Source organism: Trachypithecus francoisi, unplaced genomic scaffold (genome assembly GCF_009764315.1).
Source record: "Trachypithecus francoisi isolate TF-2019V2 unplaced genomic scaffold, Tfra_2.0 Lachesis_group5, whole genome shotgun sequence".
Taxonomy (NCBI): Eukaryota; Metazoa; Chordata; class Mammalia; order Primates; family Cercopithecidae; genus Trachypithecus; species Trachypithecus francoisi.
The window spans coordinates 127,021,174-127,142,136 of NW_022681470.1; the positions used below are offsets into that span (position 1 = coordinate 127,021,174).

At 37.8% G+C, this 120,963-nt stretch overlaps 1 protein-coding gene and 1 long non-coding RNA gene across 3 annotated transcripts; both read right to left on the reverse strand.

Annotated features, from left to right (window-relative positions):
* Nucleotides 1-2,185: 2,185 nt before the first annotated feature.
* ABCD3 (ATP binding cassette subfamily D member 3) lies at nucleotides 2,186-103,951 on the reverse strand. Of its 2 annotated transcripts, none has more exons than XM_033200562.1 (23): nucleotides 103,464-103,951; nucleotides 56,344-56,380; nucleotides 49,778-49,876; nucleotides 46,653-46,741; nucleotides 40,832-40,901; nucleotides 39,416-39,513; nucleotides 38,920-39,043; nucleotides 36,367-36,423; nucleotides 33,811-33,953; nucleotides 31,176-31,245; nucleotides 28,114-28,183; nucleotides 27,934-28,031; nucleotides 27,742-27,833; nucleotides 25,920-26,011; nucleotides 25,761-25,833; nucleotides 24,489-24,552; nucleotides 16,859-16,936; nucleotides 16,688-16,753; nucleotides 16,503-16,592; nucleotides 15,922-16,041; nucleotides 8,750-8,854; nucleotides 5,713-5,769; nucleotides 2,186-3,814 (listed from the first exon to the last, which is right to left on the reverse strand). In XM_033200562.1, exons 1-23 carry the CDS (start codon nucleotides 103,571-103,573, stop codon nucleotides 3,737-3,739), a joined length of 1,980 nt encoding a protein of 659 aa, XP_033056453.1. In that variant the 5' UTR covers nucleotides 103,574-103,951; the 3' UTR covers nucleotides 2,186-3,736. The 2 variants fall into 2 exon arrangements, with proteins under 2 accessions (XP_033056453.1, XP_033056454.1); XM_033200563.1 differs by lacking the exon at nucleotides 103,464-103,951 and adding an exon at nucleotides 102,772-103,136 and having other exon boundaries at nucleotides 2,266-3,814.
* A 595-nt stretch (nucleotides 103,952-104,546) lies between these two features.
* On the reverse strand, nucleotides 104,547-120,020 carry LOC117076736. Its single transcript, XR_004434459.1, has 3 exons — nucleotides 120,010-120,020; nucleotides 109,805-109,871; nucleotides 104,547-104,624 (listed from the first exon to the last, which is right to left on the reverse strand). It is a non-coding gene; the product is annotated as an uncharacterized LOC117076736 (long non-coding RNA).
* Nucleotides 120,021-120,963: the final 943 nt, after the last annotated feature.

Genomic DNA, 120,963 nt, shown 5'->3' on the forward strand with positions numbered 1-120,963 from the left:
TTATACTGTTTGACTGATCTTTATCATTATGAAGTATCCCTCTTTATTTCCAGAAATACTCACTGTCTTAAAGTCTAATTTGTCTGATATTAGAATATTTATCTAATAAAAGATTCATATCCAGAATATAGAATATCTGGAATAATAGAACATTATTTGAAAGAGGGCCCAGAGACTAAATAGGCACCTTAAAAAAAAAGAGGACATCTAGGATAGCCAATAAACATTAAATGAGTTCAACCTCATTAGTCATCAGGGAAATGCAAAATGAAACCACAATGATGGCTGAGCATACATTAAGTAAAAATAAAAATTAAAAAAAAAAGACTTGGGAATATCAAGTCTTTGCAAGGACTAGGAAGACCAGAATTCTTCCACACTTATGGTGGCAATGTAAAAACTGAACAACTTTGGCAGTGCCAAAGCTGAACACATTCCATTCCAGAAATGCACACACATGTGCACCCAAAGACATACATACGAATATTTCTAGGAAGTGTTCCTAACAGCTCCAAACAGAAAACAACACAATCCCCATCAATGGGAAGAGGAATAAATAGCCTATTCACATACAGATGCTGCTGGTCTTACAACTGAGCTGCATCCCAATAAACTCACTGTAAGTCAAAAATACGTTAAGTCAAAAAATGCACTTGACATCCAGGTAAACCCATCATAAAGCTGAAAACTTCTAAGTTGAACCCTCTGTTAAGTCAGGGATGGTCTGTAATTAACCATTACACAGCAATAAAAGTGAAGGAACTATTGTGACACTTACCATGGATCAATCAGCCTCACAACACTGAGGGAAAGAAGTCATACACAAAAGGGTATCTAATATATATAAAGTCCAAAAACAGGCAAAACCAATTTATGTGACAGAAGTCAGGAGCTAATAATTGGAAGAGAACAAGAAGGAGCCTTTAGTGCTGTAACAATGTTCTATTTCATTTGGTGTTTGGGTGTGGTTACGAGTGTGTATGCTTTCTTAAAAATTCAGAGCCTCAATTTATCGTTTTTGTACATATACTACAATAATATGCTTACACATTTAAAAAATGATTTAACTATATAAGGGGATGTGGCAGAAAAAAAGGTGGTAGGGAATGTCTAAAATTGATAAACCAAGAAATAGCTATGAAGGCATATTGTTTAAAAAAATGAGATGCAATTACACCAACTAGAAGAGTTTAAAATCATTGTTCCTAAGGTTTGAAGGGGATTGCTTTTCAGTTGTTTTGGCACTTTCTTAAAGTGACATGCATATGCTATGTATATGGAAATGGTCAGAACATTCCAATTCTTCACAAAGGAAAAATCACTAACGTAGGTTTAAAAAAAAGAGACAGCTTCCTGCAGCTAACAATGTCAAAGTCCATCTGTTAGAAGAAAATTCATTCTGCTTCTCAAAACAAATTATGATTTTAAACACCAAGTTTAAAAGTTAAAACTTTACATAAGGTAATGACAGATGCTCTCGTATCACCGGTTTTAAGCCAAATGTTAATCATTCAGAAAGGGGGGAAAGAGACAAATGCTAGATATATTGTATTCTATTAATGCAAAACAAACTACCATCACTGTTTCATATTTCTCATTACATAAAAACTTGTTATGAGAACACAGTGGTATGTCTTGGTATGCAGCGTGGTGCTCCTGGATGAAAGTTCTTATTCTTTGCTTTATTCTTCGGATTAAACTACATTTTCCCAGTGTGGTTTCTGGAAGGTGTTCATAGGAATTACATAGAAAAAGATGTTCCGTGGTCAATCATGTTTTGGAACCAATGGATTTCTTTATTGTGGGTCTTCTAAGAACCACCATTACGTCAATGTGATTCTCCAGAAGGATCTTCCTCTGTGCCTCAAATGGTGAGGCACTATAATATTTGTTACATAAAAAAGAAAAGAATTAAGAAAAAAAGCCCAAATTGTTGTTCTGATGGCAAGAATCATAACAAAAGCAAGTATAAGGCAGCTAGGCGAATACTTCTACGAGTAGGTCTAAGGTAATCCAGAAATCTGAAAATCTGAAACTTCCCCATGCCTTAAAATATTTTCCAAGATGAATAGTATCTTTTAAAGTCTCCTGGATGTTTGGTAGCATTTGTCAGGTACACGGATTTTACTGAACTTTTCTAACAGAGAAATTCATTCAATTAAAAACCACACTTGACAAAACTTTAAAAAAGAGACACTGTGCTAAAAGCATTTTCTGAATTTATTTTTGTGTTTTTCAAGTCAAGACTAAACTATGTATGTTTTCAAGTCAAGGCTGAATTATAAATGAATTTCTCAGTATTTAGATACCAGAATAAAAAGAACAAGCAAAGGTTGTATGGGATATCTGAGTTTTGTTTTCTTTTTTTTTTTTTTTAATCCAAACAGAAAATAAGTATACAAGTTTGCTAAACAGAAGTGGTAAAAATTGAATGTTATGTATTATGGAATTCAGTACATCAGTTTACTTCGGTAGCCAGTGATTGTTATAGTTAATTCTGCAAAAAAACAAAACCAGTTACCCAGAAACAAGAGTATAAAATGCCCCTTTCAGAAGCTCAGTTTGAGAAACTGATTTCATATCTAGCTTATTGATTATACTCAGTTTCAGTTCTCCCTGGGCAAATAATACATAAAGTCATTAATGATGGTTTGATGAAATGAAATCATCTTCTCTTAGGATCGTTCAACATAGTAACCCAAATATTAAAAAGTTATTCAAGATTCACAGAGATAAAACAGTGCCTCGGAAACATAATTCACCCATGTATATATAATAATTTTAGAACATACTTTTTAAACATAAAATCACAGTCAAAGACAGTGATAGCATTGCACACTCAGTGCATTACTTCATGTAGTGCCTTCCTATGGCTCATCTGGAGTTTAATACCAAATAACCACCACACTTCTAATAAATGGGCTTCTAACACACAAATTTGTCTAATTCTTTAAAAAATCTAAAACTCCCATAAGACCTTGAGCCTGGCATGTTAAGGACTTTGTGTTTTAATATCCCAAACATTGGGAAGATTAGTGTGATACATGGTAACCCCTCCTTGTAAGCAAGACTGCACATATACTTTAAACAATTCAATACTGCAGACTGAGAGGGGTACATTTATCATTTAGTTAAGGAAAATCAAAATGGCTTTCCTGGAGTCAAACGCACTCCAAGACACACACAAGGAATGAGTATTACTGTAGCAGCTAAAGAAATCTGCCACTGTATAATAAATGCTGTTATGCAATGATGTTATACATTTAAATAATACATTATGATTTGTTTCCAACTACCATGGGGCACAGGAAAATGAAACTGAAGACTACCTGGCTAGAACAGGACAAATGATAACCTGGTTTTAAGTAGGGTTCTTCATTGAAGGAAAAGATAGAGCCATAAAAGTCCAATTAGCTGACTTCAAATGGTTTACATCCCAGGATGAATCAGGTTACAGTGATTGAAGCCCAATTTAATTTAGGCAGGTTTTTAACCACAAGAATAAGGACATTCTTAGTACATATTAATAATTAAACCAACATATACACAATTAGCAATATCCTATATAATATTAAATGTTTTAACAACTTGTTCTCCATTATTCTATATCTAATTTGTTGCTTTGTTTTTTTTTTAAAAAAAAAACCAAGCTCAACTTTATTTTACAATGTACTTTGCATTTCTAAGTGTATTCTGTAATTATTTCATTGAAGCAGGTATAGTTCTCCAGATTTCTCTAAGAGCCAAACTCAACTGTATCTTCTGTTATCTGTTTGAACTCATAGTTGCCTCTGCCATCCATATGCAGGTAGTACTATGGCAAAGAAGGGGGAAAAAAGTCAGTAACTAAGAGTGAATACAGTACTGTCCTTTATGAAAAGTAAAATACAGACTTCCTCATTATTTTAAGGGAGCTAAATCTGTAAGCATCCCACAAATTAGAATGCTTCCTTAACTCCATGACCAAGAATCTCAACTACCAGTAGGTTAAACTGTGCTAAATGCAGGACTGTTCCATAGGTCAGTCAGTATTGCTTCCTGTAGCCTGATTTCCTAATCAGCTCGAAATCTCTAGCTTCAGGCTTTTTATTTGTTTTTAATTTAGTAGAGGGGAAAAAGAGCTATAAAAAGTGCCTATATATCCTAACCTCTGAAGACACAACAGCAGTTACAAAGCCTTCTGTTTTTATTTAGTGGCTTATTTTCAGAAAGCTTTCTGAGTTTCCATTTTCTGTATTACTATTTCTTAGCTATCCTGGCCCCTCTCATTCTAGCTGTGTTCCCCTCCTTCACATGATCACTGGCCTGATGATTATTTTGCTACTTGTCTATACCTCCAAAAGAAGAGGAAGCTGAAACTCAGATGCTCTCAATTCCTCTCAATGTCCTATGGCTATAATACTTATGAACTTCTGAGAAAACACAAAGGCTTGGCTATATTTTAAAGGGCTTTGATTTCTAGTTATTCAATTTCCTGTTCAGCTCATGAAAAACTGACAAATTATAATATGCAATAAAATAATAAAAGCTATCTTTAAAAGTCATACAGTTATATACAATTTCATTGAATTTTATTAAGTACCTTCATATAGTCTACCTGTCTAATTTTCATGGTAAGCTAAGACAGGCAGGTAAGGATCAATAACTTCATTATACAAAGGAAGCAACTGAGGCTAGAAACACTGGTGCCTGAACCCAGGCTCTCCAACTTCAAATCCTATGCTCTTCATTTTATCACTTGTAGACTATCATCTACATCCTAAAGCTCTTGAAGGTAAAGACTGTAATTAATTTGCATCCCTTATGACACTTAGCTCAGTATCTGGCAAAAAAAAAAGGGTCCTTAATCAGGTTATGTGTTTTGTGTAGCAAGATACCCTTACCATTATTCCAATTTTTCTCAAACCCTTGCTTTTACCTAAAATTTCTTTATCATTTAGGAAGAAAAAAAGGAAAAAGGAAGGAAAGAAGAGAAGAAAGGAAAGAGGGAAGGAGGAAAGACAGAAAGGAAAGAAGAAAAGAAAGAAAGGAAGGAAGGAAGGAAGGAAGGAAGGAAGGGAGGGAGGGAGGGAGGGAGGGAGGGAGGGAGGGGGAAAGAAAAGAAAGAGAATTAAACTGGGTTTACTTCCAGGTTTTGAGCATTTTACATTAAGAGTTGAAGAGAACTGCCATAGTGAGAATGGCACTACTGAAGCAACAGAACAAGTAATACACGTGCACCAATGTAAGCTTCACTTGAATATCTTCGTAAATTATAGTCACTACCTAATGAATCCTATTTACTACAGTGCATTGATAAACATAGCTGACATTACTCAATCTTCCCCCTTGTAGTCCTGACTTCTATTAAAAATGCCCCTAAATTTTTTGCCATCTAATTCTTCTTAAGACTTTTTCTCCTCTGTCACTTCTGGATAAGAAAAGTTTACTTCACCATATTTGTGATAAGACTATGCAAAGTTTAGTCAGTTACTATTAACAGATACCAGTCACTTATAAAACTGGAGAAAAAATGTTACACCATTGCTTTCAAAACCGACAACTACAATATTTAAGAAAATCCTATTTTATAAAACAAATAAAACCACCTTTTCTCCTTAAGACATATGTTTAAGGGGATACAAACCATAAAATTTAAAACCATATTCACCAGAATTCTTATTTTAAAGAAAATAAAATTTCGCTGTACCATTCAGTGAAAGAAATACAAACCTCATGATGTTTCCAAAGAGATTTCCTATGAGACACAGTGAAGAGAGTGATGCCGACCTAATACAAAGAAAATGATTTAGGTTTAATCAATAACAGAGTCACACATTAAACTAGTCCATGTACTTTAAGCTGTTAAGAGGACTGTCTTCAGTGATTAAAGTTAAAAAGCAATGTCAATGAGAAAAAAATTACAACTGATGCCAAATGTTTATAGCAATGGAAAACACTGGCCATCAACCATATAATAAAAACTACCAGGTACTGGCATTAAGTGTATTATTTTGTTTTGGACAAAAAACATATCTCCTAGCATGTCTCCTATTTTATTGTGAAAAATTTATGAGAGGAATATGAGAAGGATAAACATAGCCACAGGTCAAAATCAGGAAAAATTAAATCAGTATAGCATTGTTGACAGTCAACTTGCTTCTCAAATACAGGGTCATAATCCCCTACCACAAACTATTGTTTTGGAATGTGTCTTGGAATTCAGATTTTGAAAATGTATTATTTAACACCCCCAGAGAGTTCTGAGGCAGAATTTTGTAATTAAACACATAAATGTTTCAGCAGCAACACATATGGACACTGATATTAAGTGAGACAAATAGAGTTTAAATATCTTTTGTTAGCTTAGGCAAAGTTTTACCCAGTGAACTTGCTACAAAATTATGAAAAATGTTTTGAATTTAAGCACTTTCTGGATTTCAGATTGTGAATACATATTTATAGATCTGTACTTCAGATTTTCAAAAACAAAACAAAACAGAACAAAAACATTAATAGATAACAGCTGTAGTTGCTCTAGATTAGTGGTTCTCAACCAAGGCGGGGAGGTTGGTGATATCTGTCCCTTGGGGGGACATTTGGCAATGACTGGAGGCATTTTTATTGTCACCACTGAAAGCACTACTGGCATCTAATGAGTAGAGGCCAAGGATGCTTTCTAAACATCCTCCAGTGCACAGCAACCCCCAGCCCTGCCCAACCAGGAATTACCAGTCAAAAAGTCAATAGTGCCAAGACCAAGAAACCCCACTCTGGGTCACTGTTCCTCCAAGTGGATCACTCAAGGCTGGCAAATGCATGCTTAGGGCATCTGGGAAATTTTTACCATGGTTTCTTAATTTCATTTTCATTTTGATGATAATTTTTAAAAGATCATTATAAGTATATTCTGGGTCATTTTTACCATGAGATTGAAGTTCCTAAGTTTGTATTTACACCTCTGATTGCCAAAGTGATATAACATAAAACTTCTAATGTGTTTGGCTGCACTTTAAAAAGGAACTTAAATTGGTTAGGAATTGCATAATAAAATAAACATATTATCAGTATTAATCAAACATATATTTTAACCATACCACGCTTTTCTGATTTTTCAAAGCTCATTTCAGATATTATTTCTCTATTCATGATTCTACAATAGTTGGATCAGATATCTACTTAATGCACACATTCTTTATATGAGGATATAAAAAATATATGAAGTATGTAAGTCAAAATAAAAAGCAAAATGCAAAATAATAAAATTTGAACCTCAGATTCTATCTTTCCTTAATTAAATCCCAAACCACTGGTTTAGTTTCATCTAAATGGTATCATAGGTCTCTTTAATGTTGCAAATTTGAAACTGTATTTGTTTTGTCTGTATTTAATGTGCAACTTTATATTAATTTTGTAGCTGTAAAAGAGCTCTAGGCTTAAGGAGTTCACACCTCATTTCATGTTTATACATGTTTAAGTGCTATCACAGTAATTTAAATTATCAATGAGGCCCCATATGAATTTTCTTCTAAATGAAACTGATGTTTTACAGCATTGATACAGTCTTCTGTGGGGACTGCAAGCCTATAGTTAGGGCATAAAAGGAAATCACGTGGTCAAAATTACCAGCAAAGAGCCGCTATGTTATTGAATTAAGTGCAGACTACATGGTTTTATGTATATGAGAATACCATAAACATCTCTAATACCTATGGAATTTGAAAACCAACATGAACAAATGTATAATTATATATTACCAAGGCAAATTCAGAATAGAAAATAAATCATTAACAAGATAAAATCAGTAGTTAAACTCTTTCTACAAAGAATACCAAATTTATTCTTTTATCATCACACCAGTGCTTCTTAAACTTTAATGTGCATTTGAATCATCTTAGAATTTTGTTAAAATGCAGATTCTGGTTTAGCAGGGCTTAATGGTAGGAATCCATACTATATATACTCAATATGACCTTTATTATTTATTGAGAACTCCCAAAGAATGAATACAAAATGTTAAAAATCCTCATCTACCTCATTTACTTATATAGAAACCATAAAATGGCTAGGATATACTACAATTGTTCCAAAATTTAACCACAGTATAGATGTTGGTAACAATTTCTCAAAGAAAAAAAAAAAGAAAGAAAATTGATACTATTGAATAATTACTTAAAGAATGGAACCAATAAAGACAGCCTCAGACTTGGCTACTAAAAGCAGCTTTGGTAAAATAGTGCTCAGGCTAGAAAATAAAACGAATAAATTAAAAATTGCCAAATAATTATTGTTGAGTCTTACTCATTTAAAAAAACCCTAATTTTAGATAAAGTTAATGGAATAATTAAGAAAAGGGCAATTTATTAACTCTGAGTATAAGTAATGAGGTAAAGGGGAATAGATTTAAATATGTTGTTTTATATCTCATTAATATATTAGCATTACATTAATGCTATATATATTATATGCTATATATAATATATATAAATGCTAATATATTAATGAGATATACAACAACATATTTAATATTAATGAGATATAAAGCAACATATTTAAATCTATTTCTATATATAAAGAGAATTATATACAGAATTGTATTTATAATTATTTTTCTTTTACTCATATGTTTTAAATCTTTATTAAAACAAGAAATCTTTTGGTAGAAACTGTGTTACTTTTTGACTTGGAATCTTCTCTTTGGACAGATTTGGACACAGTTTACACTAGGAAGGATGCCATGGCTCCTCAAACTGAGCACCTGCACACTTACCTTTCGACAATGACTGTAAATGTAGCCTTCCACGTCGACACTAACTGCACTTGTGCATTCGTCCAAAATGGCAAACTGGGGTTTATGATAAAATAATCTTGCCATCTGAAGCATAAAAAAAAAAAATTTTGTGTAAAACACAGGCAGAGACCTAAAATTAATAAGCCGAAACAAACTTAAGTTAAATATGCATTTGCAGCCTTGTAAATCAAAAGTATAAAAATCATTCTAATTCGAAATATCTACGTCCCTGAAATAGAAACAATATAAACATAACTGTTTTCACTGTCATCCTGAACGAAGGGAAAAATGTACTTCATGGGAAATATTAATTGCTCAGAGTAAAACACAAAGCTTAAGACTGATCAGAGAGGGAGTTTCAAACTAGTATTAAAGAAAGCTCACTAAACAAGTAAGATTACAGAGTACATATTTTATATCCCCATTGTCAGTTCTGGTTGTGCTCATTTTTTTTAAGCCTTTGCTAATTTTATAAATGAAAATTAACATCAAAATTATAGCATACATTTCTTTGACTATCAGGAATGATGAACATTTTCCCACATTTTTGTTCCCATGTATTTTCTGGGGACTATTTATTCTGATCTTTTGTGTAACAGATATTCCAATTTTTGCCATCTGCCCCCTGAAAAGATCTCCATGTTTAAGACCAGTGGGGCACTCTTCTATCCTTAATTTATCTTCTCTGCAACATTCTCCTTAGAAGACCACTCCATCCTTCTTGAGAAAGTGACAGTGAAACCATGCACCTAAGTTTCCTCCCACTTCTGAGGATCCTTTCTCAGTTTCTTTTCTAGCACTTTCTCCTCCACTTGACCATTAAATACAGGAGCTCCTTAGGGCTAATTTCTAGGTCTCCTTCTCTTTTTCCTGTATTCTATCTCTCAGTGATCTCATCCAATCTTCTGATTTCAAATAGTATTTATATTCTATAAACTTGCAATATGCATCTCTCACTCATACTTCTCTAATTTCCAGATATATAAAAATTTCGGCCAGGCACAGTGGCTCACGCCTATAATCCCAGCACTTTGTGAGGCTGTGGCAGGAGCATTGCTAGAGACCAGGAGTTTGAAACCAGCCCAGGCAACATAGGGAAACCACATCTCCACTTAAAAAAACAAAAAACAAAAAAAGAATTAGCCAAGCATGATGGTGTTCACCTGTGGTTCCAACCACTCAGAAGGCTAAGACGGGAGGGCTTGAGCCCAGTAGGTCAAGGCTGTAGTGAGCTATGATCAGGCCACTGCACTCCAGCATGGCTGAAACAGCAAGATGCTATCTCAAAAAACAAAAATTTAAAATTTAACACATTTAAAAAATTAAAAATAAAAATTCCTATTTGAGTTTTTACTTGGGTATCTCACAAGACTCTCAAACGTTAAAAGTCTAAAACTCAAATGTAATTTCTAGATTTTCCCTCTAAAATCCATTCCCTTCCCAAATCTTGAACACTTCAGCAAATAAACTATCAAACAGTTGTTCCAGCTAGAAAGCCAGGAGTCCTCCCTGGTCTGGTCCTTCCCTTTTCCTCTTGCCTTTCACGTTCCTACCACTATTTTTAGAATGAACTAAAAAGTCCATTCAAGTAAGAAATGTGAAGTTTCAAGTTCACTTACTTTTCCTCATCTCCACAAACATGCCCTTAGCCCAGAGCATACTCATCTCCTGTCCGGATAGACTACAAGTAACCTCCCACCACTTCTGCTGCTCCTCTCCAGTCCACTCTCCATGTAACCAGAGAACATCTTTCACACATGTCAATCAGGGAACTTCACTCTCTGGCTTAAAACATTTCAACAACTTCCCATTTCACTTAAAATTCAAACTCCTTACCATGATCTACAAGACCTGCACAATCTTATTCCTACTTACTCTAACCTCAACATTCTAGCCAACACCACCTCCTCTCAACTGCTAGGAACAAGGTGCCTTATGCCTTAGAGGCTTAAGCACACGTCATTCTTTTCGTATGTCTTAAATGCCTTACTCTGCTCCTTAGAGCTTTCAAATTTCTGCTTATAATGTCATATTCTCAGGCAATCCTACCCTCATCCCTAACCACAATCCAAGTGGCTCCTTTCTGTAACACCTCTGAAGCACTTCATATATTGTGAATTGTATATCTGTCTTTGTCTACCTGCCTAAGCTATAAGATTCACAAAAGCTGGGGCAGAAAATGGTGGTTCATGCCTATAATCCCAGCACTTTGCGGGGCTGAGGAGGGCAGATCACTTGAGGCTAGGAGTTCGAGACTAGCCTGGCCAACAAGGTGAAACCTTGTATCTACTAAAAATACAAAAATTAGCCAGTCATGGTGGCGCATGCCTATAGTTCCAGCTACCTGGAAGGCTGAGGAACAAGACTCGCTTGTACCTGAGAGGTGGAGGTTGCAGTGAGCCAAGATTGTGCAACTGCACTCCAGCCTGGGTGAGACTCTGTCTCAAAAAAAAAAAAAAAAAAAATTCAGAAAAGCAGAGACTGTTTTAATCACTACTACGTACTCAATACTTATATATGGGTAGCATTCAAATATCTAATAAATGAATGACTAAAACAGCTTTCCACCTACTTGCATGAGGTGAGGAATGGGAGGCAGCAAGTATAGACTATGAAGAAGTTCAACTGTGCAGAAAATGAAAGTTACAGACCACAGGGAAGCTTTGGCTAAGGCTGAGTTTGCTTTTTAGATCAAAGAGACCTGAAAAATGTCTTTCCGCAAGAGAAGGACAAGAAGAGGTTAAATGTAGGTGAGGGCTGAGGGAGGGGACATAACTGAAGGAAAAGGATGTGATCAAGTCAGAAGACAGAGGGTCCATAAACATAGATGGAGATACTAGCCTTTCTCAAGAAGGATGACGTATCTTCCACAGACAGTGGAAGCACGAAGGTCAGGACAGAGCAGCACACACTTAATTAAGAGGAATGGTTATCTGAGGGCATTCCACCAATGTCTCTCCTCTCTGCTCCCAAAGGACTCTGTGCATACCCTCCCTCACCGCACTGAGCACATGGCATGGACATTTTCTCATCACGTGTCTCTCTCTCGCACTATGTTGTCAACTACTTAATGCCACAATACAAGAAAGTTGTAAAGCAGGAGTGTCCAAGTTTTTGGTTTCCCTGGGCCACATTAGAAAAATTGTCTTGGGTCACCCATAAAATACACTAACACTAATGATATCTGATGAGATTAAAAAAAAAATCACGGCTGGGTGCAGAGGCTCATGAGGTCAGGAGATCGAGACCATCCTGGCTAACACAGTGAAACCCGTCTCTACTAAAAATACAAAAAATGCAAAAAAATTAGCCGGGCGTGGTGATGGGCGCCTGTAGTCCCAGCTACTCGGGAGGCTGAGGTAGGAGAATGGCGTGAACCCGTGAGGTGGAGCTTGCAGTGAGCCGAGATCGTGCCACTGCATTCCAGCCTGGGCGACAGAGACAGACTCAGTCTCAAAAAAAAAAAAAAAAAAAAAAAAAAAAATTCACGCCCACAAAAAAATCTCGTTATATTTTAAGAAAGTTTATGAATTTGTGTTAGCTTGCATTCAAAGCTGTCCTAGGCTGCATGCGTCCGTGAGCTGCAGGTTGGACAAGCTTGTTGTAAAGTAAATAAGCATATGCACACTGGAGCCATACTGCTTGCCTAAGCCTGACAAAGCCCCCACCATCAGCTTTAACATTTACTAGCTATCTTTGCTTGGCCAGCTACTGAACTGCACAGAAGTTCAATTTCCTCTGTAAAATGGGGCATTTCGGCCAGGCGCAGTGGCTCACACGTGAAATCCCAGCACGTTGGGAGGTCGAGGCAGGTGGATCATTTGAGGTTAGGAGCTTGAGACTAGCCTGGCCAACACGGTGAAACCCTGTCTCTACTAAAAAAAGTACAAAAAACTAGCCGGGCGAGGTGGCGGGCGCCTGTAGTCCCAGCTACTCGGGAGGCTGAGGCAGGAGAATGGCGTGAACCCGGAAGACGGAGCTTGCAGTGAGCTGAGATCCGGCCGCTGCACTCCAGCCTGGGCGACAGAGCAAGACTCCGTCTAAAAAAAAAAAAAAATTAGCCAGATGTGGTGGTGGGTGCCTGTAATCCCAGCTACTTGGGAGGCTGAGGCAGGAGAATCTCTTGAACCTGGGAGGCGGAGGTTATGGTGAGCTGAGATCGTGCCACTGCACTCCAGCCTGGGTGACAGAATGAGACTCTGTCTTAAAGAAAAAAAACAAAAACAAAAACAGGAGGGGTGGCATTCCCAGTTCTTACCTCACAGGACTGCTGTGAGGATGAAATGAGATCACCTGAGTAAGGTGCCTGACATACTGTCTGTCATCTATTCAGCACTCAATAAAAATTAGCTGTTATTGAACTGAAATAATAGCCTATCTTCTTTGAGAAGTAGAAGGCAAGTTATTCTGCCAAGTGCGGTGGGTTAAGTAATGGGGTAGAAAACCCAAAATTGGTAGTTTTAAAATGATTGTCATGAAAAATGAGAGAAGGATAAAAATAAGTAAAATGATTGCTAAGCATGCTGTGAGCCCATCTGATGTTTTTAGCTGTGCTCAGAAGAGTGGTTAGAGAACTGCCAAGGCAAATCATTGGGTTGGGATTTAGGTAATAGGATGGCACAAAAAGTGGGAAAGGAAGTTAAGGGGAAGGGATGAACTGTTCATCCCTTAAGAAATATAACTTATCTCCTATAGGCCATGCCCTGGATTATGAAGTCTGTACTGGACAGTAAAGGAGGCAGAGACAGAAAAGCACTGATCAGTTGTAAGAAAAGGGAAGGATCAATAATCTAGAGATCTCAGGGAATTTGAGAAAGGGGCAGAGTTGCTTATTTAAGGTTAAAAAAAAAATTTACAAAAATGGATTTAAAAAAACAGTAAAAATTTTATAACAGTGGTATCTCTGGTAAAGGGGTTTGGCCCAATTTATACTTAAATAAATATTCCACTTTTCCATCATATATACTTTTTCATAATTCAAAATAAGAAAACTCATTACTAAATAGAAGAGCAAGAAAAAATGGAGTGGAAAAGATAACTTTTGGTCAGAAACACAAGATATCCCAAATTGTGATATTAGCTGGAACAACCCTGGCTGACTCACTGTTCTAAGTGGCTAGGCCTATTAGGTCTGTTCTTCCTAAAAATTATAATACCTATTTCCCGCCCCCCCGCCCCCCGCAACTTTCTACTTTGGTAATTTTCAATCCTACCAAAAAACTGAAAGGACAGTAAAATGAACACACATATACAGTCTTGACCTAATTTCACCAATGTTAATATGTGTAGCGTGAGCCTTCTCCTTTCCCCACTCTGAAACAAAACAACAGGCTCCCTTTCACACATCACATTCAATTCTCCAGACATTGGCTTACACAGAACACACCCTGCCAATGGCTTGGCCATGCTCCAATTATACATGCAGCGGTGTCACAGGTGAGCTTTCCCCATTTCCCAAACACCTGTGTTGGATCATCTGTTTTTTGTTTTTTTCCTTTTGAGACGGAGTCTTGCTGTGTTGCCCAGGCTAGAGTGCAGTGGCATGATCCTGGCTCACTGCAACCTATGTCTCCTGGGTTGAAGCGATTCTCCTGCCTCAGCCCCCCACTGCTCTGGGCACGCCTTTGAATTCCTAACCTTCAAATAAAAATTATCCCCTCTGTATTTTTATACCACACACACAGAGTTCCTTGGTTTAAGTACATTCATTACTCATTCTCCGTTTCCATCGTGTTCATTTCTGAACCATATGCTTCCATTTTCTCTAAAGACATAGCACAGAAATTTAAAGTTGTTTTGCAGTTCTTGATTTGCAGTTATTTCTACAGTCATCTTCTAAATTGACTCTAGAAATGCCTAATCATTTCAAATTTTCACTCCTTCAGCCTAATTTCCATTTTGAATATAGCTATTATCTCTCCCATTTATGATTCATTCTTCACACTAGATTCATCTCACGTTACATACAGCACTAGCCAGGCAAGTCACACTATTAAGTTAATATTAACCTCATGTAGAGTGAGTATGATTTTGGGAAAAATAACCTGCAAAATCAGGGACTTGGAGGTAACAAAAAGGTGGAATATAACCTGAATATAATGGGTCAGAAATTCTGCCATAAGTCAATTTCTTTAGCTTTCTTTCCTTAGCTATAGTTTTCTCTAATCTCCATGAGGCTAATACTCTGCAGGGGGAGAGGAGAATCTCTTGCTTGGATCTATTCAAACTATGGAACAGATAGTTGAAAAAATGACTCTTCATGAAGTTGCCCCTCTTGACAAGGTACCCAAACTACCGTTCTTTTTAAATTTTTATTTATTTATTTATTTTTAGAGAGAGGATCTCCCTCTATTGCCCAGCCTGGAGTGCCATGGTGTGTGATCACAGCCCACTGCAGCCTCAAACTCCTGGGCTCAAGCAATCTTTCCACATCCCAGTAGCTAGGACTATAGGCATGTGCCACTACACCCAGATAATTTTAAAATTTTTTTGTAGAGAAAGGGTCTTGCTATGTCGCCCAGGCTGGTCTCATTCTTCTGTGTAGTGTTTAGTGCATATTTTTGGTTTGGGACAAGTTTAGTCATCATAACAATTAAAGTAGTTTCTTTCAAATGCTTGTTTATATTAGGAAAACTTAAAAATTCTAAGTAACTTTAAGTAGTGGATACCGAACCTTGAAACAAAAACATACATATAGTAGAGGAAAAGGGCAAGAACAGAATAAAGATAAAATCTGAATGGATCATTTCTAATACCTTCAGCTATTTCAGAAAGAAAAGTCTGAGTGAGACAAAAAAGATGTCTACAGGGAAGAGACATGAGAAGAAATTTCATAACCCAGCCAGGATTACCTTACATTCCAGGACTAATGAGTTACAGAGTTTCTCTGAACTTTTAGAAAAATGGATTACTGGTATATAGTTGGATGTGCAGCTTTTCCTTTCATAGGTACTGGCAGGATATTTATGAATTTTTCAGAATTCCAAATTTACATGCAAGTTAAAGATTTTCAAGCACTTTTATGATAATTGAAACTAATCCATACTGAAACAGCTGCTGAATAAAAAAAATAAGATGAAACTTTGTATCCTGATTAATCAAAATGCTGGAACCAGTTGCATTCTTGTGCAATTTCTTCAGAGTATACTTACTGCCATTCTTTGCTTTTCTCCACCACTGAGTACATCCATCCAATCCTGAACACTGTCCCAGCCTCCTTCACGTTCAAGGATATGACCCAACTGGACGTTGTCTAAGTATTCCTTCAGTACCTTTCAGCAAAATGATTAAAGGGAAATCAAACTCAATATAAGCCAACATTCTTAATCTTGGTTTATTTTTTAAACTGGAATCACTATAATTCTATTGTCTGTACCACTTAAAAGATACATTTCAAAAAAGAATGTGGCACAAGGTAGCGCTGAACCGTTCAGCTCCTATCTACACTAAACTTGACAAAATACGTCTAGTAGCTTAAAGAGAATAACACTATTGTACATAATAAAAGGATGATGGCAATGAGAAAATAAACAATAGTGCAAAGGTTAAGATTAACCTCTTTTTAAGCCAAGGGATTATCATCTTACCTCAGCTTAGAAAATCATAATTAATGGCTTTGGAAGGCATTACAGATTAAGATAAACTACCTGGCATTTAAAATATTTAACTGATTAAAATAAACAATCTGAAATGGAGTATTTTCAGTGGATCTAGGAAATAAACATTCCCTTACTAAGTCAGATATTCCCTTCCTTTTCTGATCTTCTCGTCCATCTGGATATATCACTTGGTCTCGAAGTGTTCCAAGGGTCATGTAAGGTCTCTGACAGTAGTAGAGCAAAAGTCATTAGAAGCAACATTAAAAAATAAATTAACAAAAGGATCTTTAAATCAAAGATAACTCAAGCTAGGTCTTACTTGAGGAACATAAAATAACTTTCCTCTCTCGGGTTTAGTTAGACGTCCTCCAAAAAGAGGCCATAACTATTAAAAAAGGAGAGAAGGGAGAAGAACAATTATAAAATTTACAAAGTGGTAGACAGTATGGCAAAATAAGACTGCAAAATTTTGAGCCCAACTTGTACTTACTTCACCAAGAACACGGAAAAGAGAACTTTTTCCGCAGCCATTAGGACCACAAATTAGAACATTAGCCCCAGATTGAACCTGGAAAAAAACAAAAAATCAGTCGGTGAAGTAATTAAATCAAATTAACATATACTCAATGAGCATTTCCTTAGACTCAAGTATTAATAGCTCCTGGCTAATTATAAGCCTTCTATTTGTCTGTAAATGTAGCATTAGGTAGAGCAGTAAAGAGGTATTGTAAAGGGACCTTTTACTTTGTTTACTTCCAATTCTTACCATTACTTTTTTTTTTCACTTAAAAAATTATTATTGCTGAGCACGGTGGCTCATAGGAGGATCACTTGAAACCGGGAGTTTGAGACTAACCTGGGAAATAAAGTGAGACCCTCATCTCCACAAAAAATAAAAATAAAAAATTAGGCAGGTGTGGTGGTGCACACCTGTAATCCCAGCTACTCGGGAGGCTAAGGTGGGAGGATTGCTTGAGTCCAGCAGTTCAAGGATGCAGTGAGCTATGATGTCACCTAGGCTGACAGAACAAGACCACATCTATATACATGTATGTATAAATAAATACATAAATTGACTGATTGATATCATCAACTTAAGATAGAAGAACTAAAGTTTAAAAAACTGAGAATTCTTGAAAACAATAAATACATGTGTATACACAGTTTCTTTTAAAAAAATGAAAACGTACTCTATGGACTGTTCTACAACTTGCTTTTATTATTTAACAATATATCACAGACATTCTTCCAGCTCAGTATATTCAGATTCCCCTATTCCTTTCCTTTAATGCCTCAAGCATCTTCCTATGGGGGAACCCGCCCCTGATAATTCAACGTTATTTCACGTAGGTTCTTTCCTATTTTCCTAAGTGTTGGCTGGTCTGAGAAATAAAGGGAAAGAGTACAAAAGAGAGAAATTTTAAAGCTGGGTATCCGGGGCAGACATCCCAAGTCGGCAGGTTCCATGATGCCCCCCAAGCCACAAAACCAGCAAGTTTTTATTAGTGATTTTCAAAAGGGGAGGGAGTGTATGAACAGGGTGTGGCTCACAGAGATCACAGACTTCACAAGGTAATAAAGCATCACAAGGCAAATGGGGGCAGGGCGAGATCACAGGAGCTGGGCAAAATTAAAATTGCTAATGAAGTTTCAGCAAGAATTGTCGTTGATAACATCTTATCAGGAGACAGGGTTTGAGAGCAGACAACCGGTCTGACCAAAATTTATTAGGCGGGAACTTCCTCATCCTAATAAGCCTGGGAGCGTTAAGGGAGACCAGGGCTTATTTCATCCCTTATCTACAACTGTAAAAGACAGACATTCCCAGAGCGGCCATTTCAGAGACCTCCCCCTAGGAACGCACTCTCTTTCTCAGGGCTGTTTCTTGCTGAGAAAAAGAATTCAGCAATATTTCTCCTACTCGCTTTTGAAAGAAGAGAAATATGGCTTTGTTCCACCCGGCTCTCAGGCAGCCTGACCTAATGGTTATCTCCCTTGTTCCCTGAACATCGCTGTTATCCTGTTCTTTTTTCAAGGTGCCCAGATTTCATATTGTTTAAACAATTTGTGCAGTTAATGCAATCATCACAGGGTCCTACGGCGACATACATTCTCAGTTTACAAAGATGATGGGGTTAAGAGACTAAAGACAGGTATAGGAAATCACAAGAGTATTGATTGGGGAAGTGATAAATGTCCATGAAATCTTCACAATTTATGTTCAGAGACTGCAGTAAAGACAGGCATTAAGAAATTATAAAAGCATTCATTTGGGGAACTAATAAATGTCCATGAAATCTTCACAATTTATGTTCTTCTGCCATGGCTTCAGCCGATCCCTCCGTTCGAGGTCCCTGACTTCCCACAACGTCTTCCATAGTAAGGATATACTATAACTTATTTAAACACTCCCCTTTGGTTAAATATTTAGGTCATCTGCATTTTGTTTTGCTCCTCTAGATAATATTGCAATGAGTGTACAAGTCAGCAAGTAAACTTATGCAATAGTAAGTAATGTTTCTGTAGATTCCATTCTTAGAAATTATAACTGTTTTATCAAAATATATGTACACTATAAATATTTACAAGTGGCACTAAATTATTCTGCAACAACATAAATGAGAAAATGTAAAGAGTAGTTAAGTTCTAGGCTTATGATCTTATAAGTATCTGTTCAACTCTGTAAAGAATCAGAAAATCTTAGTTATAATTCTAGCTTACAACATTAAACACCAATGCAAACACAATAGGAAAGAAAATATCAGAGAGATATATGAATTACCCTAGCTGGTAACCTGCCTTTAACAAATCTGTTAAATTGGTGAGCCTTCTGTTCCTATTATTTAATTCAATGAATATTTATTGAATGCTCTCTGTCAGGCTCTGTTCTAGGCAAGTAGGCCACATTGGTGACCAAAAGAGACAAAAAACAAAAAACCAAAAACCTCTACCTTTACTGGTTTACATTCTAGTGGCAAGAGACATACAATAAAGAATACACATAACATACAAGTTAAATAGTGTATGAAAAAATAAGTAGTTTGGAGGAAAAAACAGATAAAGGGAACTTGGAAGCGGGTGAGAGAAGTTGCATTTTTAAGGTGGTCAGAGTAGACTTTATTGAAAATGACAACTGAGTAAAACTTTGAAAGAAGGGGTAAATTAGGATTTATCTAAAAGAAGACTGTTCTAGCCCCCACCTTTACCCATAAAAAGCTGGCACAGCCTGGCCAACATGGTAAAACCCTGCCTCTACCAAAAGTACAAAAATTAGTCGGATGCAGTGGCATGTGCCTGTAATCCCAGCTACTAAGGAGGCTGAGGCACGAGAACTGCTTGAACTTGGGAGGCAGAGGTTGCAGCGAGCCAAGATCGTGCCACTGTGCTCCAGCCTGGGTGACAGAGCAAGGCCCCATCTCAAAACAAAACAAAACAAACAAAATGCTGGTACAAAGGCACTGAAGCAGGAATGTAGCTGTCCTATTCAAAAAAAAGAAAAAAGAAAAAACAAAGCAGAAACAAGACTGATTTTACTGAGGAACGAACAGGAAAGAATAATAGTAGGAAATGAGATCAGAGAGGTATCAGGTAGGGGTAGGGTAGTGGCAAGCATTGAAAGGACATTGGCTTTCACTGTGACAAAACACAGAGCCATCAGCATTGTTCACAACAGCCAAAAGGTGGAAGCAAGGAAGCAACCCAAGAGGATGGATGGATAAACAAAATGTGCCCCCCACCCACCGCCACACACACACACACAATGAAATGGCATTCAACCTTTAAAATGAATGAAACTCTGACACATGCTACAATATAGATGAACCTTGAGAACATTATGCTAAATGAAATAAACCAGCCACAAAAGGACAAATGCTGTATGACTTCACTTATATGTGATCCCTAGAGCAGTCAAATTCATAGAGACAGAAAGAATGAGAGGTTACCAGGAGTTAGGGAGAGGAAGGAAGGAGAGCTATTGTTTAATGAGTACAGAGTTTCTATTTGGGATGATGGAAAAGTTCTGGAAATGGGTAGTGGTGGTGGCTGCATAACACTGCAAATGCACTTATTGCCACTGCATCACACACTTAGAAATGGCTAAAAAGCCAAATTTTATGTTTATTTTTACATTTTAAAAACTTCTTAAAGAAAAAAGAATGAAGCAGCCTGACACATAGTTGATCTAAAAGAAAATAACAATTTACACACATCATTGTTAAAGAGTTGTTCTAAGTGACTTTTCCAAATGAATAAACATTTTTTCTGATAATTAAAGAATCATTTTGATAGACTTTTTAAATAACATAATTTCCTTATATAAAATTGAATATACTGAATGTTCCTCATAAATTAAGGTTATCATATAAAATAATCATACTCTACTGTAACAGCGATGCCCTTAGAAGGTGCTAAAGTTCAGTGAGCTGGTAATTAAATGGTTCCCTGCTACTATGCTTTATTTCAGTAATGTTGGCCATATATACATTCTCCCCTCCCAACTGCTCTTTGTGGCTTACAGTGGTATCAATATTCCTGCCTCCAATAATACCCTTCCACATTAGTTGTTGCAATATGCCAGGAAACCCCCAAAACAGATTTGTAATGATGTATACAAATAACAACCAGACTTACTGAAATCCTGAGTTATTCTTTTATGTTCAAAATCAAGCCTGGCTAGCCTACTCAGCATTCACTTTTCTTTATTCCATGGCTTTTGGCGGTGTTAAACAAAACTTCCAATTACGATGTCAGCCATGATAAGCCAGGGATAATTTGTCTGTATTACAAGTTTATTAAGTACATATTTTTTGTGGGGTTAAATTAAGACTAAAAGCCAACAGTAACATTTACTGAAAATTATGTTCTTGACAGCATTGTATTATTGAGACTCTCAGAATGCTTTACTGGATCAACCAACGCTTTGAACCACCATATTTTTACCAATAAAAATATACCCCCAAATAACAGTCCTTGATAAATCCTACCTTCTATAAATTTATCATAACACATCAAAAATTCTACACATAAATTTAAGTAAAAGAAAAATTATATAAAAATATGGTGTTTATGAAGACTGATTAGTTTCTTTAAACACTGTAAGTATGCCTTACTGAAAAGGTAAAAATCTTAGTAAGTTACAAAGTACTTGTTTTTTGGAGACAGGGTCTCAGTCTGTAGCTCCGACTGGAGTACAGTGGTGCGATCTCTGCTCACTGTGCAACCTCTGCCTCCCTGGCACAAGCAATCCTCCCACCTCAGTCGCCTGCGTAACCAGGACCAAAGGTGTGCACCACCACACCTGGCTATTTTTTTTTTTTTGTATTTTTCACAGAGACGGGGTTTTGCCAGGTTGCCCAGGCTGGTCTCAAACTCCTGAGTTCAAGCAATCCGCCCATCTCAGACAAAGTACTATTTTAATCCCCACAGGGTAACCTGCAAGCTGTTACCTCTTAGGTTCTCTCCAGTCTACATACCTCCCAGAATAATATCTAGACAGATAAATATGGCTGTACTGGGGAATTTCTAATGGAAAATGGTATAAAATCTCTTATTCCAAAGAAGTGTTTATTATTTGGTTACAAATGTAACCCAAAAGGCAAATGAATCATAAAGTAGAAAACATTTATTTGAGAGGTCAAGTCTCAGTTTTATTATGCCTCTTTCCAAGAGAAAGTAATCTTTATTTTCAAGTAAGTCAGATGAGTAGAAAATAATTAGAGGTTGCAAAGAACTGAAGAATATTTGTTGACTATAGAAAGACTATGCTAAGAAAAACAATAAAAAGACATATGAATGTGAGAAACCCAAGTCTACTTTAGAATACTTTAAGTCAGAAAGAGGTAAGAATTCATAACAGTGAACCAAAAAGACAGGAGTCAGAGAAACAGTTCCCAGGGGAGGAGAAAACAAGAATCACAGGATAGACACCAGGAAGTATGGAGCATGGTTATGAAGTAAAACACTCCAACAAGTAAGGACATAAGTGAGGACTTGAGACTTTCCAAATGAAATCCAAAAAAGCGAAAAAATTAAGGACATTTTTAAGACTATAAAAATGAAATTAAAGAAATGACAGAAGTCTATTAAAGCCAAACATAAGGGTTTTAAAAGAAAAGACTTTGAACTAAAAAAGAAAGTGACAGCTTTAGTGTAACATCATGAGAAAAGATTATTATGGACCATAATCATGATCCATCTATTCTGTGTATCCCAACGCCCTTTCTCATTGTGCTTCAGTCATGTGTGTCCCTATATTGTTGGTATATTTTATCTCTGCATAAAGACAGAAGTGAGGGTAAGTAGGAGAAAGGGCCAAGAGGCATCCTTCAACAAAGTCTCACGTCCTTTTTATCCTTGGACAGTGGCAATAAAGGGGCTACTGGAAATCAAGCCTGGCTACCTACTCTGCCAAAGGAACATTCAAGTGACTGAAGTACCCAGAGCTACGTGAGAAAACACTTCTGCGATATGTGGAGCCAGTCGATATTTACCAAATACATTTACATTTTCTGTACTTCATCTTGTATTTCCTGGCTTTGGAATAAATATGATAATAATAGACTACTTGTTGTTGAATAAGTTCAAAGTACTTTGCATAACTAACAATTTTCATTTTTATAATTCATTGAAAAGTAGACATGTGCTTAATACAAATTACTAAGAGCAGAAAACTGAACACTTAGACTGTAACAAATTAAAAACAAGTCCAATAATCATACTCTTTATTTTATAAACTATCAGACAATATTCCTTCAAGGACAGCAGTAGGAAAAAAATCCCCACATAAAACACAAACTACAGGCCGGGCGCGGTGGCTCAAGCCTGTAATCCCAGCACTTTGGGTGGCCGAGACGGGCGGATCACGAGGTCAGGAGATCGAGACCATCCTGGCGAACACGGTGAAACCCCGTCTCTACTAAAAATACAAAAAAACTAGCCGAGCAAGGCGGCGGGCGCCTGTAGTCCCAGCTACTCGGGAGGCTGAGGCAGGAGAATGGCGTAAACCCGGGAGGCGGAGCTTGCAGTGAGCTGAGATCCGGCCACTGCACTCCAGTCCGGGAGACAGAGCGAGACTCCGCCTCAAAAAAAAAAAAAAAAAAAAAAAAAAAAAAAACAAAAAAAAAAAACACAAACTACAGACGGCCATGCACATAAGCATGTGGAGAGGAATTCCAGAGCTGTGCCGTCCAATACCACAGCCACTACTCACATGTGGCTATTTAATTTTAAATCATATTAATTAAATTAAAATTTAAATTCAGTTTTGCAGCTGTACTAGTCACATTTTACATGCTCAATATCTACACATGGCTATTTTACTGGACAGTGAAAGTATAGAGGATTTCCATCATCGCAGAAAGTTCTACGGGAAAGTGTTATTCTAGAGAAATGGTGTCTAGAATGGGGAAGATAGCCTATGTGATAGGAATTTGTTACTAATTATGAAGATTTCTGGATCTGAACCATTCATAAAGCCACAACATAGAGAAAACCTAAATAGTAACCCTTACATCTGCGAGTCTTACAAAATCATACAAAAACATTCAACTTTTGTCTTTTCTTTTTAATTTGGTCTGCCATATCCCATTTCATTAGCACAGTAGATTGAATCAACATCAGTATTTACTTGGCATGGGATTTTACTTGTTTTAGGTGAGTGTCTATTTGTAGCGCTACTGTGCGGCTCTTCCCCTGTTTTCATCAGTAATAAAACAGTCTGTATTTTGTTTTTATAGGTACAAATCATCCTGTACAGTCACAAAAATACTAACCACACCATAAGTTTCTTTTTAATGTAAAGAGACTAAAATTATATTTGTGTTTAAATATTCATTTTACACTGGAGACTCCAATTTACTGTATTTTCTATGGCTTTCTTGACATAAACTTCATTTGCAAAAAGTTTTTTGGTAGTAGTATTTGAAATTTTGAAGTCCTGTCAATTAAGAAAAATAGATTTCTAAGTGTTTCAAAAACTTACTTTTTAAAGCAATTCTGTGGATTCAGAGACTAAGTCGAGCCTTAAATTTAATTTAAATATTCAGGTAACCTTTTTTCAGTTCACATTTTAAAGACGATTTAAGCTTCTCCGTCTCAAAAAAAAAAAAAAAAAAACTTACTTCAAAATTAAGGTCACGGATCAAAACATCTCCATTTGGCGTTGCTAAAGGAACATGATCAAACCTATAGAGGAAATTCAAAAAAAGAGAACTACTTTAAAGTATATAAGGAACTAATACAACTCAATACCAAAAATACAAATAACCTGATTTAAAAATGGGCAAAGGGCTTAAACACTTCTTAAAAGAAAAAATTCAGATGGCCAACAGGCATACGAAAAGGTGCTCAACATCTCTAGTCATCAGGAAAATGCAAATCAAAACCACAATGAGATGTCACCCCTCACCTGTTAGGATGACTATTATCAAAGAGACAAATGGTAAGTGTTGGCAAAGATATGCAGAAAGAAAACCTTGTATGTTGTTGGTGGGACTACAAATAGTATAGTTATTATGGAAAACAGTATGGATGTTCCTCAAAAAATTAAAAGTAGGACTACTGTATGACCTAGCGTTCCCACTTCTGGGTACATTTCCAAAGGAAGTAAAATCAGTATCTCAAAGAGAATCTTCCTCCCATGTCCACTCCAGCATTACTCACAACAGTCCGTACATGGAAACTACTAAATGTCCTTCAACTGATGAGAGGATAAAGAAAATATAGTGTATATAGTGTGTATATATTCACAAACACACAAAATACACACAATAGAATATTACTCCACCTTTAAAAAAGAAGGAAACTGGGCCATTTTCAACATAGACGGATCTGGAGGACATTACGTTAGGCAAAATAAGCAAGACACAAAAAGAGAAACACTGTATGATCTTACTTGTATGTGGAATCTAAAAGAGTCAAACTCAAAGAAGTAGAGAGTAGGATGGTGGTTGCCAGGGGGGTAGGGAGAGAGGAAATGGGGGTAATATTGGTCAAACGGTAAAACATTTCAGTGATGCCAGATGAATAAATTCTGTAGATACACTGTACAGGGACAATAGTAGAAAATACTACATTGTATACCTGAAATTTGCTAAGACACATCTAGATTAAATTCTCACCAAGCACACACAAAAATGGTAACTATGTAGAGGTGATAGGTAAATTAATTAGCCTAAACGTAATCATTTCACAACGTACACGAATATCAAAGCATCAAGTTGTATACTTTAAATATTAATATACGCAATTTTTATGTCAATGATACCTCAAAGCTGTTTTTCAAAAAAAGCAGAAATAATTTTAAACACTAAGCAATTGTAAGCTGAAAAAGAAAGACTACTATGAAGTTGAACAAACATTTATGGTGCTAAAGAACCTTTTTCTGTACGTACTTTATAATGTTATCTGCAATAATGATTTCTCCAGCACCAGGTATCAAGGGAATGACTTGTACTCCTTCAATACCTTAAATGGAAAATAGGTATTAAAGCATCATATTATGTCAGCAAACACTTAAAATTGTGACCTTAAACCGTGATACTCATATTTACCCCTTTCCTGTTGTGAGACCATTGTGCGCTCATATTTGCCATGATTTAAATCCTTCAGTACTTGCATTAATTCCGTAATCCGAGCAGTAAAACTAAAATTTTAGAAAAGGAAACCATAATCAAAACTCCAGACTACTGTCACATCTTTTATTTTACACAAACTTAAGTTCCTAAAATTATAATTTAGTATAAATGAAGTAACCTAACAGTCTCATCAACATGAAGTATAAATGATAGCATGCATGCTTTATTATGTTTCAGTAGGAGAGCAGGAATATAGGGATGAAGAAAGAGGTTTCCATAGGATCCCCAACTCAACAGATATTTCATTAATAGCCAAGTCAAGACAGTTATTTGCTGAGAATTTTCAGGAGGTGTCTCTTGTATACTACAAAAGGACCACTACACTAGTATATTCCTTAGACCCAGTAAGTACGGACTCTGAGCTCTTGCTGAAGTGACCTATAAAGCCATGTATAAAGTTGGTCTTTCTATCCAAGGAAGGCATTCATTAAATGTATGCTGAATGCATGCTGCCTTCCTGCAAATGGAAGAATCTGAAAGATTCCCTCTTTCTTACTCTCAAGAGGGGAAAGATGAAGAGTTCTTATTATTAGATAGAAATCACTGTGGCAGTAGAGAAAATCAAAACTAACAACGAGAGGTTGGAGATAACAAAAATGACCATGATCGCCAAAGAGAAAGTATTCTGCATCGAAGAAGAAAACAGGATTTTTCTCCGAATAACAAGCAGAAACCTTCTAAAGCAAACTTTGGGAGGTGATGAATGCTTATGGTCTTGATAGTTTCACAGGTGTATAACTTATCCCCATGTTCATCAAACTGTATACATTAAATATGAACAGTTTCTTATATGTCAATCATACCTCAACAGAGTGGAGAAAAGAGAAAGAAAGGAAGGCAGGGAGAGGGAGGGAAGGATGAGAAAGACACACACACCTCCAGAGAAAGAGAAAGAGAAAGAAAGAGAAAGAGAGAGAGAGAGAGAGAGAAAGGAAACACCCTTAAGGAACAGAAAAGAACCTTATATACCATGAACTATCAAGCCATAAGAAAAGTTAACAAGTAGGAAGAATGTTAGTATTCTCATGAAAGAGACTCTACTCATAGTAGTTAACAACTTCTATATTGCCATGAAGACCTTAACTGCCACAGGAGCTAAGAAGGAGGAAAAAGAGAAATACGAAGACGGATCACAGGCCTAGGAAAGCTATTAAGTCATCAAACTTCTTCAGGTGACCTAAAATTTATGGTGTTTTTTATACCATACCATGCCCTTTATATTGGAGATTGAAATACTGAAATATTAACATTTAATTACATTCCATGGTCTAAAGATAATTTTACTACTAGATAATATGACTACATTCACAAGCACACCTACAGATACAAGTTAACGTCTCATTTTTTTTCCCATTAAAGTCAATTTCATTTCTATTCATTGGTTTTTGCTAGGTTGCCGGTATCAAAGATCTACGAAAAAACAGTATGGTAGAGGACAAGAAAATTTAAATGAGAAAATTCTATTCATTAACGTAGTTTTCTGTGAATTAAGACTGCCATGATTCAGTATTTCCCAACTTAGCAAATACCAGTGTCCATGAAGCAAACTTGACAGCCTCTAATCTAAAGAAACATGAAAAGTTCACCATCAGAAAAATTTTCCTTAATTTTCTACCAAAACCACCTTCCTGGGGTAGGAAATGTTGCTCCCTTATCTTAACCTCAGCTGGTACAATCATTCAGAATACCATATTTTTAAAAATTATTTTTTGCAACTGCTCATTATTACTAATCTTACCCAGCCAATCTAGTCATCTCACGCCCAGCCAAAACGATTCGACCCAGAGCTTGAGACATTCGCAAAAGCATTCTTCCACTTTGGTAGTAATCCTTAAATAGAAATAAATATTAGTTTTTACTTATAGTTCTAGGACTAAAAATTTGGCTTTATTTTTACAGTTACAGTTTCACTGTGTTATCATCACTTTACCTCTAGAAGTTCCGAATGTGTACTCTTGAGATGTCGAGGATGAGACAAATCTAAGAAAGGGCGACTGACAACTAGGTAACCAACCACAGTGGCAAGGTCTGAAACCAAACAGGTAAGATTTAAAACAGTAACAGTATTTCACCTTTTCCACAAATCTCATCTCTTTCAAAATATACTTACATTTGGCAATAATGTTATCAATGAAGCCCATTGAAAAACGAAACAAAATGAAATTATGTAGGTGCTCCACCTGGCAGAAAACAAAAACAAAAAAACATATTTTTTTCTATGTATAAAAAATTGAATCTACTATGAGGATAAAACAAACTGAATGCCCGTGATTTCTGTTCATATTGTACATCACACCACCGAGCACAATGCTTATCACAGAGTGGGTGCCAAACAAACACTTTATGAAATCATTTTTATGCAAACAGCATGGAAATTACATAAACAATTTTAACAACGCTGTTTCTCTTGCATGAAAAAGAATAATGCTATTGTAGTCACCATGCTTTTGGATACATATATCCCAAAAGAGAACAACAACGAAAGCAAAAAGAACAGAGAGGTATTAACTAGTTTCGGTGAAACACCAGCTGTCCAGATTGGCACTCAATGCTTTGCTTTCAGTGGAGACACATGGTCTGTGCTTTATCTAAGAATTGTATTACACCCAGTCTGAACTGAGTGTTAATGTAAATCAGTGCCACACAGCCTGTTTTAGCTTTAACATAAGCATGCATTGCCTCAAAACTACAAGTCTAAAACTGCTTTTTATTCTGGAGTTGTAACATTCTCAAACTGTCCATCTACCAGATTATTCAAGATCCTGCATGATCTGGCACTGAGCTCTATTTTTAAGGTCATATGCTTCTACTTTGCTCCTCCTCACCAAGCTCTAGAAATAATGGTTTCTCAAACACGTACCTTTTTAAGGCTTTCTTCTTGCTCTTCCCACTGCCAGGAATACATTCTTCTAAGATATTTACATTTTGTGACTCCTTCACTTTCATGTGGATTTCTGACTAAATGTCACCTCTTCAAGAAAGACCTTGGCCATTCCAGCTAAAGTAGCTGGGCAATAGCCCCCTTCATATCTATACCTTTATCCTGCTTCACTTTTGGCCACAGATTTCATTACTACCTTAAATTATACAGAACATCTAGTTGTTTATTTACTGTCTCCTCCACTAAAATGTGGCTTCCTGAGTACAGGGTAGCTTGTTAACAACTTGGTATCTTCTGCAACTAGACAATGTCTGGAACATTTATTCAATGGCTACCACGTATCAGACACTGTGCTCAAGCTGGAGATACAATGAATAGAACACAGAATGTCCCTGAATTCATGGAGTTTACATTCTAATGAAAGAGGATAGCTAGTAAACAAGATAATTAGAGACTGTAATACAGTCATCCCTTGGTATCCAAAGGGGATTGGTTCCAGGACCTTTCCGGATACCAAAATCCATGGATGCTCAAGTCCCTAAGGAAAAACGGCATAGTATTTGCATATACCTGAGCGTGACATCCCATACATTTTACTTATTTATTTTTTGAGACAGTCTCACTCTGTCACCAAGGCTGGAGTGCAGTGGTGCCATCTTGGCTCACTGCACCCTTCGCCTCCTGGGTTCAAGTGATTCTCCTGCCTCAGCCTCCCGAGTAGCGGGGATTACAGGTGCCCACCACAACACCTGGCTAATTTTTGTATTTTTAGCAGAGATGGGGTTTTGTCATGTTGGTCAGGCTGGTCTCGAACACCTGACCTCAAGTGATCTGTCTGCCTCAGCCTCCCAAAGTGCTAGGACTACAGGAGTGAGCCACCATGCCTGGCTCATCCCAAACACTTTAAGTCATCTATAAATTACTTACAATACTTAATACAATGTAAACAGCTGTTATACTAATGCCTGTATTGTTCAGAGAATAATGACAAGAAAAAATATGTGTATGTAAGTACAGACACAATTTCTTTTTCTGAATATTTTCAATCTGCACATGGTTGAATCCATGGATTTGGAACCCACAGATGCAGAGGGTTATATATGTATATATATATATATATGTGTGTGTGTGTGTGTGTGTGTGTATATATATATACTTTTAAGGAAAGATGATGATTAAAACAGGAAGAAACTGTTGGAGCTATTTCAAAAAGGCTGATCAGAGAGGACAAAGCTTCAATAACGTGTTAACATTTGGGCTGAAAATCTAAAGGATGAGAATATGCAAGCCACGTGGAGAGCAAGCTGGTGAACTGCAGGCCCCTGAAAAATTACCTGAAATGTATTCTACCAGTGAGCACTCTAAAAGTTCTGCCATGTTAAATACTGACGAGGCAAAAATCCAATTTCTGAAATAATTTAAAATGATAATTTATTGAACCTCTTTAACTCATCTAAAATATACACTTAATTTCACAAACTTCAGACTTCCACTAAAATGTAAGCTCCTTAAAGGCAAGATTTTATCCATCATGTCCACCACCATCATCCTTAGCACCTGGAATAAACACAGGCAACTAGATGGCATTCAATATCTTTTGAATAAATAATGGAATAAAAGTACTTGAATTCAAATTTTCCAAGTGGCAATCAAAAAATGAAGTACAGTTTCACAAGAAACAATGCTTTAATTTTTTAAAACAAAAAGCCAGCAAACTCCAACCCATAGTCCCAATCTAGCCTGCTACTTGTTTCTGTAAGTAAAGTTTTATTAGAACATAGCCACACTCATTTATGTATTATATATAGCTACTCTTGAGTAGCGGAGCTGAATAGTTGCAACAGACTGTGTGGTATGAAAAGCCTAAAATATACACATACTATCTTGCCCTTTATGGAAAAAGTTTGCTGACCCCTGCTTTACATAATAATCTTCATTTATTTTCATGAATGCTACAGGAACAAATTCTTTCTGTGGGAATCACTAAATTTATCACTAAATAAGGCTCCTAAGCAACCTCTGTAAAAATACACTTAATATTATTTTAATAAATCTATGCAATTTTATAAATGGGCACTTGAATATATTGATATAGTTTTTAATCTTGCATTTTTTATTAAAAATGCAGTATAAAATCCTTTATAGCTATTTTTCAAAGTATCTTTAAGATACGTATACATACGTGTGTGTGTATGTGTGTGTGTGGGTGTGGGTGTATCGGTCAGAGGCAAAAAAACACACACAAAAAAACCATTTCCATAAACACATGAACTTCAAGTGTGTTTCCTTACCAGTTTTCGGAAGACTGAGTGGACTGTCTGTTTTTCTCTTTTATTCCCATTGTAAAAGGCAATTTCTTCACTATTAAAGAAAATAATTCAGCAATTAATTTTAATGTTATCTATACTTGAAAAATAATTGAAATACAGTATATGATGGCTGAATGTTTGTATTTAAATGGACATTTTGTGACTAAGAGCTTATCTGGTGCATCTCAAACCACAGTCTATACTTGAGATTCTGTTCCTAGCTCAGCTGATCGGAGCACAGGCATACACCCCTGACTGAATCATACGCTGGACTGCAACCTATGCCATAGGTATCCTGGCTGCAAAAGACACACTGCACTAATTCTCAGAAATTCTAAATTAGAGAAAGAAGTTGCTGTGATGTACAGAAAGGCAGGGCTGGGACCGACACTGCAGACTTCAAGTTAAAGTATAGGCCCAAACAAAAAGGAGATGAAAAAGCAACAGCTAGAAAAAGATGGATAGTGATGCCTTGACATACAGCCTTTTAAAGACAGAAAAGCAGGCTAAGTCCCGCCAGCTTCAAAGTGCCAGCTCCCAGGAGGAAACCCTGGAGCCCCATCATATCCTCAAAACAATTCCACTTTTCCTGAGCAACTGTGCATGGGTCCACAAAGGCCACAGGGATCATGACTAGAAAAAAAGGGTATTTTATAGATGAAGAAAAGTTCAGTGTAGTTAAGTAAATTTGTAAAGGTCGCAGAGCCAGCAGCTCAGGGAGTTGAAATCATAACTCCTATCTGACCCTAACATTTATAGTCTTTCTATTACACAGGCAAGATGTAAGCTTTCCCAGCAAAGTACCTCTTATGGCAGAGGTAAATATTCATAGAGAAGTCTAGAAGGCAAGGTTGAAATATTTCTTTAAAGTCTCTTTTTTCTCCTAAAAAATTTATGTTTTATATTTCTATTTTGAAATGGACCTGCGTTTTTCATAAAAACAAGGTACCACCTACCTCAACATCTTCAAGTAAAATTAATTTCCCATGAAATATGACACATTTGTCACGTGTTTCATGGCTTCCCTGACAAAATGACACAGAGCCTCAGAGTATAAGCAGCCTACAGTTCTATACCTCTAATTACTTTTTAAAAAATCTTCCTTCTACCTCCTCTCTACACCTAAGCCTATGGAAGAAGATGAGGTGAGGATTCTCCTCCTGAACTGAGTCATTTTAGCCTTAACAAAAAATCTGAAAGGATAAAACATCCTGGAATATTCATGGCTGCCCATCCAACATCTATTCTCTTCACTGTCCTTCTTCCTAAAATAAACCCAACTTTCTTAAAGTTATCTATTATTTTCCGTGTACCCTAATGCTTTAGGAATGCCTCAACCCCATTTATAGGGTCCCAATTGGTCTAAGCCAATCACTTTGCTGTGATTGCTTTAGGCATGGTCAAGCGATAATTCCAGCCAATAAGATAAGAGGGAAAGTCAGCTGTGGGGCTCTTGGGAAAGGTTTCTTTGCTCTCATAAAGATACACCAGGCGAGATGGCCCCTTTTTGTTTCTGGAGCTTTCTGGAGGGGAGAGGAGCTAGTGAAATCTGTAACTGCTATCGCCATCTTGTGGTCACAAGAAGAATTAGCCCGAGGAATGGGGCAGCATACAAAGCAGGGCACAGACAAGAGACACCAGAGAGCCAGAGCCCTGATAATGCCATGCCTGGAACTGCCCTGTCTTAAGCGTTCTCATGTGAAGCAGTGAGTGTTCTTATTACTGGAGCCATGAGTCATGCTTTCTGTTTCTTTCAGTAAAAGGCATCTTTCATTTACTTGGCAAATCACCTCTTAACTCTATTCCACTGCCTCCCTAGAGCAAAAAACCCTATTTAAAACTTGCACTATTTTAGCAATCCAAGGAAATAAAGGAAGAGGGAACTGTCATTTGTAAATGCCTACAGAGTAGAATATTAAATATATATTAAAACCCTCAAAATGACTTAACATTGACAGATCAATATATGAGAACATTTATTAAGCATTTGCTTCATATAGAAAATTGAGCTGGAAGCTTTATATATATTATCAAATTTAATCCTCATTGCAACCCTATATTATCTACCTATTATAAACAAAAGTGAAACTATGAATAATTTACTAAAATCAAATACATGCAATTGATAAGTGGAAGAAGTAGATTTTGAAACTAGTATGGCTAGCTCCAAAGTCCACACTTTCTCTTCTTATCTTACATTTTAAAAACTCTAGAATATAGGTAGAGGCACAAGCAGTGCCAGTGAATCATTGAGCATTATGAAAAGTCAAAATAAAAATATTTGTGGAAAAACTGAGACAGAATTTTCTTGGAACAGGTATTGTAAGTTGAAATTTTAATTGTAAACTGATTATGTCTAAAGTAAAATTAACAGAAAATTCATCAACAGAAGGTATGAACATGTGAATCAAGAATGCTACATAGTTAATAAGAAAAAGAGTTCAAAATATTCATGATCACTACTTTATAAAACTAGTCTCTTTCATAATGTATATTTTCAATACAATATGCACATTATTACAGTAACAGTGTTACTAGACATTTTGGAGTCAATTTAAATGACATCAATATCCATGGAAATGAATTTTTAGCAAGGCTTTAATGCATTTGTCTTTACCTGTTTGTGATGAGCCGAGAATTAACATATCTATATTCTCCTTCATATTTTTGCTCAGTTACTGTCATCCTACCAATGGGTCTTCTAAGTCGAGTTAGGAATAGCCCAGAAACAACCAAGTAGGCCATCATGCTTGCTGGGCCCTATTATTATCGGGAGAGAAAGATACAGAAAGTTCTGGGATATAATAATAAATTCACTTAGATACAAACGTACAATTTTTATAATTAACCTCAATGACTGAAAGAAACTGCTCTACTGGGTAATTGTTTCCCCTTGTTTTTTTCCTGAAAAAGTACACAGTAGCCTCTAGAATTTTACCACTCATGAGCTTTTCCTCTCACCACTGTAGCTTATCCCTCAGCTCTCCTACATTTTGCTCACCTAAAAACTCCTAATTGCAGTTCTCACTTTTCCTGTTATCTAACACTCTTCTGTTTGAATTCTTCTTGATAATCTCTTAAGATTCCACAATAATTCTTAGACCTCTTTTTCTTGCCTTCTCTTTTAATATTAATATTCCCTCAAATTCCTTCCTCAGTTCTCTTCTCATCTCAAATCTATACCCCTGGTCCTATAACTCTTATGAATCCAAGAAATAAGTACTATACATCCTTACCTTAATACTGTGCAGATGCCTCAAGTTCAGCTCCCCCTGAACGAGCTCTGTCTTTCCCTGCTTATACATCTTGCGTCCAGCTGCTGTACTATGTATTAATAATTTTGTAGGTGACCTCATCACCCACTGACCATCCCAAGAGAAAAGCTTCAAGTATACATTTCCAAGTTCATCATAGGCACTTCTCTCATTCCCCTATATACACTATACTCTGCCATACTAAAATAAATGTTTCCTGAACTGTTTCCATTCAGTGAGATTGTTCTTATGTTTAGCAAGCATGATATAATCTAATGGATGTCTACTTACCTCCCCAAAGCAGCTCAGATATCACCTCCAGTTCTTCCTGGCACTAAATACTTTATTGAAACTTCTATTACTAAACTTCATCATGCTGCATTATAACTGTTTGACTATCTACCTGTTTTACCACATTGTAATTCCTCTTCAGCAGGAACTGTCTTATTTTTTTATTCCTACTATCTAGCGTAATATATGTGCTAGTATGTATTCAAGATTTTAAAAAAAATTAAATCTGATCAATTCAAGGCATTTCAACAACTACTACAAATGTGGACCAAAAAGATAACTAAAACAGTTTCTGCCTTTAAGAAATGCAGAATCAGGCCGGGCGCGGTGGCTCAAGCCTGTAATCCCAGCACTTTGGGAGGCCGAGACGGGCGGATCACGAGGTCAGGAGATCGAGACCATCCTGGCTAATACGGTGAAACCCCGTCTCTACTAAAAATACAAAAACTAGCCGGGCGAGGTGGTGGGCGCCTGTAGTCCCAGCTGCTTGGGAGGCTGAGGCAGGAGAATGGCGGAAACCCAGGAGGCGGAGCTTGCAGTGAGCTGAGATCTGGCCACTGTACTCCATTCCGGGTGACAGAGCGAGACTCCGCCTCAAAAAAAAAAAAAAAAAAAAGAAATGCAGAATCAGATAACAGGTAGACATGGAGACATATTTAAGTATCACAAAAATGTAGCTAAGTACCATGAAAATATGACTGCAAGGAGACAAGAAGGATTTGGCCTATTCACTTGCTTACAGTAAAACAAAACATAAGAATGATAAAACCTGGATCACACGATAGCAAAGAATTAGGAAGATAAACAGAAAAATTCAAAAAACAAAACAAAGCAAAACCAAAACCCTGCTTTCCCAGTGTTTTGGAAAGCAACAAAAACCAACACGGAAATAATGTATTAATCAACTGAAATGCATTTATACACACACACATATATATAACAACCATATTATTATATGGTTGTGTTATAAATATATAACAATGACATTACATATTAAATGACTAAAGTTACATTTCAATAAGATAACTCAAAGAAAACTTAAAAGTGATTCTTGCCATCACAAACATCAGACTTGGATAATAAGGCTCATGGGATAGCCAACCATTTACATTATAAAATATTCTTGGAACTGTTATACCCACTCTAAATGTATCGTTACTTTAACATTAGAATTTCATATTAATATGGACGTCTCCATATCTCTTTTTAGACATTACTTTGAAACAGTAAGTATAAGTATATTCATGGTTTAAATACTTGTTTTATTATTATTTTTTTTAAAGAAGCAGGTCTCGCTTTTTGTCCAGGCTTGTCTCGAACTCCTGGATTCAAGCGATCCTCCCATCTCAGCCTCCCAAAGTGCTGGGATTACAGGCGTGAGCCACTACCCCTGGCCAATATATTTGTCTGGTTTTTAATGCCACAAAATTGAAAATTAAAAAGAAAAATTAGTACTTCTAAAATCTCAAGTAAAGTATTATTTTATAACTGGACTTTGTTAGGTAAATCATGTGAAAATACATTCTTTGAGATATACAAAAATTCTTACAGGCCATCAAGCTATTCACAGTATGTGTTTCAAATATTGTATTATATCAATTTAAAAGGTGAAATAAAAGAAGACTCACCTGAGCTCCAATTGCACTCGTTAACTTAAAGATATACAAAACTATGTCTAAAAATGGCTGTAAAATAAATATTAGAATACACAAATTAAAACAAAGCACTAGAATGATAGCTAATACAACATGCTAACTACAAAATGTTATTAAACATTTAATACACAATTATCCACATGCAGAGTTCCCACTATGTATAATGTACTGTGATAGTAAGTAGATCAAAGAATATGTGAAAGATAACAGTTTTCCTCTCAAGAAACTTAAAATGGGAACAGCTTACACAATGTCTACAGACCATCAAGTAGGAAAAACATGTATCACTTTCCATCAAAGATACCTCTACTGTGATAATTAACCCCCAGTAACTCAGTAATGTGTCAATATAATGTAAAGATACTAAATAAAATGACCTGAGATGTAACCCCAAATCTGCTATCAGCTTGTTTCTACATATCTTCACCTGTAAAGTGAGAAGCTTTTCCTGCTCCAATACTGTTTGACTCTATTACATTATCACTTCTATGGCAAAATAATCAAGTAAGTAATTGAATCTAATTTTGAAATATAAAACTCAAGTCTTTAGAACCAAAATAATACATTAATGCACTGCTCTTCACACACAGAGACAACTCAACTAATGCACCATCAGTTGCATTAGTTAGAAATGTTTTTCAAGAAACCCAAATTGTGTTCATTCACTTTAAGTCAACAGCCACTGCTCGTGCCTCCACTTTTTTTTTTAAGACAGGGTCTGGCTCTGTCACCTAGCCTGAAGATCTTGGCTCACTGCAGCCTCTGGAGTAGCTGGGAGTAAAGGCGCACATTACCATGTCTGGCTAATTTTTGTATTTTTTGTAGATGGGGTTTCACCATGTTGCCCAGGATAGTCTTGAACTCCTGAGCTCAAGCAATCTGCCCACCCCGGCCTCCCAAAGTATTGTGATTACAGGGATGAGCCACTGTGCCGGGCCAACAGCCAGCACTTTCTAATCCACATTATTAGGACAGATGGCTTGGTTTGTTAACTGGCTTGTTTCAACATTCAACATCTACCTTTCCCTTTCCTTTTTTTGTTTTTTTTTTTTTTTGCCTTATAAATTATCAAGAAGCTAGAGATACTTATAAAATTCAAAAATTGTTAAAACTTATAACAAAAATAATGACTCATAATTTAAGTTGGAGGTCAATTAGATGTTTAAAACATCTAATTTACACACTGGTGCACAGCCCCACTACAATTAATTAATTTAACATTCTTCTCTATTCCAGATGTGACAAAACCTGAGAGTTGCTCAAGTACCAAGATTTAAAGAATACATAATAATGTCTATAAAATTATATGGAAAGTTGTATATATACACCCCCCATTCCTGCCATGCATGCATACACACACACACAGAGAGAGAGAGAGAGAGAGAGAGAACAAACTTTCAAATGTTGTAATGGGAACAGAAGAGAAAGCTGAATTACTGAACTATTTGTAGTTGTCAGAGTTCCTGAGTTTGGGATCAGTTAGCAAAGGCTTCCGGAGAGCTAAATAAATAACAAAGTTGGGCTGGAAGTGAAAAGCACTGGGCCTGGGCATGAGGAGAGCAGCTCTTGTGGATATATCTCTCTAAGAATTGCCTTCCCTCCATCAACCTGGTTGAGGCTAGGACATTCCTATTCTTACAATGTGACCCAGTCCTTTTTATAGTTTTGGTTTTCTTTTGTCTCAAAATTGTGTATCTAGGTCAACTGTGACCAGAGGCAAAGATACTATCATTGGTCCAGTATGAGACAAGCTCCTACCCAACACCAAGGGAAGTCACGTTGAGTTAGAGTGGGAACTGAAGCATCTCAGATGAAGAAGGGAGGGGATGCTGGGCAGACTATTTTATAGGTGCCTACTACATACCACAGTCAATGCAAGAGGTAATGGCAAAGGAGAGGGTTTAATAAGAAGACTACAGCGAAAGCTGTAAGAGTGGTGAGATAACATGACTAAGACAAGAACTGGAGAAATCAGTGACAAGAAGGAAAACTGGTTAAGGCCTATCAGAGTCAGGAGCTTTGGCAATATTCTGAGGAGAATGGGAAAAACAGCAATTAGAAAACTGAAATATACTTGCATCTTGTGAAATGTTTTGACTACTACTTACTAATGATCTATTAGAATTAAAGATACTGAAGCAGAGAAATGGGCAGAAAGGAAGTCCTAGTCTAGTGTTCTAAGTGTGGAATTAGAAACGTAAATCGACAGTCAATCTCTAACAATGGCCGACACATGCAGGTCAAAAGATAAGAATTCAAATTTCTGCTGTTTTAATGGAATCAATCTGCAAAATTCTTAGAAAATCCTTATAAGACACTAAATTATCAGTTCTTTCCCAAAGTACCTCACAAAAATAATAGACAAAATTAAAATAATTAAAACTATTACAACTCTAATTTTCTTACAAAAGCATTAAATATTTACATGCTGCTGTTCTGTCCATAAAATCAATTCTATATAAATTTGCTTAGATTCAAAATTCAACGAATTAAACAAATAATCTTTTAAAAAGTAGAGAAACTTACCTTACTAAGATTTGAATACAGATCGACTACACTGTTACAAAATTTTTCTACATCTTGTGTAAGCAGCTGGTCTGGATTAGCTATTCTGTTGTCCAGATTTCCCATTTTATAATATGTGAAAGATCTAAAATAGCATGAAGAAAAGTAATTTTAAAACAAGTGACTTTAAAGATAAAATGACAACCAAAAAAATCACATTACACCGCCTAGCTCAAATACATAGAAACAAAAAAGCTTGGAGTCAGAAGAGATCCTATCAATTGCCCTGATTTTAGAGAGGAGGACACAAGTCCAGAAAATGATGACTTGTCAATTCATGGAAAAGCCAGGACTAGATTTCAAATAACTGAGAGGTTGTTCCCAATATGCTTCTGTACCTAAGAGTGGTTTTCTTAGAAAACATACAATAAATAAGAAAAACCGCTATATTGATCAGCTTCACAAATAGTACTCTTCTATTTAAATATTTTTCATATAAAAATAGGTTATCACTTACTGAAGATACTCCTCATAGAGGTATTTAGTGAGCCTTACTCGGAAGCACAGTTTAAGCTCATTTAACCCATACTTCAAGAAATTATTAACCAGAGAGATCTAAAACAAACAAACAAATATTATTGGTTTTGCTTTTCATTTCTGCTTACTAAACTATAAATTATTTCTCCATTATTTCCTGTGTCCCAAATCCTATCATTTTTATAGCTGAATCCAAATTATATAATTCAGTTCTGTTTTACTTTACTGCATTTAGCTAAATCAAATGTACCTGGTTTGAATTATTCTATGTTAAACTTTAGATGAAATATGTTAATATCATTAATTATGAGACGTATCTTGCCATTTTTTTTTTTTGGTAAGTGGGCAAAAAGTCAAATCTATCCCCTTTCTAGCCACTGTAAAGACTTGCTTTTAGGAGTTCAGACATTTATGTTTATATTTTCTGTTTCCTACTATCAGCACCACAACCCTAGACAACGGAATTCTATATACACTGTATTTGCATTTGTTAAAAAAAAAAAAAAAAAAAACTACAGGTTTTACACCAAGTAATGCTATTTTCCAGATTATATCTAGAGCCATCTTTACTAACATTTTCCATCATTACATTAAAAATGTTCTCAAGTGGTCTTTGCTGAATCTTCATCTTTCATATCTGTGTTGCTTGCTTATTCCAATTGCTTATTTTAAAAAGTCTAAAAGCTATGTAGCCCCATCTTCCAGCTTTATTAAACAAGAATTTCTGGCAATTTCAACGTAACTGGATTTTACAACCAAGCTTCTCATTTTTACCCACAAATTTAGAACATTAAATTCTTACAGTGCCAAGAAATGAGAACCAAACTAAGAAAATCACTTATATTTTAGACTAAACAATTTATCTGTAAAAAATTCAGACCATAAATTCCAATTTAACTTAAAGTAGATTAGTAGTACAAGTTACGATACTAGTTTATGGCCTAAAGTAACCAGGATGATTTGCACTCCCCCCTCTAAATCCCCCCCAACTCCCCAAGTTGCCCCCCGCCCACATACATTTTGCAATGACTGGAAACATTTCTGGTTGTTACAACTAAGAGAAGGGTGCTGCTGCTATCTAATGGGATGCTGCTAAACACTGAAGAAAACCTGGACTGAAGGTTAAAAAAAAAAATGCCAAAAAACCCCCTCACCCACATACATATGTATATGAATATATATATACACATTACAAATGAAGTTAAACCAAACATAATCCCCTTTTTATCTAGTATGAAGGTTTACATTGAAAATTACACTATAAATTACAAACTTAAACTGAAAATAAGAATATAGTATCATAAATCTTTAAAGAATTTAATAAGTAAAACCCTTAAAGATTTTTAAAAGATGCAAATTTCCCGTGTTAAAAAGATTTTTAATAAATTAAACTTACAAGAGGCATGACAGCGATGAAGTTGAATAAGTATCTCTTGAAATCTTTCCTGCTACGACCAATGATACCACTGCAAACCACCACATGCAATGTATTAGTTGCAAAAGAAGCAAAATCTAACACTAGGAAAACTTCTGTAAAGCTCTAAAATTACTCTAGGAAACTTCTATTAAATCAAAACAATCAATAAAAAAGATGCTGAAAAACACTTTTTTGCAAAAACATGTTTGCAACTTTAAAACGTCATCATTTTGAACTTGCTGGAACCTCATCCTGCAAAAGGCGAAATTCAACAGAATGATAACTAATTATTTCTTAGTAAAAATGGCTGCTTTAAAAAAAGGCTTAAGTGGCTACAAAACAAATTTAGCGAGCAAAACAATTAACAACTTTATAGTTCCAGGAATGGATTATTATGAATAAACAAAGTACCATTTGTTTGTTTTAAAATATTTTAACAATCTGATTCTCATTTGTGTGAACTAATGGCAGGGAGACAGACTAATGGGGATCAGCAAAGGGTCAAGAGTAAATATTTTAGGCTTTGTGCACCCTCAGGGCTCTGCTGCAACTACTCAATTCTGCCACAGTAAAAAAAAAAAAAAAAAGCAGCCAAGAAGAAGTGTGGCTCTATTCTAATAAAACTTGACCAAAGCAGATGGTAGGTAGTGAGATTTGACCTGTGGGTCCTAGTTTGCCAAGACTGGCGAACGCTTGAATCAGAGCCCAGAACGGGTCTATAGAGGCTTCGTGTTCCTCAACACACCTCAATTAGACTAGCTCCTCTTTCGCCTATTGTTAATCTGTTTTACGTATTTTTCTGCTTTTAAAATATACATTAAAAATTTTTTTAAAGGGTTCTAAAACTTAACTAAAAATTTGAACAGAGCATTATTATATAAGTAAAGGATCTTTGAGTAAGATATGTGTATGACCTAATACAAAGATAGAATCTATTTGATCACAGAACTCTTATTTCAAATAATACTTAGTAATATTCCCAAATTTCGTAAGATATATTTGTATAAAACATGTGAGAAACACTGGACTAATTGGTTTAAACCTAGCTGCCCATGCACACACAAAAATAACTAGTATATGACTAGAGAAATATTTTCCTTTCTATGAGGGAGTAGATAAATAAATTTGGGAAATCCTAGGTTAAACAAAGCTAACAAATGTCTTTACCAAAGACCTTCTCAAAGCTTTTAATGTATAATATGTGCATTTTAACTGTGAGGGGTCTGTAGTATGAAGCATTTCCTCTATCATAGCCAAGATTCCACAGAACATACTTTGGGAAATGTTCCTTTAGACTGGTTGAAAGAAATTAATACTCCAATTTTTATGTAGCCCCTAAAAAGCAAAACAATTAAAACAAAAAGGCTGACTACAAGAAAATTAAATAGAACCACACAAAAATGTTGTTTATAGCAATAAGAATATTAGAGACATTAAGCAATCAAGACAGTACAAAAGGTTCAGAGAATTTACGTTAAAATTGTTTGAACCAAATCTTACATAAAACCAAAGTGCTTTAGTGCTGCCCAAGCTGTGAAACACACAAGAACATGCCATCATTCAGCAATGGTTTACCATTGGAGTAGCAGCTATAAATTTAAAAAGTGGTCTCTTGAATAAAGTCTTATTTCTGCTTATTATTCCACTGCCAAAAAAAAAAATTAACAAAAACAATTTTACAATAGCCCTAATCACTACAACTTCCAAATATTTAAGAAACTTTATAAAAGAGAGTTTGGTAATTTTTAAATTCTGCTTGTAGCCAAATGGGTGAAAATAAAACGTATTTTTATGATTAGATAAAGCAGCAACAAGGTACGAAGAATTTTCCTCCATGTCACAGAATTAGTATAGTTTCTACCTTAAAAAGGGTGTCTTTCCTATTAAGATTTGTCCATACTCCAAAGTCATTAGTCACCATCAACAAATAAGTTTAAAATATGAAAAGAATATGAAAATGAAGTGCATTAAGGACCATAAGAAGTCTCCTTGAGGCTCTCTTTAGCAGAAATATATGAATCGGGACTTACTTTAGAAAAGGCAAAAAGGGAAAATAAATAAATAAATTTGCACTGTAGCTTAAATACTGAGATGGAGATATATGTTAACTTTTCAAATAAAATTATCCAGTATAAATGTACAATATTTTAAAACTTCTTTTTTTGAGATAAGGTCCAAATGTTAAAGAATTTCATACACAGCAGAGGCTCAAAACTATTTAGGAGAAAGTTAACAACTTTAAAATGAGTGTTTTACAATTGGTGAGTATGGGTTAAGAATATAAGGAAGTTCTTTATGTTAATCTTTTTTTTTTTTTTTTTTTGAGACAGGATATTCCTAAGCTGAGGCGATCCTTCTGCTAAGCCTCCTGTGTAGTTGGGACTATAGGCATATGCCACCACAGTCAGCTAACTTTTTTATTTTTTGTAAAGACGAAGTCTCACTGTGTGGCCCAGGCTGGTCTTGAACTCTTGGTCTCAAGTGATCCTCCTGACTCAGCTTCCCAAAGTGTTGGGATTACAGGCATGAGCCACTATACCCAGCCCCTTATTCTATTTTTACAACTTTTCTGTAAGTGTAAAGTGTACCAAAATAATGGTTTTTTAAAAATTGTTCAGAAACTCATATGAAAAATGAAAAGCAATTTTTAAAAATCTCATAATTAAATTTTGAAACTGAGTACTACACACACGTGCACATGATTAGGCTCCCCGCTACAAACACCCTTCAAGGGAGACCAGTTAACAAGCTCTCAACTCCAGCTTCTAGTAAGTGTTTAAGGCACTTAATTTTAAATGTGAATTCACAGCCAAGAGTCATAGAATGCTTGAGGAAAGCCTCTAATGTGAATGACAACAGAATAACAAACAAAGGACCATGAAGGAAACAAAAAATGCAGGGAGCTAAAAACACATTAAAAAATTACATAGCTTCAGAGGTGAAAAAATATTGCATCCTTAAAAGAATGATTGCTATAAAAACGAACATCCATATAAAAGATAACTCTTGGAAATAAAATTATAACAAATAAAAATTCACTGGATAATAAAGTTGAAGAAATTTCCTTGAAAATAAAACAAAATGGCAGAGATAAAAATAGAAGAGAAATTATAAGATAATCAGATCATCAGTCCAGAGGCTCCAACACTCAGCTAATAAGAATTCCAGAAAAATTGGAGAGGAATAATTTCTTTTTAAACACAAGAAAATTTCTCAAATGAAGAATGAGTTTCTAGATGGAAAAAGAGTTCACCTAGTGCCCAGCACAAAAAATTCATACTAATGTTCAGTGAAATTTTCCAACATCCAGTAACACAACATCAACAACTTTTTTAAAAAGACGGAGGGGGAGATTGAGGGAGAAACAAAACAAATCTCCAGCTACAGCTGAGCAATCAGAATGGCAAGAGGCCTCAATACCCACCCTGGAGCTGTACAACAGAATCTACCAGATGCTTCAAAAAGGTTTGATTAATTGAATCAGAATATCTAGTGGTGGGGCCCAGACATTCATAGTTCTTAAAATTCTCCAGATGATTCCAATCATTCTGCAGCCAAGGTTGAGACCCAGAACATAGTGATGCTCTCAAAATTCTGAAGAAAAGTGAATTCCAACTTGGAATGCACCAACACAGCTAAATTATCAATCAAGTATGAGACTAGAAGAAAGAAATTTTCAGATCTACAAGGTCTCAAAAATTTATCTCCCTTCACCTTTACTCAGAAAAAGAGTGCATCTGCCAAGCCGAGAAAGTAAACTGAGGAAGATAAAAAAAAAAAAAAAAAAAATCCAGAAACAGGTTATTTAATTCAGGATACAAAGATGAAAGAAATTCCCAGAATAATGATAAAAGCAAGTTCAAACATGATTGCTATTTGGTGTGCCTAATATGCAACCAATCCTGATTAAAGCAAGAAGACCCGGCACTTTGGGAGGCTGAGGCGGGCGGATCACAAGGTCAGGAGATTGAGACCATCCCGGCTAACACTGTGAAACCCTGTCTCTACTAAAAATACAAAAAATTAGCCAGGCGTGGTGGTGGGCACCTGTAGTCCCAGCTACTCAGAAGGCTGAGGCAGAAGAATGGCGTGAACCCAGGAGGCGGAGGTTGCAGCGAGCTGAGATTGTGCCACTGCACTCCAGCCTGGGAAACAGACCAGACTCCGTCTCAAAAAAAAAAAAAAAAGCAAGAACACAGGAAACTACAAAACGTATAGGGCAGGGGGGGAAATAGAAAGATGAAGTTGATAGATGAGTTGGTGTCTGACCATATTACAATACTGAGAAGATTTCACAGTATTGTCAAAAAGCTCAAGCTGAATTAGGGGGAAGTAGGTTTAAAAAAAATAATAATGTGCACAAATAACTGCCAATTTGTAAACACCAGGAAAAACAAAAAGTTGTATGGAAAAGCAACTACCAAAGTATGCCATGTGGTTCAGCTGTAAGCAACAGTCAAAATTATGTAAACAACAAATTGTGATTTAACAAAAAATTATATAATTTTTATTATACATATAAAACATTGAGAAGATGAGCATGGAGGGAGTGTAAAAGGGCTAATTCTCACCTTCCAAAGTAGGAGATGAACACTTACACTTTTGAAACTGAGAAATCTATAAACAGTAATACAAGTATGCAATATAGAAATGCAGACACAAAATAAATGAAACAGTAAAAAGAATAGAAAATGACTGACTCCAGGTAATGGCAGGAGTGAGAGGAGCCAAGGAACTGATGTGTTTTGTCATTAAGTCCTGCAGGACATTTGACATTAAGCTATGTTCATATATTACTTTGATTAAAATTAAAAGGCACAGGACTGACCACAGGTTTCAGGGAGACTTGGGTGGAATGTGAGGGCCTACATAATTTACCCCTATTCAGAGGTATGTACTTTAAGGGCTTTAATCCTGTACATACAAGATTCTTTACTGTCCTAGAGAAATGAGTCAGAGAGCATGGTGATAAAGCATTCTTCCGCTTCCTACAAATCTTTAGGAAGCAGATCAATAATCTAAGAGAAAAAAACCTTTATTCCAAAATGTTGGGGCATTTAACAATTTTAAGTACTGTCATTCAAAAAGTTATTTTAGATTAAATACTCCAAGGAATTTTCTGACAAAATATTGCATATCAGGAAATAAAATTCCTAGCAAAATTTTTTACTCTGACATTCTAATTGGTATTATGAAAAATAAATTATTTATTAACGGATAAATGGTAAATTGTTATAACCCAAGATATCCCAACTGACATTTTTTATGTTTTTACATTCAAAATTAGCAATTTGCAGTGATTAATAATATGTAGAAACACTATAATGAAAAAATATAAAAAGCACTAACACCAGATGTGGAAAGAAATGTCTAAGAACTGTTTTCCCTTCTAATAAACACGCTCAATGTGATTCTTTGAAATGCTTTGAAATTTTCCTCCAAATTATCTAATTAATTTCAGAAATCCAACTTGGTGGATTTTTAGAATTCCCATTACAGCACTTATTATACTGCATTTTAATTTTCTGTCTACCTGTCTCTAACTCTTGATAAACTGTCAGCTCAGCAAGGCTTGGTACAGTTTCTCCTAGTCGCTGGCATATAGACCCTTATCACAGTACAGCACATTGCCTGGCACATGGGAAACACTAAGTATTTTTTAAGTAAATGAACAAACACATAATTTGACTTGAGTATCTTTTACCTAATTTAGAATCTATTTCTTGCTTATAAAGATAATGCTTAAATATGAGACAATTAGCCTTGCATACATATAGGAGGAAGGTGAATGAAAAAGTACCTTTCAATTAGTGTTCCATTTTGAATCATCCAAACATCACAATACGTTCGAGACACCAGTGTAACAGCAATAAGTACCAAGTAACCTGTCTAAAATAAACCAGGTATAGTAAATTAACTAAATGCATTTTAGAAAGTTCAAAGAAATATTACCTTGGTAACAATTTTTGGTTTCCAAATCTAAAGCTTTATGTAAGCTTTAATACAGTTGCCTGACATTTTTTCTATGAGCAATTTTAAATATAGTTAAAAGGGAACTCAAGAATATTACATAAATGAAAAAGGCCTCATAGATTCATTTAATCTTTCTCATTCAGAATTCAAAAGTGAATTCAAGACAGGTCAAAGGACTTGCCTTCATATACCTAGTCAAGGACAGAAGCTAGGAATATAACTTAGATTACCCAGATTATAGTGTACTGTTATTTTCTTATATTTTTAACATACAACTTTAACAAAGAAAAAAGACAGTAACTGTAAATATACAGCTAACTAACCAAAACTGAAGCTTACAATTTTGCCTAGGTAGAATAAATTTGGTTTAATTTGTTAGAAAAACTAACAATAGTGTCCACGCCCTCATAGGGCTTTCAATTTAGTTATGAAGGGAAGAATTATACTTTAAAAGTAGCAGACAAATTTAGGCAAACATATTTGTATCACTTCATGTCCTAAGCTGTGGGATGGGAAGGTTTGGGGTGCCAAAAGACAGTTATGGTATTAGAAATATGATAAATAGTAAAACAAAAAAGAGAATGAGGATTAAGGGTAAAAAAGATGAAGGATTTAATGGGAGAAAAAAGGGATTAAAATCACATGAACTATGGTACTGTACTGAGTTTATACACATAAAATTATTGCAAGCTTTCAGTAGAACAAAAAGTGATGTTAAAAAGTGATGTTTAAAGAATATTACTTAAGCAGTGCTGTGCAAGACAGATTACAAAGCAGGGAAAGTCAAGACACTGGGTAGGAATCAGTTATCTCTCTGTGAGATGAGAATCCTGCCACCCCAACCCCAAGTACATACATTTAAAGCTGATCTTAAATTTTCTAAATTGGAAGAAGAAGACAGTGACATAGAAGCCAAAGTAAGGAAAGAAGGCCTGCAGAGGGTGGGAGGCTGGCCAAATTAGCCCCTTCTACCTCCCTTACTAATTCCCAAGGACTCATCCAATATCTCCAATTTGTTTCACATTCATTGAACCCCTGCAATAGTTGAAATGAACATTAAGCTGTTAACTGATTGGAAGGTAATATACGAATCTTTCCAGAAAAGCTTGTATTTTAAATAAGGATTCTTCAAAGGCAGGAGGGTTGTAGAAATGAGAGAAAACAATTTGTTATGCCTGAAGAGTCACTGGAAATAGTCACAAAAAAGATAAGAAGCATTAATCAATTTTTAAAAACATATTTGTTTCTGTTGTGGGGACGGACAGGATGTCACAGACATGATGTTGTAAACAAATGAAAGATTGAGGACATAGGGCCAGATCATAAAACAATAATCTCCTAAGCAGATGATATTAAAAGGAAGGCCAAAGTCAGGTTGTGATTTACCCTATAAAAAAAGTCACATGTTTTAATCAGGATTTTAAGAAAGAATACAAATTGGAGAAGGAAAAGAAGCAAAAAGACAATTAAGATATAATAATCCAGGTAAGATATAGTGAGAACGATAGGAATGTAAAGGGAGAGAATAATTTATGAGAAACTTTAGGATACTTAGAAAGAACATTTATAATATAAGGGAAGGAGCAGATCTTAAAAGTGTGTGATCTCATTTTTAAATTAAAATATATGCTTACACACAAGATGACTATATATCAAAATGAGTAAGAGGCTGATAGGTGCCAAAAAAAAAAATCTAGCTGCATTTTCTAATTTTCTTCAAGGAACATGTATTACCTCTGTCTAATTAGGAAAAAACAAGTGCTATTACTTTATTTAAAAAGAATTTCTCAAGGGCAGAATCATCAGGACATGATGCCAAGGTGAGGGGAAGAGCAAATCCAGCATGATGAAGAAATGGACGTTGTCTTTGGGAACTACAATGCTTTAGCAGTTAAGTACAGGAAAAATTAGCAGATCCCAGTGGTCAAAAAGGGTGACATGGGGAAGAGGAAGAGTTGAAGGTAATGATATTTCTAGTTACAGAATGAGAGAATGCTGAGGAAGATGGAGAACACAGCATTATTTTAATAATCATTAAAAATGTTTATCAAATAATGAAGATAATCTTGATAAAAGAGCAAAGGAACGAATTATAAAACTATTCATACAATCAGCTCACTTCCTGAAATACCTGATGAATCCAGGTATCATTTTGAGTATCTTAAAAATATTTAATCAAATACATTCCACACTAACGTGACTTGTTAACATCTCAATGTAATAAAAAGGTTTGTCTTTTGACATTTAATCCAGTTTTTATTGACAGTATTTAATTATAACAAAGCAATACCATTTGGGGTAGCTGCACGGCAGTACCCTAGTATTTCACATAAAATGAAATAATATTTCATAAACAAGAGAAAACTACTTAAAAACTGGCACTGAACAAGGGTTTTTGTATGACAGGTGATGATTTAAAGACAAAAATTTAGTAGTCTTCTTTACCTACAGAGAAAACGTTTGACCTATAGTATAACCAGAGTTATGATTTTATTGTTCTAATCTTATGTAACCTTGAAAGTTGAACACCTAATAATATAATTTGGGTATCTGTCTCCACCCAAATCTCATGTTGAAATGTAATCCCTAGTGTTGGAGGTGGGGCCTGGTGGGAGGTGTTTGGGTCACGGAGGCAGATCCCTCATGGCATGGCGCTGTCCTTCAGATAGTGAGTGAGTTCTCATGTATCTGGTTGTTTAAAAGTACATGGCACCTCCTTGGCCCTTTGCTCCCTCTCTCGCCATGTGAAACACTGGCTTCCCCATTCACCTTCAGCTGTGAATGCCAGCTTCCCGAGGCCTCCCCGGAAGTGGAGGAGATGCTGCGCCATGCTTGTACAGCCAGCAGAAGCACAAGCCAATTAAATCTCTTTTCTTTACAAATTACCCAGACTCAGGTATTTTATTCAAGAATGGTCCAATATACTTAAGATTACAATTTCATAAGACTTACCTCTTTACAAAATGTTCTAGGGACCATGATTTTCAGAATCTGTGCGAGCCTTGAGAAAAACACCTTGTCCACCACAGCTCGCTCCTTTTTTCCCTCTTTCTGCATTAAAAAAAAGAAGCCCTTTTAAGATCGCTATAACAAATGTATCATAAAATTAAAGAACCATGTTTCATCTAAGTCAATATAAACAGTTATCAAGATACTGAATTTACAAAACCCAGACTTGCATACTTACACTGCTCCTCATATTCAAACATGTTTTTGAGAAAATAATGTTATCTAAAAACTGAATAAGGAAGTGCATTCTGGAACCACATAATTATCTGGATGAAGAAAACTGCAAGTAGAAGAAATAGCAACTGCAAAATACCAAGGTGAACGCCTGCAACGTGCTTGAGGAAGAACAAAATGGCCAACCTGGCTGGAGCTGTGAGGAAGGTACCATCACAGAGGATGAGGTCAGAGAGACAGCTGAAAAAAAGGCCGAGGGCTTACTGAGTTTTGTATTAGCCACTTCCTGATTAACACCATATTAAAAAAAAAAAAAAAAAAACCCTGAACAGAATTTTCCCTGATACCAAATATAGGAAATTTTTGGATTCCTAGATTTACCATTTAACATTTCCAATATACAGTCTGTCAATTCACTCTCTCTTCCTCATAAAATTCAAGGATAGACAAGGTTCTTTCACTCATGCAGCTCACATTCTAGCGGGAGAAACGCAGACAAAAAAAATAAACCAATAAACAAATTATTACGGATAGACTAGGCAGGGTCATGAGGAAAAAAAAGAACAGTTCACACAGGATGGTCTGAAAAGCCTCTTGACATTTAAGCTTAGACATAAAGAAAGAAAAGCCATGTGATTATTTAAAGTGGGTACCAGGGTGGAGGGAGTGAAGCACAAGGAACACCAAGCACAAAAACACGTGTTGGAAATAAAATAGGTGTGTACATTTCACAGCAAGATGGCAGTATTGTTACAGCAAAGGGAACAAGAATGAGAGAAGTTTAAAAGGTAGGCAGGGCTTATAAAGGACAGAGGCTTGAAGCCACAGTAAGGACTGAGAGCTTACTGCTATTATAGAGGGATTTAAAAGAAGATAATCTTACCTCTCTCAAGAGTTTTTTCATTTTCACTAGCTCCATGAAAATGGAAGTACTAAACCATTTGCAAAGATAAGGAAACAAGTGACGAGACTTATTACTCTTGAACTGTTTGGGAGAATAGACAGGGGAAACTTCTTGGAAAAGGCAAGATACTCCAGAAAAACCCCAATTCCCTGACTGTTTCCTCACCTCCATAATCACAGCTCACTTATCTGGCTAACTACTGTGCTCCTGAAAACAAATACCTGTTTGTATTTGTAGAGTAACTCTATTAGCTAGATATAATGTAAAAGTGCTTTGATTAAATAAATATCTAACTTGAGCCTTAAGTGAACTGTTTGGGTACCGAATTAGAATAATAACTACCAACTATATGTCAGACACTGTGCTAAGGCTTTATAGACATTATCCTAATAAACAGGCACTGAGTGCAGTGCAGAATTATAGGCCACGAAAGGAAGTCTGAAGGCACTGTGTTTATAGGATTAGACTAGAAAGACTACAATAGGAGGAACTGGAGAAGAATCAGCCTAATCTGCAACTGCTGGAACAGAGACTCAGCATTTCAAGTCTTTCAGATAAAGTTGAAAACCTCATCCTACTGACTTACAGGCTCAGTTTGCTTAATTCATACATGCATGCATTCATTCACTCAACAAACAACTACTTGATCCAAACCCTATTCCAAATGATATGGACACAAGAGCAAACAAAACAGAGAGAAAAGCCCTATTCACAGTCCATTTAGTTGAACTAGAGTATTCTCCTCAAGCTAAACCTTACACATTCAACCTAATCTCTGTTTGTGTTTTCCCCAAACCCGGAAAACATAGGAAGAAACAAGTAAAGAGAAGGCCATACATATTAACTACCTTTAAAAAAAAAGACGTTAAACTATTTGTTCTTCCTCCTGTCACCATCACCACGCCCTCACTTCAGCTTGCCTTACCTGGAGCCAACGCCCTTCTCCATTCCTAGCGGGAACTTTTAAGTGGCACAATCCTGAGGTGAAACGGACATCTGAGTTAAACAGAAGACCACCTGTTTCTAGCTACTCTAAAGAAATGATCTAGGACAAACAATGAGGAAGGTTAGGAAAAAAGAGTTACAAGAGAGTAAAGCTGAAACACTTTAAAATATTAGTTGCTAACTGGTATAAAATTCCTCCTCATTTTCTTCCGTTCCTGTTGTCACTTTCCCTATCCTTAAACTGACTGAAAGCTGACGGATTTTCATTACATTTCAATCCATGAAGGGAAGTAACTATATTCTCCCAAATTATCGTTTTCTGCAAAGGACCACCTGGACGGGGAGGTTGGCTCAGAAGGGCTGAATTCAAAGAGATGTCAGGAATAGGAGAGTATCCTGATCACAGCAAAACTCTACCTGAAACCAATCTAAATAAGAGTAACTATAGAGGCAGTATATTTTGTAACATTACTAGCCTTTCCTAAGATTCCATTTTAAATTCAAAATGAACTTTCCCCACATCTAAACTTCCCAGTAATTTTTTTAAATACAAAAAAAGACCACTTTTCCCACTTCTAAACTTCCCAATAATTTTTTTAAATACAAAAAAAAGACCACTGTGGTGATATAAGTTCAACATGAATATTATAGAAAAAGCAAACAAATCATTAAAAGCTATTTGAGAAGTCAAAGTAATAACGTAACAAAGGAAAAAAGAAAACCTAAAATTCAAAAGGTAACAAGGTCAAAGTACAATGAGAAGTTCCTATTGATATGTCAATCACCTTAGGTGAGATTGACTGAAAAAGATGTTTGAAATAGCAGTAAAATAAGAGGCCATGTAGTGCTGACATAGTATAAGTATTCCTGTATATTGTAGGGAAACATGAAAACTGGTACAACTATTATATATCATTTATCAAAATGTAAAATGTACACTGACTGTAAAATGTAAAATAACCTAGTAAATTTACTTTCAGGAACTTACCCTACAAACATACCTGTACATATGCTTAGCCACACAAATGAAAACATCGTACTCTGTTTATAATACCATAAAATGAAAAACAACCTAAATGTATACCAATATTACATAAATCATAGCAAAATTATTCAATGAAAACTCTATAACAACTATAAAAAAGAAAGCAGCTCACATACATAGAAATAGAATATGCAAGAGCAGGTCTACAGCTTTAAACATGGAGTGATCTAAAAAACAGTATGCTGGAAAAAATTGGAATGATGCATGCAATTCATTTTACACATGAATTTATGAAACTCTTAAATATGTAAAGTAATTCTACCTATATTGTTTATGGATATACACACATGCCAAAATACAAAAATATGCATGGGAATGCTAAATACTGAACCCAGCACAGTACTTATCTTTATACATTTTGAATTTCATTATACTGTTCTCTTTCTAATTAAATCCTTTTTTCTCCTTAAAATTTATGTCTTATGAAAATTGCCTCTCCCCACCCTATCCCCATCACAAAGGATATAAAAAATTTCTATGAAGAAAATAGGTTAAATTGCTTTCCTCAAAAGTAACATATTCACTGTAGAAAAATTAGAAAATTCTGATAAGCAAAAATAAGAAAACTAAACCTGTCTTTGTTACATATCCTACTAGATTTCATTTTAGCACACATGTGCACTTCCTATAAATTTAACAAATGTGGTATCAGTGTGCATCTTGTATCCTTTTTATTGCCAATCACTTAATATAACCTAAATTTATCTTGCTCACACTATGCAACCAGCAAATAAGTATATGCTAAACAGTATTGTACAGAAAAATAAGAAAAAAAATGAGTAAAATGAATCAAGCTGTCCTAGAACTTGCAGATCTCCGATATGCAAATAACAGATATGACTAAGTTCAGATAACTAAGATTTGATTGCTCAGATATAACTTAGATATGAGAGATCGTGGAGCTGGAGATATCAGAGAAGTGAACATAAACACATCTTATCACATTTTTCAAAGACTGGGAAGGAAATATTATGGAAACTAAAGAATGACAATCTTGATGTGAATCACCAGGATATTCAGAGAACAGACACTGACATGGAGAGTTGGGGAAGACTTAAGAGACACTGATCACTAGAAGCCAGCATGAGTTTACTAAAAGTACGTCATGCTAAACTGTTCCAATTTTCTTATTTGTTAAGGATACCATACTAGCATACTAGCTGATATGTAGAATGTAAGCTCCATGAGGATGGAAACTTATTTTTATAACTGTCATATACCCAGAGCCAAGAACAATGCCAGGCATATATGAGGAGCTCAATAAATATTTACTGAACGATTGACTTACTAAGTGAATTAATAAATTAATAAAGGAATTAGAGGTTTCTTATAAAATTATTGTAGCCGTAATGGACAAATAAGAACCAGATTTTGCTATAACTGGATGTAGTCACAGCTGAATAACCAGAAACAACGATTAAGAGATATCACAGAGCAATCTCCTTGGTCCTTACATAGTCAATACTATCAGCAATTCTGTGAAAGAAAGGAAAGGCAAATTAAATTTGTAGATAATTCTTCTACTTAACACATCAGATGTAAGAATTGCACTAAAAATTAGACTAATGGTATAGATAGTAGGTTAAACCCAATCAGCTGACATTTACAGCAATAAATTAATGTTTATCTAAAACAAATCAACTGAGTTAACATATGACCCAGCAATTCTACTCCTAGATATACACCCAAGAGAAATAAAAATATATCTCTACATAAAAACTTGTGCACTAATTTTCATAGCAGCATTATTATTATTCATAATAGCCAAAAAATAGAAACAATCTAAATGTCCACCAACTGATGAACTGATAAACATAATGTGGTATATGCACACAAAGAACACTATTCAGCAATAAAAAGGAATGCAATACTGATACAGCAACAACATGATGAACCTTGAAAACACTGTGCTAAGTGAAAGAAGGTAGGTATAAAAAGCCACATATTATATGATTTCATTTATTTGAAATGTCCAGAATAGGTAAGTCAACAGAGACAGAGACAGAGACAGATTTGTGGTTGCCAGGGATTGGGGGAAGAGGGTAATAAGGAATGACTGCTAATGGGTATAGGATTTTTTTTTGGAGAGATGAAAATTTCCTAAAATTAGGTAATGGTGATAGCCACACAACTCTGTGACTATACTAACTACTCATTTATACACTTAAATGGATAAATTTTATGGTATATAATTATAACTCAATAAAGCTATCATGATTTAACATGTAGAGATGTAGAGCTGTTTGTCAGAAATACACCTGAAGTTTATAATTTACCATAAAAAATTCACTTAATGTAAAAAATAGTAATAGTTAAATAAATAAAAGCAATTTTAGGATGAAATTTAGCAATATCGTATTCATATCAAGAAATGTATGGCCGGGCGCGGTGGCTCAAGCCTGTAATCCCAGCACTTTGGGAGGCCGAGATGGGCGGATCACGAGGTCAGGAGATCGAGACCATCCTGGCTAACACGGTGAAACCCCATCTCTACTAAAAATACAAAAACGAGCCGGGCGAGGTGGCGGGCGCCTGTAGTCCCAGCTACTCGGGAGGCTGAGGCAGGAGAATGGCGTAAACCCGGGAGGCGGAGCTTGCAGTGAGCTGAGATCTGGCCACTGCACTCCAGTCCGGGCGACAGAGCGAGACTCTGCCTCAAAAAAAAAAAAAAAAAAAAGAAATGTAATCATGCTGATATATTCCATGCTAGTCAGGCCACAACTGGACAACTACATTCCATTCTAAGCACAATGCCTAAGGAAACTCTTATAGGTCCAAAGGAATGTATACAGAACTGAAAAAGGATCAGAACCCATGTCACATTAGACATATTGGAAGGAATCAATATTGCTAAGCACAGGGAAAGAAAACCTCATAAGATACAACTATCTTCAAATATATGTGGGTCTACTAGAGAAAACAGAGCCAGACAAGGTGGCTCACACCTATAGTCCCAGCTACTTCAGAGGCTGAAGTAGGAGGATCCTTAGAGCTCAGGAGGTCAAGGTTACAGTGAACTATAATCATGCCACTGCACTCCAGCCTGGATAACAGAATGAGACCTGGTTGGTAAAAAGAAAATTTTAAAGAAAAGAGAAGAAAAAGAAAAAAGAGGGAAGAAAAGGGGAGGGGGGAGGCAAAGAGTGGGGGGACAAGATATATCTCGATACAAAAGATATAACAGAGTCACTGCTAAGAAGCTAGAAGTGGGGAAATTAATATCATCATGGGCTAGAACTAATGCAGTTATGGCTGCCTCCTAAGGTAACACTTTCCTGTCAGGAGTCTTATTTCAGACAGCATTCCTGTAATGTGTAGAAGACTGGAGGTATTTTTAAGTTCCCTACTAATTATAAAATTTTATCCTAAATCAGAACCATATAACAAAATAAATGAAATAAATACATGAAATCCCAAAAAGAAGATGATTTAAAATGTTACCTCATTGTTCTGTAATGGTGGTTTTCCACTTTTCTTACTGCAGAGGAAAAAAGAGAGAGAGCTTTACTTTATGTGAAAAGTGTTACCATTAAAATAATTTTAAGATGTCAAATATACCAAATTATTTAAAAGCGTTTCTTCTTTTTCATATCATAGTGAGATAGAACATATTAAATAGTAATAGTCCGGCTGACTCTTACTAAGCATTATTTACAAAAAGTGCTTAATACATGTTAACTATCACTATTATATAACATTCTGTTTGGTAATTTTTAGGCGTGTGTGTGTGTAAATACAAACATAAATGCAAGTCTACTTCTTCATCCTTGAATCACAGTTTGGCCATGTAAACCGCTTTGGCCAATGGACATCAACAAACTGACAGAAACAGAGGCTTGGAAAATGTGCATTGCTCCCTCTTACTGCTGGGAATCTTTCCCCAACCACGTGAGCAATCCCAGGCTAGTCTTCTAAAGGATGACAGAATATGTGTCATTCCCATATTACAAATGAGGAAAGTGGCCTGGAGAGAGTAAGCAGTATGCCCAAGGTTCATATTCTGACTACTAGTCTAGGGTACCTCCCAAAACAATATAATTAGCTGGGCATTGGTCCTTTCCATAATGCACTACTATGGCACCCTATGCTTCTACATAACATTGATAACATTTTAAATTTCATGTTTGATGTATATTCCCTTCCACTAGGCTAGCTCCATGCTATCAGGAGCTACTGCAGGCTGGTTTCTCTGAAGCTGAGGTAATATGGTGTCTGGGGTACAAATGTTCATTAGGGATAAACACCTGTGAATGGAAGGCAGAGAAACCAGATTTGGACAGAACTCAAACTGATGCAAGCCCAACATAACTTCAGCCAACCATATAGGAAGTTCTAAAGCAAGCACTGTCCATCAGAGTGCTCTGTGACCAGCTGAAATGGTCAGGCCTTTTTTACCTCTTGCTCAGCCTTGCTCAGTCTGCAAATGCATGCTGCCCCAGTAAGTCTGTGACATGAGGAGAGGGGAATGTCTCTAGAGCTGAGCCAGACTCTAAGGTGGGGGACAAGGGTGGGGAAAGAGGGGGCTGTCAGGATCTTAACATTTCTCACAGCTGGGCAGTAAAAGTAAACTCTTCTTTAAAGGGGAATCTGAGTTTACTACAGGGGTCATACATTATTCAACCCTCTATGTTCAACATCCTATTTGAACTCTGATGATCTGCAGAATGCACATCTTCAGTAATAAGATACCAGGTCACCAAACAAGACTAGAAAGCCAAACTTAAGTACAGTAGATGTTTTATTTTAAAAAGCACGTAAGTTATTATTATTTCTAACTTCAGTTGTATTATAGGGTTACTTACCTGTTTAAAATCTTTTATGAATTGTAAAACTGTTATACAAAATGCATTTCAGCATGACAAAAGAAACAATGCAGTTAAGAGATACACTACGGGAGAAAATATTTGCAACCATACACCTTAATATCCAAAACATATAAGGAACTCAAAGAACTCAATAGCAAGACAACAATCCAATTTTAAAAAACGAGGAAAGGACCTGAATAGACATTTCTCAAAAGACATATAAATGGCCGGCTAGTATGTGAAAAAATGCTCAACATCACTAATCATCAGAAAAATGTGAATCAAAACCACAATGAGCTAACACTCATACTTCTTAGGATGACTACTATCAAAAAGATAAAAGATAACTGTTGGCAAGGACATGGAGAAAAGAGAACACTTGTACATTGTTGGTTGAGAAGAATATAAATTAGTACAACCATTACGGAAAACAGTATGGAGGTTCCTCAAAAAAATTAAACATAACTGCCATATGTTTAATATGATCTAGCAATCCCACTTCTGGGTATAGATCCTAAGGAAATGAAATCAGTATCTCAAAGAGGTATCTGCACTCTCATGTTCCCTGCAGCATCATTCATAACAGTAAAAGACATGGAATCAACCTAAGAGAGGAATGGATAAAGAATTTGTGGTATATAAATACAATGGAATAAATTCAGCCTTAAAAAAAAGGAGCCGAGGGCAGCAGCTCAGGCCTTAATCCTAGCACTTTGGGAGCCCGAGGCAGGAAGACTGCCTGAGCTCAGGAGTTCAAGATCAGCCTGGGCAACATGGTGAAACCCTGTCTCTACTAAAATGCAAAAAAATAGCTGGGTGTGGAGGCATGCACCTGTAGTCCCAGCTACTTGGGAGGCTGAGGCAGGAGAACTGGCTTGAACCAGAAGGCGAAGGTTGCAGTGAGCTGAGATTGTGCCATTGCACTCCAGCCTGGGTGACAGAGCAAGACTCTGTCTCTAAAAAAAAAAGAGGAAATTCTGTTATTTGCTACAACATGGATGAACCTCGGGGACATTATACTAAATGAAATAAGCCAGGCCCAAAAAGACAAATTCTGCATGATCTCACTTATGTGTGGAATCTAAAAAAATCAAACTCATAAAAGCAGAGGGTAGAATGGTGGTTGCCAGGGGCTCAGGGGTTGGGGGAAATGGGGAAAAGTTGGTCAAAAGGCACAAAGTTCAGTCACGCAAGATGAGAAAGTTCTGGAGATCTAATGTACAGGATGGTGAATATAGCTTGATAATAGTAATCATTTCACATTGTATATGTATGTATATCAACATAAAAGTCAAAAAATATTCAATAAAAATGCCACACTGCTCACCACTAATAAATGTTATAAGTTGATATTTGGAGATAAGTGGAGATTCCTGCAGTGCGATGCTCACAAAAATACATATATACATGTACACACACACACCTACCAGTGAGTCACATGGTCAGTCAGCTCTCCCATCATTTCATCACTTTTGTCTCTCCAAGTTTCCATGAAACACTTTGTTCAGAGGGAACCATGACATCTTATAAAGCTTCAATTGGCCTGAACACATAATCTACATATAAGTCCTATTTTCTTTAATCAGTCTGTGACAATTAAAATTTCTTGGCCAGGTGCAGTGGCTCACACCTGTAATCCCAGCACTTTGGGAGGCTGAGGCGGGAGGATCACTTGAGGTCGGGAGTTTGAAACTAGCCTGACCAACAGGGTGAAACCTTGTCTCTACTAAAAATGCAAAATTAGCCGGGCGTGGTGGTGCATGCCCGTAATCCCAGCTACTCGGGAGGCTGAGGCAGAAGAATCGCTTGAACGAGGCAGAGGTTGCGGTGAGCCAAGATCGTGCCATTGCACTCCAGCCTGGGCAACAAGAGCAAAACTCGGTATCAGGAAAAAAACAAAAAATTCCTTTGTAAGTTTCTTAAAAGTTTCTTTATGAGATTTGTTTCTCTGGAAGTTCTATGAAAATACCTTTCACCTGTAATTATCACTATAAAAGAAATTTTTAATGACAAAATAATTCAGCATGAGTACAGAAGTTGAAGTTGATTTTCTTGATTTTACATTAATACACTTAGCCTGATCTACGTTCCAATACAACAGGTTTATCAGACATGCGGGCTCTAGATGATCACTTAGCAAGCATTTAAACACAATACTGGCACCAAAATCTGTGTAGCATGATAGTCATTCAGACAACCCAGAATATGCCTATATTAATTTATTTTTAATTTATCATCAAAACAAAAACAAAATTGGTTCTATAAAGAAAGTTCTAGGCCGGGTGTGGTGGCTCACACCTGTAATCCCAGCACTTTTGGGAGGCCGAGGCTAGCGGATCACTTGAGGTCAGGAGTTCGAGACCAGCCTGGCCAATACGGCAAAACCCTGTCTCTACTAAAAATACAAAAATTAGCCAGGCATGGTGGTGTACATCTGCAATCCCAGTTACTCGGGAGGCTGAGGAAGAAGAATGGCTTGAACCCTGGAGGCGGAGGCTGCAGTGGGCCAAGATCACGCCACTGCACTCCAGCTAGGGTGACAGTCCAAGACTTCATCTTAAAAAAAAAACGAAGAAAGTTCTACAAGAATTTAGACCCTGAGTAACACATTTTTAGACCTATTATCTCTAGGTCATAGAGATACTATCCTATAACACCTCAGTCAAACCACAAAATCAACTATCTACCCTTTCTCTGACCCCCTCCCTCAAAATCTCTAGCTTCCTCCTCTTTCTTCAGCTCCTGACTTGAATATCTGATTTTTAATAAGGTATCTGTACCTGGATTTAATGCAAACATGTCTATATCTGAACTCACCTTTCCACCCCAAATCTATTCTTCCATTATTCCATACTGAACATAAGCCCTAAATCAGTGAACACACCTTTATCTACCAGCTACCCAAACCACAAAGCTGTGAGTTATTCTCAGATATTTATTTTCCCTTTCTCATACACTTCATTTCCAATCTCTATGCTCTTCTTTCCATTTCTACTGCTATGATTTCAATTCGGGCCATCAAAATTTCTCATGTGAACTATTACAATATTCTCACTTGTTTTCTGAGTTCCTTATCATTCGTTTCTGTCCTCTTTCAATTTATTTCCATAACCACATCAAATATGTGCATATGTATATACATACTGAATATATATACACAAGTACATATACATATGCACAGCCATATATATATATGTATAGACCACATACATCTATATAAAATATATATCCTGTGGCATTCACCTAGAGCAATGCTCAGAACCTTATTTATTTCAATAAAAAATGAAAAAAAAAGTTAATAACATAAGCATCCAACTGAAAGTTTACAAAGAACAAAAAAAAGCAGAAGAAATTTAAAACCACCCAAGCAGAATCTAATGAGTTAGAAAACAAAATACTAATACATTAAAATTCAAGAGTTAATTATTTAGAAAATAAATCATGAGACTAATTTTAAAAAGAGTACAAAAACACAAAAAATAAAAAAAAGAGCATGAACATAGATAAAATTTGAAAAAAAAAAAAAAAAGGTAAAAGACCTCTTATCTCAACCCTATGTAAAGAATTTTGAAAGCCTGAATGAAATGGGTAATTTTCTAGAAAAATATAATTTTCCAAACCTAGCAGAAAGAAGAGAAAACTAAGCAGACTGAAAAACTGAAATTATAAAGTTGTCTGAGAGCTGCCTACCTCCTACCCTTCCATTCCCCCAAAAAAGAACCAAACCCAAACAATTTACTGGGGAATGCTAACAAACCCCCAGTGGACAGAAAATTCCAGGGCTTTAATTGTTTTAGGACACAGATAAAAGAAGTTTCCACATTATTTTTGCTGCAAGTAAAACACTGACAACCAAACTCGGGCAGGCTCACACCTGCACTTTGGAAGGTCGAGCACTTTGGAAATCCAGGTGGGTGGATCCCAGCGCTTTGGAAGGCCGAGGCAGGTGGATCACTTGAGGCCAGGAGTTCAAGAACAGCCTGGCCAACATGGTGAAACCCTGTCTCTATTAAAAATACAAAACTTAGCTGGGCGTGCTGGCGCATGCCTGTAGTCCCAGCTACTTGGGAGGCTGAGGCATGAGAATCACTTGAACCTGGGAAGTGGAGGTTGCGGTGAGCTGAGATTCTGCCACTGCACTCCAGCTAGGGCAACACAGCAAGGCTCTGTCTCCAAAAACAAACAAACAAACAAACAAAAAACCATTGACACCAAAATCTAACAAAAATTAAATGAAGAAAACCACAAACTATTCCCACTTAAACCAACAGATTTTTTTTTTAAATTTCAGACCATGAGAATGTATTGCCTATTCAAAAACTAAATAAATACCTTATAATTAAAATTTAAAAATAAACATGCACATAATGACTTTCAGAATAAAATCCAAATTCCATAAAATGGTACTCAAAGAACTTCACAATCTGGCTCCTGCCTTCTTTTCAGGTTCATCTCCTGCCACTAGGCACAAACACTCTGTGCTCAAGTTACCTTCATCTATCAGCTTAAACTACGAGAACCTGCAATTATTTGACCATTTCTCACTTATAAAATGGCAACTGCACATGCTTCAACCTAATACTGTGCTCACTCTCAACCCACTATTTCCTCACATACTATTTCTTCTGCTTTAAAGGACTCTTCATCAATCAACCTATTTGATTACTACTTCTCTTTAAAATTCAGCACCTATTTTCTTGGAATGGAGTGGCCACGTGTATTAAGTTTGCCCAGAATGGTCCTTGTTTACACCTGTTGTCCTGATATAATAATTAATTATACTCTTTCAGTCTCAAAACTGTATCAGTTAGGATAATAAATTACATGGTGACCTTGTCTAAGAAACCTTCCTGTCCATTCTCTACTCTCACACAGTGTGTATTAGGTACACCCTCTCTGTTCCCTAGGCAATCTGTACATCATACCTCTCCCCTCATCAGCTTCTTGAGCGCAGGGGCCATGTCTTATTCATCTCTACTCAGGCCTAAGACTATGTCTGATACACAGTAGGTACTTCTATCTTGTTTTGCCTTCTAAACTTTGTTTCACTTAGTATGTCAGTAAATTTCCTTTCACAAATATTTTTTAAAGGAAGATTTTTAGTTGAGTCAGGCCAAGACTTCTGGATTTTATCAACAAAGCAAAAAGATCTAAGTGACCAGGTATGAAACTGGGAAACCTGCCAGGGCCAAGGCAGTAAACCAACCGGACCAAGTTAACCACAGAGCAGCTGCCTATGACAAGCAATCTTAGGAGTAGAAGGATACACATCCTCACAACACCCACTGGGTAAGACAATTGTTTTAAGGTACCATTTCAAAATAAATGCTCAGATATTCAGCTACATTTGAATCTACTTCTTTTAAAAAAGAACAACAAAAAAGGTAATTGCCATATCTCTATTATTTCTAGTACATAAAATATTTCTAAATAACTTGATTATCTAATTTTGAATATAATCACAACTTCACACTAAAAGACCCCTACTTGGACACATATGACTTTCACTGACAGCTTAAGTGTTTAAAAAGACACCACATATTGATTCAGTACTGATAATGCTCAAAAGTAGTTAAAGCCATGTCATAGGCTGATTATGTTAAACGTTGATGTTTTTGATCTACTAGAATTACAGACTAAGAAGCACTATCATGGTGAAAAGAAGCGAAACAGAAGATAGGAAGCCAACAAATATGCAGAATATAGAGTGAAGATAAGAAAGGTTAGAAATGAGCAGAAGTAGGCAGGAATGAATTATACAGGGTCTTTACTCTAACTTAAGATTTAGCCGAATATAAAGAAAATTGCCTTTTACTTTAAGAAACACTAATTTAGAATAATTAAGGAAACAGAATTGCAAAATGAAAATATGAAAGTGGAAACTCTACAAACTTATCAATACCCTACTACAAACCACACGCTCTCCAGGTACATCATAAGTGACTTAAAGATTAACAGGTAAAGTACTTGCCCTCAAGGATTTCATAATCCAGCTAGAGAAAAATACAGATAAACAACTATCATATCAGACAAAATTAAGTATTATGGTCTAAACAAGGTGCTATGAAAGGCAAGAGCAACTAATGTTAACCCAAGGGGGAGAAAAAGTGAAAACTTTACTCCAGAAATGATGTGGAATCTAAACTTAGACTTAAAAAATAGGATATAGGGTGAGATGATTAAAAGAATGATATTATGTTCTACAATAAGGGAACACCATAAGCAAAAGAACTGATTTCTTAAGACAGCAGGGTATATTAGAAGAAAGGAAAACAGTCTTTTCTAGTAGGATATACAAAGAACGTACACATTTCAGAAAGAGACGAAATCTGTTCAAATCATGGTAATAGTCCAAAGTATGCCTCCTAGAGAGAGTTCCTGGACTAGAATCCCAATTTGACTGTGTGCTAGCTGTGTGACTTTTGGCAAATTATGTAATCTCTCTGTACCTTAGTTCTCTCATTTGAAAAACGGAGGTAACAACAGCATTAGCAAAAACATGTAAAGTCCTTGTAATACAGCGTGGCATAAAGTAAAGATTCAAAAAATGTTAGTGATTAATATTACACCATTTACTGGCTGTGTGACTGAAGAAAGATGTATCCTCATCTGTAAGAGTGGGGATAATAATATTTACCTGTTAACTTTTGCCCTCAGTGATTAGAATGTATTAGGCACCCAAGGATTATCCCAAGATCAGAGATGATGAATGCCTGAACAAAGGCAGTGGGTATGAGAGTGGAAGAAAGAAGCATGAAAATTACTAGAAATGACAAGAAAGGGAATAAATAAGAGTTGGGAACTAACTGCATATGGAAATGAGAGGGAGAGAAGACCACAAACTTAAAGTCAGAGGAAGTGTTAGCAGCCATCAACTCCAAATTGGTATCTCAAAAGGCAAAGTATTTTTCTCCAAGTATCAAAGGCAGTTTCCACCCTGGATGACTGGAGGACAGTGATTTCACTGACTACAATAAAGAATAACAGTAAAATAAGCATTCAGAGAAACAGTAATTGGATTCATTGTAAACATGTTGATTTCACATTCCAGTAAGCTAAGTATATGGAAATATTAAGACAATTTTTAAAAATGCTTAGATTTGAAGTTCATGAGCAGAGACGTTGATTTGGAAGACATTAACATGACAATGATTTGGAAATACAGTGTTATAAATCCTTTGGGAAACCAATATAAAATCTGAAACGTTGAGTGTTGTTTTTGTTTATTAAGATGCTATACTAAAAAATTTAGACTGCGTTCTCAAGAAACTTGGTTTAAATCATTCCCTGACTGACAATGCTCCTAGGTAAAGAAGCAGACTTTGCTCTTAAAAGGAAAGTATGTTTATTATAAGCCTCAAAATTATTCTGAGAAGTAATTTTAAATAAAATGTCCAGACCATAATAAAAAATAATCCAAGCACTAAGGAAATTAGACTCCATAACCAAGGACTAGCAGAAATTGTAGAAAACAAAAACAAACCCAAAATTTCAGTTGGCATTTCCAGAGTCATCCTATAAAACAATGTAGACTGTATTTTTGTAAATACACACAGAAAAAATTTTAACATAACTACCAATAAGTAGGTACCAAGAAGTAGATACCTACCAAGAAGATACCTACCAAAAAGTAACACTGATCTGAGAAAACCAAATGAAATTTCAAAAAATAAAATATACAATTGAAATTAAATATATAATCAATAGGTTTAAGAGATTTCACACGGCTAAGAAAAAGTTACACTACAACAAATGCACATAAATTAGGAGAAAAGTCAATGAAGGCAGTGTTCTAAAGTATTTTTACTATCTGGGAGGATGATAAAGTATTACTGATTAATGTTTAGACTTGAAAAAAAGTGAAACCCATGTTAAAAATTCTAGGGTAACTTGTAAAAAAGAAAAAAGAGAGAGAACAACTAATAGAAAACTACTAGAAGGGGTAAAAATTGCCGAGATTAGCTCGGTCGTGGAGACCCTAACCCAGTGGCACTAGAGGAATTAAAGGCACACACACAGAAATATAGCGTGTGGAATGGGAAATCAGGGGTCTCACAGTCTGCAGAGCTGACAGCCCCAAAAGAGATTTACCCACATATTTCTTGACAGCAAGCCAGTGATAAGCATTGTTTCCACAGATTATAAATTAACTAAAAGCATTTCTTACAGGAAATAAAGGGATGGGCCAAAACAAAGAGATGGGCTCCAGCTAGTTATCTGCAGCAGGAGCATGTCCTTAAGGCACAGATGGCTCACACTATTGTTTGTGGTTTAAGAATGCCTTAAGCGGTTTTCCGCCCTGGGTGGGCCAGGTGTTCCTTGCCCTCATTCTGGTAAACCCACAACCTTCAGCATGGGCATCATGGCCATCATGAACATATTACAGTGCTGCAGAGATTTTGTTTATGGCCAGTTTTGGGGCCAGTTTATGGCCAGATATGGGGGGGGGCCTGTTCCCAACATGTCCCCCTTATTTGTTTTGCAAAGTGATAAAAGCAAAGGCAGCTTTGTCATGGTGAGCTACTTCTTGCAGGAGTCGGGATCAGCATCTGCAGACTATACAAAGACAAACAACACAGATTAAAAGCACAATCATGGTTGAAATCACAGAGCTTCCAAGTGTTTTTATCCATTTTAATGGGTTACTAGCTGCTAATCTGCCTGCAGCTCCTTTAAACACTCCAGTTCCTAGCATTAAGTTCAGGTGTGCCTGGGATGCTTTAAATATTTGTTCTTTTAATTTTGCAATATCCAAAGACAAGTTTGTAGAGTGTCCTTCTAGATGCTTTTTTATTCCTTCCCAAATTTTCATCTTATTCAGAGCCATTAATAGTTTCCACAAATCCTTATGTTTAGCTCCTACAGTGGGCCATATCATTTGAGGTTGAGGTGCCACTATACTGCTATGTTTCCAGATAATAGGAACTCTTGCCATACTTCTTACCATTTCTACCATCTGACCGTTTTGTTCAGACCAGTTGAACATAGTGTGGCTGTGGCACACAGACTGAGAGGTGCAATTCAAGCTAAACATCCCCTTAAGGGACCAATCAATAATGATTCCATAGGAATCACTGTGCAGCACCTCTGCCTGTTCGTTCATTTTTTCTGGCCAGGTTCAATTTTGTTTACAAATAGGTTTTTGAGGGTGGTATGCCTCAATTATAGGAGCAGATTCATTATGGTAAATACTGAGATCAGAAAGTATGTGTAACTGTGTCACAGAGTGATTACATCCTGGCATTACTGCCAGCCAAGACTGATAAATATGCCCAATAAGTATAATTGTTCTCTGTGTCAGCCCTTGTTGAAGGAATACTCACAGCAATGGTGATCACCACTATCATGGCTACCATTAAATAATTCATTGTGACTGGCTGTCCTGCTTTCCTTAGGTTTTCTTCTGCCATTTGTGACAGCTTCTTGATCTGTCCCCAAGTAGATGGCTGCTCATGACAGTTGGGGTCCTCCTCAGCATCAGTCTCAACATGGCTGCAACTGGGGGGTCCTTAGGATCCTCCCAGAATCTCTTCCTCAGCATCTTGCTCATGATAAGGATTCAAGTGGCTTGATGGTATCTGAATCGGCTGTTCATTCGGTCCTGGAGAAACACAAGCATAACCTCTACCCCAAGTTATTATTTTACCTATTTCCCAACTTTTTGTTATCAGATCTCTCCACCAAACCAGTTTTCTGCTTCTGTCTTTGCAGCTGATTTCTGTAGATGCTGTTCCACTGCTCATAGCACCTAGCCTTTAGGCAGAGTAAAAAAATTTAAAGTTAATAATGCTAGATTCAATTTTTTTTTTTTTTATTATACTTTAAGTTCTAGGGTACATGTGCATGACGTTTATATCATGTATAACTCCCCAATGCAATCCCTCCCTCCTCCCCCCTCCCCATGATAGGCCCCAGTGTGTGATGTTCCCCTTCCCGAGTCCAAGTGATCTCATTGTTCAGTTCCCACCTATGAGTGAGAACATGCGGTGTTTGGTTTTCTCTTCTTGTGATAGTTTGCTAAGAATGATGGTTTCCAGCTGCATCCATGTCCCTACAAAGGACGCAAACTCATCCTTTTTGATGGCTGCATAGTATTCCATGGTGTATATGTGCCACATTTTCTTAATCCAGTCTGTCACAGATGGACATTTGGGTTGATTCCAAGTCTTTGCTATTGTGAATAGTGCCGCAATAAACAAACGTGTGCATGTGTCTTTGTAGTAGAGTAATTTATAATCCTTTGGGTATATACCCAGTAGTGGGATGGCTGGGTCATATGGTACATCTAGTTCTAGATCCTTGAGGAATCGCCATACTGTTTTCCATAATGGTTGAACTAGTTTACAATCCCACCAACAGTGTAAAAGTGTTCCTATTTCTCCACATCCTCTCCAACACCTGTTGTTTCCTGACTTCTTAATGATTGCCATTCTAACTGGTGTGAGATGGTATCTCATTGTGGTTTTGATTTGCATTTCTCTGATGGCCAGTGATGATGAGCATTTTTTCATGTGTCTGTTGGCTGTATGGATGTCTTCTTTTGAGAAATGTCTGTTCATATCCTTTCCCCACTTTTTGATGGGGTTGTTTGCTTTTTTCTTGTATATTTGTTTGAGTTCTTGGTAGATTCTGGATATTAGCCCTTTGTCAGATGAGTAGGTTGCAAAAATTTTTTCCCATTCTGTAGGTTGCCTGTTCACTCTGATGGTAGTTTCTTTGGCTGTGCAAAAGCTCTTTAGTTTAATTAGATCCCATGTGTCAATTTTTGCTTTTGCTGCCGTTGCTTTTGGTGTTTTAGACATGAAGTCCTTGCCCATGCCTATGTCCTGAATGGTACTACCTAGATTTTCTTCTAGGGTTTTTATGGTATTAGGTCTAACATTTAAGTCTCTAATCCATCTTGAATTAATTTTCGTATAAGGGGTAAGGAAAGGATCCAGTTTCAGCTTTCTACTTATGGCTAGCCAATTTTCCCAGCACCATTTATTAATAGGGAATCCTTTCCCCATTTCTTGTTTCTCTCAGGTTTGTCAAAGATCAGATGGCTGTAGATGTGTGGTATTATTCCTGAGGACTCTGTTCTGTTCCATTGGTCTATATCTCTGTTGTGGTACCAGTACCATGCTGTTTTGGTTACTGTAGCCTTGTAGTATAGTTTGAAGTCAGGTAGCGTGACGCCTCCAGCTTTGTCCTTTTGACTTAGGATTGTCTTGGCAATGCGGGCTCTTTTTTGGTTCCATATGAACTTTAAAGCCGTTTTTTCCAATTCTGTGAAGAAACTCATTGGTAGCTTGATGGGGATGGCATTGAATCTATAAATCACCTTGGGCAGTATGGCCATTTTCACGATATTGATTCTTCCTATCCATGAGCACGGTATGTTCTTCCATTTGTTTGTGTCCTCTTTGATTTCACTGAGCAGTGGTTTGTAGTTCTCCTTGAAGAGGTCCTTTACATCCCTTGTAAGCTGGATTCCTAGGTATTTGATTCTCTTTGAAGCAATTGTGAATGGAAGTTGATTCCTGATTTGGCTCTCTGCTTGTCTGTTACTGGTGTATAAGAATGCTTGTGATTTCTGCACATTAATTTTGTATCCTGAGACTTTGCTGAAGTTGCTTATCAGCTTAAGCAGATTTTGGGCTGAGACAATGGGGTTTTCTAAATATACAATCATGTCATCTGCAAACAGGGACAATTTGACTTCTTCTTTTCCTAACTGGATACCTTGATTTCTTTCTCTTGCCTGATTGCCCTAGCCAGAACTTCCAACACTATGTTGAATAGGAGTGGTGAGAGAGGGCATCCCTGTCTTGTGCCAGTTTTCAAAGGGAATTTTTCCAGTTTTTGCCCATTCAGTATGATATTAGCTGTGGGTTTGTCATAAATAGCTCTTATTATTTTGAGGTACGTTCCATCAATACCAAATTTATTGAGCGTTTTTAGCATAAAGGGCTGTTGAATTTTGTCAAAAGCCTTTTCTGCATCTATTGAGATAATCATGTGGTTCTTGTCTTTGGTTCTGTTTATATGCTGGATTACGTTTATTGATTTGCGAATGTTGAACCAGCCTTGCATCCCAGGGATGAAGCCCACTTGATCATGGTGGATAAGCTTTTTGATGTGCTGCTGAATCCGGTTTGCCAGTATTTTATTGAGGATTTTGCATCGATGTTCATCAGGGATATTGGTCTAAAATTCTCTCTTTTTGTTGTGTCTCTGCCAGGCTTTGGTATCAGGATGATGTTGGCCTCATAAAAAGAGTTAGGGAGGATTCCCTCTTTTTCTATTGATTGAAATAGTTTCAGAAGGAATGGTACCAGCTCCACCTTGTACCTCTGGTAGAATTCAGCTGTGAATCCATCTGGTCCTGGACTTTTTTTGGTGGGTAGGCTATTAATTGTTGCCTCAATTTCAGAGCCTGCTATTGGTCTGTTCAGGGATTCAACTTCTTCCTGGTTTAGTCTTGGGAGAGTGTAAGTGTCCAGGAAATTATCCATTTCTTCTAGATTTTCTAGTTGATTTGCGTAGAGGCGTTATAGTATTCTCTGATGGTAGTTTGTATTTCTGTGGGGTCGGTGGTGATATCCCCTTTATCATTTTTTATTGCGTCTATTTGATTCCTCTCTCTTTTCTTCTTCATTAGTCTAGCTAGCGGTCTGTCAATTTTGTTGATCTTTTCAAAAAACCAACTCCTGGATTCATTGATTTTTTGGAGGGTTTTTGTGTCTCTATCTCCTTCAGTTCTGCTCTGATCTTAGTTATTTCTTGCCTTCTGCTAGCTTTTGAATGTGTTTGCTCTTGCCTCTCTAGTTCTTTTAATTGTGATGTTAGAGTGTCAATTTTAGATCTCTCCTGCTTTCTCTTGTGGGCATTTAGTGCTATAAATTTCCCTCTACACACTGCTTTAAATGTGTCCCAGAGATTCTGGTATGTTGTATCTTTGTTCTCATTGGTTTCAAAGAACATCTTTATTTCTGCTTCATTTCGTTATGTACCCAGTAGTCATTCAGGAGCAGGTTGTTCAGTTTCCATGTAGTTGAGCGGTTTGGATTGAGTTTCTTAGTCCTGAGTTCTAGTTTGATTGCACTGTGGTCTGAGAGACAGTTTGTTATAATTTCTGTTCTTGTACATTTGCTGAGGAGTGCTTTCCTTCCAATTATGTGGTCAATTTTGGAATAAGTGCGATGTGGTGCTGAGAAGAATGTATATTCTGTTGATTTGGGGTGGAGAGTTCTATAGATGTCTATTAGGTCCGCTTGGTGCAGAGATGAGTTCAATTCCTGGATATCCTTGTTAACTTTCTGTCTCGTTGATCTGTCTAATGTTGACAGTGGAGTGTTGAAGTCTCCCATTATTATTGTATGGGAGTCTAAGTCTCTTTGTAGGTCTCTAAGGACTTGCTTTATGAATCTGGGTGCTCCTGTATTGGGTGCATAGATATTTAGGAGAGTTAGCTCTTCCTGTTGAATTGATCCCTTTACCATGATGTAATGGCCTTCTTTGTCTCTTTTGATCTTTGATGGTTTAAAGTCTGTTTTCTCAGAGACTAGGATTGCAACCCCTGCTTTTTTTTGTTCTCCATTTGCTTGGTAGATCTTCCTCCATCCCTTTATTTTGAGCCTATGTATGTCTCTGCATGTGAGATGGGTCTCCTGAATACAGCAGACTGATGGGTCTTGACTCTTGATCCAGTTTGCCAGTCTGTGTCTTTTAATTGGAGCATTTAGTCCATTGACATTTAAGGTTAATATTGTTATGTGTGAACTTGATCCTGTCATTATGATGTTAACTGGTTATTTTGCTCGTTAGTTGATGCAGTTTCTTCCTAGCCTCGATGGTCTTTACATTTTGGCATGTTTTTGCAATGGCTGGTACCGCTTGTTCCTTTCCATGTTTAGGGCTTCCTTCAGGGTCTCTTGTAAGGCAGGCCTGGTGGTGACAAAATCTCTAAGCATTTGCTTATCTGTAAAGGATTTTATTTCTCCTTCACTGATGAAGCTTAGTTTGGCTGGATATGAAATTCTGGGTTGAAAATTCTTTTCTTTAAGAACGTTGAATATTGGCCCCCACTCTCTTCTGGCTTGTAGAGTTTCTGCCGAGAGGTCTGCTGTTATTCTGATGGGCTTCCTTTGTGGGTAACCCGACCTTTCTCTCTGGCTGCCCTTAAGATTTTTTCCTTCATTTCAACTTTGGTGAATCTGGCAATTATGTGTCTTGGAGTTGCTCTTCTGGAGGAGTATCTTTGTGGCGTTCTCTGTATTTCCTGAATTTGAATGTTGGCCTGCCCTACTAGGTTGGGGAAGTTCTCCTGGATGATATCCTGAAGAGTGTTTTCCAACTTGGTTCCATTTTCCCCCTCACTTTCAGGCACCCCAATGAGACGTAGATTTGGTCTTTTTACATAATCCCATACTTCTTGCAGGCTTTGTTCATTTCTTTTTCTTCTTTTTTCTTTTGGTTTCTCTTCTCGCTTCATTTCATTCATTTGATCCTCAATCGCTGATACTCTTTCTTCCAGTTGATCGAGTCGGTTACTGAAGCTTGTGCATTTGTCACGTATTTCTCGTGTCATGGTTTTCATCTCTGTCATTTCGTTTATGATCTTCTCTGCATTAATTAATCTAGCTGTCAATTCTTCCACTTTTTTTTCAAGATTTTTAGTTTCTTTGCGCTGGGTACGTAATTCCTCCTTTAGCTCTGAGAGGTTTGATGGACTGAAGCCTTCTTCTCTCATCTCGTCAAAGTCATTCTCTGACCAGCTTTGATCCGTTGCTGGCGATGGGCTGCGCTCCTTTGCAGGGGGAGATGCGCTCTTATTTTTTGAATTTCCAGCTTTTCTGCCCTGCTTCTTCCCCATCTTTGTGGTTTTATCTGTCTCTGGACTTTGATGATGGTGACGTACGGATGGGGTTTTGGTATAGGTGTCCTTCCTGTTTGATAGTTTTCCGTCTGACAGTCAGAAGGACTGTCTGTTGGTCTGTTGGAGATTGCTTGAGGTCCACTCCAGACCCTGTTTGCCTGGGTATCAGCAGCAGAGGTTGCCGAAGATAGAATATTGCTGAACAGCGAGTGTACCTGTCTGATTCTTTCTTTGGAAGTTTCCTCTCAGGGGTGACGCCACCCTGTGAGGTGTGGGGTGTCAGACTGCCCCTAGTGGGGGATGTCTCCCAGCTAGGCTACTCAGGGGTCAGGGACCCACCTGAGCAGGCAGTCTGTCCGTTCTCGGATCTCAACCTCCGCGTTAGGAGATCCACGGCTCTCCCCAAAGCTGTCAGACAGAGTCGTTCGCGTCTGCACCGCCCCCGCTCTTTCCCCTAATGGGCTGCAGCTGTGCGCTGTCCGCAGAGGTAGAGTCTACAGAGACAGGCAGGCTTCCTTGAGCTGCTGTGAGCTCCACCCAGTTCGAGCTTCCCAGTGGCTTTGTTTACCTACTTAAGCCTCAGCAATGGCGGGCGCCCCTCCCCCAGCCTCGCTGCTGCCTTGCGGATAGATCGCAGCAGACTGCTGTGTTAGCAGTGAGGGAGGCTCCGTGGGCGTGGGACCCTCCCGGCCAGGTGTGGGATATATTCTCCTGGTGTGCCTGTTTCCTTAAAGCGCAGTATTGGGGTGGGAGTTACCCGATTTTCCAGGTGTTGTGTGTCTCAGTTCCCCTGGCTAGGAAAAAGGGATTCCTTTCCCCCTTGCGCTTCCAGGTGAGGCGATGCCTCGCCTGCTTCAGCTCACGCTGGTCAGGCTGCAGCAGCTGACCAGCACCGATTGTCCGGCACTCCCTAGCGAGATGACCCCAGTACCTCAGTTGAAAACGCAGAAATCACCGGTCTTCTGTGTCGCTCGCGCTGGGAGTTGGAGACTGGAGCTGCTCCTATTCGGCCATCTTGCTCCGCCCCCCGCTAGATTCAATTTTATATGGATTGTCCCACAGTCCCTGTTTACCGCCCCCTCTGCTTTTGCAACTGCTGTTTCTGGGAGAGATTCATTCTTTTCACTATGGCTTGTCCTTGAGAATTATACGGGATACCAGTGATGTGTTTAATATTCCATATAGAGAAAAATGTAGCTAGAGCTTGGCTAGTATAGCCTGGTGCATTATCTGTTTTAATAGAAGCTGGAATGTCCATCACCGCAAAACACTGCAAAAGGTGACGTTTAACATGGGCAGAAAAAATCATAACTGAGCATTTTCAATTAATTGTGTGGAATGAACCACATATGCAGAATCAAAAATCCCATTAATAGGCATATTAAAAGCAGTCAATATCTCAATTACAGCTATAAGCTCCGCTTTTTGAGCTGAAGTATAAGGCATCTGGAAAACTTTACCTTTTGATCCAGAATAAGAAGCTTTACCATTACTAGACCCATCTGTAAAAACATTCTTAGCACCTTCAATTGGTTTAAATTTAGTTATTCTAGGGAGGATCCAATTAGTTCATTTCAAAAATTGAAACAGTTTTGTTTTAGGAAAATGATCATCAAGAATACACACAAAGTCAGCTAAATGGGTTTGCCAAGTAAGACTATTTATAAAAGCTTGCTGTATTTGTGCCTTCGTGAGAGGGATGATAATTTTTCCAGGATCATATCCATGTAATTTAACAACCCAAGTTCTCCCATTTCCTATCATAGTAGTGATTTGATCCAAATAAGGAGTTAGAGTCCGTGAATTAGCATGTGGAAGAAAAAGCCACTCTACTAAGTCCTGCTCTTGGACAGTAACACCAGTAGGTGAATGCTGAGTTGGAAAAATTAGCAAATCTAGAGTCTTCTCTGGATCTATTCTATTTATTTGAGTTTTATGGACTTGCTTTTCGATTAGCTGCAGCTCTGCCTCAGCTTCTTTTGTTAATTGCCGAGGGCTAGTGAGACTAGGATCTCCTCAAAGGATAGAAAATAGATTACTCATGGCATAGGTAGGAATGCCTAGAGCAGGTCGTATCCAATTAACGTCCCCTAGTAATTTTTGCAAGTCATTTAATGTTTTCAATTGATCCCTACATATGGCTACTTTCTGTGGCACAATGGTAATGTCATTTACTAAGGTCCCCAAGGAGTAGTAGTCTGAATTTTGCCAGAAGCATAATGAAACCAGTGCCAGAAACTGAATTTTGCAAGTGATCATAACATTGGAGTAGTACTTCTCGAGTAGGGGCAGCACAAAGTATATTGTCCATATAATGAATAATGTCACACTGTGAAAATTTTTTACCAGTAGGTTCAATTGCTTGCCCTACATAAGTCTGGCAAATTGTTGGACTGTTTAACATGTCTTGTGGCAACACTTTCCAATGAAAACACTTAGCAGGCTGCAGGTTGTTTACTGCAGGAATTGTAAATGCAAACTATTCACAGTCCTGCTCAGCTAAGGGGAGAGTAAAGAAACAGTCTTTTAAATCTATGACTATTAAAGGCCAATTTTTTGGAATCATAGCAGGAGAAGGCAATCCTGGCTGCAATGCTCCCATAGGTGGTATAACCGAATTAATGGCTCTTAAATCAGTTAACATTCTCCATTTACCTGATTTTTTTCCTTAATTATGAAAACTGGAGAACTCCAAGGGGAAAATGTTGGAGTTATGTGTCCTTTTTCTAACTGTTCATTAACGAAGTCCTCTAAAGCTTCCAGTTTCTTTTGACTTAGTGGCCATTGTTCTATCCAAATTGGCTTATCTGTTAACCATATTAAAGGTATACATTCTGAAAACTTAACAATGGCTGCCATCAAAAATGATATCCTAAACCTTCATGGGAACTTTGTCTTTCCACTTAAAGAGGTTCCTTCAAATCTTGCAAATTTTTCCTAGTCCCATACCAGGGACATACCTGATTTCATCCATCATATGTTGACTTTGAGGGCTGTATAACTGCTCTGGAATTAGAACTTGTGCTCCCCATTGTTGTAATAAATCTCTTCCCCATAGATTTACAGGTACAGAAGTTATAATTGGTTGAATAGTCTCAGGTTGTCCATCGGGCCCTTCACAATGCAAAATATAACTACTTTGATATACTCCAAGGGCTTTACCAACTCCAACTATGTTAAATTGAGCGGGTTGAACTGGCCACACAGACGGCCAGTGCTGTAGAGAAATGATTGAAATGTCTGCTCCTGTGGCTACCAAACCTTTAAATTTCTTTCCCTGAACAGTTATTTCACAGGTAGGACATTTATCAGTAATTGTTTCACTCAATAAGCTGCTTTGCCTTGTTTATTTGTGCTTCCAAATCCTCCTGCTCGTTTAACTTCACTTGTCCCCATTTCCACATACGGCACAATCAGGAGCTGCGCTACACGCTCTCCTGGCTCTGCTTTCCAGGGAACAGAAGTAGATATAACAATTTGAATTTCCCCATTGTAATCTGAATCAATGACTCCTGTATGTATCTGCACTCCTTTTAAATTTAAACTAGACCTTCCTAGAAGCAATCCTATCCGTCCAAGCTGGCAAGGGTCCACAGACTCCTGTTGGGACCTTTTGCGGGGGTTCCCCAGGCAGAAGGCTCACAGCTTTTGTGCAGCATAAATCTACTGTGGCACTACCAGCTGTGGCAGGGGACAGACATTGTACAAGGGTGAGGGAATGGCTTGAGCCAGAAATGCCCCCATTTGGAATGGGGCCCACGACGGGTCCTCATGGCGTTTCCCAAAATCGGGTTCCCATCTTTATCAAACTTAGTGTGACACTGACTAGCCCAATGTTTTCCTTTTTTACATTTTGTACATATTTCAGGCTCAGCAATTTTCTTTTCTCCCCTACCTGGTGACCTGACTCTTTTTCTACATTCTTTTTTAGTATGACCATGCTTCCCACAGTTAAAACAAGCTCCAGGAAACAGAGTATTTCCTTTGACCCACTCTCAGTCCTGCCATTTCCCGGGCTAGCAGAGTAGCCTTATGCAGATTACCTCCAATACCGTCACAGGCCTTGATATAATCAACTAAATGTGCTTTCCCTCTAATAGGTCGCAGAGCAGCCTGGCACTCGGAATTAGCATTGCCGAAAGCTAACAATCACAACACTATATCCTGAGCAGCTGAATCTGCAATCACCTTTTTAAGAGACTCCTATAACCAAGCTATAAAATCCATGTACGGTTCTTTTGGTCTCTGTTTTACAGCACTAAAGGGTATTGTTCTCCACCTGAAGTGATTTTTTCCCAAGCTCTAATGCACACTCCTCTAAGCTGCTCTATGGCATCATCCTGCATGACCACTTATGCATCTAAACCAGATCAGCCGCCGACCCCCAAAAGTTGGTCTGCAGTTATATTAATTTGAGGTTGGGCCTGGGTGTTGTGAGCAGCCTGAATGGAAGCTTAATTTGCCTACCAAGTTTTAAATTGTAAGAGATGAGAAGGAGTTAGACAAGCTTGAGTAAGAGCGTCCCAGTCAGTAGGAATCATCCAACTGGAAACAGCAACATTCTTTAACAGTCCCATTACAAAAGGAGAACCTGGTCCATACTGATTACTAGCTTGTTTAAATTCTTTGAGTAATTTAAAAGGAAAAAGCTCAAATGTAGCTAGAATATTTCCCTGTTGATCTGGGGTGTGTATTCTAACAGGCAACTGCCAAGCCTCTAAATCACCCTCTCTTCTAGCTTGCTGAATTCCTGCCTGAATGGAACCGAGAGCAGTCGCTCGAGGCGCTGCTCGAACAGTCACTGGGCAACTACTTTTCACCCAGTGTCCTCTGGAAAAGAAAGATCTGGAGGGTAAGGCCACTCTTTTTCTTCAAAATAAGGAGGGGGTGCAGAAGGGTAGGAATGAACCTCTTCCTCCTTTGCCGCTTTAGCTGGCAAACAGACCTGCTCTGTTACTTCGTTATACTCTCCTTCCTCCTCCTCATCAGTGTGAAAAGGTTCCAAGGTGGAACAAACCAGAGCCCACACTTGTCCCAATGTTACCCTGATGCTTCCGAGCTCCCATTCTTACCACGGGATTGCTTAAGAGTACTCGGATATCCTCCAGCTTAGTTGCATGTTCTCCAACTGTTGCTCAGTGACCCTTAAACCTGGGTTCGAGCCCCAAGTATGGGCGCCACTTGCCGAGACCAGCTTGGTTGTGGAGACCCAAACCCAGCAGCACTAGAGGAATTAAAGACACACACACACAAATATAGGGTGTGGAGTGGGAAATCAGGGGTCTCACAGCCTTCAGAGCTGAGCCCCAAACAGAGATTTACCCACACATTTATTGACAGCAAGCCAGTGATAAGTATTGTTTCTATAGATTACAGATTAACTAAAAGCATTTCTTACAGGAAATAAAGGGATGGGCCAAAAAAAGGGATGGGTCTGGCTAGTTACCTGCAGCAGGAACATGTCCTTAAGGCACAGATGGCTCACGCTATTGTTTGGGGTTTAAGAATGCCTTAAGCAGTTTTCTGCCCTGGGTGGGCCAGGTGTTCCTTGCCCTCATTCCAGTAAACCCACAACCTTCAACGTGGGCGTCATGGCCATCACGAACATGTCATAGTGCTGCAGAGATTTTGTTTATGGCCAGTTTTGGGACCAGTTTATGGCCAGATTTGGGGGCCTGTTCCCAATAAAAAAAAAGAAATAATGGAAAAAAGAAATCAACAGTCTTACAAGTGAACCTAGACAAAACCAGCAGAGGAACTGCCCAGCCACCCACAGAATTGAAGGTAAAAGAGACTCGTTGAAAACACTGAACTTTGGGGTGGTAAAAAGTCCTGGGTCAAAGAAATCAGAAAATATTTAGAAATGAATAATATATGTAACAACAGACTTACCAAATTTAAAGGTTTATATAACGAAAAACCTGCAGACTCCAACTAAAGCAGTGTTCACAAAGAACTTTACAACCTTAAATGCATATATTAAAAAAGAAGGTTCAGCATGTTGCCCAGTGTCTAAAATAATTTAAAATAAATGAAAATGGTCAGGTGCAGTGGCTCACACCTGTAATCACAGCACTTTAGAAGGCCAAGGCAGGAGAACTGCTTGAGTGCAGTAGTTTGAGACCAGTCTGGGCAACATAGTGGGACTCCTTTTTTTTTTTTTTTTTTTTGAGATGGAGTCTCACTCTGCCACCCAGGCTGGAGCACAGTGGCATGATCTTGGCTCACTGCAACCTCCGCCTCCCAGGTTCAAGCAATTCTCCTGCCTCGGCCTCCCAAGTAGCTCAGACTACAGATGCGCACCACCATGCCCAGCTAATTTTTGTATTTTTAGTAGAGACAAGGTTTCACCATGTTGGCCAGGATAGTTTTGATTTCTTGAGCTCATGGTCTGCCCGCCTCGGCCTCCCAAAGTGCTGGGATTACAGGTGTGAGCCACCGCGCCCAGCCGAAAAACATAAAAATACAGATAGAAGCAAAAAATAATGAAATAAAAAGAAAGAAAGAAGTGTAGTGTAGAGAGAAAACTACACTAAAAGTTTAATTTTTGGAAAAATTAACACATTTTATAAGCTCATGGCAAGACTGATCCAAAAAAAAGAGGGCAATATAACCAATATTAGAAAGTGATCTGTATATCAGAAGCAATCTCCACCAAAATCCCAACATGCTAATTCTAAAATTTCTATACAAACAGAATACAGAACCCAGAAATAAAGCCTCATACCTACAACCAACTGATCTTCTACAAAGTTGACAAAAATATGCACTGGGGAAAGGACACCCCATTCAATAAACAGTGCTGGGAAAATTCGATGTGTACACATAGACATACAGAGTGGAATAACAGACACTGCAGATTGCAAAAGGTGGGAGGATGGCGGGGTGAGGGTTGAAAAATTACCTATTGGGTAGAACGTTCACTATTCTGGTGATGGGTACACTAAAAGGCCAGACTTCACTACTATGTAATATATGCATGTAAGAAATCTGCACTTATACCTCTTAAATACATTTAAACCATTTTTTAAATGTAAAGACTATTTTAAAAATTATATACATTACCAGTGCAAGAGTTGATAACTAAAGCATATTTCATAACTTGTTTATAAGATTCACTACACTCATAAAACTGGGTTCCTCCACAGCAACTATAAAATAGTGTTCCACAAGAATATGGAAGCTCTTTAGAAAAAAGGCAGAAGAGCCACATAAGTCATCTTACAGAGGGAATTCTGGGAAAATGGCTTATAGCAATTGCACAGTATTTTTAAAATAAACTTTTAATTCTGATATGATCGCAAGCATACCAAAAATCTGCTAGAATAATACACAGAATTCTCTAAGCCTTCCATCTAGATTTCCCAACTAATGTTCTACCAAATCTGCTTTATTCTTCTTTTCTCTATATATACACACACATGCACTTTTTCCTGAGCCATCTGAGATTAAGTTACGTCTAAATACTTCAGTGTTTATATTCTAAAAAGACTTTCTCTTACATAACTACAGTACAATTATCAAAATCATGAAATTAACATGGATAGAATACTAAAACCAATCAGACCTTATTCCAATTTCTCTGATTATCCCAAAAAATATCCTCTTACCCTGTTCAACCACCCCTTCCTTTTGACCTTGTTCTTTTTCATACCCTCTAAGTAACCAGTTTCATAATTTCCTTATTTATCCATCTTGTTTCTTTTTGTACAAAATGAGCAAATCACATCTTTATTTGATTTTCCCTTCTTTCTTACATAAAAGATAGCATACATAGTCTTTTGTACTTTTCACTTAATGTTTCCTAGAAATCACTTTCTATCAGTTCGTAGAAAGCATTTTTATTTTTCTTCACAGCTCTATAACACTCCATTGTGTGTAAGTAACATAGTTTATTCAACCACCTCTTATGTATGGGCATTTAGGTTGTCTCCAATAGTTTGTAACAACAAGCAATGCTCCAATAAATAATCTTACACATCTGTATTTGCACACTTTCAGAGCTGTATCCTCAGTGGGACTGCTGAGTCAATACACAAATGCGTATGCAGTTTTGTTAGCTATAGTCAAATTCCCCTCCACAAAGGCTGTACCTCTGCATTACCACCAGGCTTGTAAGAGAGTTCCAGTTTCTTTACAGCCCCACCAATAAAGTACATTGTTACATTTTTAAGTTTTTGCCAATGTAATATGTGAAACAGTATCTTAGTATAGATTAAATTTGCATTTCTCTTATTTTAAGTGAGGTAATCACATGTTTAAGAATCATTTATATATTTATTAGCCCTTTATCTGTGATATATATTACAGACATGTTCTATAAGTTTGTCATTTGTCTTTTGTTATGGTGGGTTTTTACCACACAGAAGCTTTTTAATTTTATATAGTCAAATGTATCAAAATTTTCTTTAGTTGCATCTGGATTTTTGAGTCACACAAAAACTTTCCCTACACCCAGGTTATAGAGGAATCCACCCATGTTTTTCTTCGGCACTTGTATACTTCAATGGATTTAACCTTACGTATGGTATGAGACGTAGATCTCATTTTATCGCGTTTCCAATGGCTAACCAATTATCCTACTAGCATTTATTTAAAATTCTATCCTCATTCTAGTGATTTGAGATGAACGGGATTATTTTGAAGCTCCCTGAACTCATCCTCCAACTCCCAAGAAAAAAACCTGACTGAGCAACTAGGATAGCAAAACCCAAAATCCATGGACAATACATACAGAAAACTAGAAAACTAGACAACAAAGTATTTCTACAAATCCCAAAATATGAATAGGAGGTAACAACCTACCAACAGCTACAAGACCTGAAAGGTAGCAGAGTGAAGTAATAGGGTATCTTATGCACCTGGGGAAGATCCCTACATCACTACAAGAACTCACTGGAAAGCTTAAAGCACCAATTTGAGAGCAGCAGCTGAAACTGGGAGGTGTTCCACACAGTCCAACAAACAGCACTGTGAGCAAGCACAAGGAGTTCAACGTAAGGTCTACTGGGGGTGGAGCAGCCTGGACCCTTGAAGACTCAACATTAACCAGTTAAAGCTCCCTTTCAGAACAGAGCCTCCTGTGAAGAGAAACTGCAAGGAATAGAACATAATGTGAGATCACAGGAACAAAGTGAAAGAAAGAAACAGCCTAGACTGGATCTCAGATAGTAAACGGTATTTTCAAACACTTCATGAAAACAAAGGAAGAGGGTGCTGTAGAGCATAAATTAGAAAAGTTATCCTAACTCAAACTTCCTCTTCTAAAAGTTGAAAAAACTAATTTCAGACAACAAAAGAAAAGCAAACAATGGCATAGTGTCAAAGTTAAATCTTTTACAACATTGTAAGAAAAAATACAAAAATAAAAATAACATCCCTACAGACAATGAAAGCATGTGAGAAACACATTCCTACAAGATATAAAAACTGTAAACTATGGTATCAAAATAATCCAGAAGAAATTAAGAAGCAATGCTAGCCAGGCACAGTGGTGTGTGCCTGTAATCCCAGCTACTTGGGAGGCTTGAGGCTAGAGAATCACTTGAGGCCAGGAGTTCAAGGCTGCAGGGAGCTATGATTGCCCCTGTGAACAGCCACTGCATTCCAACCGGGGGAACACAGTGAGAGCTTGTCTCTAAAAGAAGTACAAGAAGCCAATGCTAGACACACACTCACAGCATAAAACAATATTTTTTAAATTTACAAATGTAGTGACAAAATAACTAGAAATTTAGAAAGAAAAATAATTTCAAAATTGGATATGAAACCATAAAAAGTACAAGAGCAAATAAACACAACAGATAAAACATGAAAGTAAATATACAAATTATATACAAATATAAAATTTCATACATTCAAACAAAACAGAATTTTTTTTTTTTTGAGATGGAGTCTCGCTCTGTTGCCCAGGCTGGAGTGCAGTGGCGCAATCAGTTCACTGCAACCTCTGCCTCCCACGTTCTCCTCCTGAGCATCAGTTCTCCTCCTGAGTATCAGCCTCCTGAGCAGCTGAGATCACGTGCACATGCCACCACACTTGGCTAATTTTTGTATTTTTAGTAGAGACAGGGTTTCACCATGTTGGCCAGGCTGGTCTCAAACCCCTGACCTCAACTGATCTGCCCACCTCAGCCTCCCAAAGTGATGGGATTACAGGTATGAGCCACTGCGCCCAACCTAGAATTTTTTTTAAATGTGGGAAAAAAAAAAAAAAATCCTTTGGATACCCAAAAGACCAAGTCATTTAAAAGGGAAAGCAAATGAATGAGATTAGCTACAAACTTTGTTAACAACCCTCAATGTCAGAAAATGATAGATTAACACATTTAAGATATTCAAGAAGAGAAAATGTGAACCTAGGATTTTACATCCAGACAAAACTTCAAGTACAAAGGTCACAGACAAACTGTTTGCAACATGAAAGAATTCAGGGAGTATTGTTCCATGAGCTCTTCCTGAGGAATTTACTATAGAACAAGCTCCGGACAAGGAGAATGACTATAAAGCCAGTGACCTAAAAAGAGGTAGTGAGCATTCAGTATGTATTTACTTGCAGAAGTAGGACTAAATGAGAGTTAAAAGGGAAAGAATACATAGTACTGTACCCTCAGAGACACTCTGCATTCAGTTCCAGACCATTGCAATAAAGCTACTATGGCAATAAAGTGGGTCACGTGAACATTTTGGTTTCCCAGTGCATATAAAAGTTATGTTTACACCATACTGTAGTCTATCAAGTATCCAATGGCATTACGTCTAAAAAACAATCAATGGACATACCTTGGTTTTTAAAATACTTTATTGCTAAAAAATGTTCATCCTTTTGCTGGTTGAGGGTCTTGCCTCCACGTTAATGGCTGCTGAATGAACAGGGCAGTGGTTGCTGAAGGCTGGGGTGGCTGTGGCAACATATTAAAATAAGACAGCATTGAAGTTTGCCAGAGTGATTGATTCCTCCTTTCACAAAGAGTTCTCTGTGCCATACTATGCTGTTTGATGGCATTTTACACAACAGAACTTTCGAAATTGGAGTCAATCAATCCTTTCAAATCTTGTCACATCAACCAAGTTTATGTAATATTGTAAATCCTTTGTTGTCATTTAACAATGTTCGCATCATCTTCACCAAGAGTAGATTCTATCTGAAGAAATCACTGTCTTTGCTCATGCATAAGAGGCAGCTCTTCATCCTTTCAAGTTTTTTTTTTTTTTTTTGAGACAGAGTCTTGCTCTGTTGCCATGCTACAGTGCAATGGTGTGATCTCGGCTCACTGCAACCTCCACCTCCCAGGTTCAAAGGATTCCCGTCTCAGCCTCCTGAGTAGCTGGGACTACAGGCGCACGCCATCACGCCCAGCTAATTTTTTTGTATTTTAGTAGAGATGGGGCTTCACCATGTTGGCCAGGATCATCTCGATTTCCTGACCTCATGATCTGCCCACCTCGGCCTCCCAAAGGGCTGGGATTATAGGCGTGAGCCACCGCACCTGGCCGTCCTTTCAAGTTTTATTATGAGATTGAAGCAATTCTGTTGTATCTTCAGATTCCACTTCTAGTTCTCTTGCTATTTCTATCACATCAGTTACTTCCTCCACTGAAATCCTGAACCCCAATCCCATTAATGTGGATATTTTGACCTTCTTCTATGAATCACAAATGTTCTTAATGGCACCTAGAATACTGAATCCTTTCCAGAAGGTTTTCTATTTATTTAACCCAGATCCATCACAGGGATAACTATCTATGGAAACTACAGCCTTCCAAAATGTATTTCTTAAATAATAGGCTTTGAAAGTCAAAATTACTCCTTAATCCATGGGCTACAGAAAGGATGCTGTATTAGCAGTCATGAAAACAACACTAATTTCCTTGTACATCTCCACTAGAGCTCTTGGGTGACCAGGTGCATTGACAATGAGCAGTAATATTTTGAAAGGAATCTTTTTTCAGAGCAGTAGGTCCCAACAGTGGTATTAAAATATTCAATAAACGATGCTGCAAACAGATGTGCTGCTATCCAGGTTTTGTTGTTCCATTTACATGTGGGCAGAGTAAATTTAGAATTCCTAAGGGCCCTAGGATCTTCACTATGGTAAATGAGTATTGGCTTCAACTTAAAACTGCTTGCTGCTTTATCCCCTAACAAAAGAGTCAGACTGTTCTTTAAAGCAAGGCATTTACTTCTCTTCTCTAGCTATGAAAGTCCTAGGTGGCATCTTCTTCCGATAGATAGCTGTTTTGTCTACACTGAAAATCTGTTGTTTAGTGTAGCCCACCTTTATCAATTATCTTAGCTAGAACTTCTGGATAACTTGTTGCAGCTTCTACATTAGTACTTGCTGTTTCACCTTGCAATTGTATATTACGGAGATGGCTGCTTTCCTTAAACCTCATGAACCAACCTCTGCTAATCTCAAACTTTTCTTCTACAGCTTCCTCACCTCTCTCAGTCTTCATAGAAGTGAAAAGAGTTAGGGTCTTGCTCTGGATTAGGTTTTAGCTTAAGGGAATGTTGCAGCTAGTTTGATCTTCTATCCAGACCACTCAAACTTTCTCCCTATTAGCAATAAGGCTGTTTCTTAGCATTCTTGTGTTTACTGAAGGAGCAGTTTTCCTTTAAGAACTTTTCCTTTGCATTCACAACCTGGCTAACTGGCACAAGAAACCTAGCTTTTGCATTTCATGACACCACAAAACAATTATAATAGTAACAACAAGGATGCCCAATCACAGATCACGGTAACAGATATGATAAAGTTTGAAATATCACGAGAATTACCATAATATGATACAGAGATATGAAGTGAGCACATGCTGTTGGAAAAATGGCTTCAACAGACTTGCTCAATGTAGGGTTGCCACAAACTTTCAATTTGTAAAAAACACATTACCTCCAAAGCACAAAAAAGTAAATCACAATAAAATGAGGCATGCCTGTGTCAATATGCTCTGACAACACAGATACAGTACAACCAAAAAATAAAGAAGAATGTAAAGAGCATATGTGAAAAAAAATTAACTATTTTCAGTAATCATATTAACAGTAGAAATATTTGTATTACTATTTGGAGAACACTGAGTTTGTAAAGGGGGATAATGCAACTGAGTATTTCCATGGTACTCTAATTTGACCATCAACTATGTCTTTGATAATCAGGATTATCAGTATGGGATACAAGGAGATACAGATGTAAATAGAAGATGAAAATTTTAAAAATCGTGAAGTCTTGTGTATGGATTGGAAGTGTCAGTATACATATCCTGGCTCTGTCCATAAGAAAAGCCTAGAAACAATGGCCAATCTAGTAGCAATAAGCATCCCTAAATTCCAGTTGTGATCTTGAAATACCACTTCCCAACAAAAGGAAGCAACCTCTTCTTATGAAAAAAATTTGATTCTAGATTTGGGTCAGGAAATGTCTAAGAGGAACCCAGAACTTCTTACTACAGACAGCATGGAAGCTATCAAAGATCACTAAAGCCATGTCAAAAGCACTAAGGAGCCAGCTTAAAGAGGCTCCCATTGGTCCAAGATGGGACAACTGAGCAAAAATAAGGACAACAGCTGTAATGAAAGCACAAATAATTAAATCAAAAGGTTCATAATGACAAGAATTCACTGGTCACTTTCAGGTAACAAGAAATTAACATATTATTTTGATAATTGGTAAACAAAGAAGCTAATATCCAACTTTTCCTAATTGAACTGCACCACTAGGTACAACTACTAACCAGATAGCAGAAAAGAAAAGGTTTCTTTCTGTGGAAGCATTCTACCTTATAAGTGAAGAAATAACAGAATTCACATATCACCATATTGCAAGCTTTAATAAATTCACTGATCTAGGTGTCGAGCATCAGTGGCTGCTAAAAATCACAAAAAGAGAGAAAATTAGACACTATAACTCTCTTTTTTTCAAGACAGGATCTTGCTCTGTTGCCCAGACTGGAGTACATGGTGCCATCACGGTTCACTACAGCCTCAATCCCACCTCAGTAGCTGGAACTACAGGCATGCGCCACCACACTTGCCTAATGTTTTTTACTTTTTATAGAGACAGGGTCTTGCTATGTTGCCCAGACTGGTCTCAAACTCCTGGGCTCAAATTATCCCCCTGCCTTGGCCTCCCGAAGTGCTGGGATTACAGGTGAGAGCCATCATGCCTGGTGTTATATATCTCCTGATGGTGAATATCCCACACTAACTCCTAGGAGGTGGAAAAAAAACAAAAACACAAAGCAAAACCTAAATTTGATCAAGGTTTTAGATTCAACTACCAATTTACAGGAAATACAAAGGATGAAGAAAAATTATGCAATCAGCATAATCCAGACTACGGAATCTGTACAGGTCAAAATAACTGGCTGCTTCAGGGAACAAACTGTAAGAAAGAAAGGGAAAAGGAAAGTGGCAGGGAGATATGTAGGTTAAGAGACTTAGATTAAAAAAAAAAAAAAACAAACACAACTAAATTGTAGTTTTCAGGAATGCACATTTGGGTGATGAAATTACAGGAAACACAAAGATGTGATTATACATAAGTAAGGATAGCAATTACTTTTGTTATATGGAGCTGAAAAATTCCTATCACCTAGTGACACCACAGCTGACATCATACCGCAGTACAACACATTACTCACATGTATGTGGTGACGAAACTACTGCTGCACTGCCAGTCACATAAAACAATTAGGTACAGTACATAATGCTTGATAATAATAATAAATGACTATGTTACTAGTTTATGTATTTACTATACTATACTTTTATTGTTAGAGTGTACTCCTACTTAAGTAAAAAAAAAGTTAACTGTAAAACAGCCTCAAGCAGATCCTTCAAAAGATATTCCAGAAGAAGGTACTGCTACCATATGAATGACAGCGCCACACATTTTATTGTCCCTGAAGACCTTCCAGTGGGACAAGATGTGAAAGTGGAAGACAGTGATTTTTTTTTAACTAAGATTTTTTTAAAATAAATTTCATGTAGCCTAAGTGTACAGTGTTTATAAAGTCTACAGTCATGTGCAATAATACACTAGGCCTTCACATTCACTCATAACTCACTCAATGATTCACCCAGAACAACTTCCAGTCCTGCAAGCTCCATTCATGGTAAGTACACCTTATACAGGTATACTGTTTTTGATCTTTTATACCATATTTTTACTGTACCTTTTCTATGTTAAGACATGTTTAAAGGCTGGGAGCAGTGGCTCACACCCGTAATCCCAGCACTTTGGGAGGCCAAAGTGGGCAGATCACTTGAGGCCAGGAGTTCGAGGCCAGCCTGGCCAACATAGCAAAACCCCATTTTCAACTAGAAAAAAAAAAAAATTATCAGGATGTGGTGGCCCATGCCTGTAGTCCCAGCTACAGGGGAAGCTCAGGCAGGAGAAACACTTGCGCCTGGCAGGTGGAGGTTGCAGTGAGCCAAGACTGCGCCCCTGCACTTAAGCCTAGGTGACAGAGCCAGTCTAAAAAAAAGACATTTAGACAAAAAAAAAAAAAAAATGACCATTGTGTTACAACTGCCTATAGTATTCAGTACAGTAACATGCTGTACAGGTTTGTAGCCTAGGAGCAATACGCTGTACCATATATCATACAGCTTGGGTGTGTATATAGCATCTAGGTTTGTATAAGTGCACTCTGTGATATTCATACAACAATAAAATTGCCTAACTGGGCTGGGCATGGTGGCTCAGGCCTGTAATCCCAGCACTTTGGGAGGCCAAGGCAGGTGGATCACCTGAGGTCGGGAATTTGAGACCCACCTGACCAAAATGGAGAAATCCTGTCTCTACTAAAAATACAAAATTAGCCAGGCATGGTGGCGCATGCCTGTAATCCCAGCTACTTGGGAGGCTGAGGCAGGAGAATCGCTTGAACCCGCGAGGTGGAGGATGCAGTGAGCTGAGATCACACCACTGCATTCCAGGCTGGGCAACAAGAGTGAAACTCTGTCTGGAAAAAAAAAAAAAAGAAAAAAAAATTGCCTAACAATGCATTTCTCAGAACATATCTCCACTGTTAAGCAATGCATGACTTAACATAGTAAATAGAATTTTAATAATGAACTTCACTTTGTAATTTAATATAAAACCTTTCTTAACTCCTGAATGATTCTTGAGTTCTCTGAATCTAAATTCATTTGAAAGACTTTGATTTAAATGTTTTATTCTGTCTTTTACCTTCCACATGGTTAATTCGAACTTAGGGCCTCTCATAATTAGATACCATTTTTACTTTTCTGATTCCTCACCTGTAAAATGAAGACAATAGAAAGAATTATTTCAAAAGACTGTTGTTAGGAATAAATGTAAAACACTTAAAACAATGTCTAAAATATGGTAAGTGTTCAATAAATACTTTATTTATAGTAATATCTCCAGCTTCGTGTCCTTGCAGTTCCTTCTCAAATGTAATTCCATTAACTCTATGTCTTTGTGCAAGCTGTTTTCCCTACCTGGAATGCCTTTTACCCCTTAGCAAAACACTACAGATTTCTTAAGATCAGGCTCAAATGTGAAACCCTCCCAGGTAACAACCAGAAGAATTAAACTGTGTTCCTACCACAGGTCTAGTCATAGTTGTACAAATTTTCTATGCATTTGTAGTAATAGTGCCACAAGACTGGAGTTAGAAATAACGTTTATTTAATTTGGTATCTCAAAGCCTAGCCTACTGACATACAGCACTCAACAGAACGTACTGGATAAATGGTATTATTTCCCCATTCATGTTTCCTCCAGTGGGGGAAGAGAGAATAGATATTTTCTTGAACCAATCATAAAATACATACAGAAATGTATTCATCCAGCAACAGTTAAATTAGAAATTATATGATACTTAAGAAATGGGATCACCTCATTTATTCTGTCCTATGCTTGCTTCCTCCACCCCACCTCTTTACTAAACAACGTATATTGGGCATTGTTGATGGGGGGAAAGGTCACATGAGTCCTACAGTTGATAATACCTTAAATCTAATTTCCTGATGCAACATAACTATATTCATAGGTAAATAAAGAACTATATTTTAGTCTTTATAGGCATGGTGGTTCACGCCTATAACGTCCTAACACTTTGGGACCCTATCTCTACAAAAAATTAAAATATTAGCCAGGCATGGCGGTGCACATCTATAGTTCCAGCTACTCAGGAGGCTGAGGTGGGAGGATCACTTGAGCCCAGGAGGTCAAGGCTGCAGTGAGGCATGATGGCACCATGTACTCCACCATGGGCCACAGAGCGAGCCTGTCTCAAAAAGCAACAACAAACCGTATTTTAAATAAAATATTACCAGGGATGAACTAGAAATTTGGTGTAAAATGTTAAGATACGACATTCTCTCTTTCAATAGTCTATGAGTTTCTCAACAGCAAAACTCTTGTCTAATTTACTTTTTAGCTTAACATCTGAAAACCCTGCATCTGGTACATAGCGAGCACTTGACTTTGACTTGGTGGCATGATCTTTGGGTTATTCTTTTTTTGTGTAGTTCATTGATTTCCACCTGCCTATCTCAGGCAAGCTACTTTATCCAGCCCTCATTCTGGAAAGAGGAAAAAAATCTGATTTTATCTCAAATTATTCTTTTTTGCATTTTTCTTAGCCACACCTCCAAGATAAACTGAAGAATGGCAACAACAATGAATTTTTAGTCAGAAGTTTGAGTTTCATGCAAGCTGATATGCAGTATTTTTATAGGCAAGATAAAAGTATGCACAGTAAAAAGGAAATACACACCATTGTAAGTTACATTCAAATTTCAGAGAAGTTAAAATGTGAAAAGAGATGCTAAAATGTAGAAAAAGTGCATCTTAGAATCAATAAAATACGACACTAATGATAAACACTAGAAAAGGTGTTTTCTCCCTGCCTTATTCTAGTTATTCAAATTTCCATAGTGTATATTTAACTTTGATAATGCAAAAATGTTTAATTTTTAAAATTAAAGTTGCATTTAATTTTAAAACAGCTTTTTAGGTGTAGGCCTACTCACTAAATTAACAAACATTTACAGAATTGTTCTTATCCTCTGAGACACTATGTGTTAGTCTGTTTTCACACTGCTGATAAAGACATACCCAAGCCTGGGCAATTTAAAAAAGAGGTTTAATTAGACTCACAGTTCCACGTGGCTGGGGAGGCCTCACAATCACAGCAGAAGGCAAGGCAAGTCATACCTTACGTGGATGGTGGCAGACAGAAAGAGCTTGTGCAGGGGAACTCCTCTTTATAAAACCATCAGATCACTCGGAACTTACTCACTATCACTAGAACAGCACAGGAAAGACCTCCCCCATGATTCAAATACCTCCCACCTATGCCTCCTACAACACTGGGAATTCAAGATGAGATTTAGGTGGGGACACAGCCAAACCCTATCATTCCAACCTGGCCCCTCCCAAATCTCATGTCCTCACATTTCAAAACCAATCATGCCTTCCCAATAGTTCCCCAAAGTCTTAATTCATTTCAGCATTAACTCAAAGGTCCACAGTCCAAAGTCTCATCCGAGACCTGCCCATTAGCCTGCAAAATCAAAAGCAAGTTAGTTGCTTCCTACATACAATGGGGGTACAGGCATTGGGTAAATACAGCCATTCCAAATGGAAGAAATTGGCCAAAACAAAAGTGCTGTAAGTTCAGAATCTGGCAGGGCCGTCAAATCCTAAAGCACTAAAATGATCTCCTTTGACTCCATGTCTCACATACAGCTCACACTGATACAAGAGGTAGGTTCCTATAGTCTTGGACAGCTCTGCCCCTATGGCTTTGCTGGGTACAGCCTCCCTCCTGGCTGCTTTCACGGGCTGGCGTTGAATGTTTACAGTTTTCCCAGGCACAGTGCAAGCAGCTGGTGGAGCTACCCTTTTGGAGTCTGGAGGACAGAGGCCCTCTTCTCACGGCTCCACTAGGTGGTGCCCCAGCAGGGATTCTGTGTGGGGGCTCCAACCTCACTTTCCCTTCCACACTGCCCTAGCAGAGGTTCTCCATGCGGGCCCCACTCCTGCAGCAAACTTCTGCATGGGCATCCAGCCATTTCATACATCCTCTGAAATCTAGGCAGAGGTTCCCAAACCCAATTCTTGACTTCTGTGCACTCCCAGGCTCAACACCACGTGGAAGCTGCCAAGGCTTGGGGCTTACACCCTCTGAAGCCATGGCCTGAGCTGTACCTTGGCCCCTTTTAGTCACAGCTGGAGGGACTGGGATGCAGGGGACCAAGTCCCTAGACTGCACACAGCAGAGGGACCCTGGGACCAGCCCACAAAACCAATTTTTCCCCCTAAACATCCAGGTCTGTGATGGGAGGGGCTGCCACAAAGGTTCTCTGACATGCCCTGGAGACATTTTCCCCATTGTCTTGGTGATTAACATTCGGCTCCTCATTACTTATGCAAATTTCTGCAGCTGGCTTGAATTTCCCCTCAGAAAATGGGTTATTCTTTTCTATCGTATTGTCAGGCTGCAAATTTTCTGAACTTACATGCTCTGCTTCCCTTATAAAACTGAATGCCTTTAACAGCACCCAAGCCACCTCTTGAATGCTTTGCTGCTTAGAAATTTCTTCCGCCAGACACCCTAAATCATCTGTCTCAAGTTCAAAGTTCCACAAATCTCTAAGACAGGGGCAAAATGCTGACAGTCTCTTTGCTAAAACATTAACAAGAGTCACCTTTGCTCCAGTTCCCAACAAGTTCCTCATCTCCATCTGAGACTACCTCAGCCTGGACCTTATTGTTCATATCACTATCAGCATTTTTGTCAAAGCTATTCAGCAAGTCTCTAGGGAGTTCCAAATTTTCCCATATTTTCCTGTCTTCTGAGCTCTCCAAACTGTTCCAACCTCTGCCTATTACCCAGTTCCAAAGTTGCTTCCACATTTTCAGATATCTTTTCAGCAACGCCCCACTCTACTTGTACCAATTTTCCGTATTAGTCCGTTTTCATGCTGCTGATAAAGACATACCCAAGACTGGGCAATTTACAAAAGAAAGAGGTTTAACTGGACTCACAGTTCCATGTAGCTGGGGAGGTCTCACAATGCTGGTGAAAGGCAAAGAGAAGCAAGTCACATCTTACGTGGATGGCGGCAGGCAAAAAGAGCTTGTACAGAACTCCTCTTTATAAAACCATTAGCTCTCATGAGACTTATTCACTATCATGAGAACAGCATGGGAAAGACCTGCCTCCATGATTCAGTTACCTCCCACCAGTCCCTTCCACAAGGGACCATATCATACTGTCTCATGTTGCTTACTTCATACATTTAAGAAACTGTAGGCCAGGCGCGGTGGCTCAAGCCTGTAATCCCAGCACTTTGGGAGGCCGAGACGGGTGGATCACGAGGTCAGCAGATCGAGACCATCCTGGCTAACATGGTGAAACCCCGTCTCTACTAAAAAATACAAAAAACTAGCCGGGCGAGATGGCGGGCGCCTGTAGTCCCAGCTACTCGGGAGGCTGAGGCAGGAGAATGGCGTGAACCCGGGAGGCGGAGCTTGCAGTGAGCTGAGATCCGGCCACTGCACTCCAGCCTGGGCGGCAGAGCGAGACTCCGCCTCAAAAAAAAAAAAAAAAAAAAGAAACTGTATAAATATTTTTAAAATAGTAACATACAATGATACATTACATATCATATATATCACATATATGATATCAACATAACATGCTGACTAAATTATTATTTACCTAGAGCAGTTGCCTCATTCTACACAGTGCTTTTTAATGCCAATAGATGTATTAATAAAGTATTAAAGTCCAAATAATTTCAGCATAGAGTAAATCATATAATCCACTTTTATGTCTATTATTATAGTACTATTATAGTGGTGAGATGGCTACATCCATTTACAAATATCAAACTAGCTGATTATGCTTTGATGAGCTTTATTTTCAATTTTATACTTTATTAACTTAACTGCATTCACTCAGGCCTGCTAATCTAGCAAACCGAAAAGAAAGGTGTGTTTAAAAAAAAACAAAAAACACTTTTCCATTTCTCAATCTTGTGGCAAAAAAAAACAAAAAATAAACAAAACACCTTTCAGCATACTCCTTCTATTTTACCTAAGAAGGCTTCAAACTATCTTAATATTTATAATAGTTCCATTGTATTACATAAATAGCAGTTATCCAAAGAATTTTATTCTTAAGTTTATACAAGGCGATATTCTTGACAGAGATGCCTAAAACAAAAGTGACTTACCCTTAAAAAGAATATGATGAAAGCCATGTTTTTAAGCAAGGGCCTGATGCCTAATTTTATGTAGAAATAATATAAATGCCATTTCAAACAACAGTTACCTAAAAATCTTTTGAAAAGAAGTAACAGGGCCAAGCACAGTGGCTCATGCCTATAATCCTGATACTTTTGGGAGAACAAGGCGGCAGATCGCTTGGAGGCTAGAAATTCAAGACTAGCCTGGTCAACACAGTGAAATACCATTTCCCATAAAATTGTATTTAATTTAGCATATATAATTCCAAAGAAAATGCAGGAAGATCCTATCTTTCTCCTTCATAATTCAAGTTCATATTACATTGAAACAGATTAGAAGGTGATGATATTCATCAGGTCATGGATGAGTGTGATGCTGATCCTGGGAAAAAATTACAACTTACTTATCTAAATGGGCAGTATGGCATGGGTACTTAGAAGGAAGTGGTAAATTTTAGAAGCAAATATGAATTCACCAAAAAATTCTGTCAGACTAAGGTCATTCTTTTCTTTGAAAGGGATCATGAACTTTTTGTAAATTTTCTTCACTATGCTACAAAGCATTTGATGATAAACAAAATCAGGGTTTCTGCCTTTTCCATGGAAGAGACCAAGGCCACATACAGTTCTAAGGTCTATCTTCACACCTCTATGACCAGGAAAAAAAGACCCTTCCCCACACCAGCTCCAGCAGAAACATCCCAAAAGAGGACTCTGGCCCAGTATGGATCAGGTTATGGATATCGTCAGAATGCCAGGTCTACTATCAGAAGGAAATGTGTGAAATGGTGCTGGTAAGTTAAAGATGAGAGCCAATACAATAACCAAAGGGTGTTAATTAATAGAAAGATTATAGTGGTGTAAACATACTGTTCTATACTCAGTCCTGCCCAATCAGTTTTTTAAGTTTCTTAGGAAAACATACAGAAGGAATAGTAATTAATTGTGCAGATCAAAAAGTTTCAGAGGGAAGAAGTAATGTGTCCAACCAAAAATAAGTATACAGACCTGCACCCAGGTTTAAAAAAAAAAAAAATCAGGCTGGGCGCGGTGGCTCACACCTGTAATCCCAGCACTTTGGGAGGTCAAGGTGGGCGAATCACCTGAGGTCAGGAGTTCAAGACCAGTCAACATGGTAAAACCCCATTTCTACCAAAAATACAATAAAATTAGCTGGGTGTGGTGGCGGGTGCCTGTAATCTCAGCTACTCCGGAGGCTGAGGCAAGAGAATCACTTGAACCCGGGAGTCGGAGGTTGTAGTAAGTCAAATTTGCACCACTGCACTCCAGCCTGGGTGACAGAGCGGGACTCCATCTCAAAAAAAAAACCAAACACATCAAGATGAGGAGGGGGAAAGAAACATTGTGTAAGCTAAATACAAGTGAAAAATATTTGAGTCATAAAAATGAACGTAACTTCATGCTATTTTAATGAAAGCTTAACATCTTAGGATCTTTAATGAAAGCTTAGGACAAGGCAGGTCACAGTTCTTTTCTAGTGTGTCAGTGAGAAGACACTTTGAATGCTGGATTCCATTTAGCACTGCCTCTTTAAAAGGTGGAGAAATAAAGATTGTCATATTCAGGAAGCAGTAACTGAAAAAATACAGAAACCTAAAAACCATGTCACATAAAACTAACTTGAGATACTTTCCAACTCTGAAAGTAAATGATTCTATCAATTGAAAAAGGCTTCTTTCGGGAGATTGTCATGGGTATATCTGAGGAAATTAGGAAGGCTCGGGAGGTTTTAAGAAGTTAACAATAGTATGTTTTGTTGTCCTTTTAGTTTTCTTTTAGCAAGCATAGGAATGAGAGCTACCTTTTATTTACTGAGCACTGGGTTAAAATATTTTCTCCATTAATCCTCACTTAACTGCTGAGTGAGTGAGTAAATACTACTATCTCTGTTCTACTGAGGTTCAGAGAGGTTAAGTAAATTGACCGAGGTCACAGATCTGGCAAATGGCTACCTGAAAAATTGAACCCGTATCTGACTCTAAAGACTATTCTTTAACACTATGCCAAACTGCCTCCATAATAAAGATCAAGTTGCTGCATATAAAAATGTTCATTTTTGCAAATTATAAAATACATGCAAATTAAAATAATCTTCCAAGACTATTTTCATCTGTAAAGTAGAAAAAAATTTTAATATCCCCTAATGATGAGTAGGTAAGTTAGCATTCATTCATAGTATTGCAAATTGGCACAACTCATGAAAAGTAATACATCAACCTGTGTAGTTTAAGAATACCCATGGTTTCCACAAACACTAAGGAAATTCATAAGCCTCTATTCATTAATCCTATTTCTGGCAACTTATTCCCAGGAAGTTATTCGGCAGAGATGAAAACGTTCACTTGCAAAAATACACAGTATAATCCATAAAAATTCCAGAGGCAGTCTAGATGCTCAATAGCTAACAGTAAAATAAACTAAGATATAGCCACACAGAGGAATATTTATATATTTCTTTAAAAGTATAGTTATGAAGGTCATGTATAGGGAAATATAGGAAAGAGGTATGCTTTAAATGAAAACAGCAAAACATGTACATAACTATGTAAAAAATGCACATAAATACAGAATAAAAGGAAATAAAAATAAAACAATATGTGTATTATGGTTATAATATTATGAATGATTTTTAATTTTCTTAAATTGTCTTTAATGTTTACACTCTATTAACTGTCAAAAGCAGGTGATGATAATGATAGCATTTTTTTAAGTTTCTGAGACTTGCTTTACCTGTACATATAGGGGGTATAAGTGGTCCAGCTCCTAAAGACCTCACAAATACACTAAAGATAACATTTACATTTGTAGCAAAAAGAATTTGTTATTTAAAACAGTAGTAACCACAGCCCCCAAGAAATGAGCATCTCATTTGTTGTTGTAGAGTCAAACAAATATGAGTGTCTACTATATGTCAGTCACGGTTCTAGTCACTGGGGCTATAACTGTGAACAAAATAGACAAAAATTCTTGCCCTTGTGGAACTTACATGCTAGCAGTATGTATATACTGCAAACATACACAATAGACAAGATAAATACGTAAAATATATAGCATATTTTATAGTGATAAGTACTAATGAGAAAAGTAAAGCCAGGAAGGTAGACAGGATGTTATTTTAAATTGAGTGGCAGGGGCCAGGCACAGTGGTTCTCGCCTATAATCCCAGCACTTTAGGAAGCTGAGGTGGGAGAATCACTTGAGCCCAGGAATTCTAGACCAGCCTAGGCAACATAATGTGACCTTGTCTCTACAAAAAATAGTATTAGCCAGGTGTTGTGGCGTGTGGCTGTAGTCCTAGCTACTTGGGAGGCTGAGGTAGGAGGACTGTTTGAGCCTAGGAGGCAAAGGTTGCAATGAGCCAAGATCGTGCCACTGCACTCCAGCATGGGTGACGGAGTGAGACCCCGTCTCAAAATAAATAAATAAATGAAAATAAATTGAATGGCAATAGAAGGTCTCACTAAAAAGATGTCTGAGAAAAGACTGAAAGAGCAGGGAGAGTAAGCAATGTAAGTATCTGAGGAAAGAGCACTTCAGGCAGGGGAAACAGCAAGTGCAAAAGCCTTGAAATAGAATGCCTATCCAAGGATGCCAATGTGCCAATAACAGGCACATACAATTAATTAAACAACCTGTACTCAGTTCCCCCTAGCAGACCACAGATAGCTCCACAGTTTTCAGAACATTGCTCTGGCCCTGATCTGCCTCAGTTGGGTTCAGTACACAGCTACCTTGGCTGGCAAATTCTTCAGTGCTTTTTTTTTTCCATCCAAAGTTGCTTAAGCATCTCTTTTCTATTTTGAGGATCCAAACAGGGCCAGCCCATATAACTTCTACTCATGGGTCACTGTAAGGGTCTTGAGCAGCTCTAGCCCCTCACATGACTCATGCTTGTACTGTGCAAAACACCCAGTGCGCCTGTGAAACTGAGAAAAGTGAAGCCAGCCCCTTCTAGAGCTTGATTTGAATGGGGCAGATTTAGGGAAGGAAAGCTGAATGCTGAAGTTTGCAGGAAAGTTGTAGGGGGTTAGCAGTAAGGCAGTGCAGGGAGTAAGAAACTACAGATACAACGACACCCAGTGGGTAAAGAAAGGCCCAACAGCAGGCCACAGGGCTGAGACTCAGGACAAAAAAAAAGTCAAAAAATTTCCAGCATGGGAATGTCCAAGAAACTTCTAAATAAAAGCATTTTAAGTTGTTGACTATTATGGGATATAATCCCTACCACTCCTCCCAAATTTTCAATAAAGCCCTACTATAAATATCTGCTTTGTGACTGATTCTTTAGAGAAATCAAGGCAGACACCAAAGAGACAGGCTCAAGAGACAAGATGTAAGACAAGAAGAACTCTATTTCTTCTCAAATAGAGCAGAAAGTGCTCCAAAGGAAGTGAAGTAAGGTGTCACTAAGAGAAACACAAGTTCCCAGAAATTCCTCAGAAATATTTAGGAGAGGAAACTGTGTTCCCACCATTTACAGATGGAGGCTTTTAAAAGCAGGAAAATCACCCCATAAGCAGGTGGACTTTGGTATACCTGGCTAGATTATATCCAGTCAAGCAAGGAATAGGTAAAACAATAAAGGGATTTAAATGCATGCTTCAGAAATTTTAAAAGAGGTGATCATCATTTAGATCATCTAGAGTAGTTAAATAACACTTCATGGATGCCTTCAAGGATGACAAGAGTTGGAGAACAGGGATATCACAGAAAGATATTCCAGGTATGAGTAACAGCATGAATAAAGCTCCAAAGCCAAAAATGAGTGTGGCCTGTTCAAAGAACAGTGTAGAAACTGGCCTATTTGGAACAGAGAGTACCCGTTGGCAGGCAATGGCATATAAGATTAGCCAGGTAAAATGAGACCAGATTGAGGGAGGCTCTGAAATCCAAGATGAGAAATCTGAACTTTATTTGACAAGCACTGATAAGCAGCGAAAGAAACTGCTTTGTTCTGTTCTGCTTTTTGAAGATAATAAAATACTGTGGCTATATAGATGGGTAGCATTCTCTGTCTTCTAAAATTGGCCCACTGATTTCCCACTCCCCAGGTCAGGTTATATATGCTCAGGTACACAACTATTACTTCTGTGAAAAGAATGTTTCTGTTCATGTTGGAACTAGGCATCTCCAACTGCCTGTCAATTACCCTTAAAAGTTCTTCAGCTATCTTACGTCATTTATCCTCTCCATAAACAGTTTAACCCATGACATAGCCAAACTAGGGAATTAAAGATGACTCAGTTCATGCCCTTAAGAAACTTAGGATCTGATGTAGGCAAAAGCCAAGAAAACAAACTAATACAATACAGAGTGGTAAGTGCCAGAGTAAGGGATTCCTAGAGCAGTAGTCTCCAACCTTTTTGGCACCAGGGAACAGTTTTGCAGAAGACAATTTTTCCACAAATTGGGGTTGGGGTGGGGGATGGTTTCAGAATGAAACTGTTCCACCTCAGATCATCAGGCATTAGATTCTCATAAGAAGTGTGCAACCTAGATCCCTCACATGTGCAGTTCAAAAACAGGTTCACGCTCCTATGAGAATCTAATGCCGCTGCTGATCTGACAGGAGGCAGAGCTCAGGTGGTAATGCTCGCTTGCACAGGCTGTGTGGCTGGGTCCTAACAGGCCACCAACCTGTACCAGTTCACAGCCCGGGCATTAGGGACCCATGGCCTACAGTATCATAAAAGCAGAGGACACTTACATCAGTTTGGAGATCAGAAAAAGATAGAAAACACCTAAGACAAAGTGTTGACTGAGTCTTGAAGAAAAAGAAGTATCAGCTGGGCGTGGTGGCTCACGCCTGTAATCCCAGCACTTTGGGAGGCTGAGGTGGGCAGACTGCTTGAACTCAGGAGTTCCAGACTAGCCTGGGAAACATGGTGAAAATCTGTCTCTACAAAAAATACAAAAAAATTAGCCAGGCGCGGTGGCAGGCACCTGTGGTCCCAGCGATTATACGTTGGAGGCTGAGATGGGAGGACTGCTTCAGCCCAGCAGGCAGAGGTCGCAGTGGGCAGTGACCACTCCAGCCAGAGCGAAAGAGACAGACCCTGTCTCAAATAAATAAATAAATAAATAAATATCAGAACATGAGGAGACATAGTGGGGATGACAGTGATTGCAATCGGACTGCAAAGGCTAGGCAGAGACTGTCATACTTAGAGACTATAAGTTAATTCCTTATGGCTGGATGAGTGGGAAAAGTAGGCAAGGACCATACCATGAATACAGAAAGTTTGTATTTTAGAGTAGATGAATGATTTTAATGAAGGAATATTACGATCATATCTGAGCTTCTTAAAAAGAGCTCCAGTGCCAGTGGAAGATGGATTGAAAGAGCACCACAAAGTTTCTTCCTATCGTAAATGCAACAACAATCTGATAAAGGATGCTATAACAGTCACTTTATTCCAGTTATCCACTCCTACCCTCGTTCTAGGCTTAACGCACATCCTTCATGAAGCCTTCCCCAACCCTTCCCAAACACATTAATCTTGTCTTTCTCAGAACTTCTAACACACGTCTACTTGTACATTTCATTCTGCTATCAGTGTTTAAGTTTCTCTTCCCTAACAAGAAGGTAAGCTCCCTGAGAAAACAAGTCATATATTTCTGTAATACACACACACACACACACACACACACTTACAGCTCCCAGCACAGTAATATAACGTTCTGAAATAGACACTTCCTTTAAATAGCCCTCTTTATCCATGAGTAAAAAGATTCTGCTTTCCCCATAAATAACAAAATAAAATGTAAGATTAGGCAAACTAAGGTGAAAAGTTAGTACAGCAGTGGTGAGATCAGGAGTGAATACAGGGTGATGAATACAAGGGAACTTTCTGGGGACAAGGAAATGTTCTAATTTGTCATAGGGATGTGTTACAGTGTATTCATTTGTCTAAAAAAAAGTATAACTAAGATTTGTGCATTTCAATGTATATACATTTTATCTAAAAAAAAACTATAAAAATAAGGGGTGAAAGGCAGGTTGATATAGATGAAACAGGAATATAGAATGTTGTTGGTACCCCTTGGGTAAAGTGTATTGAACAATCCTTGTATTATCCTATTTACTTTTTATACGTGTGAAATTTTCCACAATAAAAAGTCAGAAACACACACACATATATGAGATTTAACTAAGTGAAAACAAATTACATTAACAAAAATTAAAAATAACCCAGAACATTTAATTACTCATTCTCCTAATGTTTGGAACAATGTTACACTGTAACTTTTAAAGTGATTTTTACTAGCTCTATTATCTGTCCAATTTTAGGGAATATATATTCTAAAACCAACCTAGTATTAACAACATAGACAAAAAAAGGCCAAGTAGCCACAGTTTCCTTAATTAAGCACCAGATATTAAAATTAATTAGTTCTGTTGCCAAAGGTATTCAAAAGGCCAGTGAAATATAAAGTTAGAATCCTCTAATCTTCAAACTGTGATACCAAAGGTGGTGACTGAAAGATATTCATAAGATTCTGGAAGTATAATATCTACAAAAATACACTCAATACCATTTTTAATGGTTTCAAAATAGTTCAATCATTTCATCTCAACAATTTAAACTTCACAATTCTCTGCTCAGAATTTGCAATCTCCTCCAACAAAATAATGTGTAAAATAGAGGTTTTCCCCACTCATCCCAATGCAAAAGACTAATAATAATCTTTTGTTCAGTACATCTCCTGCTAAATAATTTAATCCCCACAAAAGCTCATAACATTTCTCAAAAAAAAAAAAAAAAGGTTTTTTTAGGCATTTACAATGGCAAATGAGCAGCTAAAATTATTTAACAAGACAAATTCTATTATATTATTTGACTTCTATCACTACTATTTCCCATTAGATTATGTTCAAAATTTCCCTTACCAATTATTTATGGTCTTATAAACTGGTTTAGTAGTTAGGTGGACTGTGACTGGATGGGGGCATGAGGAGAATTTCTGGGGTGCTAATAATGTTCTGTTTCTTGATCTGGGTGCTGATTACACCGGTGTGTTCTACTTGTAAAAATTCTTCAAGCTCTACACTTATGTGTACTACATGTATGTGACATGTATGTGATACTATATCACATATACATATAAATATGTGATACTTCAGTAAAGAAGTTTCTTTTTAAAAAATTATAAAAGTAATCCAGAACTGGCAGGGCCGTCCTCCAGTCCCCTCCTACATAGTAAAACACTTGTTCTATGCCCTGAAACACTTCTTTGCAAAAACAGAATTCAAGTTAAAGGACCTAACATCTTCTTTCTACCGGCATGTTCCCAGGTAACAGGTAACTTCTATTTGCAACTGGGAGTTTATACAAACCAACAGAAAAACTTGCTTTATACTTTCCCAAATTAATCCTTTTAAAAGCAAACTGAATAGAAGAAAAATGAGTAAGCGCTGTATTGCCCAGACTATGCTGCAAATCATTTTCAACTCTGTTAAATGGATTTAGGAAGGAAAAGAAAGATCATCACTTCAGACTCTAGTAAGATAAAAACAGAAGGCGGCTAGAAAGAATTTAATGGAAAGGGTACTATAAACTAGAAGTCTACTTGTCAGTGTTTTAGTGCAAATTTTACTACTAATTAGATATTGTAGGCAAATCAAACATGGGAGGCAACAGTACCTGCTCAGAGGAATGAATAAAATAAAATTCATGAAAATAGTATGTCAAGATTTAATACGAAATATTCAATGACTGGCAAGAACGCTTGGGAAGTAGCCTTTTCTCATTCACTTGTCCAGCAAATAAAAATTGTACGTATGTGGCATACATACCTGTATGTCACAACCGTAATTCAGCTCTTTTTTCCTTTCTCTGATCTGATAGCCTCCCAAAGTTAAATTTAAGTACTGAAATTCTCTCGCGGTGGAAGCAGTGGAGTGTCATTAAAAAGGAGCTTGATCCTCACCTAAAACACACTCTCACCTTTCACCTACAGAGCTCTCTAAGTCCGACAGACCCGATCCAGCCTTTCCGGATGAAATGCCAGAGCGTTCACCGACCAAAGGGTTCACCGACTCCAAGGGGTCACCACTTTGGATGGCAATCTTGCCAAGTGGACCGGGAATAGTTTCACAGGAGCCACCCTCGCGACTTTCAACAGCAGTTACTCGGGAATGGAGCCAAACCTCGTCCAAGTGACTTAAACACCAGCCTCCAGCCTGGCGAATCCAATCCCCATCCTCAATCACACATCCACGTCCCCAAAACAAATCCTTCACGGTCTGTCTGGAGATGAGATGGCAAAACCAGAACACACCCAGAAAGTTGATACAGAAGGGAGTGATGTAGAGAGGGGGTGGGGGACACACCGCGTCCCCCTCCCACCCCCAAATGGAGGCTGCTCCCTGGGGGTTGGTTGGACGCCGGTTCGCCCGCGGGCGCAGAATTCGCACTCCCGGGGTGGAGCGAGGTCACCGGACAGGCCGGCTGGGATCTATGCTGTCGCGGCGGGGACTCGCGGACACCCTCACATTGGAGCCCCATGGCAGTCGCAGTCGGCCCTCTCTCCGCCTTACCCCGTCGGGCAAAGGGACCTGTCCGCCGGGCGGGGAGGGAGCCGCGCGGGGAGCGACCGCTAGGGCCCGGGAAGGCGGCTCGGCTACGGGCGTTCTTACCCGTGCAGGCCGAGGGCGCGGCGCCGCTTGTGGAGCAGGCAGAGCAGCAGGAACGCGGCACCAGCCAGCGAGGAGTTTCGCGCCGTCAAGTACTTGCTGAAGGCCGCCATGGCACTGCCGGTACAAGACAGCCGGCGGAGGGGAGCGGCGGCGGATACCTTAGTGCGGGAAGCGCGGAGGAGACTGGGAGGCGAGCAGAGGGCGGGGCCGGCCGCGCAGGACCGCCCCCTGGAGCGCGCCGCCGCGCCGCCCGCGCTCTGGAGCCCACTTTGTACTTTGGCTCGGCGGGAGCGCGCTCGGCAGCCTCCGAGGGAGGAACAATTCCCGGGACGCGCTCTGCGCACGCGCGGACCCCCTCGGGGGGTCTCCGGAAAGGCGGCGCGGAGGCGCTGTTGCTACTCAGCCCTGCGAGGCGTCAGTGCTGTCCCTCCCTCACCCCTACTCTCCCACTCTTCGCGCACACACCCGGGCTTTCACAGGAAGTGGATGAGCGGGCCCGGCCTGCACCGAGGACCTAGTGGGCCCTGCCTCTCCACTCCCGCGGTGATGGACCGTTACCACCCTCTTAAAGGAGCCCAGGAAGGAGGCGGGCGGCCCCGTCACACAGCGTGTAGGGAAAACACAGCACAGTGATTATTAGGACGAAACCAAACAATCGGAACTCCGCAACGTAGGGAGATGTGAGGAGAATGACACAGATCAAAGAGCTTTTTCCAAGACGGTGTTTTCCAAGCCGCGGGTTATAATCTCTAGCGCATTGTGAAATCGGTTTGGTAGATCGGGATCACCACCCTAAAATTGAGAATAGCGCAAAATAGAAAAGTTTCACAGTACATCACGTAGTAAAGGAAGTAAAGGATTTGTTTGCAGAAATTTTGATTTCAGTGTTTTACACGTATGCCTCGCCAGCGGCGATGTAAAATGTATTTATGCAGATCTGGTCAGAAAAAAAGTTTGAGAAACACTGTTCTTTGCAAAGGGACATTCAGAAGTAACAATCGTGCGTTGTATTAATGCTGGCCTCACTCCCAGAATCAGAAGGGCTTTTGCAGATTACAACATTCTTCTCCTGTCTGGCCCTATGATGCAGGAATTGTTATCCCCAGCATTGAGCCTAGCATGTACACAGTAACAGTGAATCGCTGTTTTCAGCCGAGGAAACTGGAGGGAAAAAAGCAAGAGTGTCAGAAAATAAGCTCATAAAACCTCGCGTAATGCACATACATATTAAAGTAGCCTACAAAGTAGTGGTGCTGTGCCCTAGGTGTTTTCTCAATATAAATGAGCCGTTGCCTAATACAGGTTATGAGGATCACAAAGACGAGGTACAATAATGGCAGGCGTGTAGAGGTGCTCAACAGGGAATTCTAAACTATGCAAAAGTGAAGCTCCTACTAATTCACTATTTATCATGTGAACATTTTCATTACCTGGAGGGGCCAAGGGTCTTGGCCCTCTGAAAGTTCACTGAAAATCACTGACATGGGCAGATTAATAGAAGAAAAAATTAATAGGAGAAAAGGCATACAAATTTAACGTGTATACATGGGAGCGTTCAGAATGGTGACCCAAAGATAAGTGGAAAATTGTCCATTTTTGTGTTTAGGTTCAACAAAGTATGAACAGCTATGTAGAAATGTGATTGGACAGAAATGGTATAATCCAATGCTAATAGACTGAGTGGGGACACCCAGCAAGGCCCGTCCAGATTCTTCTTGCCCGTCTGAGCACCATTCCTTCCTTCTGGGTATGGGGCAGGAATGGAATGGAGCTCTTATGGCCTACAGTCAAACAAGGCAGGTCAGATCATTTCTTTATGGCCAGATTTTACAGAAAAAGGTGGAGGGAAAATTAGCAAAACATGTTTAGGCTTTTATGGCAGGCTTTAGGGGATAGAGGTTCTGGTTTCTACATCTTGCCTTGAGGAGTAGGGATCCTAATATTTGTGGCTAGCCTGGGGAAATACGGGACTGAGAGACAGGAGTGCCAGAGTAGGGCAGAGAAGAACTTTTGCTACTGAGGCCTCCATTTTGGAGTATTGTGTTGTGAGTCCCAACGACCTCACATAGTTTACGTAATTGGGTATGCCTGGCACAGATACCACAAAGATGAACAGATCATGGAGATCATATTCTCCAGAGGCTGTTAGAGAAGAAAAACATGTAAAAAAAACAAGTATAAATGTGGTAAGTACTGTATTAGAGATATGAACAAGGTGCTATGGGAACACAAACACAAAAATATTTAGTTTTGTCTAAAGCTTTCAATTAAGGCTCAAGGCCTGGCAAAGATGATTCTGTAGCTAAATTCTAAAGGACCAAAGGAGTCACTCAGGAGGACAAAAGAGGAAATTACTAATTCAGTAATAAATTGCAAAGTGCTAGAAAAGAGTTGGGAACCTCGTGAGAAAGTAACGGTATCATCTTAGAGTTTGTAACAATGAAGGAAGTACAAGCAAGATTAGTCTAAAACAGTCTAGAAAATAGATCTCAAAACCTTCAGAGGAAAGATAGAAATGACCCATTGACAAAACATTCTAAAATGTGCCCTTGTTCAAGAAGCATGGGAGATGCTAAAAAATTACATGAGTTACTTGAGCTCAAATAATTTTAGCTATTGATAAAGCCCAACTAACAAAAATCACCAGGACTAAATCTGTAACCCAGTAAGTTTATTAATTTGCTACAGCAAAAGACACTATACAGCAGAGGAAATGTGGCCATGTCTCAAAAAAAAAAAAAAGGAAGAAATAAGGAGTCATTATAGTATTTAGAGAAGAAAGGAGTTTAGGTAAAATGTAAATAAAGCAGTACTTGATAGGCTTAAAGCAAATCAGATCTGTATGTAATATCAAAACTGGACTGAGAAGCAGATTCAAGATTTCAGTTCTTAGAAACACACATTTAAGATTAATGTAGAATATCATTTCTGAAAATCTCTCATCTGAACGTCTGCACTGGAAATTGAGACTGCCTCTGTAAGTCAAAGTGACTCAAAGAGTTCAAATCTGTCAAGCAAAAAAGGGATGTTCTGTTCTCACTGGTAGAATCTCAGAACAACAAACTTTCTAACAGGATTTCAAAGAACAAAATTCCTCGGCACTATGTCCTTTGATAATTAACAATGCAATTTTCCAAGTTCACACTTCATAATATTAAATAAGAAAAACAGAAAATGTGATTTGATGGGTTCTGATTTTTAAAGAATTTGAGCTATTGAGAACAGGGAGGCAGGGCATAGGAAGTTAGTGAATCTAGAAAGCCTCTGGAAGAAATGTTGCGTTAGCCAGCCTCCAAGATTGTCCCTGGTGATCATGGTGTCCTAATATTGATGCCCTCATGGAATTTCCCTCACATCAGAGCTGAGTTTTGTGATCAAAAGAGTATAATGAAGGTGATGCTATGTGACTTCAAAGGCCAGATTATAAAAGGCACTGTGGCTTCTGCCTTGGTCTCTTGGATTGCTTGCTCTTGGGGAAGCCAGCTGCCACAGAGAGCACTCAAAGTGCCCTGGAGAGGAATTGAGGCCTCCCACCAGGAGCCAGACCAGCTTGCCAGCCATGGAAGTGGGCCATCTTGGAAGCAGATCCTCCATCCTCAGTCAAGCCTTCAGATGACTGTAACCTCATGAGTAATCTCAAGCCAGACAGCTCAGCCAAGATGCTGCTAAATTCCTGACTCATGGAAACTGGAAGGTAATGTGTTTATTGTATTAAGTCACTAAATTTGGGGGTAATTTATTATGCAGCCAGTGTGATTTGAACCAAACCTTGAAAAACAGATGGAAAAAAAGAGGGTTCAGAAGAAGATACAACAGGAGCAAAGATGCAGAGACCAAAGCAGATTGAGGAATGTGATTAAGTCTGATGTGGATGGAGGCTGAGGGAGGCATGTGAAATGAGAGAAAAGTTTGAAACGTTTAACTGAAGTCAATTTATGAAGGGTCTGAAACACCAAGCTAACCAGGTAGGATTTTTATTCCACAGATAGAAAGGAGTATTATTGCAGGTTTGGGGAGAGGGTAGTGACCTCAGAATTTATTTAAGAAAGATCACGCTAGTGGCAGTGTGTAGAGCGGGTTGAAGGAGGAACCATGAAGCAGAGGGACCAGTTTGCACACATGAAATAGTCTAGGTAAAAGGTAGTGACCACCTGAGTCAGGGCAGCACAGATCACATAGGAAGAAAAGGACTTTGTGAATTCACATAAAATGGGAATAGGTGAAATAATTAATTCATGGGAAGAAAACGTTTACATTGATTCTGATATTGCCTGACTGAGTGTCTAAGAGGATGATACTATTTACCCAAGGTCAGAGACACGGAAATGGTACGTGCTTATCAGGAAAGGTAATGAGATGCAAACAAATTCCTTACTAGTTTCTCATCACCAAGATAAACTGCAATAGCCTTAGCATCTCACACAAACCCAGTGATGATACAAGCTCTGCCTACCTCTCTAACTCCTATCTTGGCACTCCTCCCCTCTACAGATATATTCTACCCCTACCCCAGGAGATAGATGCCTGCTATTCACTTCTGTAGTCTTCTCTTGAATATCCTATTCCTTCTACCTGAATCCCTTCCTACCCTAACATCCTCACGTTCAACTCAGTTTATCCTTTAAAACGAAGCGTTCATGGTCTCCTACTCTGAACAGTCATCTCTGAACAGTCCCCCCAACCCCTTCACCCCATTGCCAAGTTAATTATTATCTTCTTTGTACTACTACTGTTTCATATATAATTCTATTAATATGAAGTAGGGTGTCTTGGGAGGCAGATCTTAAATTTTTTTTAGAGAACTGCCAATCATTTCTCTGGGAAGGTAAATACCTCAAGCAACTGAGAACAAATCATCTTTGCTTAGAAAATAGTCACTTGAAAAGCCCCTTTTACTGATTAGAAATGGAAGGAGAACAGGTACCCAACTGCACCAAGGAAAGGACATCCTGACAAGGCTGTTTCTTCAAATAGCCCTAGTTAGCCCAAGCTGGCATTGGGGAAGTTTGCACAAGAGAGCCTCCTGGGAGGAAAGAGATTGAGATCTCAACCTCTTCCTTTTTGAGGTTCACCATTGCTAGACTTTCTGATAGACTCAGATAGTCCTGTCTCACTAGCTCAGGGTCCCAAAGAGGAACTCTTCAGAAGGAATGGAAAATCTAGGCCTGATGGCCACAGGGAGAGCTGGTTCTTGCACAGTACATGGCTAAGCCTTGAAGGCCATCTCAATTCAGTTACCTAGGAACTACCCATGTTTTTTGAGAACGATGTCCAAGCATAGGGAAAGCTTGGGAGTCAAAGCTTTCCAGCCGCTCTGCAACTTATGCAGCCAGGATATTAAGGTATGGGGCCAAAAGTGACTTGACTTTAAAAGTTAATCCACCATGTAACTTCTCACTAATCCCAAGTCCAGGAATGCCTTCAAAATGTCTAGTTGACATACCACTCTTTATGTAAGAACAACTATTCATTATAAGTTCCCCCCAAAACAAATACTGATACTGTTGCAAAAATCACAGACCACGACACCCATGGCCATTTACATATTCCTTCCAGAGCACATATACTTTCCCCAAGATATTAAGCCCTGGATCTGGAAAGTTGCAATGCAGAGATCTACCTGTCCTATCGACCTGTGGCCGCCAGACCACACTTTTCTTTGTAAACTCCCCCAAATAAATCACCTTATGCTGATAAACTGGATTTGTCTGCCTCCTTCTTCAGTTTCTTGGCTCCTTTGACATGTGGGGGTCACTTTGCCTATACCGCCCTTTCCCAGAACAGCAGGGGAGCAAAAAGACTTGGGATTGAGGAGAGCCAACTTGCAATGCCAACACCGGCTAATGGCTAAAGGTTTTTGGTAGCTTCAAACCTCCTCAACAGACTACTTGGAAGCTTCAGTTCACTCTTTTGTCTGGAAACAAGTCTGACTTCTTTGGGCTGGATAGCTCCAACAGTTTTTAGTAAATTAAGTGAGAGAGGCAACCTCAAAATTTCCTAATAAAGATCTCCTAATAAAGACCAAAACTGGACAACTAATTGGAAAAATAAATACCATGTGATTTTTACCCCAAACTGTTGAATTAGGTCATAACAATTAAAAACACATATGCCACACAATTGTACTTTTTGTTTCTTTGGGGTAGGTATATCCCTGGGCCCTGACACAGTGTGGGTACATAGCAAGTGTTCGGAAAATGTGTGTTGGCCTGAAGAAATTGATGTTGAGGTGCTAAGAGGAATGCCCCGTGGATGCCTCAAAGGTAACCAGAAAATTAAATTCTAGTGCTGAGGAGAAAGATCACTGCTAAATATTTATTCAACAGAAAATATTAATTAACAGCTTACCATGTGCCAGGAACTAGGGCCAGTGATAAGGAAAACAGAATAGTCCTTGCCTGGAACAACCTAAAAGGGAAACAGACGTTAATCAAATAAATAAATTCCAAATATGATGAGTTTCAAATAAAGATTTAAAAAATATATATGTAGATATAGAGGTCTTCCATATACAAAATAGATGGAGTCTTAGAAATGAAAAAAAAATTTAAAAAGAATAATGGGCAGGTGAGAAGTGGGATATAAGCCTCCAAAATGTCTACATTGGAGGAATGCAGGAAGGAAAAGAAGCTAGAAGAAGAGTGAGAACAATGAAAGAGATAACATGGCGTCTGGGCGCAGCGGCTCAGGCCTGTAATCCCAGCACTTTGGGAGGCTGAGGCAGGTGGATCACTTGAGGCCAGGAGTTCAAGACCAGCTCGGTCACCATAGCAAAACCCTGTCTCTGGTAAAACTACAAAAATTAGCTGGGCGTGGTGACCTGCACCTGTAATCCCAGCTACTTGGGAGGCAAGGCAGGAGAAGCTTGATGAGCTGAGATTGCGCCACCGCGCTCCAGCCTGGGTGACAGAGCAAGACTCCATCCCAATAATAATAATAATAATAATAATAATACTGGAACCCAGAGGCATGTGGATCACAGAATCAGGATAAAAGGAGTTTTCAGGAGGGTATAGGAATGTTAATTGAGACTGCCAGTATTAGAGATGAATTCCTCAGTGAAGCCTCTTCTGTGTTCCCTTTTCCTCCCAACTGTGTCCGCATTGCATCCTGCTTAGGCTTCTGCCAGAGTTCCCATAGTGTTTATTTAAATTGCAGTAACCATCATAAGGGAAAGAGGCAAATCTTATTTTTCTTTAATCCTACATAATCTGAAAAAAAAAAAATTGAACACACACCTTGTACTCCAAATAAAATAAAAAGGATACATTCAAAATCGCTCAAAGAATGAATTTTTTAAAAGGAAAAAAAGATACCATAAAAATATTAGAAGAAAAGATGGAAGAATTTTTTTATGATATATTTATCTTATAATCTTGGCATGGGGAAGACCTTTCTAGGTATTAAAATCCAGAAACCATAGAAAAAATAAATAAATAAATTTCACAACTTAAGTATATTTTTTTCATGGTTACAAACAACCTGTAAACAGGGTAGAAAGAAAACTGTAAGGGAAAACTGCACTTATTTTTATAGATAAGTGGTTAACTTTTCTAAAAGTACCTTAAAATTAGTAGGAAAAAGGCCAAAAGCTAAATTTTAAAAATGAGCAGAGAATATGATACAACTCACACAATAAAAAAATTAAAATGGCTCTTAAGCATATGAAAAGATTATTCTCATCATAGAGATATAAACTAAAACTACACTAAAAATCTATTTTTATCCGCCAGATTGGCAAAGACCCCAAAGTTTGGTAACACTGTAATTTTTGATTACTAGTTCTGAGAGGCAGGTAAATAAATATGAACTCCAGAAGAACAACTGGGCAATAGCTTTAAAATAGTTACAAATGAATGTACCTTCTGACCCAGAATTCCACTTCAGGGAATTGACTCTGCAGATGTATTCTCACATAAGTGAAATGTCGTAGTATAATGCATCTTTGTAAGAGCAAAGAATTGGGAACTTTTCTAAATGTCCATCAGTGGAGGTCTGGATAAGCAAATACAATGGAATATTATACACTCATTAAAAGAATGAAGCAATTTTATATGAACTGATAGGATTTTCAAATATAATATTAAGCAGAAAAAAGCCAGTTGCAGAAGAATATGCAACGTTTTATCACCGTTTGTAAAAGGAGCTGGGGGGGAAAGTAATAGATACTTATTTGCTTATAGATGCATAAAATGTCTTTGGAAAAATACTCATGACATTGATAATGTCACTTGACTGCAAGAAGGGTAACTAAGTGAGTAGCAGTAAGGGGTGGGAAGACTTCACTGAATAAATTTGTACCTTTTAAGTTTTTAACCATGTGAATATATTACCTATTACATCAAAAAACTTTTTTTAATGAGGTGACATTCACATAACTAAATGAGCTATTTTAAAGTGAACAGTTTGGCAGTATTCAGTACATTTACAATGTGGGGCAACTCCCACTCCTACCTAGTTTTAAAACACTTTCATCATGAACAAGAAAACCCTGTACCCATTAAGCAGTCAGTCCCCTTCTTACTCTCACCGTAGTCCCTGGCAACCATCAATCAGCTTTCATCTCTATGGATTTACCTATTCTGGATATTTCACATAAGTGGAATTATACAATATGTGTCCTTTTGTGTCTGGCTTCTTTCATTTAGCACAAAGTTTTCGAGGTTAATCTATGTTATAGCGTTTATTAGTACTATACTTCATTCTTTTGTATGGATGAATAATTTCATTGTATGGAAACATCACATTTTATATCTGTTCATCAGTTGATGCACATTTGGGTTGTTTCTACCTTTTGGTTATTTGAATAATTCTACAATGAACATGAAGGTACATGTATGGGGGGGTATACAACTAGGAGCAGAATTGCTAGGTCATATGGTAATTCTGTGTTTAACTTTTTAGTTTAAACTTTAAAAATTTTATGTTTAACGTTTTGAGGAACTGCCAAACCCTTCCACAGCAGCTCAACCATTTTACCTTCCACCAGCAATGAATAAAGGTTCTAATATCCCCACATCCTTGCCAACACTTGTTATTTTTCATTTATTACTATTATTATAGGCATCCTAATTGGTGTAAAGTGAAGTGGTGTCTCATTGTGGTTTTGATTTTCATTTCCCTAATGACTAATTATTTTGAGCATTTTTCATGTGCTTGTTGGCCATTTGTGTATCTTTGGAGAAATGTCTATTCAATTCTTTTGCCCTTTTATAGAGTTGATTGTCTTTTTGTTGTTGAGTTGTAAAAATTCTTTATATATTCTGGATACTAAACCCTTATCAGATATATAATTTGCATGTATTTTCTCCCATTCCGTAGTTTGTCTTTTTGCTGTCTTAATAGTGTCCTTTAATATGAAAAAGTTTTACGTTTTGATAGAGTCCAATTTATCTATTTGTTTCTTATGCTTTTGGTGTCATACTTGGGAATCTATTGCCAAATCCAGGATCATGAAGATGTATCCCCTAGGTTTTCTTCTTAGTTTTGTAGTTTTGCCTCTTTCATTTAAGTCTTTGATCCCTTTTGTATCAATATTTGCATATGGTGTGAGGTAAGTACCCAATGTCACTCTTTGGTATGTGGATATCCAGCTGTCCCAACAACGTTTGTTGAACCAATTACATTTTAAAATGAAATTTAAATATGAAACAAAAAACCCAACCTTCTCAGGCTTTTCCACTTTAAGAATTATGACAACGTTCTGGGGTCTCATACGTCTCTAGGGCATTATGGAGACCGTTCCATTTATTAATCATCTGTCTGTACTAGCTGTGACTGAAGTGTCATTGACCCAGCCTTCATGGTTCCTTCTATGTCATGAAAGGGGTATGAAGTTTTGGGGTGAGGCTGAGATCTTCAGACTTACGCATTCAGCTGACCTGTGCACCATTCAGCTAAAGAACCCCTCTCTCCTCCAGCCTCTGTCAGGCTCTTTTTAGTTTCCATGAACCTCAGTTTCAGTTTAAGCTTTGATGATCAAAAGTCAGGAAGCCACCTACCAACCCCAGTGAAGGCAAAAAGAAGCACAGGCCTTTCTCTGAATGGGAAAAGAGAAGGGGAGAATTTTAGAGAGAGAATATAAAACCAATATTTCAAGAAATTATCCTGCTACTTGTGGATTGAGAGCCCACCTAAAAGGAATCCAAAAGTAAATAAAAGTCCTACCCTCTTGAAATGAATAATCTACATACCAAAATAATAATAACCAAAAGGGCCACTGTAATAAAAGTTGTGCTGGATCTGTAATCAAAGTACTATAGAAACCTGTAAGAGAGTGAAACTTCCGAGCTAGGGAGTTACAAGGAGGCAAGTTTCTGATGACATGCATTTACTTTTATATTTATATTAATTTTGGTTCTCTTGCCCACTGTGTGCCACACTTGCATGCTCAGTTCATTCATTTGTAAAACTTTGCAGTTATAAAGCAAATTGTAGCCACTATACAGTGTTGTCCTATTCAGCAACTCAGTGCTCAGCCATCCATATGTATATGGAGTCCATCTGTATATCCAATCAACCAGACACAGCTCCTAGAGCTTGATAAAGCTTAGTCTGACTGGTTATTAATTTCAGTAGCACCGTTCCCATTTTAGGACCAAAGTATTGCCTTGAACCCAGCTGTGATTGGATACTTTGCTGAGCCTTATCAAGTCTCCTTCTCAGAAATAGAACTTTACATAATACCATGCCCAGGCTAAGATGCTGCTCCCCACTGTCCTCCTGTCTCAACTGGCCACTATCTGATTCTGGATTCTGTACCACTATGTGCTACCCACCAGAGTGGAAAATTGCTAAAATCTGATGTGTCGGAAACACCGCAATGATGCCAGAAAGTTCTAAAATAAAAAGCTATGAAAAACCAATGGAGTCTTTATTATTTCTGTTTGTGTAATTTTTAAAAGTTGTAATAAGTAAAGTTTTACCGATATAACTATATGGTAATGATACATTTCAGGATCAGAAAAATGTAAATTGGGTTATAATACAATGTGGGTCTAAATTAATTCATACTATATTGTCTCAATTGCCTATGTTATAAAATGTATCAATGATCTATCAGTGATCAATCTTATTAGGGAGAAAAGACTGAAAAACAAAACAGTTTAAAAAATGACTTTTTATTTTAATTTTTAACTTTTGTGGGTATATAGTAAGTGTATATATTTATGGGTTATGTGAGATATTTTGATACAAGCATGTAATTCATAATAATCACTTCAGGGTAAATGTGGTATTCATCATCACAAGCATTTATCCTTTGTGTTTACAAACAATCCAGTTGTACCCTTTTAGTTATTTTCAAATGCACAATTAAATTATTTTTGACTATAATCACCCTGTTGTGCTAGCAAATACTAGATCTTATTCATTCTTTCTATTTTTTTATACCCATTAACCTTTCCCACTTCCTCCCCTCCTACCACCCCCCAGGTGATATACAATTCAGTATAAAAAGGACCATAGGCAAAAATGCCTTAGAAGTTATAAAAAGGAACAGATTCATAAGGGTAGAATTAGTATAAGGAAAATAAATAGCATCGGAGTGTACAACAACATGAATGTGGTAGCCGACTTTATCAGGGTCTTGTTGCAGTTTAACATAGGAGAAAGCCTTGTGTTCTCTGCCTGATTCCAGACTTAAGTTCCTCCATCCTTGTCTTTCATTGCAATCAAAGCTCCTTTTATAATACACAAGTATGATCATGTCAGTCTCTCATCTAAAATTCTTCAGCTACTCTCCATCACATTAAGAATAAAATCCAAACTTCTTAGCGTGAGAGTATGCTTTTCTTGGTGTGGTCCTACCCTAGCTCTTCTGCTCATCCAGCCATATGGATGATTTATCGTCTCCGTATGTCAGGCTCTGCCCATTCTTTGCATTCTGATTTTTTTGTTTGTGTGTTTTTTGAGATGGAGTCTTGCTCTGTCACCCAGGCTAGAGTGCAGTGGCGCAATCTTGGCTCACTGCAACCTCTGCCTCCCAAGTTCAAGCAATTCTCCTGCCTAAGCCTCCCTAGTAGCTGGGATTACAGGCACCCACCACTATGCCCAGCTAATTTTTTTTTTTTTTTGTATTTTTTTAGTAGAGATGGGGTTTCACCATGTTGGCCAAGCTGGTCTCGAACTCCTGACCTCAAGTGATCCCCCCACCTTGGCCTCTCAAAGTGCTGGAATGACAGGCATGAGCCACCACAGCAGCCTTGCATTCTGATTCTAATAACCTAATCTCCCACTCTGATCCTGGTGTGTATTGTCTTTCAAGACTTGGCTCAGTGAATGCTTTCTGTTATGTTTTCTCTAACTTTCTCTACCCTCAAGTCAAAATAAAATCTTCTTTGCTCATCTATAACAGAAATGACAGCTCTGTATTGTACTGGTTTATTTACTTAACTTTTGCATCTCTTAGAGAGTGAGTTCCTACAGGAAAAGTTCTGTTAGTTTTTTCGGCAAAGGGCCAAGTAATAAATATTTCAGGCTTCATGGGCCGGAGAACCTCAGCCACCACTATTTGGCTCTGCCATTGTATCATGAAAACAGCCAAAGATGACAGTATAAATGAATTGGCATTGCTGTTTTCTAATAACACTTTATTTATGGACTCTGAAATTCGAATTCCCTATAGTTTTCACATGTCATGAAATATTATTTTTTTGTTTGTTGTTGTTTTATTGACCATTTAAAAATGTAAAAGCCATTCTTAGCTTACAGGCCACACAAAAACAGAAGGTAGGCCAGATTTGGTCCACAGGCTATAGTTAGCTGACCATCGCTTTAGGAGCAGGAATGAAATGATTGTAAAATGACTACCAAAAACAAACTCGGGATCCAGAGTTCCTCAGTTTTTAGTCTAGCCTGGTGTTCCTGATGAGCTGGATAATATTCACATACACAAATCACAACCAGTTATAAGATATAATGGTTGAGAAAGCCCCATTATAACAGAAACAAAAATATAAAATGTTTATAAAAATATAAAATAAACTTACAAAAAATGTTCAAAATCTATATGAAGAAAATTATAAAACATTCCTGAAACACAGAAAAGTAGACTTGAGCGAATAGAAAGACACCCCGTGTACTCGGTAATCCCAGCACTTTGGGAGGCCGAGGCAGGTGGATCACCTGAGGTCAGGAGTTCGAGACCAGCCTAACCAACATGGAGAAACTCCGTCTCTACTAAAAGTACAAAATTAGCCGGGTGTGGTGGTATGATTCCAGCTACTCGGGAGGCTGAGGCAGGAGAATCCCTTGAACCTGGGAGGCGGAGGTTTCAGTGAGCTGAGATCAGGCCATTGCACTCCAACCTGGGCAACGAGAACAAAACTCCATCTCAAAAACAAAAACAAAAGGATGTTTCAATATCATCAGTATATCAGTTCTCCCTAAGCTAATTTATAAGCTTAACGCAATTTTAGGGGAAAAAAATCCTATGAGGTTTTTTTTTGTTTTTTTTTTTGTTTTATGAAGGCAGACAAGTTCATCCTAAAGTTTACAGGGGAAAATAAACATCAAAGAGCAACCGAAAAGGAAGGGTATAGCCCCACTAGATAGTGAAACATACTATAACCTTTTGTCTGGAACCACCATCTTCCAGTCATTCACCAAGATGATGAACACAAAGGGAAAGAGGAGAGGCACCCAATACATGTTCTTCAGGCTTTTTAGAAAACACGGCATTGCTCCTTTGGCCACACATATGCAAATGCAAGTCTATCAGAAAAGTGATATCATAAACATCAATGAAATGGGCACTTGCTCAAAAAGGAATGTGGCACAAGTGTTACCATGCCCTAACTGGAAGTCTATGAAGTTCTCAGGAAGTTGTTGGCATTGTTGTAAACCAATAAGTTAAGGGCAAGATTCTTATCAAGAGAATCAGTGTGCATACTGAGCACATCATGTACTCTAAGAGCTGAGGTAGCTTGCTGAAACCCAAGAAGGAAAATGATCAGAAAAAGAAGGAAGCCAAAGAGAAAGATATCTGGATTCAACTGAAGCACCAGTCTGTTTCACCCGGAGAAACTTTGTGAGAAAAACTGGAAAGGAGCCTGAGCTGCTGGAACCTATTCCCTATGAATTCATGGCATAGTAAGTGTAAAACAACAACAACAACCACCACAACAAAAAACCCACCGGACTGTAAAAAACAAAACAAAACAAAATACTATAAAGACTTTATCATTAAAACAGTGGGGAGCTAGTACATGAATAGACAGATCAACAGAATGGAAAATCTAGAAATGGAGTCAAGTGCATATAAAAATTTACTATATAATAAAGATAATATCCCTTCTCACTCAGGCAAATATAATTGTTTATTTGTTTTTTTTTTTAAATAAATGGTGTTGAGTTCGCTGCATAACCATTAGAAAAAAAGTTAAATTCCTTTCTCAGACCATACACAGGAATAAACTCCACATGGATCAGAGATATAAATGTGGAAAATAAAATTACACAAGTACAACAAGAAAGCATGGGTAAATACCTCTGTAACCTAGATATCAGAAAAGGTTTTCTATTACTAAAAATTCAAATGCACTAAAAGAAAAAATTGATAAACATAATTATTAAAGATGTCTAAACTTTGGCATGCCAAAAAGCGTAAGCAAAATCAAAAGGCAAATGACAAACTAGAGGACATTATTGGGTCAATAACCAACAAAATTGGAATACTATTGGTATGTTAGAGTTTTATATCAACGTTACATTTGCTGAAATTGCTAACTATACTGTGATTATATTAGAGAACATTCATATTCTAAGGATATATACACTCAACTTCTTAGGATTAAAGAGGCTTCAAATGGCCCTGAGGAAACACACACACATATATAAAAAGAGCACACACATAAATGATAAAGCAAAGGTTAAACATTTATAATTGGCAAATCTGAATAAAGGGCACATGAGTGTTTGTGCCATTTTAAGCTTTGTAACTTTTGATAAATTAGAAATTATTTCAAAACAAAAATATTTCTTTAAAAAATAGAAAATTTAAAGACGTATTAAAGAATACCCATAACAGCCTTATTCATAACATCCTAGAACTGGAAACACACTCAGTGTCCATCAACAAAAGAATGGGTAAACAGATTGTGGTATATCCAGACAATGAAACCTTACTCAGCAATAAAAAGGAAGAACTGCTGAAAAGTACAGCAACATGAATGAATCTTACAAAAACTGAGTGAAAGAAGACAGATAGGCAGACACACACTACTTGATTCAATGAATACAAAGTGCAAGAATAGGCAGAATCAATGTATGATAAAAGAAAGTGGTTGCATGTGGGAGTGGGGTAAAATCCCCTAGAAGGCGGCATGGAGGAAATTCCTTCGGTGACAAAAATGTTCTATATTTTCTTTGGGGTGGTGGTTTTATGGGTATTTACAAATGTCAAAACTCATCAAACTGAATACTTAAGACCTGTGCCTTTTATAGCATGTAAATCATAACCCCAATGAAATGAATGAATGAATGAATGAGCAAACAAGCTAATCATTTTTTAAAAAGAAAGCTCTTAAAGATAAATTCACATGGATAGAATTGCATCTACTTAAACATCCTTGGAATTTGTTCCAGTGTTAAGACCATTTACTTGTAAACTTATGTCCTGAGAAGGACCTGAAGTATCTAAAAATATGAAAGAAAAAATATCTTAAGAAGACCTAAGGTATCTGAAAAATAGAAGGAAAATAATTTATCTCAAATGTCTCTCAAGCAACCTTTAGAATAGTTAAGAATGCCCTGTGGGATTTACAGTTAATTTCAAAACACAACTAACCAGTATGTAACTCAGAAAGATGCCTCTGTTGTTATACTTGGAAAGATTTCTAGATTTTGCCGATTGGAGATTTTGTTTCATATATATAAGGAGTGGCACATTCCTGTAGGACTGGGGCATGTTTGGGCACTATTCCGTATTGGGAATGTTGTCCTGGTCTGCCCACGCTGGGCACCAGGGCTACGACTATACATGCTAGCAGGTTCAACCAGGCTTGGGTATCTCTCTTAAACAGTATATGAAATAATTCATTTTACTCAAGCAATAAAATGATTAGTTCATGTCCTTAATCTGTTTTCTGCTGCTTATAACAGAATACCTGAAACTGGGTAATTTATAAGAAACATAATTTATTTCTTACATTCTGGAGGCTGGGAATTCTAAAGTCAAAGGAAGACATCTAGTGAGAGCTTTCTTGCTGGTGGGGACTCTGAAGAGTCCCGAGGTAGCACAGGGTATCACATAGCAAGAGGACTGAGCGTACTCACGGACTAGCTCAGGTCTCTCTTCCTCTTCTTATAAAGCCACCAGTTCTCCTCCCCTGATAATCCATTAACACATTAATCCCTGAATCCATGAACAGATTAATCATTCAAGAGAGCAGTGCCCTCATGATCGATCCAATCACCTTTAAAGGCTCTACTTCTCAATACTACCACACTAGGAATTAAGTTTCAACCTGAATTTTAGAAGGGACATTCAAATCATAGCAGCTCAGAAATATGAAACTGCACAGTGGTAATAATGTAATTTACATACCTGTGCCATATTTCAAGGATTCTCAGCTATCATCACACTATAGTTTGACAGTGAGCTGCAGCTCCTCTTTCTCTAGGTGCTGGTGAATCCTTCAGCGGGGAGGCACGAGGGTGATGTCGTTTCCCAATGCTGTGGCAGCTCCACCTCTTATGTCAGGCGGACACTGTTGTTCTCCTGTTCTCTTTGCCTCAGAGTGCCACACTGGTCTAGAGAGGAGGGTGCTTCCTGTCACCACAGCTAATATACAAATTCCAGAGGTTCTCATTCTCTTCAGTTCCTCAAGGTTCAATTTCAAAGACACATATTTTATTGATGACTTTTCTTTTTTTTTTTTTTTTTGAGACAGAGTCTCACTCTTGCTCAGGTTAGAGTGCAGTGGCGTGATCTTGGGTCACTACAACCTCCGCTTCCTGGATTCAAGCAATTCTCCTGCCTCAGCCTCCCGAGTAGCTGAGGTTGCAGGCACCCACCACCACACTGGACTCATTTTTGCATTTTTAGTAGAGACGGGGTTTCCACTATGTTGGCCAGGCTGGTCTTGAACTCCTGACCTCAGGTGATCTGCCCGCCTTGTCCTCTCAAAGTTCCGTGGTTACAGGCATGAGCCACCACGCCCAGCCTCAGTGACTTTTTTATTGTTCTAGGATATTGTGCATCTATTTACAACTGATCAAATCTTTGCAAAACAAGAACTTCCATAAGAAAATCTTTGAGACAGGGTCTTGCTCTGTAGCCAAAGCTAGAGTGTAGTGGCACCTAGGAACCTCCCACTCCTGGGTTCAAGTGATCCAACCACCTCAGCCTCCAGATGCTATGACCTTCTGTCTGCAAGTTTCTCTACAAATCCCTACTAAATCGCTGCTGCAGCCAGAGTGGGAAGGTTTTATTTCACAGCTCTCCATGTCATAACATGGAAAGTAAGTATTATCTGGATGGAGTCCTCCCCCAGATATA

Excerpts from the sequence above, each read along its gene's own strand:
- ABCD3 (XM_033200562.1), bottom strand. The coding sequence starts at position 103,573 with ATGGCGGCCTTCAGCAAGTACTTGACGGCGCGAAACTCCTCGCTGGCT. Across the intron at positions 36,424-38,919 it reads TGTATTCAAATCTTAGTAAG|CCATTTTTAGACATAGTTTT; the intron begins GTAAGTTTCTCT and ends TTTATTTTACAG. Across the intron at positions 5,770-8,749 it reads TTTACAGTCATTGTCGAAAG|GTCGGCATCACTCTCTTCAC; the intron begins GTAAGTGTGCAG and ends TCTTTGTATTAG.